Source organism: Rhinolophus sinicus, chromosome 2, assembly GCF_057876585.1.
Source record: "Rhinolophus sinicus isolate RSI-liver-muscle chromosome 2, RSI-T2T, whole genome shotgun sequence".
Lineage (NCBI taxonomy): Eukaryota > Metazoa > Chordata > Mammalia > Chiroptera > Rhinolophidae > Rhinolophus > Rhinolophus sinicus.
The window spans coordinates 116,341,104-116,485,282 of NC_142502.1; the positions used below are offsets into that span (position 1 = coordinate 116,341,104).

General features: G+C 42.9%; 1 protein-coding gene and 1 pseudogene across 2 annotated transcripts; one reads left to right on the forward strand and one right to left on the reverse strand.

The window, feature by feature from the left end:
• Positions 1 to 19,108: 19,108 nt before the first annotated feature.
• FHL2 (four and a half LIM domains 2) lies at positions 19,109 to 84,523 on the reverse strand. Of its 2 annotated transcripts, none has more exons than XM_019714009.3 (6): positions 84,393 to 84,523; positions 46,825 to 47,004; positions 35,583 to 35,757; positions 27,158 to 27,327; positions 24,369 to 24,555; positions 19,109 to 19,714 (listed from the first exon to the last, which is right to left on the reverse strand). In XM_019714009.3, exons 2-6 carry the CDS (start codon positions 46,978 to 46,980, stop codon positions 19,563 to 19,565), a joined length of 840 nt encoding a protein of 279 aa, XP_019569568.1. In that variant the 5' UTR covers positions 46,981 to 47,004; positions 84,393 to 84,523; the 3' UTR covers positions 19,109 to 19,562. The 2 variants fall into 2 exon arrangements, with proteins under 2 accessions (XP_019569568.1, XP_019569569.1); XM_019714010.3 differs by lacking the exon at positions 84,393 to 84,523 and adding an exon at positions 56,617 to 56,870.
• Positions 84,524 to 108,081: 23,558 nt separating this feature from the next.
• LOC109435862 (porimin pseudogene) lies at positions 108,082 to 108,711 on the forward strand (annotated as a pseudogene).
• The last annotated feature ends 35,468 nt before the right edge of the window (positions 108,712 to 144,179 follow it).

Sequence of the window (144,179 nt, forward strand, 5' to 3'; positions counted from 1 at the left end):
GCTGCAAAAGGTCTGGCTGCTTATGGCACGAAAGCCAACACTCCAGAGGTGAGGTCGGTGGATGGCAAAGTGGGTTTATGGAAATGCCGGCATCCTGGGAGGATGGCGGACTCCTGTCCTAAGGCCCTCCCCCGCCTTCCAGCTTGGCCGAAAGGTTTTTGAGGCAGGTGAGGAGAGGCCGAACAAAGGAAGGGTTCAGGGATACGAGTGGTTCTGCACCACAAAGGAAAGCAGACATGGCTCAGGCCAATTCCTGGAAAGAAGGCGCTTCCCAGATGCAGGTCTCTTTCCGGGATCAGAGTGGATCTTCTTTGGTGTGAAAAGTTCCTTCAAGTCATTGTCCCGGATGTTTCCTTGAGGAACCAGGGTCATTTAGCCTGTCAGGGTGCAAACAGAACCATTAAAACTGGTATGCAGAGTAAATGTACAGTAAACAGCGACACTAAGGTTGGGAGGGAGGAAAGAAAAGCAAAGCAAAGCAAAACTGACAAAAAGTCCCAAGCTCAACTACACTGTCAACTCGAATGACACTAGAGCTCTCAATCTCCACATAGAAGATAAGAGTGCCACCGTGACAGCCTGACCCCTTCGACCTCAAAGGGGAAGAAGGGATCCAAGTTGGCACTACTTGAGCAGTAGGTCATGGGCTTACAATGGAGGTCAAAAGTCCACCGAGAATGATGACGTTTGCTGTGATTTTCCCCGAAAAAGCTGTGGAATGGGCTGAGCATCAAACAGCTGAAAGGAGTCTCCTGTTGCCAGGCTGTTGAGATAGGCGTTAGGAAGACGGTTCTTGTCACAGAATAGACTGTCTCAGGGGGACGCAGGGCAACAAATCATTGATGTACAGGTGATGGCAGATGGAGGTCAGGGATGCACATAGAACAGGGTTGGCTGATGTGCGAAATGTTAAAATCGTGCAAATGAGGCTGACGTATACCTGCCACAAAGAGGTATCTGTCAGACGGTTGCTGGTGTTCTTTCCCGTCACTTTCCGTCTTCGGAATCTGGGCTCGATCCATAGGAGGCACGTTCTTTGTGCCTGTAGGACTTGACCTTGTGTAGCTGTGTGCATACATGCCACAGCTAGAAGTTTTCGGGAAGATAGCTATCACCTCATCCGTCGCTTTGGTTTGACTCCTGTCATTGCTGGTTTTTCGATAGGATTGTGTGTGACTCGGGCGGTGTTTTATTTGAACGCTTCCAAAGATAACTGTCTTGACTGACTTTCAGTGTTACTCGACTCCATTTTACAAATGACATTATTCAGTTTTATATTTAAATAGTGAGTTTTTTAAATTACTGTCTTGCTATCTGCATCCAGTTTTTGTGTAGAAATCAACTTACAGGCAAATACGATTCATTGGTAAATAAATCAGTCAATCTGCATAAGTTCTTGTAGCATCGGGAAATAGCCGTGGTCATTTTTAGAGTGACGGTTGATGAGTTGGCCAGGAGAAGTAGCAGAGGTGACAAAGGTTATGTCAGAGGGAGGTGAATGAGAGGGAACTTTCCCCAGGTTGCCCTTCTGTAACTGTATTGGTGAGGACAGGCGGTTCTAACACATAGTCCTCAAAAGGTGGGATGGCTCCCACATAACCCAAGTGGACGTCTTGCTCCCATGATAGTGCCTAGCAGGTCCACAGGCCACGCGGAGATGAGGGTCCCAGGTTGAAGGACCAGTGGCCACCTTCAAGTGGAGGCTTCAAAGACCGCCTTCAGGGTTGACTCCCTCTAGTCAGGTGCGAGGGAAGAGCACCTGGGGGACCCTGCCTACTGGTTGTTCCCATGATGTGGGCCTGGAAGTGGTGACATCCACTGTCCTCAGAGGTGCTGCTGGCTCCAGCATGAGCACAGCAGGACCAGGCTCTGGCCCCACAGCGGGTTGTTCCTCAGGCTGTGGAGTGTTCTGGACCTCTGGAGGTGGTTGTGGGACAGGACAACGTGACAGGTTCCCGCACGTGCCTGCCCTCCCCGTGCCTTTCCAAAGACAGGCAAGATGCGACTGCCTGTAAGGGCACTCCGGCCTGAGAACCTCCCCTCCCCAGACGATCTTCGCAGCCTGCAGTCCCCTCACCTTCCTGCTCTGCCTCGGTGGGCTCCACATGCTCCAGCTCGACCCAAAGGAGGTGGACGTGGCCCACCAGGTGTGAGGCAGGAGAGTCGACCTGCACAAGCGCCCGCTTCAGTTTGGACCAGGACAGAAGGAGGGGCTTGCCACAGTACTGCACTCGGTCTGGCCAGGTTCCCACCGTTGAAGCGATGGCCCTGGGGGGAGGCAGTCGGGCAGCAGACAGAGAGTGTCACAGTCCCAGTCTCCCTTCCACACTGCCCTCCCGTGGGCCCCTCATTTGGAACTGAGCCGCTCTATGCAGCCAGTGCACGTGCAGGGGACAGCCCCCTCCTACCCGACCCCATGAGGCTGTCCTGGCTGTAGGAGGCCTGGTGATCCTGCGGGTTCTGCGGGAGCCTCTTCTTCCCAATGGTGTTTCTCCCACGGGTCCCGGTCACTGGCCACCCAACTCTCCGTGCACCTGGGCATCTGGGCTGAGGACTGGGACAGGCTGGTCAGCAGGCTGCTCACCACACCTCCGGTTCTGAGCCTGGTGATGGTGGCCAGAGACATGGGTGTGGAGAAGGGCAGAGCGGGATGGGAGCGTGGTCGGCTTGGGACATGTCTTCCCGGTCTCCACTCTGGTCCCAGGGGGCCTGGGATGCTTCCACAGTTCCCTTGGACACCTGTCCTCCCGCAGTGTAAGCCAGCAGACCTCAGCCCCACTCCCATGGGAACCGGAAGATGGGTGAGATCAGGGCTGTGCCCGTCCCTCCCCTCCCACAGCCTCCATTCTGTCGACACCAGGAGGCCGTCCTCGACCCAAAGACCACTCACTTTGTCACCTGGTCTGTCGGGGTGTCCCCCTGGTTGTCATCGGGGAAGAAGCCGCCGGATGTCGAGAAGACCTCGATGGCATCCCATCTGCTGGATGGTGGACGGGACATGTGAACGAGGTCTAGTGTTTCTGCCTGACTCACTGACCAGAGCTGAGGCCTGGGGATCGCGTCTGCTTCGTTCACTGACCTGGGCTAAGTGTCTCCAAGAGTGCCTGCCTAAAGCAGGGGCTTCCTACCCATTTTGGAGCAAATGGACTCCACCCAGCACCATCCCAGGTACCTGAGCGGGCCTGGGGCCCCGTGCTGTCCCCAGAGCTCCCTATCTGGCTACACCAAGGACAAGGGCCAGGACCAGGTGGCTGCAATGTCAGCTCTTTGAAAGGAGGTTTCCCATGCGCGTTTCCAACCTCAGAAAAGCCACAGGCCGCTGCTGGGTGAGGCAGGTGACTTTTCGTGGGGGGAGAAATCCTTGCCAAGAACAAGCGCAGCACGTCCAGCCGCCCTTTCTGCAGAGACGGGCACCAGGTATGCACCTGCCATGGCTTCTCCCTATGGTGGTCCCCACGAGCACCCTAGGATATTTCCCCCATACCGCCGCCTTTTTCAGAGGAGGAAACTGAGGCTAAGAGAGATGGGGTGACACTTGCAAGTCACACAGCTACCAGTGGGCGGAGACAGCCCTGTGCCATTGGCAGGGCGGGTGCTCACCTAGGAAGCAGCTCGTCCAGGACCTGTTGTGCTCTGGAGAAGGCCGGGTGGAGGACCGTGAAGGTGCAGATGCGGGAGATGTTCCCACCTGGGAGGGTTTGCAGCGTGGACTTCTTTAGGCCTCCCAGTGTGCCTTGCTGCAAGGCCCGCATCCTGCACACCTCAGTGAGGTGCAACGTGAAGTCCGCTTCATACTGGGTGGGACAAGCAGGGACGTCCAGTCAGCGGCATCACCATGAGTCACCGGGGGAACTGAGGTCTGGAGCTCCCCCAGGAACCACCAGCCCCTCAGGGACGTGTGCAAGAGGAGGGACAGGCCTGCCCATGCTGAACATGGTTCTGGCTCTGAAAGTACCGTTGTGTTTCGGTGGTGGTGGTGGTGTTTATTGTTGTTACCTTCCAGGCATGTGTCAGCTGAGGAAGACTCGACCTCCGTGAATGAATAATTATTGTCCCAGTGAGTCCACAAGAAATGTCCCCGTTATAGTGATGCCAACACAGAGGCTTAGGGATGTGAAATGGCTGCTCAGGGTCATCCAGGTCACACTTGACAACTGTCCAAATGTAAAGCGGCAAGAAGGCATTTTCTCTTGTCTCTCTGAGACTTTTCCGCCCACTCCTGACACAAAGAACCCAGGCCCTCCCGAATTTGGAGACAGTGTAAAGGATAGATCCAGCTTATGAAAACTCTTGACTTCGAAAAGGACACTGATTGTTCTCATTTTAGATCCAAAGGCGTTTTGAGACCCTCTGTATGCAGGTCCCTGATTCAGCAAAGTGGCAAACGCCGGGGGAGTCCGGACTGGAGAAAGTTGATCCCCAAGGCAAGAATGTGAGTAGAGGATTCGAGAGGGAGCCAATCCATGTGGCTGGTGCAGAGTGATGGGGGACTCGACGTTCTCGTGAGGCAATTGCAGATCAGGGAACACTGTGATTGCCTTTAACAACCTGACATCAGATAGAAGAATGAGAAATCCCTGGGACAGCCTGGATGCAAGCAAGCCGCCATTATCAGAACCCGCTGTTGGAAACGTCACTGCTACAAGCTTGTTCAATTTTGAATCTGGCCGCAGCTGTTACAGTGTGACACATATGTGTCCTCCAGCTGCCGTCCCATCCCTGTGCATCTGTCTGGAGCTAGGGATTGCTATATGGGTATTGTGGGCTGAGGGTGTCACCCAAATTCCATGACTTTATAACACCTACAAGTTGAGAACATGCCTGTAGTTGGATTTCTGGTCTTTAAGGAAGTACCTAAGGTTCAATGAGTTCATCGGGGTGGGTCCGAATCCAATAGGCCTGGTGTCCTTGGAAGAGGAGGGGAGGACACAGGAAAGCACAGAGGGAAGTCCAGGTGGCGCAGAGACAGAAGATGGCCATCTACAAGTCGAGGAGAGCGACCCCTGAGGAGAAACCAGCCCTGCGAACCCTCTCATGTCTCACTTGTAGACCTCGGGATGATGGGGACATACATGTCTGCTGTTTACAGCACCCCAAGTCATCCTACGTGATGGCAGTCTGAGCAAATAAATACAGTGCCTTGGGACACACTTCAGTGTTCCCAGCAGCATGGCTGACATGGCACCTCTGTTGAATGACATCAAGGTCCAACAGCCCTGCAAGGCTGCATGGCTGTGGCAGAGGGCCTCCCTTAGGGAATATTCTGAACACAAGCAAAGGCACAGTTCCTGACCTGGCAGGCCCCCGTAATACGTTCCGTGAGCAGAGAAACGTCGAGAATAAGTGCATCCCACATTCCCCCTTTCTGTATATACACCGTGGCAAGTGTGATGATGTGTAAGGCTTGGAGAAGGTGTGCGACGACGGTGGAGCTGTCTGCTCCCCAGGATACCTGGGGCAGGTGATTCAAACAACAACATCAGCCTCCTGCAAATGTGTTCATTCATGGTCTACTGAGAAATGAAACATGTGTTTTGTTTATTTGTTTGTTTGTTTTTTCTGACATTCCTACAAATCTGTCAGAACTGTCTTTCCCCCTTCCACATAGCTGGTGGGAGACGTGCAGTTCCACATCCCTTTGTGCATGGGACTGTGGGACACTATTGTAGGAAAGCTCTGTGAGGGCTGCAGGGGAGTCCCCAGTTTTGAGTCTGGATTCCAGGCCCTCCCTGGTCATCTTGGGGTCCTGGGTGTGGAGTGCCCTGTGGGCCAGCCCTCCCCTCAGTCTGGCACTGGATGGTGTTGGTGGCCTGGTGCACCTTGCCCCGGTCCAGGGAGGTGGAATAGTTGAACCCACAGACCATCTGTAGGATGATGTCCTTAATGGAGTTCTGCAAAGACAGAGCCCAGTACTGGGCCAATAGGCATTGGTGGCCTTCCACCCAAGAATCTGCACTCCTATGTTGTGGCAGCCCTAGCAAACTAATGCAGTCTATTAGGACACAGCGAACGCGTCCCCTGTGCCACAGTCGAAGTGGCAATAGAATTGAATGACATCAGGGTCCCACAGCACTGAAAGGCTGATGGCTGAGGAAGATGACCTCTTTGATGGGCTCTGAAGGAGATGAATGAGGCCACAGCTCCTGACCCGGTCCACCTACCACGGGTCGCTGTGCTCTGCCAGATGACACGTTGCAGAGAAGCGTATGAAATACCTCAATTCCTCCCCATTTTGTGTGGAAAACACCCAATCCGGTGTTAGGATGCATAAGGTTTGGAGAAGGTCTGCAAGGACAGGCCACCTGACGTCTCCACGGGATACATGGGGTAGGTAAGGAAGCAATCAAAACAATAGCAAACTGCAAAGACGGCATAGATGTTTTCCTCTCCTGTTCCCACAAATGTGTGTGAAGAGTGTGTGTTTACCCTACTGGGAAGCGGGTGGGGAGGGGTAGAGGTCCAGAGTGCTGAGGGAGCGGGCCTGTGATTTCAGTCTGTGTCCTGGGTCCTCCGTGGTCATGTCAGAGGGCTGGGTGGGGTGCCCTTTGTGGGCCAGCTCTTACCTCAGACCAGGACGGGACAGTGTTGGGGTCCTGGTGCACCTGCACCCTGACCTGGTAGATGGAGTGGCCGGGCCCCTTGAACAGTTCCTGAAGAATGTCCTGGGAGGAGCTCTGCAAAGACAGAGCCCGGTACGGGGCCAGTTGGCATTGGGGTCCTTCCACCCATGCTGTGCTCCCATGTATGGCAGTCTCAGCTGTTACGACACACTGAACAGGTCCCTGCGCCACTGTTGACATGGCAATAGAATGGAATGACGTCAGGGTCCTACAGGACTGAAAGGCTGCATCGCTGAGGAAAATGACCTCCTTTTTGGGATAGGACGGAGATGAATCAGGCCACAGCTCCTGCCCCAGTGTATTTCTACCTGACCGGGAAGCTGGTGGGAAGGAATGGAGGTTCAGACTCCTTTGGGAGCGGGCCTGGAAACCGCTCATGTGATAGGGGCCTGGAGAGGTCAAGGGGAGTCCCTGGATTTGAATGTGGGTTCTAGTCCCGCCCCAGTCATCTCAATGTCCCGGCACTGTGGACCCGTGTGGCCTGCTCTCACCTGAGTCCAGTTCTGGCCGGTGTTGGTGGCCTGGTGCGGCTGCACCTTATAGCGGGAGATGGTGTAGGTGAAACTATCAGCTAACACCTCGACGTGCTGGGTGACAGTTTGCAAAGACAGAGCCCGGTACCGGGCCAGTTGATATCAGGACCTGTCCACCCATTGTGTGCTCCTACGTTACAGCAGCCCCGGCAAACTCATACAGTCTGTTAGGACACACGGGACAGGTCCCTTGAGCCACTGCCGAAATGGCAATAGAATTGCATCGTGTCAATGTCCAATAGCCCTGAAAGGATGAGTCGCTGAGGAAAATGACTTCTTTTCGGTATACGAAGGAGATGGATAAGGTCGCAGGTCCCGACCAGCTAGCTGTATGTGTCCCCCACCAGGAAGCCGGTGAGGAGGAGTGGAGGTTCAGACTCCTTTGGGAGTGGACCTGTGAACCGCTCATGTGGGAAAGCCCTGGAGGGCCTAAGGGAAGGCCCCAGGTTTGATCTGGGTTCTAGTCCCACCCTAGTCATCTCGATGTCCCGGCTGTGGAGGCCCCTGTAAACTGCTCTCACCTGAGAGCAGCTGTGGAGGGTGTTGGTGGCCTGGCGCTCCTGCACGCCGTGCAGGGAGAGGTCATCGCAGAACCAGTCAGACAGCTCCTCCGTGATCACTGGGGTGGAGCTCTACAAAGAGAGAGCCCGGTTCCGGGCCACGGGGCATCAGGGGCCTACCTGGGCATTGCCTCTGGGGGAGCTGCCCACCACCAATTGTGCCCCACAGATGAGGCAGCGAGGGAAGTCTACAAACACCTCCAGCCAGGGAAGGAATGAGATGACACATCGAGGTCTCAGGAGCAGCAAGTGGGTAGAGGAGCCTGGTCCCCAGCACTCACCTTTTCATCCCTCCAGCCACGACCTAGACCTGGGGGTGAACATGACACCCGCCAGGCTTCTGACACCTAAGCAACGTGATACTGCACAACATGGCTTCCCCCATCCCAAGCTTTCCCTCACCGCCACCCAAAAGACACACACACACACACACACACACACACACACACACACACACACACGAGCGCACACACCCAGGATGAGGGGTAAGGAGTGTAGGGCTTCCCAAGTGGGTTCACAGTTGGGACCTGAGTGTACTGGATTGGCCCCTCCTGCTTCCCCCCCCCCCCCCCTGTCTGCCCCAGGTTACCTGAGGGTTCCTTTTTCCAAATGGCCAGAGGCATCGCCATTGAAAATTTGGGGAGAGCTTTTGGCATCGTGTGAGGCCTCGGAGAGTCGGGAAACAACAACAGAACATCCTGCTCTCTTGACTGTCTCCAGTTTAGTGAGCTGGATAGGGGGCTGTCTCTAGAATGTGGGTGCGTGGTTACCAGGGTTCTAATGTCAGTTGGGGGCTGTCACCAAGGAAGTGAGGTCACATCTTGAAGGTTTCATTACCTGGCCCCTTCCTCCAATCAGAGCCACCTGAAGTCCCTTCTGGGCTGTTGACTGCTCACCCTCCTCTCCCGTGTCATCTCCTACCTGTACACGGATATCCAACACAGCCCTCCCCTATTTCCCTGGGAGTGGACCAGCTTCCCAGCTCTCAGGACAGAGCTGTGTTCAGACCTCTTTTCTTCCCAGTTCTGTGTCCGAAGAGGCTTGGTTCCTCTCAGGGCCTCCTCTGTGCCTGGACCTGCACAGTGGGGATGGTGAGAACACCTGGCATGATCCAAGGGCTGTGTGCATATGCCGTCAATAAGTTCAAAATTTCTCCTTACATTGTTGGTGAGCCCCCGAGTTTGGGAACTCACACCGGACCGTGTGCAGGAAACACTCCAGAACATACCATGAGTAAATACACGAGTGACACTATCGAGGGCCTTTGCAAATGGTGATTTTGAACTGGCTTTGATTTGCCCGTGTGATGACCTGGGTTGGATCCTAGATCCATGAGGACTTTATCATTCATGGTTGCAGGCAAGACTGTCTCAGGATCCTGGGGACTTGGGGAGAGAGGGGGGAATTCCCTGGTGGGGGTGGCGATGGTTGTGAGGGTGAGCCCTGTCTTCCCCAGGGGAAGGCATGAGGCTTGCGCTGTGGATACAACCTGCCCCAGGCCAGGGCCTGAAAGCCAAGATCCATCCTTGGCTGGATCTGTGTGCATATATATATATATGCAGGAGGCATAGATGGAACAGGTCGTGGCCAGGAGGAGATATCTGAGGTCCATGTCACAGGCTGCTGCTGCTACATGGCAGGTCCTGGGCTGAGATATTTGAATGATTCCTTTTGACTCTGGAAATTCAACTTTGATTGTTCAAAATTATACACGTGCATCATATGGAAAGTAGTGAACCTGGCTGCTGAGTGGGAGCTGCCAGGTGCTCTGCAGGGCCAGACGAGGATGACATCTCCCAAGCGCAGCTGCAGGTTTGTTACCGGTTGGAGGTCAAGGTGATGGCCTGTGTGCTGGGATCTGCCGCCTTGAGGAATAAGCCTCCGCTTCTGAGGAAGGCGTGAAAGAGAGGGTGGTGGGGAGGGAGATGTCAGCCATTTCACATCCCAAATTTGCTGCCAGAATATTACCCCACCTTCCAAACGAAGGAAATTCTGACACATGACATGAGCAAAATATGAACTTTGAGGACGCTGTGGTAAGAGAGCTGAACCCATCTCAAAGGACCAATATGGATGATCCCACTCCCTTGGCATCATCTTCCTCACAGAAATGGAAAGAATGGTGGATGCCAGAGGACAGGAGGAGAGGGGAATGGGGGATGAGTGTTTCAGTTTTGCAAGACGAAGAGTTCTGGGGATGGGTGGGGAGACGTTTGCAGGGCAGTGTGAATGTACTTCTTACCAGCGAGCTGTAGACTGAAAACTGATTAAGATAGTCCGGTTCCGTTTACATGTATTTTACCAGTAAATATATGTATGTGTATATAGATATTTATCCATTCATTCATTCATTCATTAAATCATGTATTTATTTTTTGTACCCCTGAGGCTGCCCAAGGTATAGTCACTCATCTGGAAGGACATGTCCTGGACATCGCTTGGGGCCTGGAGCTCAGGCAGCAAAGACCCACCTGTTGCCCTCCAAGGACGTGGGGACTTTCCTGGGGTGGCAGTTGTGAATCGGGGCATGGGTTTGTCTGCACTGAGACTGGGTCTGCATCTGTGCACAGGGCAGAGGATGGGAGTCCATGAAGGCCCTGATTGGGCACGACTCCCTCGGGTGTGAGACGTGTGACCTGGAGAAACCCAGCCCTCAGAACAGGGCACCAGAGGAAGAAGAAAAGAGATTTTTGTCGGGCTCCTTCCTGCCTGTTCCCATGGACCAAAATGTGTGCTTGTATCCTCAGGTCAGGGAAGCCTGGGGACATATTGGAATCAGGTGAATGACTACAGTGGAAGACAGGTTACTCAAAGGTCTGAGAGAGGCTCTGTCTTCGTCCGTTTGGGCTGCTATAACAAAAATACCATGACCTCTGCGGCTTATGAGCAACCATTTAGTTTTCCTAGTTGCGGAGGCTGGGAAGTCCAAGATGATGGCCCCGGCAGATTCAGTGTGTGCTGAGGGCCCACTTTCTGGCTGATTGATTGACAGCTGCCTTTCCCTGTGTCCTCACTTGGTGGAAGGGCCAACGCTCTGTGGGACTCTTTTCTTTATAACAGCACTAATCCCATGGATGAAGGCTGCCGCCTCAGGACTTAAGCGCCTCCTGGGGGCGTCCCACCTGCAGAGGCCACCGTGTATGGCCTTAGGTTCCACCTAGGTATTTGAGGGGCACTAGCATTCAGTCCTCAGTAGGCTCCTCCTTCCTGTGTGAGTGAAGTCTTGTGAGAAGAGTTCCGTGAGCGAAACTCTGAAGGTTGACTTTGCAAGAAAAGGCACATGGATGAACCCACATACCAAGGCCACGAAGCGGAAGGTGTTTTGGGGACTCTCAGGAGGCCATTTTAGCACCAACATAAAGTTTCAGCCATTTTCACAATTTGTGGCTGAAATACTTGGACTTTATTTTTTAGGCACTAGGATCCTATAGGTACATGGAAAGTACAGATACCATGCAGTGAAGAGACTCGAGTTCAAGAAAAGTCTTTTAATTTTCAGAATTGTGATGTTATACACTGAAATCCACCGACAGGGAGGATGGAGTAAAGCTGTAGTTTTGAACTCAGTCTAGGAAGGGCCTGGGGAATGTCAGTGAAGCTCAGACGTTTCTGTGAGGGCCTGCGTACCTTGTATGAAGGTTTGAAAAGGCTCAAGCCCCAGAGGTTTCAAGTGCACCAGCAAAGAGGGAAAGTGAGCAGCCCCCGCCCCTTCCCCCTCCCCCAAGTCTGGAGGCAGGTAGCTCCCATTTGGGGTCAGCAAAAGTAGCGGGAGAGTCAGCTAGTTGAGAGTTAGGAGGCAGTTGAGGCTGGTAGTGACATGACCTGGAGAAGATGTGGATGCCGGGACAGTGCGGTCACCATACTGACTGTAGGCAACTTGGTCCCGCTTTGGGGCTGGTCCTCAGCTGAGAAAGGAGGAGGTACCCAGAGAGGTAGGCCCCAGCATCCTTTCCAGGCCTGACTGCTTGGGCGCCAGGCCCCAGGGTGGCTTTGAGCCTTCCCCGAGGCCCCGCCCCTGCGAGGCCCCGCCCTCTCGCGGGCCACGCCCCATGGCGCACCTGCTGTGGCCAGGTGTAGCCCAGCTCACCTGGAAGCCCGGATGGACTTCTCAGCTGGTCCTTGTGGCCTGAGCGCGTGACCGTAGGCCATCTTGTCCCCAGGTGCTGCTCTCTGTCCCTCCGGGGTAGGCGAAGGAGAGGGCGCAGAAACCTGTATGGGCAGAGTGGTCCCCGTGACCGACTGACTGCCTGTGTCCTCGGGGAGCAGCCGTGTCTCGCCACGCCTGATGCGTCCCAAGGCCCTCAGGTGAAGTACAGGCTGGCGGCGCCTGGTCACCGCGTGTCCGCTCCTGACAGAGGCCGGCAGCGCTGCACCAGGACCCGTAGGGAGGACCGAGAGCCCAGGGGCGGCCCGGCCTGCGGGCTGGGCTCTCCCCTTCCTGGGCCTCATTGGTGGTGTGTTTCCCTGTCTTCCAGTCAATTGTGCGCTCCATGAAGGGGAGGGACAAACAGGACCCACGGGATTGCGCCGTGAGTGCTGTGCGTACCCAGAATTTTGAGCAGGGTGAGTGGTGTTTCACACCAGCGTGCGTCGTTCCCTGTGATGCCCTCTGTCCTCTGTTGAGTTTGCAGTGGTGCGCCTTCCCCCGCCTTAGGAGTGCACTCCTAAGTCCAGTACCCCTCTGGCTCCCTACATAATCTATACATTATTGACTATATTCCCCATACTGTATTTCACATCCCTGTGTCTATTAATTTGTATTTCCTAATCCCTTCACCTTCTCCCTCATCCGTCAACCCCTCTCCCTTCTGGTAACCATCAGTTTTTTCTCTGTATCTATGAGTCTATTTCTGTTTTGTTTGCTCATTTATTCTGTTCTTTAGCTTCCACATATAAGTGAGATCATATGGTATTTGTCTTTCTCAGTCTGACTTATTTCACTTAACATAATACCCTCTAGGTCCATGCATGTTGTTGCAAATGGTAAGATTTCACTCTTTTTTATGGCACAGTAATACTCCATTGTATAAATGTACCACAATTTCTTTATCTAATTGTCTATGGATGGGAATTTTCATTGTTTCCATTGGCTATTGCTTAAAAAATATATTTGTAGTTTTATCATTTTAATGGAAAAGAGAATGTCAAGTTAATTTCTCTACTTTTTTAACAAAAAACAGACAAACAAGCAAACAAACAAACAAAACTCCCTGGGCAAACATGTCATTCATTGAACAGGGGTTGACTGTATTTTCACTCTAAATATGAAGTTGGAATATTAAGACGTGATCTCTACCCTCAAGGGGTTTCACCCTTTTATTCACCCCAATTGATTCAGTCTATACATTCAAATAATTTGAGAAGCATTCTGAAGAACAATTAATAATTAAATCAGACTATCCTGTGTACCAGGCGGTTTACTAGTTATGCTTTTAATTCCTTGAAGTCTGAGGAAACCAACCGAAAACAGAGAATGGACTTTTCTTTCAAAAGATCCCTCAGAACCTGGGAGATGTTTTTATTCATATGCTTCTAATTGTATAGCCGCTAATATGTAAGTGTCTGGGATGAAGTTGCACTGCTCTTATTTTTGTCACAAGTTTTATTTATTCTCCCTGTTTCTTTTGGCACCCCCAGAAAGGCCAGTTTCTTAGTTTATGTACATGTTGGCATGTGAGTTGCTTGGCTACTTCCTTCTCAGTGTTTCAGAAAAGCTCATATACAGAGGTGGCATTTCCACCATAGTCATTTCTACGTTAAGAAAATAATTTGTTTTATTTTGGATATAAAGCCTTCCCTTAACTTATCAAACAAGTCAAATTTTGGATTTTTCTCATTCTTTTTCAGGCTCTAAACACAATGTACTCCAGCACTCTGACTTTACAAAAGAAGAAGCTGGTGCCCAGGGAGCGAAAGTGACCTCTCTGAAGGGCTGCCGTTAGTCAGTGCAGAGCAGTGAGTAAAGTCTAGAAGATCCCTTGTTCTTTTCTTAAACCAGAGACAGGTCCTGTACTACAACAGTCCCACTCTCACCCCAGAAATAAAGTGAACGATGGTACCAGCTTGTACGAAAACAGTTATTCATAAGGACAGTCACCTTGGCCAATGAAGAGAAAAGGTGTACGTAATATAAAAATTTATCATGGTTGGTTTTGTAGTGCCATCAGAAAATCTCCCTCAGAAAGGACGATGGGCTAGGAGTCAGGAGACCTGGGTTCTTTGTAGTCTCGATGAAGCTTATTCTTTCTGGGCTTCCATTTCCTCCTCTGTCAAGCATGTAGATTTCACTCTGATCCTTAAGTCGCTTCCAGATGTTAGTTCTCTGTGTTCCTCCCTTATACTTCATCCTGAGCCCCCTCAGTCTGTTATATACGTAATGGCCAGACAGCAAATAAGAGGTGCCCTCAAAGCAGGATGACCATCACTAAAGATGATTGAGAATTGATTTTATATTTTAAATATTTTACGTTTCTAAAGTAATATGACTGGTACACAATACCACCTTTATTCTGCTTTAGGATAGCTCATTAAAAAACAGTCTTTTCAGAGGGAATCAGGGTTCATTCATTCAGCTGATGTATGCCTGGAGGATGGCCCTCTGCCTACAGATTGGATTGTGTCCATTTGTGGCCAGTGAGTGATGTGTCCTAAATATACCCTAGGCTTCACTATGTGGATGACAAGGGTTTCTAGGCTAGTGCCTTAACATTCTCCACCAACAGCACTAAGGTCTTTTGTAGACGTTTCTTTAAAGTTTTTCCAGAGCTTAAATTTCCCTCAAGGGCAACATGGAGACAGTAGTAATCATTGTAGATCCAGGGCCCAGTGTATCACAGCCGACGCTTGTAGTGAGCTGTTGGCTGAGTTGAAGGTCTGCACAAGGGGACTGCCTCATAAGGGAACTGTTTTCAGCGACATCAGTGACTGCATTTTTCATGGCTTTGGTGGAAGATAGGCTAGTTTATTAAGAATGTTACAATATCCTAAGTATTAAATATTGCCACAAAGTTGAAGTATATAATTTATTCTAATAAATACATAATTTATTTTACAAGATAGTTATGCATTTAAATTAGAGCTTAAGACAGATAAATGTAAGTCTCAACATTGCAGAATGTGTCACAAAGATAGGAAGTAATTAATGCAATGTTTATCGTTAGGTTTTCTCATGGTAATCATTAGGAAAAAAGCTTGCTCTGACTTCTTAAATGTAAGGGACAACTCTGCTGGAAAACAACAACAATGTTTTTTTGTTTTTGTTTTTTTAAATCAAAAGCGCCAAAGAGCTGACAGGCAAACATCTAAGAGAACACAAGAATCCCAAAAAGTAGACCATTTTGCTTGATGTGCTGTTGAAACCAAGCCATGGTTTAGGTGACTGTTGTGTAAAGGAGAGAACCTTAGCCCCGCACCCCACAAGATAGGAAACCTGGTAGCTATGACACCAAACACCCCCATCCCACGTGGTAAAGGTGAATTAGAAGTAAACCTGCGCTGCTGCAGGAGGGAGGGAAAAGCAATAGAAAAGAAGAAAGAATGGAAAAACAGGAAGGAAGACCAGGAAAGGGACAGGAAGAAGGGGCACAGTGGGCTGGAGGCTGGAAGCAAGGCAGCAGACTGCCCTACAGATTTGTAGTGAAGATTTACACCCTAGAATGGTGAGAGAAATGCTCCAAGGGACTTGGAAGTACTTCAGTCTGGTGGTGCCCCAAGCGTGTGGCTGAGGCAGTGGGACTCATCTCGGCAAGAAGACACGCTCCTTCTAAGCCTCAAGAAACACATGCAGATAATTTTGTAAAGGCAGCAACTAGCACAAGTCAGAAGTATCCAAGCATGCAAGGAAACAGTGGACCGAGTGTGAGACGCCACAGAAACATCAGATGCTAGAGACTGACTCCCAGAGCTTTCATGTACTAGGATATTCAGGTAAAGATCGAGCGAGTTTGCTTGCCATGGTTAAAGAAAAAAGAAGAGGTTTAAAATAACTGTCTAGTACAGGAAACTAAAAAATACAACATACGTATTTTAAATGAAGATATCATATGATATTGTAAAGTGTAAAGTTTCATACAACTCAGTGAATCAATCTCTATCTCTGTCTATATCTATCTACCTATCTACCTATCATCTATGTATCTATCCATTCATCCACCCATCTATAAATATGTAACCATTACCCAGATCAAGATAAAGTGTTGGCAAACTTTCTGTAAAGGGCCAGATAGTACAAATTTTAGGCCTTGTGGGCCATACCATGTGTAAATGAATGAGTGTGGCTGTGTTCCAATACAAATTTTTTAAAGCAGGCAGTAGGCAGAATTTAGCCCCTGGGCCACATTTTGCCAACCATAATACAGAATATTTCCAGCATCCCAGAAAGTTCCCTCCTTTCCCTTCCCAGTCAGAGAAGTAACCATTATTCTGACTTCTATCTCCACAACTGAGTTTTACTCAACATTTGTTTTATGTGCTCTTCTGTATGTGTTTTATATCACAATGTAATAAAGTCTTGCATAATAAAAAGGCTTATTATAGATCTGTATTATTGCAGAGCCAGTTAGAAATACGGTCCAATGTCGTGATTCCCGACTGGCAGAGGGGCTGGATAGAGCTGTGGTAGAGGCAGGCTTTCTGTGTGGTTTCACTCTAACTCCAGGCTCTCCGGGAAGCGGGCGTAGCAGCTCCAATCTCACTTTACTTCTTTCAGGATTTTTTTCTTTTATCTCTGGCTTTCAATGTTTTGACTATGATGGGTCTGGGTGTGGATTTCTGTGTTTTTCCTATTTTGAGTTTTGCCAAGCTTCTTGGGTCATTTTTAGATTAATGTTTTCCATCAAATTTGGGCGCATTTTTCAGCCATTCATTCTTAAAACATTTTTTCTGTCCCTTTTCTCTCTCCTCTTCTGGTCCTCCCTTTTTGCATATGGTGGTCCAGTTAATGGTGTGTCACATTTTTCTGAGGCTCTGTTCATTTTTCTTCATTCTTTGTTTTTCAAATTTCATAATCTTCAAGTTCACTGATATTTTTTCCTCCTCCCAACTCGTATCTACTATTAAGTCCGTCTAGTGAATTTCTCATTTGGGTTATTATATTTTTAGCCTCCAGCATTTCCATTTGACTCTTTTTAATTAACGTTTATCTCTTTATTGGCATTGTCGCTTTAATAAGTAATTGTTATACCAATGTTTGGTCAGAGATCCTGCGTAAGCACTTTGAGCTAATAAGACTTCTGTCTTTGCTGAGGATCTGTGTGTGGCTTGGAGAATGCTTTCAAGTCTGTTCCACATCCACTCTGATCGCTCCTGAGTGGGGCGCACCCCTGTCCATGCCCACAGGGATAAGTGGGATCCCCAGAGGGCTTTTCTTAGCTGTTTCTTTCCCTGGTGCTCTCTGTTAAACTTCTGGCTGGTCTGCCATTTCGCTTTTTGCTACTAGTATCATGGAGCTACCAGCCCCCTCTTAATTGCCTGCCACCAAGATCTGTATTGTTTTTAACAATCCCTTTAGGAACAGGCTTCTCCATTCTTGGTACCAAATGTAGTAGTCAGTCCCCTTATGCATTGCTGCTGTTCGGAGCCTGTCTCTCCCCGTGGGGCTGGGCAGTGTCCTGCTCCTCCTGGAGTAAAGCCCCTCCTCTACAAGTAGGTGCTGGGAGTGCAGGACCTCCCAGTGTGGAACCCCCACCCCAGGAGCAGGCTGGGTCAGGGCTGGTTGGAACCCCAGGATTCTCAGCCTGTCACACCTGGGGCAGAGCCCTAGGCCAGGGGGAGCCCTTACCTACTTGGCTGTACTCACCTAGAGTACATCGCCCACCCGGAGTAGAGCTTCTGTCACAGGAAACTGGGAAGTGGGGGTGGGATGGGGTTAGGCTGTGGCTCTAATGCCACAGACTTTTGCTGTTCTTACCAACATGCGATTTTCCCGAGTAAATGTTGCTCCATTTGCTGTATGCTTTTAGAGACTTTAGGCCTCTGGTTCTTCAAGCTGGTAAGACTGAAGTTTTTCTAACAGATTTTTAGCTACTCTACTGGGGCCTGCCCTTTGGTAAAAGCCACAAAAATGGGAAACCCACCCATGGTCAAAACCAAATGTTCACTCGCCTCCGGTCTTTCTGTTTGGGTCATGCTCCAGTGTTTTCAAAGTTTTAAAAGTTATGTTATCTTGAATGATTGTCGTTTGAGGGAGGATTAGTCCAGTAGGAGCTACTGACTATCAGGGGAACCCCTTTACCATTCATTTAAGTGGGGCAATTTCAGGATGGATGTATCTAGTGTATCTGGGGTTTTAATGAGAAACAAGGAGGATGTTGCACATGAAATCTGGAAAGCTTTTACTTGTTTTTGGGAGGGGCAGTAGGATTTTGCTATTTTTATTTTAAAAAGCACATTTGCAAGAATGCTTTTACTTTTATATTATGAAGTAGAAGATGGAGAAACAACTGATAAGGGGTGGAGTCATTCTTTTTAGGCAAATTGTCGCGCTAACTATAAATGCAGAAGACCTGCCTCAGACATTATCAAACATTTCTCACAGTGACTCACAGTGACTGTGGGAAAATGGGGAAACAGACTTGCTGGATGCATTGAGAACTGACTTGACGTGTGCTCAGTATAGATGGGACTTGTTTCCCACCCAATTTTCCTGCTGCACAGCATATCTTTTTATCATATTGCATTGTCTTAGAAAATGAAGGTTAAGAGGCCACTATTGTTACCATTCTAAAGAGAAATATGCAATGTCCTATCTCACAGATTAGCTCAGTGTTTTCCAATTGGATAGTCTGCTTTCCAAGATGATTTTACAGAGTCCTGCCAAACTAGGAGCTGAGAGCATTAATTTTACAGCAGTGTCTCTTTCTCTCTCTCTCTCTGTTTCTACTGTCTGTCTTATCCTTTCAGAAACACTCACTGAAGGCTTCCACTATGCTCTGACTTGCTCAGGTGTTGAAGATATGCAGATAAAACAAGATGTCATCTCTGGCCTCAAGGTGTCCTTTTGCAGTCTTTCACTTTACGGAAGAGAAGGCAGGTCAGTGTAAACTAGCGACCCATGAAGGTGGGAAAGCATTGAGCTCTGTCCAGAAAAGTGACCCCCAAACTGCCTTCACGGTAATTAGCTCAGATTTTGGAGCATGTGTTACTGCATCAGATGCAGAGAACTGGATTCTGAGAGAGAGTCTGGGAAAGGGGAGTGAAGAGAAGATAGTAAGGAGAGATTATGGTGCTGACTGAGGGCTGTGTTTTAAATAAAAGGCGTGATGCCATTTCAGTTAACTCACCCAGCTCATCAGAACTTGAACTTCACACCGTAAACAGTGGACCATGCAATAAAGGGTCATTTGTACTTAGAACTTAATGTTTAATCATTATTTCAGACACTGTGGTTGGCACAAGATTTTGTTCTGGATAACTTTATTGTAAGCCATATATTCTTGCTTTAGGCCTTACATGACAGGAAGTTACACAGTTGTAAATACCAACTCTTTATTACCTTATTTAGTTGGAAAACTTTCAAGTTCGTGACATGTTCATTGCACTTAAAAATTAAATACACAGTGAAAGAAAGATACATTTATAAAGATATTCAAAAGGATTTTTACACTTGGGTTTGCCTTGCTTGATTTCAAAAATTCAAAACTACCTTCCCACCTAAGGTTTACATAAGGGTTTTCTCCTTCCCTGGGATTGAATTAGTACAAAGAATTAAAGGGTTTAAACAAACGTGAATATCACTGAGAGGCACAAGAGGAAAGTCTGGCGTGGCTGGTGGGAACCAGGACACATATTCCCTGGCTGAGAAAGAAAGTATATAAATCTGTGTGTTTCGCAAGCAGCAATTCGTGTTGACTTCAGATGTCTTTCCCGCAGTCAGGGCACAGGATGTCATCCCTTTCTGTGAGGAAGCCGCGGCCCACCAGCGAGAGGGAACACTTCTTGCAGTTAAAGCAGTCGTTATGCCACTGCCGTTCCTCAAAGGAGATGTACTTTGTGCCACCAAGTCCTGTTAATAGAGAAAAAAATTAATAGAGAAAGAAATAACACCAGATGAAGAGAGAAAGGGAATATTGCTAGTCAGAATCAGCCACTGGGACAGAAAAAGGAATTCTGGTTTGATCCATTTCCAAGTTTGGATTGTTTAGGATGGATATAATGAGTTTCTGGGGCTGGGATCCGTATGTAAGTCAGACACTGTGCATGACCTTGAGGAGCTCCTAAATATTAGGAGAAACATATATACGCATAAACTGGTTCCAAAACTATATGATAAATACTATAATTAGAAAGTGCCTGTTGTATGTATTTGTTTTTCCCACCAGCATGAAACTCCATGAAACTGGGAAGTTATGTCGCTTATTCCTTCCCTGGATGCCTCACGTCTGGCACCATTTCATGATGTAGTGAATGAAGTGCCAAAGGGAGTGTTGAAAAGGAAAATGTTAATTTTCTCTGGGGTGGCCGAGAAAGGCCTCACGAAAGAGACGACACGTGGCAGGAGGAGGAGCAGATGTACATTTCTGCAGCGGGAACATCGTGAGGCAGAACTTGGAGGTACTTGGAGAACAACCATAGGTGGGTTTCCCATTTTTGTGGCTTTTACCAAAGGGCGGACAAGCATGAACTTGGGTAGTAAGAGTCAGGTAAGAGTTAGAGGTGTGGTGAGACTGCGGGAAGATGGGGCTGCTAAGATAGGTGAGCACAGCTTAGGAAGGTGTGTGGGCAGTAGAGAAAACCAGCTTACATTATCGACAAGAAAAGTAGGAACGCAGTCAATTCAGGTGCTTAACTCTTGTTTGATGACTAATTCTTATCAAATGTTGAAGGCACATTGGCTGCCTGTTACAATATAGTTGACTTGTAGTACCACTGAGCCCTCTGAAATTAAGTGGAATCAAATACATGGGGTGATCTTACAATTGTGATAAATTTCTATGAAATTTCGATCGTGCATTCCAATTGTAAAGAAATAATGGTTCCATCTACTATATTAAGAACAAAGTATCCACACTGACTACTCCATTTATAATAGTTTGAGGTCTCAAACTGGCATGAGAAGCCTATAATTCATCAGACAGTTCCTATTTGCAACGTAACTGGTGAGGCTGACATTGGGCATCAAATCCTTTCACATGGGGGAGAACTTAGACCTTAGAGCTAATCCTCTTCAGCTAGTTAGTGACAGGGCTGGGACTTGAACTTGTTCTGTAATGCAAGTTCTTGTCTTTCTAATACCACACTTCCTCGGCTATCCTAGCAAAGCTTTTCAACTCTTTTCCTAAATCAAAGCTTTATAAGAAGAGTTACACTGAATAATCAATTTACTAAAATATTGATTACCTCTAATCCTAGACTCCTGAGGGTTATGGAAACCTACAGGTCACATGCCCCAGCCCCGAGGCAGAACCAAACCAGTGACTTAGGCCAGTGGCTGTCCAACTTTTCTGCATATTTGAATCATCTGGGATGCTTTTAAAAATTCTAGCACTGAGGCCATGGCCAATGCAATCATGACCCAGGCAGCAGTACTTTTTAAAGCTTTCCAGGTGTTTTGAATGTGTATCCAAGTTTGAAAACCAGGGGTGTGGGCAACACTTCATCTTGATGTGGGGTTGCAGGACAGTTGCAAGATCCAGGCAGACCTCATTTTGTTGTGATTCATTTTATTGCTCTTCACAGATGTGTTTTTTACAAATCGAAGGCAAGACCATCCACCCACAAAAAGATTACAGTGGTCTGGACTGAACCCACAGTATGTCTGAGGTCTGCCTATAGTTGTTTTTCTTTCCAGCACTGTGAGTTAACTGAAAATCCAAGAAGCAGCTAGGAAGCCCCACAGTTTCTACCATTCCGTGTTCCTTCTTTCTCCCTCCTTTGATAAGTCCTGTTATCTCATAGACCTGGGTCAAGGAAGAGCACCGACAGGGAAAGGATGAAGGGTGTTAGTGATGGGAGCTGTGCCGGGCAGCCGTCTCCAGTGGGAAGCCCCCACGATTTCCTTCAAATACTAGCAAAGGGGGCGAGTGACAGACATGAGAGCCAAAGATAGCCCCAGGGAACGGATTCTCCTAAGGGCAATGCTCACTGTTTGAGACAGTTACGTCCTATAAAGTCACTATGAACACTGAATTAGCAAACACTGACCCCCTGCTCCTAGGAGAAATACAGGGTTAGGGTCCTGCGAGCTTCTGGTCACATTTTCATCAACCAATCAGTACATAACCTTGTTTTATGTCTATTTCTATTTCTATTTAAAGGCACCTCATTTAATATGAATTGTTGACTCATAAACATTGAACTTCTGGCCAACAGCACCATAACTCAAGCCTGAAGGAAGCTTATCTAGCACACAAGGTACCTCCTAGCCTTCCTGGGCTCAAAAACACACAGCTCTTTAGCACGCTCCTTGGGGGCCATTTTAAATAGCAAAAATACCAACAAAAAGCATAAAAATGCCACCCCCCCCCCCAAAACCACCACCACCACCACACACACACACACACACACACACACACACACACACACACGGCACAAACAGACCATGAGAAGGACCCTTGTTTGCAATATGAGTTGAAACAAGGAGGCAGAATGTCACCCTTGTTCCACCTCGACTGGCAAAAGTATGTGTCAAATGACTCAAATTTTTTGCCACTCTGCACATGTCTGAGAATGACATGAAAGCCCCACAAGCATTGCTTTTGGAATTACAAATACATGTGAGTGAGTAGGCAAACTGGCAAATATGGACTCTGAATAATGACGATCGACTGCACATGTGTGATCACTGCAATAAAACATTAGAAAATAACTCAAATTTATTTACAAAAATCATTTAAATTTTATTCAAGAAAAAAGTACTAAGACTCTATTAGAAATTTAGTCTGAACTTGCAATCTTGCATAGTTATTTGGGAATCTGGTTAAAAGTACATTTTAGCTATATTTTCAAAATTTCCTCTGTAGGTTCTGGAATACCAGTCTCTGTATTTCAGAGAATTACCTTTCCTGTTTTGGAGGAAAGCTTTCATTCTGTTTTTCTAATTTTTTTTTTTCAGTGCTACAATCGTAATAATTACAATTAACACACATACCTGATACTTTACATTTAAAAGTGCTTTTATGTAGATTACATTGCTTTATAAAGCCTAATTTTATAAACATTTAGTTCACAGAAGTTACTGTGAAAACAGCATTAAAGATTAATATGTTAGGGCAAAAGACTGCATTTCTCCCTCCAAATGCTGGCGAGGGAAATCTGGTATATAAACGGCTGTAACTGGATGTCTTAACATAGAACAATTTAAACGCTATGCTTCTTTTCTTTATATTTTAATTTCATATGGGAATATGAGCTCTGGACTACACATGAGAGAATTATTTTAGTGACCTGGGACTGTCTACATCAGGTGAGTTAGCTGAGTTAGGTGAACTCAGCTCTAGGCCTGAGGAAAAAGAAAGTCAAGGACAAGCGCAGAGGGCTGTAAAATGTGTTTGTGTAATTACATTGAGAAGCTACATAGGAACGCTGTTTGGCCAGGCCCTGTGTTTATATTGCATATATCTGCCATCAGCCCTTGATAGGGACCTCCTGACTGTCACATGGGACTTCTCCCTTGTGTTGTAGAATCTCACACTCTTCCCTCCTGGCCCAGTGTGACAGTACATGGTGAACAATTATAGGACTTTAGTCTGAGCAGCCATCTGTTCCCCACACTGAATTTCTTGGCCTGTGTAATAGCTGAGTCCATTGCCTGGTCTGCCAGTCAACCAGATTTAGGGCTCTCACTTTGCCCAGCCCTTCTGGGGATATGAAAGAACTAAGCAGAATGTTGCCCCCTGCCCTCATACAGCCATGGCCTTGTGGTGGAAAAGCCTCTCCTCCAAGGTGCTGGGAAGCACCTCAGGAACCCAGTGTAGCTGCTAAGCCTGAAAACGTCAGTTACTTGTGCTTATACTGTGTTTCCCCGAAAATAAGACCGGGTCTTATATTAATTTTTGCTCCATTAGGGCTTATTTTCAGGGATGTCTTATTTTTTCATGTACAACAGTCTACCTTTATTCAAATACAGTCATGTCATCTTCTGGAACATCGTCATAACGTACTGAATGCGTCCATCTGGGTGACGATCTTAACGGGCTTATTTTCGGGGCAGGTCTTATTTTTGGGGAAACACGGCATGGTTGTCAGGTGCGCACAGACTGCAGTTTTACAGAGAATCCAACTAAAAGCAGAAACAATAAATCTTTTGAGAGCAGGCCATTCATAGGGTTTTCAGTGATCGGGTGAGCTGGAGGGAGAGTCATTACCTGCTGAGGTGTCCAGTTTAACAAGGAAAGGGAAGCAGTGAGGCAAAAGTTTGGCTCTTCAGGACCTCCCTGAGGCGTGGTGGGTCTAGGTACACAGGCAGACCTCGCTGTACTGCGATTCACTTTATCGCGCTCCACAGATGTTGCGTTTTTCATAAATCGATGGCAAGACCCTCCACCAGCAAAACGAGTACCACCCGCTTTATCGCTTTGCTGTGGTGGTCTGGACTGAACCCACAGTATCTCCGAGGTCTGCATGTATAAACACATTGACGTGCTGGGATCTTATACCTTGTTCCACATTGACGTGGCTATGTACCCCGGGGAGTGGGGGGGGCAGACCCTGGCACTCACCGCTGATGGGGTTGGTGCACCCAGCACACTTCTTGGCGTACAAGTCGCAGAAGCAGCTCAGGCAGTAGGCAAACTCGTCCCGGGACGTGAAGCGCTGCCCGGACAGCGGTTTCTTGCAGGCTGTGCATACAAAACACTCCCGGTGCCAGGGCTGCTCCCGGTAAGTGACGCCCCCGGTGGTGATGGGCTGGAGGAGGCAAGAGTTCAGGGTCAGGTTCCAAGCAGAGAGACCTCTGTGCTAAGCACACGTCCTCAGTCTCAGCTATTGCTACTAGAGGATGCAACATCCTCAGCCAGAAAACACCCAATTTTAGTAAAAAGTCACCGAGAAGCTACTGTGCAGACTTCATAGTCACCCCTTTATGACCCCTTCCCTTGCTGCGGACCCTGGCTTTCCCACTGTGTGTCTGCCCTCAACCCCTCGGAGGGATGCTGGGACTCTATGGCGCAGGTGTCACAGGGCGGCACTGTGCAAGGGAGGGTGGCAGATGGCACCCAGGAGACTCAGGTTCGAATCCTAACCCTACTCCTTCCAGCCCTGTGCCTGTGGAAAAGTCATTTGTAAAGATCCCTGTGCCTCAGGGGGTAGCCTCTCAAACACCACGTACAACTCCCTGTATCCATTACCTGTGGAAGAGGTTCAAAGACGCCGTGGGATTGGTGCCTGCTGATGCTGTAGGGAGAGCACAGGCGTCTTTGAGGTTGGGGAAAAATAAGCCCACAGCCTTTCTTCTCACCCTGCCTTGCAGTCTTTTTAACAGTTGTGAGAAGCCAGATGTACCAGAAATGGTAACCAATACCTCAACTTTATCTAGTATTTTCCTTTGCATATTGTTGCTTTTCATATTCATTTAGAAGATGGATGAAGGATAGAGCTGAGTACGGAATCAGAGGAGACCGGCTGGGTCTCAGCTTGACAGAACGATGGCATTGGAAGACCAAGTCGAAATAGCTCACATCGGCACTTTAGTGCAGTGTATTTTTTAACACTGCTATATCACCCAGTGCCTCCTTCAGTCCTTACAGAATGTATAAAGGTCCTTACATAAAGAAAGACACAAATTCCATTTTGCAGATGAGTAAACTGAGACCCAGAGAAATCAAGTGACTTGCCTGAGACGCCATAGCGAGTTCATGACAACTAGGAACTAGAATTCAGGACTTCCTCCTATCTTGTATTCTTTTCATTAAACTATAAACCATTCATAATCTTCCTATAAATGTTCCTCCCAGGAACAGCATTTATGGAAAATATGTTGGGTTGCAAGGTATCATGTATACAGCAGGTGTATACATGTGAGATGTATACTCTGCTTCCTCTGCCCATAATGGCCCTCATCCCTCCTGCATCTGGATTTCATGTCCCCCACCCTCAACCCACGACCCCCAGCTAACTCACATGTCTCAGCATGGGTGTTGCTTTCTTAGAGAATGTTCCCTAAACACCACCCACTCCTCACATTGGTTCAGGTCCCCCTGGTGTACACTATGGTAAGACTCTGTTCTCCAAAGCACACTTGTCAATAAGTACTGGAATACTTGACATCAGAGTATATATCCACCCAGGCTGTGTCACCTTGTCCACCATCCGACCCTGATGCCCCAGGTGCCCATCATGGCGGGAGGAATGGATGCTTCCGGCATGAATGCTGTCACGTGTACGATGAGCACACACACACACAGGCATCCAGCCCAGGAGGTGTGCCTTCATTTCCCCAACGGAACAGGACGATAAGGTGGGGAAGAAGAGAGAGGAAGAAAAGAGCAACAAAAACGAACTTCCCTTGGATCTTGATGAGAAAAGCAAAACAAAACAAGAGTGAGCAGAGAAGAGGATTCCTAATATAAACAAAGGAATGAAAGTTCCATCTAAGGACAGAGGGATAAATAATAGACAAACAGCATAATCATAATGGGAAACAGGGACAAATGGAGTTTAAAATAGTTAAGAAAAAAATGGAAATGAGACAGAAGGAAACTGGAGAGAGAGACCGAAGGAAATGAGTAACACTGTACCCTTTGAAAAGGTGCAGGCCTCGTGGGGCATTCTAGCCAAGGCTCATCTGGGAGAGGGCACAGCAGTGGGGCTGTTTTCCCACAGACCCCAGCAGGGCAGGGTCCCTACTGGTGAAACAGTGCAGTCCATAAGAGGGACAAGAGCCAAAGTGTCTGGCACAGGCCTGAGTCCTGAGACCCGTGTGTGTGTGTGTGTGTGTGTGTGTGTGTGTAGGACACACTGCAGCAAACCAAACTACACAGGGCAGGCGGGAGTGAGATGGCTTCCTGTTCTTTCTCTAACCTAACAGAGCCTCGGCAGACGCAGCAAAGAGTTGAATGGATAAGGGTAGTTAACAGTCACTCTCTACCCATAGGGCAAACCTTTTTTCCCTTACTGTTCTCCTCTCCTTCCCTCCCTCTCGCTAAGTTGAGCAATTGGCTTCTTGTTTAGGAGAGCAGTGTAACAAAGACAGCTTTGGGATAATAAGTTCTCCTTTTTTGAACATCGTCATAAAGGAGCAATTATTTGGAAATGTTCCAGAACAAGAAAGTGATATAGGATTTCTATCTCAGCTCATAACAGTGCTTATGTCTTTGAAAGGAGGACTGGAACACAGGTCCAAAAGGACCAAGTGTACAGAAGCACATCAGAACTATGGAAAGGGAGGTAAGACAGGCAGAACTTTCACGCCACTCGTGTTGTTACACCTGTAATCTCTTCCAGAAAGGGCAAGCTGGCAGGGGCCGTACAACCGAACTGCCCAGTGTGCAGGCCCAGGAAAAACAGATACCTTTCTGCACTGGACACACTGCAAGGCATACTGCTTCTCATAGCAGGGCACACAGAAGTTCTGCTCGTCCTTAGGGATGAAGCTCTTGGTTCCAATCGGCTGTTGGCAGCGGTGGCAGACGAAGCAGGTCTCGTGCCAGCTGCTGCCCTTATACTCCATCTTGCGGGTCCCTGTCACGAGAGTCAAGAACAGAGCAGCGTGGTTGAGATGACTGGCTTGGGGTCCCAGCAGTCTGCGTTGAGAACCTGCCACCATCTAGTTTTGTGACCACAGCGAGTCATTTTAGCTCTTGAAGTCTTGCCTCTAAATGGGAATAATTTGTTTTGTAGAGAGCAGAGACTCTGTGTTGTGGCTGACTGCTATACACCCAGCTCCTAGAACAATATCTGTACATACTCAGTATTTATTTGTTGAACAGGGTGGTTGTGGACATGACATGCAAAAATAGTATCGGTCTCAGCATTGCAAAATATAAAGAGAAATCTGGTGTAGCTCAATCTCATCCTATGGAGTGTGATTTTCGGAGCAGAGGGACTGTTAAAACCACCCCTCTGCTCCCCAGTGGGATGGAAACGGTTGGGGTGTAAAGGAGCCTAGAGTCTCAAGCCTGATTCAGCAAGGAGCCTGATTCATCACTGACTTCTCGCAACGGCGGTGTAAACCCAGCTGTGATGGCCCACGGTGGACATGCTCTGCAGTAAGTGCTGTCATTAAGGTCCACATGCATTACGACGCTCCCCATTTACTCACTTTCTGATCATATCTTGTGTCATCCCATTTCCTTTTGAGTATTACTATTTGATATGTTTAGATAATTTGTTCAAGTAGATTAAGGAGTCCTAGAGAAGTGAAACACTTTGGTTTGCCTCCCACCACCGCCAAGCTTAATTCACAGCAAACGCTCAATATTTGTTGATTGAATCCCCCACACTTTACCAAAAAAAAAAAGAAAAAAGTGTATATTCATAGAAAGAGATGATTCAAGGCAGATACGTATGTGAGCACCTCTGGTATGAAGCAGAAGTAAAGAAGGGTTTGGGGAAGAGGAGCACAATGGATGAAAAAGTAGAAAAGCTCAGGTGCCAGCACATGACAGTCCTCGGCCAAATCCGGGCAGCTTCTTGTTTTATAGCTGAAGTTTTATTGAAACATAGCCACACATGTTCACTTACTTCCATCGTCTGTAATGGCAGAGTGGAGTAGTGACAGGTCATATGTGCCTGCAAAGCCCAAAATAGTACTGGTTCTTTATGGAAAAAATCTGCTAACCCCTGGGCTTATGTAAAGCATGGCTACTGTAGAATGATGGGAACATAGTCAGACTTCAACTCAGGTCAGCTAATAAGGGGGAATTGGGCCAGAAGCAGAACCGCCTGCTTTGGGAGCAGGGTGGCAGCACGCTGAGGTAATCGGGCAGCGTAATGGAGGTGTCTACAAACTAGTCTTCAGCTCCAAGTTCAAACATCATACGGTCAAAATGACAAGATTAACGGCTGTATTAAAGCTGGTTGGAAGGGTGGTAAGCTGTCCATGACTCAAGTAATTAGAATGTGCACTGAGAATCGTGATTATTTTATTAGGTGTCATTTTGGGGTCACTTTCTCAGCTTCCTGTACTTTCAAGATCAGACATTTGGGCACCACCTCCCATAGAGTGTATAAACAACTCAGGGAACTCGTGTTGGGGGGCATACAGTGACCTTCCAAGCTATGGAATTCAGTTGCGGGGTGATGAATCCTGAAACGAGGAAAATTATAGTCAGCAGTTTAATTTCAGGTAAAAATTATGGAGGAATTTTGATATAAATTCTAAAATGATTTATTGTGGTCTCCGGAGGTTTATTTTCCCATGTATCCCTTCGTCACTTGCTCTTTGAATCTCTAGCCTTCCCTCTGATCAAGCAGCCTGAGGATTTTGTCAAGAATATTGGGCAATTACGATTCTCACTGAGAACTCCAAGCAAGACCATTGTCGTTCGGGGTGGCCTGCGGGGTCTCAGCTCCTGCTCCCCACATAAGAACGCAGGACATGGCTAGGCCAAAAAGGAACACCCACCGAGCCATATGTAGGGGAGTCACACCACTATAGTCTCACTGGAGGCTGGATTCACACGACGTGCGACCTGCTGCCTGCTTTTCTGCCAACCGACCGACTCCCCTCGCTAGCTGCAATCCGCCATGCTAACTGCAATCCGCCCCTGCTAGCTCAGCCACCATCTTCTTGCTAGTCCCCATTTTCTGCTAGCGTAGCCACGGCAGTTATATTAGCGGCCAATGGCTCACTGGTTACAGCTGATGGCCAACTAGCCACAGCTGATGGCCATCCAATCACAGTTGATGGCTATTTACTACCTGAGCCACCACCTTTCCACGTGAGGCCGAGAGCCTGGAAACTGCTCTCTGGGGCTCTGTCCCCGCACTCCACCCCTACAGGGTCTCGCCTCACAATCTACGCAACAAGCATCCTGTCCCTGTCCCCCACTGGGAATCCACGGGGCACTGCTAGCCCAAGGGGGGTGTGTGTGGGTGTGTGTGTGTATCTAAGAGGTGCGTTTACACCTGTACAACTATTGTAAAAGTTGCCAGCAGGGGGCGGCAAAGTTCCGTCTTCCAACAGAATCTGCAGTTCAGACCAATTCTCCAGCAGATGGTAGCAGTGTCTTCTGATTCAAATAAGCAAGTGAGGAACCAGACATTCGGTGAAGGATTAGCGACAGCCTGGCTTGCTCAGAGGCTGTAGTGCATCTCCAAGAAACCTCTGCACACAGGGCCTCAGCATTTGGAACCCTAACGCTGTGCTATGTGACAGAATCCTGGTTTCCTGGCTACAGTCAAGAAACTGACTTCCGTAGGATGTGGGCCCAGAGGGCGACTTTTTTCCTTTAGCACCCACCTCTTGTCCTAGCTATCTAAATTCAAAAGCTACAACAATATTGTTCTGTGCTGCTGTTCATCTTGATTTGGTTGTAGCACTTTAAAAAATCAAACCAAAGCAAGGAAGCGAGTACTATGAAGAGCTCGTGCTTGCTTTTTTTTTTTTCCTACCAATTTTTTTGCACACATCAGGCTTTTTCTAGATACCCTGCCTCTGGTGCCCAGTCCATTTCCTCTGAAAAAGTGACCTTTTCTGACTTCCCTAGTTGTTGAAATCCAGCTTATCCTTCAAGACTGCTCAAATGTACATCCCCCAGGGTCCCTTTCCTGACACTCTCGCTCTTGGCACGTGCCTACATCATAGCAGGTATCAGCCAGGCTTCTCCAACGTCCCATCTAAAAGTCCCTAATAACAGATGACAGTGAGATGCCTGTCACTGAGGTGGAGGAGGGAATGCTCTGAGCCCTCTCCCTCTTCAGCCTGCCAGAATCATGAAATGTCTTGGAAATCTCAAAAATCGTAGGAAAATTTCACATCCTACTGTAAGATTTGTCGTCACCTGAAATACTAGTTATTTAACGTCGTGCCTCCTGATCTCAGAATACCGCCGTTGCTCTGGGCAGCTGTGCCTTGTTTCTCATGCACCCTGGTCCACTCTTGTTGGAGCAGCAACAGCTGGCCGTTCCTGTGGGCTCCCGGTCAGTCTCCCCCAGGACGCACTCCTGGAGGGCACGTCTCGCTCACCGTTCCATGCCTCGCACATGGTGTGTGTTCCTTTAGCTGACTCTCCCATGTCTGCTCACTCATATTGGAGCCTAAATGCATCACCCGGGACTACCCCGTCTAAAGCCGCCCGTGTGTCCTCCACCCCTTCTCCTCTCCCCCATTGCTCCTGGAACTGTCCTCACGTGGGAAGAGCATCCAGGAGCTGGGCCCTGGCTTGTGGGTGCCCACTGAGCACACAGCAAACATCAGCTGTGCCATGGAGCTGAAGCAAATGCCTGGTCACGTTGTTTTCCGAACCCACAGACAATAGCGAGTGAGACTTCCTCAGAGTGGGGAAAACCAGCAACGGGAAACCCTTGCCTCCCCCTGCATGCGCCCTTCAGTAAGTGCACCCCCACCCTCGCTGCTGTCCTCATGGGGAGCCCACCGAGGAGGGGCAGTTACCCCACCAGGGGCTCACTATGCCCCCGGTCCCCGGGCTTCAGTTTTGGCGTCTGTAACGTGAGGGTTAATAGAAGAGATTATGGACCAGTTAATGTTCAATTTTTATGTGTTAACTGATCATGAATTTTTTTTTCCCCCTAGTAAACACCATGAACAATGGAAGGTGTGATGGTTAATTTTGTGTCAACTTTTCTAGGCCATAAGGCCCCGTTGTTTGGTTGTACACCCGTCTAGATGTTGCTGTGAAGGTACATTATAGATGTCAGTAACATTTAAATCAGTAGACTGAGTAAAGCAGATGATGCCCCACAATGTGGGTGGGCCTCGTTTAATCTTTCGAAGGCCTTAAGAGCAAAGCCTGAGGTTTCCCTAAATAGAAAGGAATTCTCCTGAAGACTGCCACAGAGAAACTCTGCTTGAGTTTCTAGCCTGCTGCCCTAGGGGATTCAGATTCAAGGCTGCGACACCAACTCTGAACTGAGTGTCCAGTCTGCAGGTCTGTCCCATGGACTTCAGACTGCCAGTGCTCGAGTTGCATGAACCAATTCCTTACTACAAATCTCTTTCTCTCTCTCTCTCTCTCCAACTAACACAGACGATCAGGACAGGTAGAAATTCAAATACTCAGGAAACATGTCTTTTCAATGTCATGGTTGGTGCTAGGGTTAATAAGACTACAAAATAATTTCCAAGAATCACTGTAGACAAACTTCTGAGACTTGGGTGTTCTCCTCTGACAATGTCAGAAAGGAAAATGGTGACTCAGGGACAGTGACCATGAGAAGTCAGAGCCACAGAATAGGAGCCTAGAAAGCAAACTCTGCTGGCCTGTTAGCTTTCCCTGAGGACTGAGAGCACAAGGGAGGGACGCCGAGGTGACAGAGAGGCCAGGATGGACACTGCGGTGGGAACAACAAAAGCAGACCAGCTCAAATGTCCTGTGGCTCGCTTACCACTCAGCAAAGACAGGGACGAAGTTCGAGAGGTGTTCACGGAGTTGGAGGAAGAACAGGCTGAGTCACAAACGACATGTTCCTGCAGGCGGCGCAGGAGGAGCTAAACTTTGTGCTGTCACATTTGCCAGACTGTTTGTGAATTTAAAGTAACTCAGACTGGCAGGGCTGGGGGTTGGGGTGAGGAGGAGACAACAGTCCCAAAAACTCTAAGCGGCTCAAGTCACACAGCTACTGAGGAGTGCAGCGAGGGCACCGGCCTCCTGACCCTGCGTCCAGTACACTTTGCAGGACACCAGGCTGTTTCGGTGGACAAGACCCCACACTGCTACACTCCCACTAGTGAGGCTGTGCTTCATCTTGTATGCCCTCTGTTTTTCCGCCTTCTGAATTAACCGCCGTTGCAGAAGTGGACGGAAGTTAGTGGTATCCACCCCCGTAAATCCCCGTCTGCCCTTCTCTTGGTCTGGCCCACAGGGCTGCTTGGACCGCAGTGCAGCACACGGGGCAGGGTCCTCATTCTGGCGTGGCCACCAATGGGGGCTTGGGGCGGCCATTTAATTTTCTGGTTTCTTCACTGGGGAGCTAAGACAGGTAAACTTGAAAGTCATCTAAGCTTAAAGTTGTTAATGCTTTTCCAGTTCCGTGTTGTGAGATTTGACTGAGCTCTCGTCAAAGGGCCGGTGCTGGGGCATTCTTCTTTAACATTTGCATGGTCCACCGTCATCAAATGAACCGCAGACTCCCTTCTTAGAGACCTCAACTGTCCCCATGGGCTCAGCGGCCACCTCTGCGGATGCTGTGTCGACCTGTGCACCTCCCACCAGTCCCCGAGCTCCAGCTTGACCCCATGGCCTGGGGCCTTCTCCTTTGGGTCCCCTGTCTCCCAGGAAGACTTCTATCCTGATCAGGTCCTCCGGGTAGGGCAGTGAAGGGGAGAGCTGGGAAGCAGAGGGGCCCCGCAGAGTCTACTTGCAAAACGGCAGAGCACTGCTGAGGAAGAGCAAACAAAGTAACAAACAAATCCAACAGGTGAACACAGAGGACACAGAAAGCAGGACCAGAAAGCCTGCCCTGAGGCTGGGAGAGAGTTCTGCGAGTGCGTGAATATGGGCTCTGTGAAAGGAGATGGAAAGAGGATTTAAAGGAGTCTGCTATGAGCCACCAATGGAACCTTTCTTGGGCTCCTGTCATGAAAACCTAGTAAAGATTTAATTTGTTTTTTAAATTAATTTTGTGGTTATTGTGCCAGGACTGTTGTTTTTCTGCATGTGACTCCCCGTGGGACAGGACCATGGATCAGCCACCCCATCGTCTGGGCTTTTGTTTTCATTCCCAATGTCACCACATTTGGGCCTCTTGGTTCCCACATCTGCAGCGTTACCATAATTTTGTAACGTAATTTTCCTGCCCGTACTTTCCACTGCTGGGAGCTGCCACAGCGGTTCCAGGCCTGGCTTCTCTTCCACATTCCCAGCGCTGCTGTGGGGGCATCAGTCTGGGTTTTTGTTCCTTGTAATAGCATGTCACAGTTATTTTTAAGATGTATTAACTAGAGAAATGTAGCAGCAGCAAGAAACCATCTTACTGAAGGCCTAATTATCCCCATGCTTTTTTCAAAAGTTATGACTTCTCATCCAATCTATCTTCTTAAAATAACACTTCCTACATGTCAGTCTCTTGCTCAGAACTCTTCAGGATTTCTTCATTACCAAAACACACAGCAAACCAAAACTAAAACAAAAACTCCAGCACTTCGCAATCAGCCTCCTACTAGAGTCGAGAGTCTAAATCTAAGCCTTAATTCTCTTCTCAGCAATGTGAATGTAGCTACTGTTTGAAATACGGTTACTCAGCAGGCCTCCTCGGTTTTTGAAAATTAGCATTCAATCTATTGACGTAACAAACTCAAAACCCTCAGCTTAAGTTCATATGACACATCTATTATTGTGTTCATAAGTAGAGTGAATTATAAACATCACTTTTTAGGGGTCTTTGTGTTGGTTCTGTTTATTAAGGTAGTGAACTGAAATCCTTTCAAAACTACATTTGAAAATTTAATATAATTGATATCCCTTTTAAGTACCTGTACTAACAAACTGAACCTCAGGTTCTTAAGTAATTGTTGAAATGAATTAAACTGATAAACATGATGGATCATAAGATTTCTTAAATGTGAAAACAGTTTATCAGTGAAGACATTTTCAATTTAAAATCACAAGCCTAAATCACTTATTCAATTGCACTTTAAGTCAAAATCACAAGATTCATTTACTCTTTAGACCAATTTTTCTTTAAACTTTACACATACTTGAACAGATTATTTAACACCTTTATCGCTGTTAGAGTCTCTTACTATGCCTGCCCCCAGTTGAACTCTTCCTAAGGCTACCGCATGCTGACCTGCTGACGAAGCTGTGCAGAGGACGCCACCTTCCCAGGAACGTGAGGCTTCCCGGTCAACCCGAGGCTGATTCCACAGCAGCTCCGTCAGTGCCCTCCTGAGAGAAGGCCCCAGAGCCCGAGGGCCCTAGTTCCGGGTGACATCCCCTGTCCCCTATTTACTCACGGCAGTCTGTACCCCAACCAGTCTGCTGTTCCAGCGACCGGGGCCCAGGGGCCTTCTTGCTGCTTCATTCTCTTTTGCTCTCCCACCAACCACTCGCCCGGAAGACATCCCCCGGACAGAGTTCTCTCTGGTTTTATGTGGCTCTCTGGTACGGATGCCAGATTGAGGGTCCCAAATGGGACAGATACTAACACAATCAGCTGAAATCCAGGTTTCACAGGGAGTCCTACAGGTTTATTTGCTAACTCTGGCGAGTCTACCCTCCGGTCACACCTCATCGGTGGTGCAGAGGACATCACTGACCATAGGTGGCCGATGAGGCGGCCACAGTGATGTCTGTTCCTTTCTCTCAGTCGTCCAGGGTCCGAATCTTTGGCTCTTCTCACAGTGGTTACTCTCCTTGCCTTCATTTCTATATATATCTAACAAGACTTAATTTTTAAATTATGTATTTACAAATTCTATATATTTTTGTTCACTCTTTTTAAAAAAATAAAACAGTCATCTCTCTTAAAAAACGAACTAACTAATTAACCTCTAAACAATGAGGCACACAGTCCTGCCCTCCCCCGACAAGGATGCACGAGCCGCCTTAGCACTGTCCTTGGCATCTGACTCAGCTGCAGTCAAATCTGCGTCTACCTGGGAGGTAATGTTCGTCTGTTTAGAACGTGAACTCCACACAAGAAGAGGACCAGGTGTCCTCTCAGCTCAATGACTCTAAGGACCCCCCCCCCCATTTGCCCAGTGCCTGGAGCCACGAGGGCACAATGCATATTTGCCAAAATAGCCACATGAGTACAGATGCAGAGAGTAGAAGGGAAGAAATCAGGGGGGAGAAGGGAGCGTTATTTCTGACCTGGCATGATGGTCTTCTTGCATTCCTGGCACTTGGATGAGTACTCGTGGGAGTAGCAGTCTGTGCAGAGGAGCTGGTCCCCCTTGGCGGCAAAGGGCTTGTCCACCAGTGAGCTCTTGCACCGCGAGCAGTGGAAACAGGCCTCGTGCCAGTGTCGGTCCTTGTAGGACAAATCCTGCAACCCAGATCACACAAGACAGTCAGAGGGTAGGAGGGGCTCGGAGCTGCTCTGTCTGACCACAGTACACAGGGCATGGTCCACATCGGAGGGGCAGACAGGGAGGAAAGGGGGCCGAGGCCTGTGGGTGGTCCTGGACCGTGACCCTCACCAAACACTGAAATTAGTAAGGTTAGGTTGCTCTTCTTTTGCTACATTTTGGAGCAATCATTTAGACAGGTGTGTGTGTGTGTGTGAGAGAGAGAGAGAAAGAGAGAGAGAGAGAGAGAGAGAGAGAGAGAGAGAGAGAGAGAGAGAGAAAGATGCTTTTGGATTTCCCTTAGGTATTGTCTGTAAGAAAGAGAGACAGACAGAAAACATGAAACTCATCAATGCTTCTTACTCAGCACATAGACCTTTGGACCTGCAGGAGTCCTTTGGCCAGGTAGGGGCTCGGCAAAACCAAGCATGACAGCAGGGTCACCATGATGAACGGCAGGAGAGAGAAGCCCTGGGTGGAGGGAAAGTCAGAGAAGGCGCCACGAGGACAAGGCTCTGGCTTAACCTGGTAAAAGCAGATGAGGAGACTGCACGTGGAGGTGCCACCAGCTGAGTATGGAAGCTACGTGGGTGGCAGTGAGCTGGGAAGGGCATTGGAGAGGGAATTCCAGACAGAGGAAGGTATGCACATGGCGAGGGGTGACAGAGGGCTGCTTGGCAGAGCTGGGCGTTGGGCCCCGCTGACAGGCCGGGCTGGACCAGGAGGGGCCTTTAGGTCTGCTCGCAGTTTAAGTTTATCCGAAGGCAGTGGAGGGTGTCTATAAACTAGTGAAATAGGAGAGCGACATGCTAAAATTGTGTGTGACAATTGGATAAGGACACAGGAGTTGGGGGGAGGAGAGAGAGGAGGTGGAGACACTCAGGTCCCTGCAGAGACGTGAGGGGCCAGCCATGTCCAGTCTGTGGAAAACACAAATAGGGAACAGATGGGGAGGATAGGCACTGAGAAGACTGAACCCACGCTCTTTAGCAAAGGATGAAAAAGAGAAATGGACCCAGGAGAGAAAACTGTGCCGACTCTGTGTTACCCTTGGTCTTGTCTGAGGAATAATCAATCTTCTGGTACTTGTAGTGTTAAAATGGTATATGGCATTTTGAAAGTGTCAATACAAAGTTAAAATAACCTAGTTTTAGCCAGTTGTATCTTAAACGGGTTACTTTTCTCTTGCTCCTTGTATTCCCCAGCTCTGACCTGGAACCGGCATCCGTTTATTAATGAGGCAGAAAGAGAATTTTAGGTCACCATGGGGTTTCCTGGGCCGGCTTCCAGCTCTTAGGTGCCCTGAACAACAGGCTGCCCTCCTCAAGTGTCTTCCCGAAGATGTCTCTGTTACCAAAACCCAAGTCGAAGCTGGAGCGATGCCAAGTGTAGGGCATGAAAACACATATCTTGGATTTGATTAGAAAGACCTAAAATGCCAACTAAACTCGGAACCCAAATTAGAACAAATAGTTCTCTTGATGAAATACCGTGGTATGTGCATATCTTCCCAGAACCTTGAACCAAATTAAAGTTATTTGATTTGGTGAAGTCTTCGCACATTGTTTTAGTTCAGGGAATTAAGAAAATATATTGTTGTTGAATCCCTTTAAACACAGTTGGGTGACTGTGAAGGGGTATGCCCTGTATGGCTCCCTCTCACAACATCTCCATTAGAAGCTTGCGTTTTAGGACATCTGGGAGTAGAATTATGGCTGATACAACATAATAAGGAATGGAGGTGAGATGGATGTAGCATTTTCTCAATGCAGGACTTAACAGACTTGTTTCTGTGAGGTTGATTTTTCCCCCATCTCCCCGTGAGGTTGATCGCCTCGGCACCCTGGGTATCTGGGGGTCCTCCAGCTGGGCACTGCCTCTCAGCGGCCCACAGGGACAGCTCACTGAAATGCCCATCCCTCCCCATCCTTTGTGAACCCAGACCGAGGGGCATATGAACTGGGGTCAGAGGACTGCCCTGACTCTTGCATTTCTAGCCTAAAATATTTTCAGAAATTTGGGGGGAAAATGATCTGTGCTTTACTGGTTATTTTGACAAATGAAATAAGGTAGAAACTGCATTAATTTGAATTAATTGACTATATATTCAAACTCATTACAAACGGCAAAGTCCATACTTTGCACATATCATTTCTTCCAAAAGAAGTCTTTATTTTTCTGGGATGCCAGGGGTGATACTTATGACCGTGTTGTGAGGTTAAGGTTGTGCAGCTCTGCAAGGTAAACATCATTACTGAAGCTCAGAGAAGTTCAGTAACATCCCCACAGTCACAGCTGAGTCAAGGTTCAAGTTCAAGTTCTGATCCAAAAGCTATTTCCAGTGAACCAACTGGGTAAAATCCTGGTAATTTCTGTGTTAGTCTTTGCTTTAAAAAACCGTCCCCTTGATGAGAGCTGTGTATATCCACTGAAAAAATTCAGGAACAATGGGGTATATTTTACACCCCAGTGAATGCAAGTTAGCAAGCCCTTTGTTTAGACTGAATGAAGTTGAACAAACCACTTTCTTATCCGCTAAGAAAAGTAATCAGCCTCATTTGAAAAGAACTGGAGCTCTTGATCAAACTGTCACTCATCACGCTGATTGTGGAATAAATGCATTTAAAATTTTTTGGAATGGATAACGGTAAGGCAGTTCCTCAGAAAGTTAAAAATAGAATTACCATATGATCCAGCAATGCATTTTCCACTTCTGGGTCCATGCCCACAAGACTCGAAAGCAGGGTTTGTACACCCAAATTCATAGCAGCATTATTCAACGTAACCAAAAAAAAAGGTGGCAACAACTCAAGTGTCCATCGATGGATGAACGGGCGAATGCTGTAGGATTCCACTTATACCTATGAGGCTCTTTTGACAGTAGTCAAATTCATAGAGACAGAGGACAGAATGGTGGGTGCCAGGGGCTGGGAGGAGGGGAGAGTGGGGAGTTGTTTAATGGATACAAGTGTCAGTTTTGCAAGATGAGTTCTGGAAGCTGGCTACATACACAATGTGAATGTACTTAACAATGCTGAACTGTACACTTAAAAAGGGTTAAGACGGCATATTTTATGTCAGGTGTATTTCACCACAATTTAAAAAATAAAATGATAAGTTTTGATTATTATGTAGCAAGTGAAAGACAGTTTTTCAGAAGTTGACTGGGTTCCCTCTGTGCAGACCAGTCCCCTCAGAAAGGCTTGCTATTGTGAAAAAGCTGCAAAATGTTTTCCGTGATCCATGAATCACCACCTGGCTGAGATGAGAAACCCGGAGGAGCCGAGCGAGGGGAGAGGGGGGAATGTCAGAGGCCTGCTTCCTGGAAGATGGTCTAGTGTTGCCCAGGCAGTCGGCATCCCACAGGCAGGGGCTACAGCTTCTTAGTGAAAAGAGAAGGGAAGGAAATAGAGTTCAAGGACATTTGCCTGTTGGGGCTGACCTTAAGAAAAACTGAGGGAGGAACCTCCACAGACAGCATCATGAGAGCAAAGCCACCAGATGTCGCCACAGTCTCCGTCCTGGTTAGCGAGTCCCCAGATGAGGAAAGAACAGCCAAGTTGTTGACGTGACTGAACAGTCATGGAAAAGCTCATTCTGAAATGTTCACGTGGCTCAAAAGTACTGCAGAAATCCACTTTTCCTATGGTTACCATTTCGGGCTTGAAAACACAACAGGTGTAGTGGAAGGCAGGTTTGCTGACAGATATTTGAAACTAGGACTTGCCCCTCTGAATTTGGGTGTTATTGACATGCCTTTCTGAGACCACAAGTACTAATGCATGACTTGCAGACCTTTTAAAGGCCACACTTCCTGTGGTCACTCCTGCTCTCTTGGTGTCCAGTCCCCCAAGTAGCTGCTGCCTTCCTCAAAATGGCCTGACGTTCTAAATCCAACTGTGGTACAGCCATTTCACCTCAGCTCTGGCCTGAGGAGCTGACCTGTCCTTTCAGGCTGGATGCCTGGAAATGCTTCCCGTCCCAGCCTCCCCCAGGAGAGCTGGGTCAGGGGTTCTGTGCACAAGATGCTTTTCAGTTGACCAAGGTTATCTTGGCATTCCTTTCCTGGGGCCTGCATAACTCACCCGCACAATCTCTCTCTCAGTTGGCCTCTCTCTCTTGCACACGTGTGCACATACACATGTCTGCACTAGCACGCAACATCTCCTGAATTGTTCACTCAAGGATGTTTGACAATTCTCAAAACCTTCTGACAAAATATTTTCCCTGAAGATAAATATCAACCTGTGACCATACTCTTAAATTTCATGGTATGCAGTAAATGAAAATAGTCCTTAAACAGCTTGCATTGCTGTTGGTGATGGGTCCACTCCACTGTTCTAGCTTCAGACAGTGGAAAATTTCCTGGGCTAATGACAGCTGAGGGACTGCCATGCAGGCAGGGCACTCACTCCACATCTACTGTAGCAGGAGGAGGAGCAGGTGTCCAAAATGCCTGGAAAATGTCATCCTATTATTTAAACTCAAGGCTGTAGATTCAAATCTTGGCTCACCATCTACCAGATACATGACTGAGAGCGACAGAGTTAGCCTTTCTCCCCCCCCCAGATTTGTCATCGCAAAGCAGCAATAAAAGGACCTACCACTGGCTGTGGAGACTGAATGAGTTAATTAGTTGTTACACAGAAAGCACTTTAACACATAAGAGTTTTATGGTCAAGCACATACACCAAGCGTGTATAATAACTTAGTCTATTGTAATTGCACAATTAACGTCAGTATTAACTTTTATTCAGATCATAATCAATGATGCAAACAGTTGCCTCAAAGCACCACTCCCTGAAATTGCACATACTCACGAAGATAGCAGCATGGATTAGAATTTCCCTCACCTTTAATCTCCCATGCTAATAATTACCACTCTACTTTTGTGCAGTGCTTTTAATTTCCTCATCCCTTTTAAATCTAAAGTTCTTTTTCTTAGTCCCTTCTTATCTACTTTGAGCCATAGAATAACCCTATGAAATAAGGTTTTGTTCGTATTTTATACATGAGCAAATGTAATGTAATGGTGCGAAAAAGATGTGGACTACATTTTCTGCAATATTCCCGGGGCCTTTTGGCCTTCAATGATCTGACAGAACCAGCTGCACATTTCGCTCATAGGCTTTGCCTGGCATGCCAGCATCTTTATAGGTTGGTCCCAAAACGGCTGCCCAGCTTTATCCTCTGCTCTAGTTCCCCTTTGCCCCTCCATACCCCTGCCAGGGCTGGCCCTTGTCTTGGAAGGCCCTTCTCCTCTCCCCTCCAACAGGCAAAATCTCCCTCAGCTGTAAGGCCCAGCTCAAATATCACCTACTCTATGAAGCCCCCAGCATGAGTGAGGCTGGCTGAAGGGAAGTCATGCTAACGCACGCCACAAAGAGCTATGTCATACATCTTCAAAATCATATATGGTAGCCCTTGTCTAAACACCCATCAGGTTTCTCTGTGATTCTCTTTCTTAGGCTCTCCATTTGTGCTCTCTTTAGAAGTCTGAGTTAATAAATTCACGTCACCACTTCCTCCTGGATGCATGCTTAAGGAAGTCCACAAGATGTAGGGAGTGAGAAGGTAACTAAATACTGCCAGCTTTGCTCTTTCTGGGCAGGCAGAGGCTTCTGGCCAACACAGCATTCTCCCCGGAGCCTAAGTGTGAGGTGGGATTTTAGGCACATGGTTCTCTGGAGCTGAGGGGCAGACTGGAAATACCATGGGAAGGCCAATAAGCTGGATTATCTGAGTAGACCCATGTGTCTGAACCTGAGCTTCAGATCACGCTCCAAATAGTAATCTGTAAAGACGTGGTGCCTGGTGGCTCTTTTCCTCTCTAGTGTTCTCAGCTCCCAACAAGGTTTTAGTTTGGGTTCTTAGTACTGAGGTAGACTCATCTAGCCTTGTCAGAGCTGTTCTGGATGGAGCATAACCATGTGGACCACAAAAGTGACTACAACAGACACCATCTAGATGCTGGAGGTCCAAGATTACGAAGTACAGGTGTGAGGACCGACTTCCGAGAATGTTGAAATGTCCTAGAAATATCCTGGTTTTAAAGTCCTCTAGAGAGAGGGGGAAGAAGAAAAAAGAATCTTTTATACATCCCAGGAAAAATACCAAAGCTAATCTTGTGCTCACAGAAATGTCATAAATTGCAGTAAAATGTTGATAAACAATGTAAGATTAGGCCCAAACACTTCCTGTCAGATTTTATATTTTTCCATTTCAGAAACATTCCTAATATGGGAAGTGCTTGTTGCTTGGCTCTGAATACGCCTTTCTTGAGACTTTTGCAGAGCCGTGGGGTGGAGTCAGGGGCCTGGATGCCTCTCGAGCTTGCAGCTAACTGCAGGTGGCTCCGGGCAGCAGGGTGGCTCCAGGCTGAAGCTGGTCTGGAGCTGGCACCCTCTCCTCCTTTACACACTGTGCTGCCTGGGCTGGAAGATTTCCCAATCCAACCAGTCCACAAATCCAGAAGATCCCACTTTATAAAGGGATTCTCAATGTCAGCCATGCTCAACATTTTGAAAAGATGTCCTGTGCGTTGAGATTGTCAGGTTATCGTGTTTTCGATGGTATATTCTTTCAAATCGTTGAAAACAAAGGCCCAGAAGAACAGATGGTGGCAGAAATGAAAGCACTTCCTCTGTGGAGCTCTGTGCCGGTGTTCCGTCTACGCTTATTCAGTTAACCCCCCTAAGATAAGAACCCCTCTTTCAGATAGGGACCCCAAGGTTTACAGGTGGCATGACCTGTCGGTGTCATACAGCCCATTGAGGGTGGGCTCAGGCAAGTGTGTCTGGAGTCCCACCTAATGCGATGGGCGAGATGTCACTACTGAGTGCTGTGTCCCCTGGGGGAGGGGCACGTGTTTTGCAGGTGACCCTTTAGTTTTCATGGACTGAGAGGTCCTTCTAGGTTACTGATCTTGCCATTTGTTCCCAATTCTGAGGCTCCTGCTTTACTCAATTCCCTTCAGAAACAAACTTGTCTCTTATAGGAGAATGTCTAAATAAATATGCGTATTTTTTGGTACTCATTCCAAACTCTGTGGACAAATTAACATGGAAACTCTAAAAAAAAAAGGTGATTCACTCACTAAGCATTTAAAAATCACCTCAACAAATAAAAAAGTATCAGATCGGTGAGCTGGACTGTGGGAATGTGTGTGGAATAGTTGCTCTTCCCAGAAAAATGGCTTAGAGGGGCCCGCAGAAGAGGACCAGTTTTCCCAATCTGACCTTATGCCCCACAGCCAGACTTGGCCAGGAATCTTCTAAAAGTGTAACAGGGATATCTAGATTTAACTTGGATTTGCAAAAACCTTCGTCTCCAGTTTCATTCCCCTGGCTACTTTCTACCGAAAGGCCCTAGAAGTTTTCTGTCCTTTAAGAACTTTCCAAATGTTGACTGAAAAACTTTTATAGTTTGATGAGTTGGACGTGTGCCAATCTGATCATCAATTCAATTGTTCCCATTTAACTAGGAAGCTGGAAAGAGTGTTCTAGAAACAAATTGAGCATCATTTCTGTAGCAGTTACTGCCATCTGAAGGGGCCCAGGGGAAAGGCGGGAGCCTTTTGTTGAGGTCACTTGATAGGGGCCAGGCAGACGCCTCCGCTGAAAGTCCAATCGACACCTGACCTGACAGCCATGGAGACAGCGTCCTGCCTGGGGCTGTGCGTGGCAAGCAGCGCTTCATGTGGGTCAGGAACCACGGCACCTGGGTTCGAATGACAACTTGAGTGCTTCCGAACCCTGTAGCCCAGGCAAGACCCCCAACCTCTCTCAGCCTCAGTGGCTTCTCCATAAAGAGGAATGAAAACCGTTCCTCTCTATGGGGTATTCTGAGGAGTTTAGATCATGCAATTAAAGCATTTTGCAGTGCCCAGAACAAAGCAATCACTCAGAGTGTGGTAGCTTTTGTGACGACCCTTGGAAGCCAACCCTCGTGCAGGTTTTAGATTCACAGATGGACTTTTGTTCATGACTATTGCCTCCTCTTTGCTGAACCTTCTGGCGTACATGGGTAGGTTTGGTGGCCTATCTGACTTCATGACCTGCTCACACAGGCATGGAAAATTTGAAGTCTGAGCTGGGCACATGGCCTAGAGTTTGTTAAAGTCATTGATTTGATAAATGCATCTTACAACTATCTCTCTGGCGTCTACTGGCCAGGCTATCTCTTCTATCATTTCCTGAATTTTTGAAGCCCAGAACTTAGGTACATATATCCATCCACAAAACATCTAAAATCAGGCTAAAAAAATTTTTTTTGCCGGTATCCACAGTGTGAAACAAAAACTTCAGGAATAGTGTAATGTAAGAGGATCATGAAATTTTACCCGTATTACCTGTTTTTGACTATTCCATTGGCCGTGAAAGTAAATGAGATCACAGCATTTGCTCAGAGTAACTAAATAGAAATAAAGAATATAACTGAGTGACTGCGTAAAAATGATATTCAAACATATGTAAGCTAACCACTGTAATAGTTCCTGGAGTCTTGGCTATCTCGAGTAAAAGGCAGTCAATAACCACAGAATAAGCCGAAATCCCATAGGCTTGGCAGTATTTTAAAATGATACACATGCCCCTGTCCTTCAGCGGGATAGTGAAGTGAGGCTCATGGTGCCAATGCTACTTTAAGAAAAGAGAATGGCCACCACATCTGCCAGCTCAGTTGCTCTCCCGAGCGCCCTGCCTGCCAGGACGTCTTACTTCCTGAAGTAATAGAAACATTTTTTTCCCTATCATGGCTTCCTTCACAAAGTCAACTACATAATTATTTCTGAAAGTCCAGAGAACAGTGCAAATATTCAAAATCCCCAAATGGCAAGGTCCAACTTCAAGTCAGCATCTCTTTTTCTCCCCAAATGTAGAAAGACACATGGCATAACTCCACATACAGTAAACTGTTAACCTGGGTTGAAAAGTTCAGTATGATTAATTCTTGACTTCGCAGCAGTCATGTTGATTTTGGCCCCGTGTGGGGGATTCTTGTTTATTGGCTCATAAAGTATGTGGCTGAAGGACGACGAGCTTTAAGGGTCTTTCCACTAAATCATATTGGAGAAATGGTCAGTGATTTTTGTTTTGATTTTACATTAGTCACCAGGCAAGCATGACTAGCCCCAAATATCCAAACTGTTTTCTTTCAACTAGAGTTGTTCTTTGTCAAGATAATAGCTGAAACTCTCACCTGCTCAAGTCTTTTCCAGGTAAAGCTTTTTGTAAAATAATATATTTTTTCCTCTGCCTATTAGTTCTTCCTCAAACCGGACATTTTTATTGATGTTTCTATAATGAAAACTGATAAAGAGGGAGGGCAGAGCTTCTGAGGAGCATGTGGAGGGAACATGCTACAGGAAAAAAAATAGGGAAGTAGTTAGACGAAAAGTGGAAGTTTGGAGTCAGCTGCCATTTTGGGTATTCAGGGCTTTGTATCTACTATACACCACAATAACCCTATGAAGTAGGCACCCTTGTTTTATCTCCGTTTTATAAATGTGAAGGTGGGAACAGAGGACTCAAGTAGCTGGCCCATGTTCACACAGCTCGTGAACCACAAAGCCAGGATTGGAACCGGACAGTTTGGCATCTGAGCTCTTACAACTGGCCTAGCAAATAAACGGAGAGGGTCTAAGAGCACCCACGAGGTACAGCACCCACGAGACATCAGACAACACTGGACAGAGGGAGGTATTCAACTTTCAGACCAGCAAGATCAGCTACTTTTTGCTCATGGTGGCCAAACCGCTGACCATTTTAAAGTTTCCACAGGACGAATGCTGAGTTTTGTTTCTTTTACACTTGGCAATCCTTCCTGTTTTGAAGCCAAAAGATACATGGCCCAGCTTGGTTTCTAGTGGCCCATGTCTCTGTTCAGGACAAAGTCCTCTTTCCCCACAAGATGAAAATTATTCCTCAGTTGTCACTAAGTACTGAGCAACAGAAGCTGATGGGACAGACCTTAGCTTACGCCTTTCCTGGAATGATGTGATAAAATAAAGAAGTATACAAAACAAGGAGTAGATGTGTTTGTAGGCACAGCCTGACTTAATCAGTCAGCAGTTACATACTGATATTTATAATCACAAAGGACGGTGTTGAAATCCGAAGAGAGAACAAAGGAATGAGAGCAGGAAAGAGATAACAAAATGCCATGAGCTGCCCTGGCATCCATTAATCTGGGAATTCCTTTAGGGATTCCAAAGTGACCCCATTTTGTACCAAATCTGTGGCTCTCAAGATGACAGTCACTTAAAGTGCTTGTCAAGTTTGTTTCAGCAGCTGTTTTGCAGGTGAAGATATCAGTGATCTTAGAGACATGGCCGGACCCCTGGGGGCATCCTTCAGTGGTCCAGGTTGGACAAAGGATGTGCTGAGAAGTACAGGCCAGGGTTCCCAACACTCAACCATGGTCAGTCAGCATAAAGCACCAGTAGCCTCGATTGAACCTGCCATGCCATCATGGCAGGAGAGCTGGGAATTCCTTATACATGTGTCTTTCCCCTGGAAAAAGAAACAATATAAAGCCTGACCTGCCATTAAAGAGACAAGAGCCCCCAGTATTCCAATGAATTTCCTGCTCTTATGTGTCCACCTATCTGGGAATCAGCTTCGGCTCACTCATGTGCACATTCATGCATCAAATATTTACTGAGCCGCACCTGCTCCTGGTGAGTCAGAATGAGGCAAGCAGGAGTAAGAGAGTGTTGCCTTCAGGAAAGCTACAGCATTGGGAGGTGGGGTGTGCAGCGAGATAAGGACACAAATAACTAGAATATAAGAAGTGTACTTAGGACACTCAGCACAAACGTCCTGAGAAAGCATGAACCAAGTGCTATGGAATCAGGAGTGGGCACAGACACAATAATGGAGGAAGGGGATTGGAAAGGCTTCTGGAAGGGCCCAAGCTCATCAGACGGGGGACCAAGAGATGGAATTTCACTAGATGACAAAGGTCAGGACTTTAGCAGAACCACACAGAGAGGCTGTGGTTCTTGGGGAGCTCCTGGGCACTGCCCACGGGACACCCAGGGGTACCTTGCAATCACAGCCAATGGGCTTCTGGCACTCCTCACAAGTGCTGGCGTAGAGGGCCTCAAAGCAGGCCACACAGTAGGGGCTCTCCTCCCGCAGAATGTACTTCTTGCCAAAGAGAGATTCTTCGCAATGGTGGCAGTCAAAGCGCTCGGTCATTTTGATACCCGGTGTTTCAACAACCTGTCAAAAAGAAGAGAAAATACGGTTCCGGTGAGCGCGCCGGGAATGCCATACGTGCTAAGGCATCAGCTGTCCTGCTGTCAGTCACTGTCATCTCTAGCCAAGCGGTGGCTTGCTCCTCTATGTGAGTCATTGAAACTCACCCTCGAAACGGTCATCATTTTCAATGATACTTTAAAAAAAAATTAGTTGGGGGCAGTTTTGTGTTTGAATGCATTCCATGACATTAAAAGTCCCTATTTTTGTTGATTCTGTCAGAAAAAGCTACTGTGGTTTTGGATACAAGAGTTCGCATCAGAGCCTGCATCCAGTGGGGCTGTGTGTATACTTCAAATGTGTGACAGAGCGTTACATTTTCCCTTTCTCCTTGCCCCCAAAATAGAAAGGCAGGGATAGAAACAATATGTTCATTTCTATAAAAAGATTTTCCATGAGCTCCCTTTATGATTTGTAAATCTGATACTAAGAAACCACAGTGGCAAAAGGGAGTTGATAAACCTGAATGAGATGCCCTGAGAACATGCCCTTAACCTTGACAGGGCATTGGAAAGCACAACCTGCCCTTGCACAAGAAAAAGTGCCATATGTCCCTTGGGCAAGTGGTTTCTCCCAGATGGAAAGATCATCCTTCCGATGCCCAGGTATCCTGAGAACGGAACACAAAGAAGCCGGCTTCCAAGAACAGATTTTCACAATGTCAGTGACCTCAGGCAATGGCCTCTCCAGGCAACACCTCGAGGCTTTCCAAAAGGAACATGAATGCATCATCATGCTAGTCACAGTGTTTTTCAAGGGTGAGCATAGAGTGCTCACGAGCAGAAAGGGACAGGACGGGGTGGGGTGGAGGGGGTACAAGGGGAGGTTTTTACCTCGCCTCATCCTCATATGCCATTCCCATACACGCATGGCAGAACTCTCACAGAAAACAAACACTCTACTGTGGAAATACTTGGGATGGAGAAATGCCTCCAGGGCTTTCAAAACAGAGTCAATCTTCTTCAGGAATACATATATTATCAAGTGGTGATATTTAATTTGTGAAAAGTAAAAAGTTTTATAGGTTGTTAAATATGTAGACTGGATGACTATGGAACTCTCAATAATGTTTCATGAACTCTAATTAAACTTGGTCCAATTTTCTGTCATTTCAAAACATTTAAGGGTGAAATTCCAGAATAATGCCCTATGATGCAAATAAAATATTGTTGCCCGGTTTATGATGACGTAAATTTGATAGTGTTTGTTAATTTTGTACTCTTGTATATACAAGGTCTTGACAATTGTAAGCAAAGAAATGAATATCTTGCGAGCATCCAGACTTGGTTATTTCTGTGTTTAATAGAAAAAAATTTTCCCCAAGAGTATTAACCATGCAGCTGGACACATGTGGCAACATCCAGCCCTCTAAATCGTTCTTCTTAGAGTTAAAGAAAACATCGTCTGGACATTCTTGTGATAACATCACAAGACGGGGCTCTTAAGCATTTGAAGTATTATTCTGAAACTCAACTTATAAATACCCTTTGCACTAAGGCCATCTCAGGTTGCAGCTATGCTGGCAGAAGACTCAATGCTTTCCTGTAATTCCTCGGTTATTGGCCTTGAAAGTGGCTGTCGTTTACTTCATCACAATTGAGCCCTGTCCTTCCAACAGAAAGGCTGCCATTTACCTGTGGAACCAGGGGCTTTTTGCCCATTCTGTTCACACAAATATAAGCATAATGATTTGGGAATTCGAAGTAAGAACAATCAAAGGAGACAGAATGATAAATGGTGGAATTTTAAAAGCTGGAAACAACTCCCAAGATTTTCTACGGCAACTACCTCATTTTATGGATGGAAAAATGGGAGCCCAGGAATATTAATGGAAACAGAGGAGTCACATGAATTTTCCCAAATAGCCATCTAAGTTAGAAAAAATAGACTCCCGATCTAAATTGAAAGGTGGTTCCAAGTGGGTTCAGACAAGCACAACCCTGCTGAGAAAGGGAAACAATCTATAGGCTGCACCAACACTTCTCTAGAGTACCACACCTATGCTCTCCAGCCAGTGAAAGGGGTGAGTCCTTTCTCCTTGAAGGAAATGGCCATGATGTTCATACACCTGGTATGTGTTTGCTACCTCCTCCAGTTCCACAGAAATAATAGAAGGTAGTCAACCCTGAACCCAAGGGAGCTCCACATCTGTGCAAAGTATGTCTGAGGCTATGCCATCATCACTGACCCTGACTCCCAGCGGGAATAGTCAGGCTGTTACAGGCTCAGAGGGACCCCCTGGGAGGAGGCACTTGGCCCAGTGGTTTGGCTCCCCTTTCTGTAAATTTCTTTCTGATGATGGTGGGTCTCTCTCCCTTCTTGCGCCTTATCTTCTCTAAGAAGTCACTGCGGTTTCAATGATTAGGAGAGCACTTCTACTTAAATCAACATGTTAGGTGTAAGGCGAGCACCATCACTAATTAGGAACAGGTCAGGACACACTTTATCTGAGAAGGTCTTCTTACAGACTTCCAGAGAATTCTATGAAGCACAAACCCTGAGAGTCAAAGTAAGTACCCCATACGCTAATGAGAAATCTGAGAGCTTGGCTTCTGTCACAAAGTGTTTAAAACCAGTTCTCCTTTCATTAAATGCTACCAAATAGAATATTGTTTTTAAAAACGTGTGTGCATTTAAAGTTACACTATCAATCTTAAGGCTCTTTTTAATGAGAAAAATTATCTACAGCCCTACATTAGGAGCCCCCTGTAACTTTCCTTTTTTTTTTTTATCCTATAAAACACCTGATTATTCATTCACTCAGGTCGAGCTGGAACTGTTGCGTCAGAAGTTATGTGAAGTGCTAGAGATACAAAGATGAATAAGATACAGGCCGTCCCTGAAGGAACTTGTGATAAAAACCGATAAATGTGTTATATGCCAGACTACAAGGCTCCCTGCTCAGAGCAGTGATGGAGAGACGCACAGGGTACCATGGGGACTCAGGGGAGGAGCCGGGAGCCACTTCTCCTGGGAGAGCAGGGCAGGCTTCCAGGAGGAGATGTTACCTGTGCTGGGACAGGTTAGCCAGCTAATACCACAGGCCAAGGAGCAGAGTGAGCAAAGGCACGGAGGTAAAAAACAGGGAAGAGCAAGCGGATACCCCAGGAAATGAGAGTGACTGGGATCACTTCCGGAGTAGCCAAGGTGAAGCTGAAACGATAGTGAAAGGCCCAGGAAAGGAGGGCATGTGGCCTGGATCTTGAACACAGATGTGCCCCGCAGATAGTGGGTTTAGCGTGTTGGCTCCTGCAGCCTGCAGTATGGAGGACAGACAGGAAAGCCCCGCTGAAAGTTCACTGTGTAGAGCCCGGCTTCGCTATGCAGGGTTGGGGGAGATAAAATTGAGTGGCAACGACTCTTTAAAAACATTTTCAAGATGTCAGAGTCCATTTCTGAATCACATAAAATAGGACATGTTGATTCTATAAGTAGTGTTTTAACCTAATTGTGTACAATTGCTGACCCTCTCTGAATCTTGAAACCCTTCTTGACAAGTCACACGTGTATCATTCGTGTCCATGACCTGGTACACAGAATGCTGACAATAGGCCACAGCACACAAGGAGACACCTGAACATCAGGTGTGACTGCTGACTTGGTATTTCATTGAATCAAGTCTAAATTATAGTGTCCTGGAGTTGTCATCCCTTACGTGGGTGAAATCACTCTCTGAGTTCATTCCCCCTTCTGCCCCGAACAACCAGGGTATTTGAAAAAGCTGGATCTTAGGGAGCAGGCTTGGCTCCAGGCCAAGCCACTGCACTGGGCAAAGCAAGTCCCAGGGGAGGCTGGCAGGGCTGGGATGGCCGGGAGAGAGTTTTGATCTCTGGGTCCTGGTCAGCCCAGCGCTCAGTCAGATGTGAGGATAAAGGTGACCCTTTATGGACAATGGAGCAAGGATGCACTGTGCTCACCTCCTGAGACACAGTTACCATTTAAAAGTCCCCAGATTTACTTTTATTTTTTAATTAAAACAATACTTTTATTTTGTTTTGTTTTCATGGGGAAAGTGTCAATACTATCTGTCATTTGGGAACAACAAAAGGGGCGATACGGTTCTTCTGTTCACTGTGCCCTCCTTGTCCTGTAGGGAGGATGTGTGGTTTTTACATTGTGATTTTTAAATGTGGGTTATTTTGATCTTCCCAGACTTAAAAACTGTAAAACAAAGTTTGAGAGGGAAAGTCTCAGAGCTAGGGAGAAAATGAAGAAAAAGGGAGAAGGAACACAAGAAGGGAGTAAAGGGAAGTAGAGAGAGGTGGCAAGAAGGAGACAAAGGGAGAACAGGAGTCGGGACGCTCATGCATTTGTTCTGACCAGAAAGGTTTCCGGAGAATCCAGGGAGGGGCCAGCATGGTGAACGGCCTCTGCTGGGTATGCGGCCCAGGCCTGCGTTTCACGAGCTTGGCCCATCCTTCCCACATGGACCTGTCGGGCCATGCTTGGCCTTACATGGCCAGATTTGCAAAAGAAGACTCAGTTCAGCGTTCTGTCCAGTGCTCCCTGTATTCAGTTACTTTCTCTCATCTGACCCCAGGATGCCATTTCCCTTCCCCACTCCCAAACCCAAGGCTTTGCTAGACTCCTCTCATAGTTAATTCCTAAGGAGAAACCTGTGAATATTCCCACATCCTGCCCGCAACATGAGAAGAAGCTTCGGAAAAATCAGTCCTGACAAAGCTGTGGCTATCCTTAAATGCCACCAAGGACCCAGGTAGAAAAGTCCATTGCTTATCAACAATCAACCAGAGCTTTTCATAGAGAATTAAGAAAATCGGTCTGTTCCACGTGGGCTCTTTTCAGACCCGTATTTAACATACAATGCTTTTATGACACCGCAGGGCAATGCGACTGCATGTCTCCAAACCGTAAGTGCTGCGCATATATCACTATGGCCTCACCAGCAGGTGACAAACACAGCATCAGGTGCTTTATAAGTACTTGTAGAATGAATGAACAAATGGATGCACAAGGGAATGAACACAAATATCCCAGAGGACAAGCATGTGGGCAAAAATAAAAAAAAGACGAGGAATGTTTTATGTGCAGAGCAAACCCCAAATGAAATGTGGTTTGGAATTTAATGCCATTAAACTTTCTGATGTAACAGATCCTAAGCTTCATTCTTTCTCCTCCATCACTGGCCTCTTTCCCTCTTCCAGACACACTGCTGTTTCCACAGCGGGGAGAACTTTTCTTATTGTGTTTGGACTCTAAACCCATGTGAACACGCAGCTGCACAGTCCAGGATGAGGCCTGGTCAGGTCAGGAAGCAAAAGCAGCCGGCAGCCGTCTCTACGCACGTCTGTGAAGAATGTGCTCGATCCCCTGACAGGGGCTCCGGGAATCCGTGAAAGGCCCAGGACCTCGACACAGACACAGAGCACCTACAGAGCACAGACCCTCACCCCAACACTTTCCACTAATTTAGCTGAACGGTTTCTTTCAAATACGAATTGTGGTAAAAAAGAAAGGGGAGCCAGTTCAAAGGATGTTGCTGTTTTTAAAAATATAATACCATGCCTAGAGTCCACTTGAAATCGAGTTTTAGATTGTTGGGAAGGTATAAGATTGACTAAGCCTACTGCTATATGATATATTTATGGATTATTTTAATGAGCCTTCATTGAGTACATCTATGGGCAGGGGTCTGGGATGTAATATAATATTGTAATGTATTATAATTCTATGTAAACTGGTAACTTTCAAAAACTGTTTAAAAAATATTGATTTGTCTCTGATAAACAAACGTTTTGTGACAGAAACAATGCTTGAATAAGGTAAACTACCGTCTTCCAAATTCACTTTTGAATATTGAATAATGGAAAGAAATGGAGAAATAATAAATGTCAAGTTTCTCACTTTAAGTCCGTAAATACAAGAATAGTGAGACTTATTCTGATGTCCCACGGGCTTTTAAATCCAGTCAATAAGCATGTACGAAGTAGCCACTATTTTCCACGTACTGGCTTAGGTACTGAGAAGCTGAGATAAGACATACAATTTTTGAAAGAGTTCCAGTCTGGTTCTAGTTCCAAAGAATTTAAATCACCTTTAAGATTCTATCTTGTAATTTAATCTCAAAACATCTCAGTTCAGTAGATGCTAGCTAGACAAGCATAATTACGCAGGCTAGAATGGCAGGCCGCCTCAGGTTTATAAATCATCTCAGTGTTGGGGGGATGAGGAGGAGACCCATCCTACAGCTCTACCACTGCCTTCCTGGGGACGTGGGAGCACGTTATTTATGTGCTCACACTCTCTCACCGGTCTCCTCCAATCTCCAAAAGGCAGCTTGTTGTTTGCGCTGCATCCACCTGGTTTTTTTCCTTTGGCGACGCCCAACTTCCATGGAAGGCTGCCCTCTTCATTCTCCCAGCCCCGCTCCTTGGTGGTGTTTCCTCAGCACACTGTGTCAGGGTCCTGTCAGCATCGCTCGCACACATGTCCTGCTCCTCTGTGCGTTGACTGGCTAAATCTTATTTGCTCCAAAAGTTGTATCATCAAACATAGACAGATCTATTTTCTCTTTGACTGACATCCTAAATATTTACAGACTTCAAGGGTGCCCTTTGACATGAGTCTTATTTACTCATAAACAGGGCAGCCGCTTCTCTTAGTGGCACAGAGATCATTTGCCTCACTTAGTACCATAAGCCTAAAGGAGATCGTTACGTCACAGACTAAATCAGGGCAGTAAAGGTATGGATTACGAAGACTGAGGACTACAAGTATGATAACATGTGATATTCAAGTTCATGCCATGTGTGAGAATCTCCATGATAATTGGATTACTGATGGAAAGACCAAATGCTGCCCCAAACCTTGCATTAGATCCTCAAGAGGACAAACATATTTTATAGCAAAAGGAAAATCAAGACCACCAGTAGCAAAGGAGTGATGGGATCTTGAAAAAGGCGAGACTGAGAGCTGGTGAGAATTTTTAAGCAAAGTTAATGAGGAGCTGTATTAGTCAGGGTTCTCAAGAGAAACAGAACCAGTAGTTGAATGAATATACATGAGTAGTCTGAAAGCCTGAGAACCAGGACAGCCGATGGTGAAAGTTCTAGTTTAAAAGCCGGCAGGCTCAAGACCCAAGATGAGCTGATGTTTCAGTCCAAGTCCAAAGGCTAGAAGGAACCACTGTCCCAGCTCAGCCGTCATGCAGGTGGAGTTCCCTCTGCTTAGCCTTTTTCTTCTATTTAGGCCTTCAATTGATTGGACGAGGCCCACCCACACTGGGGAGGGCAATCTGCTTTACTCAGTCTACTAATTCAAATATTAATGGCATCCAGAAACACCCTCACAGACACACCCAGAAATAACATTTGTGTCTGGGCACCCCATGGCTCAGTTACGTTGACATAACATTAACCATCACAGAAGCTAAAGTCCAAATCCACAATTCAGGACAACAAAGCCAATATACTTGACTCACCGTGAAGTCACAATGCCAGCTTGATCTTCCGGAAGACTGGGCTCTCAGTCACTAGAGAAGAGCCCATGTATTTTGTTCAAGGTGGTCATCTTGAGGAAGTGACCTCTCAGTATAATTCCACATCATAAATGGGCTTTGAAAAATTCTCTTAATAAAATTACACAGGAAGTATCCAATATCACTCTTTGTTTACCCAAGCAAAAGGAACTTTGTATCTCATGCCATCTGAGTCAGAGAGAAGCTTTCCTACTCCAGCCCCCTTGCTGACAAATGAGACAGCCTGAGCCCGGGGGGCTGGGTAACCCACCTTCCGTGCCAGACAGGAATAGAACCCAGGCCTCCTAAAACCCAGTCTAACTTTTTTCAATGTCTTACTGGGAGTTTTTGTCTGCAACTTAGATTTCTTTTAGTACTGGAAGTGGTTTAACAAACAATCTTGGGTCAACAAATGCAGCATAAGCCCTCATTGAAATATTCAGGTGTGTCTCCTATAGTTTAGTGGTTAGAACTCAGCCTCTCAAGTTAAGCTGTCTGGGGTCAGATCTCATCACTTCCATTCACAGTCTGGGAAACCTTAAAGAAGTTACTTTGATCTCTCTGCGCTTCAGTTTATCTGTAAGAACGAGGATGGTATCAAATTGTATACACTGCTTATGATGTGTAGTCTTGATAACAGTCCTGCAAGGAAGCCACTGTCATAGCCCTGTTTTCCAGTTGAGGAAACTGAGGCATGGAGAGATTCTGGGAGCTGGCCAAGGTTGCACAGCTAGTGGTTGAGGGACGGGGACAAGCTCAGGCAGCCCAGCTCCAGTGCGTACATGCCCACTAGTCCATCACAACTGCCTTCTGGCATATTTGTGAGGATGAAATGAGACTGTGAACATAAGTCCTTAGAATATTATCTGGTCCACAATAAGCCAATCCAGCCTTTATAAACACGTTGTGGTGTAAAAGCATTTTAAAACACGACAGGATAATAAACATTGTGGAAACCCAATTCTGTATCTTAAATGATAACCCTTCAAAATTCAGGGTGAGCTAAATCTGAAAAACATGGTTAAAAAATTTATATAAGTGCACAATGAAATGTTCTTCATTGAGCTTGGTTTTATGGCCGTTTGTCCAACCAGGAGTTCCTGTACTTCTAAGAGTTGCCCCAAATGTTTTCAATCTGAACCTCTTTCAGGATAGCAAAGCCTCCTTCCTTTAATACATTACTACAAAACACAGGTTAAGGGGCGGTAGTGCCAAAAGTGCCGGAAGGATTTGGCCCTGGGTTTTGAACTCAGTTTTCCAGATTTATTATCTCCCAAGATAAACGCAAGGCAGTGCAGGACCAGGAAGGTAGCTGTATACCTTTCATTTAATCCACGTTAGACTAGTTCTCCTGAAACCCAAATTGGGATTTGAATGTAAATAGGATTGATTCTACATTTAAAATAAATAGGAACAACATTTAACACTCTTTGCCCGCAGTTCCAGGTATGCTAATATATTACACAAGTGCAATTTAAGATTAGAATTTTTTTCCCCCTTTAAAATAAGCCCATTTTTGTTAAACCTGGTGGTTCAGTTTTTGAATTTCCGCACGAGTTAACGTGCGAGGCCACGCCGCAAGCTCCACTTCTTTCTACTGAAGGGAAAGGCCTCTGACACCCGGCGCAGACAGAAGGCGGCCAGAGTGCGGGCCTCCGGGGAGGGGGGTCGGTCAGCTCCCCACACTCGGACCCGCGACCAACCTTTGCCCAGGGCTCGCCCGTGGGTGGTCCAGCCCCTGCTGGCCACCCAGCGGAGTCGAGGACTCAGACGGCGCTCCTCTCTCCGAGGATGAGGCGGGGGTCCCTCCCGCTTACAGTACCCCAGGGCATCCTCACCTAGCTCAGCTCCCTTCTCCCCGGGTCTTCCTCACAGCTCGGCTTCCCCGTCCTTGGATATCCCCCGTTGCTTGGCTTCTCTCGCCTGGTCGCCTCTCCCCCGGCCCCCCCACCGCGCCCCTCTGTTCCCTCTCCCCGGGTCTCCCTCCACGGTTTGGCTCCCCTGTCCAGGGGTCTCCCCCACGGCTTAGCTCCCTTGTCCCCAAGCCATGCGGATGGAGCCCCGTCTCCCTCCCGGTAGCCCGGGGTGGTGGCACTCACCGCGCGGCGAGCCGGTGTTCCCGGACCGGGCGAGCAGGAGGTCCCGGGCGGCGGCAGTGGCGGCGGCTCCTGGCTGCGGCTCCGCAGCCGGCCGAGTGGAGCGCAGCCTCCTGCCCTGGCGAGCCCCGCGTGTCATTTGACCATATAAGGAGACAGACACACGCCTCCGAGGCGCCGGCGGCGCGGCCTCGGCTGGCTGGCACCGGGTCCGGGGGCGCGGGGGGCGAGCGCCCTCGGCCTCCCGGTAGCCGCGCCACCGTCCCGGGCTGCGGCGCGCACGGATCCCGACTCACTATTGGCTTTGGACTTTTACTTCGTTCCCTCGGGGTCTATAGAGCACCCGGGTGACGCGGAGCGTCGCCCGGGCGTTGACTCACGGGGCGAGAGGGCCGAGGGCCGCGGGGCCGCTGCTGCGCGACCCAGGACCTGCCGGGGCGGAGTAGCAGGAATCTGCTGGGTTCCAGGAACAAGAGGCAGGCCTAAGCCTGAGAAGGTGCAGGGAGAGGTGGGAGGAATGGAATGGGGCCACTTATCAGGTCTTTCCAGGGCAGGAGGCATGCGCCTGGGATGTATTTGCACGGTGGGCTTTTTCTCCGCCATACCCTGCAGACACCTCTCTGTCACGAAATGAATCCAGAAGATAACCAAAAAGAATGGATAATGCCAGGTTCTTTGTTGCACTAGAAAGGGGACAGGAGAAGGTCCAACCCCCAACACTGCATGGGCAAGAGGCCTCTGTAGACGTTCTGTTGTCCTCGCCAGGGCGGGAAAACAAAAGTAGGGTGGGGAGAGTGCCTCCCACACTCAAAACCCTCTGCCTGAAGCACACTTGGTAGGACAGATGGCAGCATTCAGCCTTGCAGGAGAGAAGGCTAAATCCCATGTCTGGGAAAGGCAGCATCCAGAAAGAAATGTTTGCTCTTGATTGGGTGGCCAGCGTCTAAGTGCAGACGGAAGCTGGAAGATGGAAGCTGGAAGATAGATGGAAGATGAGCTGATGGACAGCAAAGGCATGGTAGAAATATTGTTGGCAGACATATTATGTCTAACATTCAGTGGGCCTGAGAGAAGGAAGAACTATTAGATTGTTCTCTCTTGGTTGACACTCAATGTCTGCAGGTAATTCAGAGCGTGGGTCTCCATCATGGAACCACAGAACTTGAGAGTCATATTAGCCGCCACTTACTGAGTGCTAGCTCTGTGTGGTAGCTCATTTGATCCTCACCCTTTGAAGTAAGGTTTTATGGTGAGGACCACAATGTGAGGATGATATCAGAGAGAGTTGCTCACCATCTCCCAGACAACAATTATGCCAGCTGAGATTTGAACTGGAGTCCGTCAGATGGCAAAGCCATGCACATATCTTACAGGATATGAAATGCCTGCCAAAAAAAGTATACCCATTTTAAGAAAAGAAAACTATATTAAAATTGTAATATTCAATATATACCAATAACAAAAGATGAATACAAGTCACATCTGACTTCTGCAATTACAGGAGGTGTTCAAAATGGTTATCATCAGTGTAATTTTAATACAGTTTTTTCTTTCTTAAAATGTGTATACATTTTTTTGGGTGTGTGTGTTTGTGTGTGTTTGTGTGTGTGTGTGTGTATGAAGTAGTATCAGCTATGGATTAATAGTAACCATTGAAACTGGGTGATGATGGAGATATAGGGGTCGTTATATTAGTCTCGCTCTCTTTGTAAGGATTGAAAAATTCCATAATGAAAAATTGTAAATTGTAAATGCACACACCATTTGCCCTTAACCCATGTTTCCCCTTACAGGAAATTACCTTGCAGATTAACTTGCTCTTGTATAAATTGATCTATATGCAATAGGAATCATTGTAGAATTGTTTGTAATAGCAAAATAATGGATCGTGTTATATGTTCATCAACAGTGCCTACTTAAATATCGCATGGTACATTTTAGAATTATTTCTATATGTATCTGTTAAAAAGAATGATGTAGCTACGTTTATTGGTTTGACATGATCTCCAAGATATATCAACTAAAAGTAGAGATCACCTTGTAGATGGTAACCAACCATTTGTGTTAATAAAATAAGAAAGGAAGGAAGACAATATATGCCATATTTTGCCATGTATAATGCATACTTTTATGCCCAAATTTGTGAGGGAAACATAAAGATGCGCATTATACATGGGTAGCACTAATTCCATATTTATATAAATGTGTTTTTTGTTTATGCTTATGAGTTAAAAGAGTAACTCTAGAAATCAATAACGATATCTGTATGCAAAATGATACCCTGGAATACGATAATCGGTTTTGTTGAATTTACGATGAACTTGCAGTGATGAAGAGTTCTTGGCCTTCTATGATGTGTAAATATAAATTTGTTATCGGTACATAAAATTTCTTGTACCTTGTATCTATTCTTGTGTTTTGTAATTATTTGTTACATAAAATTTCTCGTTAAAAAATATGTTAAAAATAAATACTAAAATTCCTTTATAGTACAAAAAACATGTACCTAAATGTAAACAAATAAAAACTTGAATTAAAAAATTAAAACGTAAGATTTTTTCCCCTGAAAATTTGGGCCAAAAACATGGGTGCGCGATATACACAGGAGCACATTATACAAGGCAAAATAAGATACATAAAATGTGGTTGCCTCTGGGGAAATCTGGGGAGTTCTGAAGGTATGATGTGAAAGTGAGATTAAGTTTTCTATATACCCTTTTGTTTCTTTTTAATTTTGACTTATATAAATGTATTATCCATTCAAAAAGTAAAAATCTTCTAAAAATAAATACAACATATCCTCCTTCTTTAAGAAAAATGGGAAACAAATTTGTTAAGCCGAGTTTATAGAAAGTCAAAGGAGGTTTGCTAGAAATAGAGGAAGGAGGAATGCAATTCTGAGCTTAATGACATATGTATTTCTCTGAATAATTTAAATCAAAGGGCAAAATATTAATAACTTTTTACAAGATATTCCAGTAAAAAGTACTTTGCAAAGTTCTATCTTGTACACAATCATTGTATTTTCAAGACCTAATTATAGTGCATGGTACACAGCATGTGCTTAGTAAGTGTTAAAATAAAAATTTAAATATTGAATGAATGGATGGATCGAAGAATTATTTAGCATGTGACAAGTCTCTTGTTTTGTAATTGATTATAGTATAACATATAGACTGTTATAGAAAACATAATGCATCTATGACAGTACAGCTTGATCTCTGGAATCAGGCTTGGATTTGAATCCATCTTCTACCTATGCCTAGCTCTGTGGCCTGAGGCAACCACAAAACTCTGTTTGCTCATGTAAAATGGAATAATAATACATACTTGCAAAATTGTTGGAAAGATCCTTTGACATGATGTATATAAACCATTTACCACTATTAGTACAGTCCTTGGCACATAGTAGGCCCTCAGTAAGTATTAGCTTTTATTTCATGATATTTTAATTTACAGTAAAGGGAGATGAATCCAGAATAAGAAGGAAACATAAAGGTGTTTAAATCATACAAACTTCTAGTTATAAGATAAATTAGCACTGGGGGTGTAATGTATAGTATGGTGACTATAGTTAACAATACTGTACGTATATTTGAAAGTTGCTAAGAGAGTAGATCTTACAAGTTCTCATCATAAGAAAAAAACTGTAACTGTGTGGTGACGGACGTTAACTGGACTTACTGTGGTGATCATTTCGTAATGTATACAAATATTGAGTCATTATGTTGTAAACCTTAAACTAACATAATGTTATATGTCAATGATGTATGTCTCTATCAAAAAGAGAAAACACTTCACTCTTATCAGAAGAACGATTAAGGTTTAGGTCCTGTTCTAAAGGTAAAAGTTTGACTTTTTGAGAGAAAAATTCTCTGCTATAGATAAAAATCTAGTTCATGAAAGGAAAAAAAATAATATTTTCTGGGAAAGGGATCAAGTGGCAACTGATAAGTTATTCAAGTTCTTCTCTTGTTCATTTCAGTTCTCCTGTAATTCCTTCATTAGCCAATATGGCCCTAATCTCTCTTGTTGTGGGGGTTTCAGAGAGAGGCATAGCTAGGAAGGGAGGAAAGAAAATGAAGACTTTATGGTATAGGCCAGTAGTTCTCAAAGTGTGGTCTGGGACCAGCAGCCACAGGATTACCCAGAAACTTGTTAGAAGCAAACATTCTTGGGTCCAACTCTGTTTCAACAAGCCCCCTCCCAGGTAATTCTGATGACTGACAATGATTCTGGGTAAAATACCGGCTAGGGATTCCAACTCTAGACTCAGTAATTTACCTGAAACCTAGGAAATGTCAATTTCTATGGGAACAGAGATAGACTAAACATAGACCAGGCTCAGGAACTCTAAAAGCCAACTGCAAGTATTATACTTAGTCTGTTAGGTACTTCATGGGAAGGAAGCACAATGCAGGAAATTTACAAGGTGAAAAGTTCCAGTCTGTGTCTCAGTGATACAAATGCTGAAACTTAATTCTCTCCACCATGAGGCCCAGAGGCAGGCAGAGCTTCTGGGAGTGTGGGGGGACTGCAGACCAGATGGTGGGTAGTCAGGTGGGCCACGAGGGCTGGTGGCCCAGGACCCACGCCACGGGCACGCGGAGAACTCACCATCACAAAGAAGAAAGGGAACCCATGAAAACAGTGTGTGTGGGGGTGTCAGACCTCCCCATCTTAGTTACCCTAACTGACCATTTCAACAAAGAATTTTAGAGAACCTATCCCATTTAAGAAATGGGATTTCTCCTTAAAAGCTTCTGCACAGCAAAAGAAACCATCGACAAAATAAAGAGGCAACCAACTGAATGGGAGAAGATTTTTGCAAACAGTGCCTCCGATAAGGGGCTAATATCCAGAATATACAAGGAACTCATGCAACTCAACAACAAGAAAACAAACAACCCAATTGAAAAATGGGCAGAAGACTTGAAGAGACATTTCTCCAAAGAGGACATACAAATGGCAAATAGACATATGAAAAAATGCTCAACATCACTAATCATCAGAGAAATGCAAATCAAAACCACAATGAGATGTCACCTCACCCCAGTCAGAATGGCTATCATCAACAAGACAAATAGTAACAAGTGTTGGAGAGGCTGTGGAGAAAAAGGAACCCTCATACACTGTTGGTGGGAATGCAGACTGGTGCAGCCATTATGGAAGGCAGTGTGGAGGTTCCTAAAAAAATTACGAATAGAATTGCCATATGACCCAGCAATCCCTCTCCTGGGTATCTACCCAAAAAATCTGAAAACATTTAGAGATAAAGACACGTGTGCTCCAATGTTCATTGCAGCTTTGTTTACGGTGGCCAAGACATGGAAACAACCAAAATGTCCTTCGATAGATGAATGGATAAAGAAGTTGTGGTATATATACACAATGGAATACTATTCGGCGGTAAGAAAAGATGATATAGGAACATTTGTGACAACATGGATGGATCTTGAGAGAGTAATGCTGAGCGAAATAAGTCAGACAGAAAAAGCAGAGAACCATGTGATTTCACTGATATGTGGTATATAAACCAAAAACAACAGAAGAACAAGACAAACAAATGAGAAACAGAAACTCATAGACACAGACAATAGTTTAGTGGTTACCAGAGGGTAAGGGCGGTGGGGGGTGGGGGGTGGGAGATGAAGGTAAGGGGGATCAAATATATGGTGAGGGAAGGAGAACTGACTCTGGGTGGTGAACACACAATGGGATTTATAGATGATGTAATACAGAATTGTACACCTGAAATCTATGTAATTTTACTAACAATTGTCACCCCAATAAATTTAATTAAAAAAAAAAAAAAGAAATGGGATTTCTCACAGGCAGTTCCGCCCACTCAGGCCCTGGGCAGGAAACCGGTGGATGATTTGCCCTTGATTCAGAGGTAATCATTCTTAACTGCCGCAGATTGTTGGAGGGTGAGTCAGTGTCTCAAATCATGAAGACTGGCAGTCAAAGGGTACATTCTCTCCATGCTGCCTGGAGGGGAGCCGGTCAGGAGGCAGGTGTAGGGTACCTCCCCATGACACAGTACCAGATCCCAGTGTGGTGGCTCAGACACCTGGGCTCACTTTTCCTAAAAGCACTACTTTCCTGAATCCAGCAGGAAAACCTCTATGGAAGGTGACCCTACAGGCAGGGTGCCCATGAGCTTGGTGCAAATGTCCCCTTCAGCAAAGGAAGGAACTCGGTCTGGTTACAGCTATATTCTAGTAGGACCGAAATGGTTTTCTTTTACCTGTTAGACTTTCAGAAAAAACTCAGCCCTCTATAAAAGGCAAACTCCTTTCCTTCCCCTCTCCCTGCTGCCGTGCTCTGGTTAAGAGGGAAAATTCTTGGCTCTTTCTGACGACGCAAAGTTTCCATATCTCATCGCTCTCTTTTCACAAACTGATTTAATGGATGCAAATAGTCAGTGTTTAAAACCTGAAATTATGTCTGACTCTGAGCCAAATCCACAAACAACCCCAGGATTCTGAGTTTGCCATCATTGGTTAATCTTATTTGGAGCATTTGATACAACTTTCCATATGGCTTTGATAACTCATTAAGAAAATTTCTCTTTGGCGGCTTAATGACCAGTAAAATGAAACCGTCAGTTTTGGGTCAGGAAATGTTGCTGGACTGTTTCAGATGAAAACTATTTATAATGTGGACACAGAAAAACGTTGCTTATTTGAGATCTTTCGTCTCTGATTTCAGTCCTTTCCTGCAGTAACCCATTCACTTCTCTGCTTGCCAGCAGATTTTTCCCCTTTATCAGCTATTCCAAACTCCATTTAAAAGAAGTGTGACTGTCTGTGGTCTGTGCAAACCTGGCAGAATCCAATTTTGAATGAACCATGTTTGTTTCCCTAAAATACCTGAAGCTCTCTACGTGTGGCCTCTGACACTTCTTCCTGGCATCTCGAAATGGGAGCTTTTCATGCCTCACTTGCTTCTCGGAATGTTGATTTTAAACCACACTGAAATCCAGATATTCTTTGTGAATTGACTCTATGAGTCAATGCTGCAGCTCTAACATTGCAAGCTCTTTCTCCCTGCCACCAAAGTCCTTTTGTACTATTTCTGCTTTGATCAGGGTCATTAACAGGAAATCCACTGGTCTAGCTAGGAAGAGCCAGGGCTGCCAGGCCCTAGGAGGGATGGTCTGAGTCCTGGGCCCATGGTCCCCTATGGAGCAGTGTGACAAATACCCTTACCTTTGTGTGTCCCCCCACTTCACCTGTGAAACAAAGGATTTACCACCTCTCTTCTTACCCCAACGGGTTATTTTAAATTATTTAGTTCTTCTTCAAATCATTTTTACAGCTAATCACTAATTAAACATTTTCCAGAATGTCTCTGGTGGATAATTGTTCACCATGGTGTGGGATGAAAAGCTGTATTTTGTATTGCTTTATGTTCTTCTAAAGAAACAAGTTAAGGAACATCTTTGGGCTAATTCAGAAAGCGCTTTAACATTGGATCTGAGAGTCATGACAGAGCTTTCTGGAATAGCTAAGCTTCTTTCTACATCATTGCAATGGTAATGGATTGTTGAAATACCAGGAAAAGATTTTCTAAAATTTCTGACCTTCGGCATATCCTGGTAGTACTATTTGCCCTCCCAAAAATCTTTTAAAATTCTGGACCATCCTAACTGCACAAATATTTTTGGAAACTTCTGTACAGTTCGAGATGCTGAGCAATTACTCTGTAACTGCCCCAGATTACTCATGCGCTTCCCCACAGGGGTGGAGGCGCTCCAGCGGCAAATCACTGTCAGATACCTAAAAACATTCATCTAGCTGTCCTTCTATTGGAGATGCCTCTTTCTTTTTCTTTTGTCTTCATTTCAACAATTTGCAATTATCCTTTCATCTTGAGTGTGGCCTTACCATATGTTAGGTGCCTGGCCTTGTTAGGATTCTATGGAGTCAGTTCTCTCTCCCACCCTGTTTGTATGGAACGTCTATTTCCCTATGTTGCGATTGGTGCCTTGAGTTTCCAGGTCATGTTAAAAGCAGATGAAGGACCATAAATAATGTCTTGACCACTGTAAATTATTTACAAGACATGGAAACAACCAAAGTGTCCTTCGATAGATGATTAGATAAAGAAGATGTGGTATATATACACAATGGAACATTACTCTGCCATAAGAAAAGATGAAATGCTGCCATTTGTGACAACATGGATGGATCTTGAGATTATTATGCTAAGTGAAATAAGTCAGACAGAAAAAGTAGAGAACCATATGATTTCACTGATATGTGTGATATAAAACTGAAAACAACAAATTGACAAGACAAACAAATGAAGAAACAAAGACTCCTAGATACAGACAATAGTTTAGTGGTTACCAGAGGGTAATGGGGGAGGGAGACGGTAGATGAGGGTAAAGGGGATCAAATGTATGGTGATGGAAGGAGAACTGACTCCGGGTGGTGAACACATCATGCAATATATAGATGATGTATTACAGAACTGTACACTTGAAACCTACATAGTTTTGTTGACCATTATCACCATAATGAATTTTAATTAAAAAAAAAAAAAGCAGATGAAGGACACACTTGAGAGGTTTCCTTTTCCTAAGAATATGTTTGAATAGTTGGTAGGTCAGGAGAGCAGGGACTGCACTCCTAACCTAGGAGGTCTTGAGACCCTGTCCAGCTCATTCTCTTTGTTCCCACAGCCAGAAGGCGAAGATGCCTTTCCTCGCTCTGCTCTGCCTGGCAAACTCCTGTTCATCCTTTAGAACACAGATAAAGTGCCTCCCCTAGAAAGGCTGCGTGGGGGACGCTCAATAGCCTTATTTTGGATCATTCCATCCTGTCTCATCTTTCCCTTATTTATAAGAAAAGGAAAGAGAGTAACTCTTATGGGCAAGGACTGAGACCTTCATTCTGTCTTCTCTACAATTTGCAAGCTGGTCAATATCGACTGAATTCAATTCCGGTTTTCTGAAAATTCCTAAACCAGGACAGGGCTGTCATACAAGGGCTCATAGGGGCTACTTGTACCAAACACACCTGGCCCATTGCCTGTTTGGGCAGCTCAGCTATCTGGGCTTTGTACTGAGACCCAATTTGCAAATGACTTGAATGAATGCAAAGAAGTAAAGGTCTGTCCTTCCAGATGGCAGCAGAGGTACTCTAAGAGCTGAAAATGGGGCTGCAGGTCAACAATGGGAAGCTCTTGGTATAGTGCTTCTGCCTCCAAGAGTCTAAGTCTCATGAGGTGGGGGCTGCTTCTCCTGACCTGCTCCTGCCCCCCAGCTGGAACTTATTCAACCACTAAGAACACTGCTCAGTGAGAGACTTCCTTGAAATCTATGTCATTGTACAAACTAAAGCCACATTCTTCATTTTTAGCAACAAAATGCAGTAAAATCATGTCTTTAATTGACGCTTGGGGCATGTTTGATTTTCTATCGAATGCTTTAAAAAAGTCTATATCTCTGGGAAATTACATAATGGAAGTTCTGTCTCCCGCAGAAATTCGTAAAGCTTCTCTCCTCCGTAGCTGCATGAGGCCTGTGTGTGGACCATGTGCGCAAGCAAGCCTTCCTACAGTTGAGTATTTAGTGATAACAACTCAGCTAGGAAGAGGGGCACCCCACCCTTCAAGTTGCTTTTGACAGGCAGGCTGCAGAGATGGGCTAGGACAGGAGCACATAGCTCATCTCCCTCCGGCCATATCTGTTTGAGGTGAGACCACTCAGACGTAAAAACTGACCTATTTCCTTCATTCACTCATATTGCTGATGCATACACAGTACCACAGGTCGACCAGATTTAATGAGTTTGTTCTTCCCTGTGGCCATCCATACTCACAGAGACAACTGTGGGGCTTTCCAAGCCACGTAATCCTCATTTTGACTTAACCATTAGCAGGCATCTTAGAACACTTCCCAGCCAAGATTGGACCCAATACTTTTGCATTTGCAGCCTTCACTCACAAGTAGTACACCTTCCCACAAGCAGTGGGGTTTGCAGTGAGAATTTGTTTATTTTGGACAGGTCTCTCTTGCTCTTTTGCAAGGGACACACACAGACACACAGGGACAGTGTTGCGAGAGCAGAACTAATTGAACTGATACAGTCAATGAATGTAAACTTGACATCCCTGATTCTGGAACTCAGTTTAGAGGAGCCACCACTCATTGCCATGATTAATTACAACAACTTTTTTTTCTTTCTTTTTTTCATTTGGCTGCTTATAGGGTGGCTTTTTTTTTTTTTTTTTTTTTTTTTTTTTTTTTTTTTTTTTTTTTTGGTATAGGAAGATGATATGGGTGTGATTTTAGACTCAGAGTCTTGGAAGATTCATTTTTTCCTCTTTTTTGTCTGAAACTCTAGGAGGAGAGGTGGTTTTAGAGGGGCTTGACGTCCAGCATGGCCTACGGGTAACAGCAATGGCAGAGGAGATACTAGGGGAGCCTGTGGCAGCTACCAGCAGTGGGGAGCACTTGTTTGTGGGGCCAAGAAACAGCTGGGGGTGGTAGCAGGAAAGGGTGATGGGGGCTGTGGCCCAAAGAGCAGAGCGTCTTCGTGCAACGTGGCTTTGGGACATAGAGAAGGAGCTGCAGAGGCTGCTGGGAAAAATATCCCAGTGAGAACAAGAGGAGGACGTCTGTAGGAAAAACAGAAAGTGAGGGAAAGAAGGAGAAGAACATGGTGAGAGGAAGGAAGATGAAGCTTCCATCTGGGAAGTAAGTGAGGAGACTGTGCTGGGCTAGTTAATTTATGTGGGCAAAGGAGGTGCTGGATACCATTTACCTGGAAGTCAGGAATGGTTTCAGAGGAAAAAGCTGGTTACTCCAAAACTCCACCCACGACTTAGCTTCCCACTTTGCTTCCGATGTTCCGAGTGACGCCATGATATTCTAAGCCCAGCAAGACAGCAAACTAAGGAAGGACAGAGGGGATTTACCAGCTTCTTAGGTCAGCCCCCAGTTAATGGTCAATTGTACATTTTTGTTCAATAGAGTTGTGTATTGTGTGGTAAATGTGCTCAGGACTAGCAAAAGTTACCCTTTGGTCTACTGTTAGGGAGAGTCCTGCCTGGGACGTATAGTAAATAATGTGATATTATTGCTTAAATGCCTATCAAGGTACTTAGTCCCAGAAAGAGGAGGCAGAGAGGTGACATAAAATCCAGGCTGGAGCCATCTCAGGTCCGCCCTTGACCGTCCTGGAGTCCCAGAGCCGCCTGCATGGGTCAGACTGGAAAAGCACACATTGCTCTTTTTCATGGGAGCAGGTAACAAAGCTCTAGGCTGGCAGAGCCTCTCCAGGGTGGGTGCCAGGAGGACAAGCCAACTCCTGCCTGGTTCCTATCACCAGGGCCTGTGGCAGGGTTAACCAGAATGAAGGGGCATTCCAGTGGGCGAGGAATGCCAGGAATCCTGGCCCGGTTATGAGGCTGGTGTGGGGACCCTGAGATTACCATCTACACCCCGGTGAGCTGGCAGCAGGGGCTGTGATTTGGGAGGCAGGACCCCAGAGTCCAGTGCTCACACCAAGGGAGGGATGCAGGACAGCAGGGCAGCGTGACACTTTTGTCTCTCAAACAGGGGCAGCTTGCCAGCTGGAAGAAGACCTGGCAAGTCTGAAACCCAGGGTAGCATTGTTGGCACCTCCTTCACCTTCCAGAAGCCTGGCCTGTCTGCCTCCTTTCCTGGTCCTGACAGTACCCGGGCATGTGCCCTGATGAGAAAAATAACCCCAAAGAGCTGCAAAAGGAATCATTTTCTCCTCTCTACACCTGGAGGGTCCAGGGCTGGTCTCCTGGTAGAGGAGAGGGTTAAAGTGAAGGTTGGTCTGCAGGGGTCCAGGTCAGGGGCCCCGGCCTCCTTTAACTGAGAGGTTCTCTGAATGTCCGTCAGCTACAGTGCCAGAAGACTTAGGGCAATGCCTTTTGAAGCCTCCTCTGACTGCTACTCTCTGGGAGATGTGTCATATATTATACTGGTATTTGTTGGTGGGTCCAAAGCCAACATTTTAGATTGTCTCACTCAAACCAGAAGGATTTCTTGGCGCAGGCAATCAGACGGAAGTGTGTGGTATGCATATCTTGTATCAGCTTGTGTTTCTATTATGCTGGCAACCAGAGGGGTCCATATAGGTGGGAAGAAATGCAGAAAGACCGAATTGAGGAGCAGTGAAATGAGTAATTCTATCGGATAGAAGTTAACAGTGCCATAGAGCCAAATGCAGGAGCTGGCTATGATGGCTGCAAGCATTTAGAAAAATTATATGACAGAAATATGCTTAGTTATTTTAGGAAGTGACACATTGCCTATTAAACCAACTTCAGGTAAGATTTCATGGGTCTAGTATAGAGAAGGTTTTTTGTTTTGATTTCCAAATTCCATTTCATCATTTACCAAATGTCCACCATTTTGGCCGTGAGCCTACAGCTTGTTAAATCCCCATGAAACTTAAAGGGAGGGGAGCGGTAATATGAACCAACTTAAAAGAATTCCAAGTGGGCCTCTGTGGGCACATGTACACATTACCATCATCACTTTAGATAATTACACTCATTCATTCTCACCTCAGTCAGTAAAACCGATCCTGAAATTAAGGCTGAATGACACCTACTCGTATTTTAAACTGTAGACCAAATTAAAAGGCATTAGCACAATTTCCTAGTATTAGCTTTGAGTTAAAGTTTTAAAATGTGACTTTAAAAACAAAAGTAAATTATAACTTCAGAAAGAGTATTATCAAAGATCAATGCTGTCATATTTAGAGTAAACTTTTAAAGAAAACCAAGTACAATGTACAACATTTCTTCTCATTAATTCTTTTCAAGTACTCCTAATAGCCCTTGTTGCTTATTCCTGGTTTTAGTTAGAATTCTTTTTCTCTGCTCACCCACACTCCTTATCTTTGAAATAAAAAATTTGTGAAAGGTCCTGGAATTTAGGGCTATTTTGACAATAAAAGCTCATACAACGTCCTTCTCATAGAATTGAATTGAGGAGGGTGGGCAGGGACTACAATTTGCGAAGTGATTCATCCTCACAATGTCACAAAGATGAAGACAACACAGACCATCCCTTCCAGAGCTTAAAGTCCTGTGTGACCGGAAGGGAGGGAGCCAGCTGGGTAAAGATGAGATCCCAATAAGATCAGGTTAGTGTTACGATATGGGAAGTATATCCCACTTTAGGGTATATATATCAGAGAGTCTCAAAGAAGCATTTGCACTTGCATGTTTATAGCAGCATTGTTCATAATAGCCAAGAGCTGGAAGCAACTCAAGTGTCCATCAACAGATGAATGAATGTATGGTCTATACACACAATGAAATATTAGTCAGCCTTGAAAAGGAAGGAAATTCTGACACCTGCTGCAACATGGATGAACATTGAAGACCTTATACTAAGTGAAATAGGCCAATGACAAAAGACAAATGCTGTATGATTCCACTTATAGGCAGTCCCTAGAATCGTCAAACTCATAGAGACAGAAAGTAGACTGGCGGTTGCCGCAGTTATGGAATGGGGAGTGAGTGTTTAATGGGTACAGGGTTTCAGTTTTGCAAGATGAAAATATTCTGGAGATCTGTTGCCCAACAATGCTGGAAGTGAGGCAACAGGACAGGGAGGGAAAGAAAGCTAAGCAGCTAAGCAAGGACATGATTTCAGGTCAAGTCCCAGCCTCAGCTTGTGAATATATATATATATATATATATATATATATATATATATATATATGTATATATGTGTATATTTATATATGTATATATGTGTATATATGTGTGTGTGTGTGTATATATATATATATATATATTTTTTTTTTTTAGTTTTTTTTTTTTTTTTAATTTATTGGGGTGGCAATTGTTAGTAAAATTACATAGATTTCAGGTGTACAATTCTGTATTACATCATCTATAAATCCCATTGGGTGTTTACCACCCAGAGTCAGTTCTCCTTCCATCACCATATATTTGATCCCCCTTACCCTCATCTCCCACCCTCCACACCCTTTACCCTCTGGTAACCACAAAACTATTGTCTGTGTCTATGAGTTTCTGTTTCTCATTTGTTTGTCTTGTTCTTTTGTTGTTTTTGGTTTATATACCACATATCAGTGAAATCATATGGTTCTCTGCTTTTTCTGTCTGACTTATTTCACTTAGCATTATACTCTCAAGATCCACCCATGTTGTCACAAATGTTCCTATATCATCTTTTCTAACTGCTGAATAGTATTCCATTGTGTATATATACCACAACTTTTTTATCCACTCATCTATCGAAGGACATTTTGGTTGTTTCCATGTCTGGCCACCGTAAACAAAGCTGCAATGAACATTGGAGCACATGTGTCTTTATGTATAAATGTTTTCCGATTTATTAGGTAGATACCCAGGAGAGGGATTGCTGGGTCATATGGTAATTCTATTCGTAATTTTTTGAGGAACCTCCACACTGCCTTCCAAAACGGCTGCACCAGTCTGCATTCCCACCAACAGTGTATGAGGGTTCCTTTTTCTCCACAGCCTCTCCAACACTTGTTACTATTTGTCTTGTTGATGATAGCCATTCTGACTGGGTGAGGTGATATCTCATTGTGGTTTTGATTTGCATTTCTCTGAAGATTAGTGATGTTGAGCATTTTTTCATATGTCTATTTGCCATTTGTATGTCCTCTTTGGAGAAATGTCTCTTCAGTTCATCTGCCCATTTTTCAATTGGGTTGTTTGTTTTTTTGTTGTTGAGTTTCATGAGTTCCTTGTATATTTTGGATATTAGCCGCTTATCGGAGGCACTGTTTGCAAAAATTTTCTCCCATTCAGTTGGTTGTCTCTTTATTTTGTCGATGGTTTCTTTTGCTGTGCAGAAGCTTTTAAGTTTCATATAGTCCCATTCGTTTACTTTAGCTTTTACTTCCCTGGCCTTTGGAGTCAAATGCATAAAATGCTCTTTGAACCCAAGGTCCATAAGTTTAGTACCTATGTTTTCTTCTATGCAGTTTATTGTTTCAGATCTTATGCTTAAGTTTTTGATCCATTTTGAATTAATTTTGGTACATGGTGACAGATAGCAGTCCAGTTTCATTCTTTTGCACGTGGCTTTCCAAATCTCCTAGCACCATTTATTGAAGAGGTTGTCTTTTCTCCATTGTATGTTTTTTGCTTCTTTGCCAAAAATTATCTGTCCATATTTATGTGGTTTTATTTCTGGGTTCTCAATTCTATTCCATTGGTCTATGTGTCTGTTTTTCTGCCAATGCCATGCTGTTTTGATTATTGTAGCCTTGTAGTACAAGCTAGTCAGGGAGTGTGATACCTCCAGTATTTTTCTTTTTTCTTAAGAATGCTTTGGCTATTCGGGGTCTTTTGTGGTTCCAAACAAATCTGATGATTCTTTGTTCTATTTCTTTAAAAAATGCCATTGGGATTTTGATGGGGATTGCATGAAATCTGTATATTGCTTTGGGTAATATGGCCATTTTAACTATGTTGATTCTTCCAATCCATGAGCATGGAATGTCTTTCCACTTCTTTGTATCTTCTTCAATTTCTTTTAAAAATGTCTTATAGTTTTCAGCATATAGGTCTTTCACATCCTTGGTGAAGTTTATTCTTAGGTATTTTATTCTTTCTGCTGCAATTGCAAAAGGAATTGCTTTTTGTATTTCTTTTTCTGAGATTTCATTGTTAGTATATAGGAATGCAATGGCCTTTTGTACGTTGATTTTGTAGCCGGCAACTTTACTGTATTCGTTAATTGTTTCTAATAGCTTTTTGGTGGAGTCTTTAGGGTTTTCTATATATAACATCATGTCATCTGCAAAGAGTGATAATTTAACTTCTTCATTCCCAATTTGGATGCCTTTTATTTCTTTCTCTTGACAGATTACTCTGGCAAGGACTTCCAACACTATGTTGAAAAGCAGAGGTGATAGGGGTCAGCGCTGTCGTGTTCCTGAACGTAGAGCAAAGGGCTTCCGTTTTTCACCATTAATTATGAGATTAACTGAGGGTTTGTCATATATGGCCTTTATTATGTTAAGGTATTTTCCTTCTATGCCTATTTTATTAAGTGTTTTAATCATAAATGGATGTTGTATCTTGTCAAATGCTTTTTCTGCATCAATTGTTATAATCATATGATTTTTGTCCTTTATTTTGTTTATGTGATGTATCACATTGATGGATTTGTGTATGTTGAACCATCATTGTGCCCCGGAGATGAACCCCAGTTGGTCGTGATGAAAAATCTTTTTAATGCATTGTTGTATTCGATTTGCTAGAATTTGTTTAGGATTTTTGCATCTGTATTCATCAGAGATATTGGTCTGTAGCTTTCTTTATTTGTGTTGTCCTTACCAGGTTTTGGTATCAGGGTAATGTTGGCCTCATAAAATGAGTTAGGGAGTACTGTCTCTTCTTCAATTTTTTGGAAGAGTTTGAGCAGGATTGGTATTAGATCCTCTTTGAAGGTTTGGTAGAATTCACTAGTGAAGCCATCTGGTCCCGGACTTTTGCTTTTGGGAAGGTTTTGGATGACTGATTCAATTTCGTTACTGGTGATCGGTCTGTTTAAATTTTCCAGTTCTTCATGGTTCAGCCTACGAAGGCTATATGTTTCTAAGAATGTGACCATTTCTTCTAGGTTATTGAATTTGGTGGCATATAGTCCTTCATAGTATTCTTGGATGATCCTTTGTATTTCTGTGGTGTCCGTGATAACTTCCCCTTTTTCATTTCTGATTTTGTTAATTAGTGTCTTCTCTCTTTTTATCTTAGTGAGTCTAGTGAAGGGTTTGTCAATTTTGTTAATCTTTTCAAAGAACCAGCTCTTTGTCACATTATTTTTTTCTGCTGTGTTTTTGTTCTCTATTTCATTTAGTTCTGCTCTGATTTTTGTTTTTCCTTTCTTCTGCTGACCTTGGGTTTCATTTGTTCTTCTTTTTCTAGTTCTTTAAGGTGTAACATGAAGTTATTTATGTGGGATTTTTCTTGTTTCTTAAGATTGGCCTGTAATGATATAAATTTCCCTCTTAAAATTGCTTTCGCTGCATCTCAAAATTTTGGTAGGATGTATTTTCATTCTCATTTGTTTCTATGTATCTTTTGATCTCTCCTCTAATTTCTTCTTTGACCCGGTCGTTCTTTAAAAGTATGTTGTTTAATCTCCATGTATTTGTGTTTTTTCCTTCTCTCTGTTTGCAGTTGATACCCAATTTCAAAGCCTTGTAATCAGAGAATATGCTTGGTATGATTTCAATCTTCTTAAATTTGCTGAGGCTTATTTTATGCCCCAATATATGGTTTATCCTTGAGAATGCTCCATGTACACTAGAAAAGAATGTATAGTCTGTTGTTTTAGGATGAAGTACTCTATATATGTCAATTATGTCCATTTCATCTAATGTGTCATTTAGGGCTTCTATTTCGTTATTTATTTTCTGTTTGGATGATCTATCCATAGCTGTCAATGATGTATTTAAGACCCTTAGTATAATTGTGTTTTGGTCAATTTCTCCCTTTAGTTTTATTAGTAATTGCTTGGTATATTTTGGTGCTCCCTGATTGGGGTCATAAATATTGATGACGGTTATGTCTTGTTGTTGTATAGTCCCCTTTACCGTTATGAAGTGTCCATCTTTGTCTCTTTTTCACCCTAAAGTCTGTTTCATCTGATAGCAGTATGGCTACACCTGATTTTCTCTGGAAACCATTTGCTTGGAGTGTCAATTTCCACCCTTTCACTCTGAGTCTATGCTTGTCCTTGTAGCTGAGATGTGTCTCTTGGAGACAGCATGTGGTTGGGTTTAGTTTTTTGATCCAATCTGCTACTCTGTGCCTTTTTATTGGTGTGTTCAGTCCTTTTATATTTAGGGTGATTATCGATATGTGAGGATTTCCTATCGTTCTATCTTTAGTATTCTGGTAAGACTGTGTCTCCATTGTTCCTTGGACTTTTTGTTGTTGTCTATTATTTCTGTGTGGTGGTATTCCATGATTTTCCCCTCTGTTTCTTCTTTTATTACAGTATATATTCCAGTTCTGGATTTTTTTTGGGTGGTTCCCTTAAATTTATGTAAAAGAAAGTTTGATATTTAGAGTATTCCATTTTCTTCAGCGCACTTACTTTCCCCATTCCCATATTCCGGTTCAGGCCTTACTCTCTCCCTTTTTATGTTTTGATTGCCACAAATTGTCCCAGTTGATGGTGGTTGAATAGCCTCCTTTAGTATTTCTTGTAGTGCAGGTCGTGTATTAGAAAATTCCCTCAGCTTCTGTATGTTTGGAAAGGTCTTTATTTTTCCTTCATATCTAACGGATATCTTTGCTGGATATATTATTTTTGGCTCATAATTTCTCTCTTTCAATAGTTTGAATATTTGGTTCCACTCCCTCCTGGCTTGTAGAGCTTCTGCTGAAAAATCGGATGATAATAATGGCCTTTGCTTTGTAGGTTACCGGTTTCTTTTCCCTGGCTGCCTTGAGGATTCTTTCTTTGTCATTGATTTTAGACAGCTTCAATACAATGTGCCTTGGAGAAGGCCTGTTGGGGTTGAGGTAACTAGGTGTTCTATTTGCTTCTTGGATTCGAGGGTCCAGTTCTGTCCACAAATTTGGGAAGTTCTCATCGACAATTTGTTTGAATATATTCTCTGTTCCCTTCTCTCTTTCTTCTCCTTCTGGTATGCCCATTATTCTTATATTGCTCTTTCTGATGGAGTCAGAAAATTCTTGTAGAGTTCTTTCATTTCTTTCAAGTCTCAAGTCTCTTTCTTCTTCCATCCGTGTCATTTCCAGGTTTCTATCTTCGATGTCACTGATTCTTTCCTCCATCTGCTCAACTCTACTACCTAAGCTGGTTATTTCATTCTTAATTTCTTCTATTGAGTTCTTAATCTCCAGAAATTCTATTTGGTTCTTTTTTAAAATTTCTATCTCTTTCATAAAATGTTCATGTTGTTTTTCGTTGTGTTTCTGAGTTCATTAAACTGCCTTTCTGTGTTTTCTTGCATCTCGGTGAGTTTTTTCAGAACTGCAGTCTTGAATTCTCTGTCATTTAAGTCAGATATTTCCATTTCTTTAAGTTCCTTTTCTGGAGACTTTTCACTTTCTTTCTGAGCTGTCTTGTAGCCTTGGTTATTCATGGCAATTACTGATTTATTATTTCTCTTCCTAGACATTTACAGGAGTGGCTTCTGCAACAGGTTGATAGGAAGAGGTCTTTCTTTTGTTTTCCAGAACTTGTTGGTGGAATGTTTTATTTTCTCTCCAGCTGCAGCCTTTTTTTCTCTCTCTCACACTGTAGTGTTATGTTTTCTCTGCACTATTCCAGCTTCTCACACATTGGGGGAATTCTGTGGGTGACGGCTTCTCCTCTGTTAATAGTCCGCCTGGGTCACAGGGCGCAGTGTCCCGGTGGGTATGCAGAGAGCTTTTGAAGATCCAAAGCTACTCCTGCACCAGATTCAGGCCCGTATGTTTCAGCAATTCTGTTTACTCCTGCAGGGATCCTCCCAGATAGGTGGGGCCAGGGGTGGGTGAGTTGTGAGAGGTGGCCCAGAGCAATGGCGGCGACCACCACCACATCCGATCCTGCTTCCACAGCTCCCTCCCATTTGCCGGAACTAGTTGGGCTGCGAATCTGTGTCTGCGGTCCACAGTTCTCAGAACAGCAAATATTCTGTTCTTTTGATCTGACACTGCTACTGTTCTACTTCTAGTACTGGGCAGGTGGGGACGGGCTGAGTTCTGGGAGGGTAGAGAGGGGGCGGCTAGTCTCAGTGCCTAAGGCTTCCATTCTCTGCTTGGCAGTGAGGGCTTAAACCACCATTTTTAGCCTTCTTCCCTCAGTCTTTGCTCTGAGGTCTCTGTCGTGAGCATTGGGTTCAGTCGTGTTATATGCTGCCCCCTCAGCCCTGTGGGCCATAAGCAGAGCCCTAGCAGTCTTAGTTCTTCCCTCTCCCGCAGCTGCGGTAGTTCCAGGAAGCAGCGAGCTCGGAGCACTGAGCTAGGTCTGCGTCCTGCGCCCGCGCGGCTCCGTCTCTGCACTTTTCCCTTCCCTCCTCCCCCGCTTGCGGGATTTGCCCACCTTTAGGTGAATTCAGTAGTGGGCCTCTTCGTCTTGCCTGTCTGCTGTGCCGGAAGTCCTTTGTGGAGTAATAGTTGTTCGATTCATTGTAAATTCCAGGGAAGCTTTACAGAGGCTCACCTCACGCCGCCATTTTGATGACATCATGTCCATTATTACTATTCTTGACTTGTTGAATTTTTACAAATGCCTTAAGAGATTTTTGTTATTATCCCCACTTTAAAGATGATGTTCTGGGAAGCTGAAATCTCACCTGGGCATGTTGTAGGTGGCACAGCTATGAGCTGAGCCCAGCCAGTCTGACTCCCGGCTCCCACTGTTCTCCCTTAACAAAATGAAAGAGTAGTGGAAGTTTTTGAAATGAGGTTTAATTTGTGGACAGGGTAGCATTAGACTTAGACCCTGATATACAAATTACAGTGAAAAAGTTTTTAAGAATTTGAGCCCTCATTTTTCAACACTTATTAGGACCTACTATGTGCCACTCACTGTTGTAGGTCCTGGGAGCATCTCAGTGAACAAAACAGAGAGGGTCTGCTTTAATTGGAGCTCACATGTTACTGGGGGAGAGACAAACACTGATATGTACGTAACTGTGGGTGTGTATATATGTGAGATGATAAGTGCATTGAACAGAACCAGGGTAAGGAGTAAATCAGAGTAAGGAGCTAGAAACAATGCTTTTAGATGGAATGTTCAGCAGTGGCTCTCAGATGTGGTGTTGAATGAAGGAGGATGGTGTGTGATTTTCTTGGAGGAATGCTTGATTGATAGTGACACCAGCCGGTGCCAAGGCCCTGGTGCTTGGCAGTTGTTGGCATAGTTGGGGAAGGGCACTATGACTGGAGCATCCTAGATGGAGGGGTAGAAAGGGTGAAGATGAGGTCAGATTCCAGGGGCCGGGATCATGTAGGGTTCTGTATGTTACGTAGCATCAGGATTGTATTTTGACTTGGAAGCCATTGGAAATTTCTGAGCAGGCGAGAGACCCGATCTAATTTAAGTCACAAATATGATAACAAATTTAAAAAAGAGACTTGTGGTTCAGTTGAGCTCACGTTGGCCTCTGGAGCTGCCCAGCTGCTCCTGCCTGAGGCTGGCAGAGGTTTGCTGTCACTTCCCAGGAAACAGTGAAGCACTGTGTACAAAAGTAGAAATAGTTCAGGGCGGGGTGCCAGGATCCTGCCAGAGTTAATCCCCAGCCAGACTGGAGGATTTGCTACTGCTGCTGCCTAATAATGGTGGCTGAAGGGCCTATCAATTCTTCTAGCCAAAGTTCATTGTTGAAATTATGTTGAACTTGCCACTATGTTTTTCCAAGCCTTCTGACTTGTTGAGAACTCTGTTTTAATTAGAAGATCCTCACTGTGCCCTCAGAGTTTTTCCATCTGAGAATATTTTAGACATGGAATTGTGGTTGCGACTGTCTTTCCTCACTTGGATGGTTGCCCATGCTGGTTAATTTGAGTGCCAACAAATTTGCACCTGTTCATAGGATTTTTGCCTTTTAAATTTGTAGGCATAGAGAGACAGGTGCCTACAAGGAGTTTGTCTCATGCACTTTCAAAATCTCCTTGCTTCTTTATGTCACGTACATGTTATTATTTTTTCACTGAACCTAATTGGTTTGAAATCTTGTTGACCTCCATCTTTTGATTTAAGGATTGGAAGAGTACAACATTTGGTCCATAATTCAGTGTAATTAAAGTTGGGGTTTTGAAATAAGGAGGCTATTTTCTCTCACCAGGTTTGTTTGTTTGTTTACTAAATTAAATTTAAAGGAAGCAAAATGTTGTTCTGAACAAAACTGGAGAGCTTTTGAAAAAGGAAGCTTACACTCTTCAGAATTTACTCAGCATCTCCAACTTCTTTCCCTTCCCCAATACACACGCGCGGACACACACACACATACTCACACCACACACACTCACATTCCTCACTCCCCCCCCCCACACTCTGTGGTGAATGAAAACTTCCGAGGCTGATAATTTCCTCCTTAGAGATCCATTATCATCAAATATTATTGCCCCCCCAAATTCCATTTAAGAAACATTATTATGATTGTTAATTATCAACTTGTGCTGTGTATCAAAGGGTAGGGAGTGGTATTACCCTTCAGGCCTGTTTCTGAGCCAGTACTGCAGAGGGAATGGTACTAGTAACCAGGGAAACTTCTGGCTCTTTCCTTTGGATCCTAACTCTTCTTACGCCTGAATTAAACACTACAAGTTAGTTCAGCAAATATTTATGGACAGCTGCTGTGTGCAAGGCACTGCTCTAGTTGTCAGGGGTGTGGCCAATGAGATAAACACCCTTTCCATGCTCCCGAGAAGGGGCTGGAAAGAAAGGGAGTATTAAAACAAGAAAAAGAAAGGATAAAAGAAGTTTGAAAGCCCTCACTCATTTTTAAGGTGAGGTCCTCTCTCCATAGTGGAGACTTTTCCAACAGTCTCTGTTGGATGCCTGTCAGTCCTGGCACTGCTCTGCCTAGGTTCAAATCCCTCCTCCTCCACTTACTGGCTTTGAGCCCCGTTACTTCTCAGTGTCTCAGCATCCTCATATACGAAGGAGGAAACCAGAGTAGCCCTCACAGAACTGCCGTGTGGATCCCACGCGTGCGTGCCCTCGGCGGTCACTCAGACGCCACCTACCACCTCTCTAACCCAGAGCTTCCTTTTATTTTAAATGTGGAATTCAAATTAGCCCCAGTTCAGATTCTGTACAGGGAAGGTTTTAGTGTTTGGGTTTTTGTTTTTTCCCTCCCAGTTTAGAGAGTCACGAGATCTCTTCATTTCCTCTTACAAACTGTCAGATTTTAGAAATGTCTCAAAGAGAACAAAGAGAAATCAAGTGGCTGTTGTCCCTAAATTGTTACTGCTACCCCTCATCCCCCCAGCACAGGCACATTTGGCACATCTTGTACCTGCAGGATGCACCCTTCACTTGGCAGGACAAATCCTATTTATTTCCATATTCATATTGTTCACATTCTTCCCCAGCAATCTCGGCCTTTTGTAATTCCTTACTTTAGGCTCCATACCCCTTTCCATGAAAACTTTACCCCAAGTATATCTTTCTCATTCCAAGTGACATTCCTATAGGATTATTACCTACCATTCCTAGAGCATTTGTATATGCCATTCAAACCACACTGTTCATTGAATATGGCTTTAACATTGCTCTAATGCCAAGTAGATTACAAAGTTCTTGAAGCCAGACCATATCTTTAAATTGGTTGCAGCTTCTGCAGTGGATATTACTGTTCTAAACCTGTTTCCTTATCTGAAAATAGAAATAATAATAATAATAATAATAATAATAATAAATAGTACTTATAGCGTGGCTGTGAGCATTAAGTGAGCTAATACATAGTTCCTGGATATATTTATCGTTCGATAAATCTTAGCTATTTTTTAAAAAAGGGTGGCTATTTGGTTGGCTATTTACAGTTTTTATAATTAGTGGCAATAGTTGCAATGCTTTATATTTGCATGCAATTTTGCAATAAAAAAACTTTCATGATTATTCTCAGTGTAGAAAACTTAGCATGCTATTTAAAATGTAGAGAAAACATAAAATTACTACCACTCTTACTCCTCAGAAACAATAATTTTATATATTTTGGTGTATTTCTCCATTATTTATAAATACATACATATAAACACACACACACACACACACATATTACACAGTTAAGATCATATATTATGAATATAGCTTTGGGTGCCAGATGGGCACTAGACTTATCAGGGGGATCATTTTATAGACTGTGTAGATGCCTGACCAATGCGCTGTACACCTGAAGCTGAAGTAGAACAATATTGAATGTCAACTATAATTAAATATATATATATATATATATATATATATATATATATATATATATATATATATATACACACACACACACAGAGGGAGCCAAAAACATGTATACACATTTTAAGAAAGAAAAATTGTATTAAAATTGTAATACTCAGTATATACTGATAGCAAAAGATGAATACAAGTCACATTTGATTTCTGCAATTACAAGAGGTACTCAAAGTGGTTACCATCAGCGTCCAGACACTTCTGATTATGGAGAATTACTGCTTGAGCAACGTTGACCAAAGTGTCCACTTGTGTATATTATTTTGGAGACATATATATATATATATATATATATATATATATATCAATCACAGGAGGTGGAGTAAAACATAGGGAAGATAGTGGTATTGTAACAGTTATATACGATGTCAGAGGGGTAGTAGATTTGGGGGGGTGGGCTATCACTTTCTGAGGGGTTTAAATGTCTAACTATTATGCTACTTTGTACACCTGAAACTAATTTAAAAAAATTTAAAAAGAAAGAAAATAGTCAGCTCTCACTGTCCCTTCAGACACCCTACCCCCTTCAGGCTGATCAGACAGGTTCCAGGCAGCTAAAGAAGTCTCACTTCTTAAAATCCACAATGAAATTCTTGTACCTTCCCCTTAAAATCTAGTTACTCAGCCTTCTTAATAAAACACATGGGGCATAATTTATGTTTTGTTGCATTGATATGGCTTTTCTTCAGTTTAACTTTTCAGCATTACTAACTAGGACAAAACACGTCCATTAGAATGAATTTTATTCCTCTTCTCTCTATATATATTTACTTTTTAAATTCAAACAAAGCCCCAAATTGCAAAATTGTCCTCAAAGTTAAAATTGATTTTATTTGTATGAGGTTACACTTTAAAAAGTGAGTGATATTTATGAAATACATCTGTTAACTACCAAATTGCTCAGAACTTACCTTAGTTTTTTTCTACTTTTCATCCTTATTTTGGTATACTGGAGACTAAGTGATGAAAGGCTGACAAATCAATGATAATGAAGAAAATCAGTCAAGCCAGTTTAGGTGGCACGCAGATCAAGGCACAAGATGGTTGAGTGTTCACTCTTCAGTAGGTAGCGTGAGTAGTGCAGGAATCAGTAGATCATACGTCAAAACAAGTCACATTCTGATAAAAATTACTTATCGAAATCTCAGTTTATGCTTTTTAACGTCCCATTTATCTAACTACTATGAATATTTTAATATTCTGGCTAGATGAGAGAAGTCATAATGTCATATAGAGATAACGAGTTTTCAAAGAATTACAGCTTGAATACACAGTAAAAGTACATTGACTATAAATTGGACAAAAAGTATATTGCCAAATAACCTGATCATACATATACACACACACACACATATATAGTGTGTATATATATGTATATATATATATATATATATATATATATATATTCCTTAATTATAATGTATATTCCCCCATAATTCATTAATTTTAGATTCATCTTAAAATACATCAGTGTGCAACAGAATGGGGATCTTTTCCCCTTCTCTTTTAAAGCTGGTATTAAATTAATGGTTGGAAAAATAACAAAAGAACAAGACAAACAAATGAGAAACAGAAACTCATAGACACAGACAATAGTTTAGTGGTTACCAGAGGGTAAGGGGGGTGAGGGTTGGGAGATGAGGGTAAGGGGGATCAAATATATGGTGATGGAAGGAGAACTGACTCTGGGTGGTGAACACACAATGAGATTTATAGATGATGTAATACAGAATTGTACACCTGAAATCTATGTAATTTTACTAACAATTGTCACCCCAATAAATTTAAAAAATAAATTTAAAAAAATTAATGGTTGGTTTTATAATCAAGGAACTCTTAGAATCGAGAAATAGTTAAGATAAACAATTAAATGCTGATTGTGTATCTTTGAGTAGTAAGGCTACGCAGAATTTTCCATGTCCTTCTCTCTGCTGGTCCATATTTTCTATGATGAACATATGTTTGTATAATAAGAAGAAAAACAAAAGAAAATATAAACACTATGAATATAATTTCACCTCTTTCTTCGGTGGTGTTGAAAATAAGACAACAGGCCCCGAATGGAATCACTTATGCTAAGGCTCACATCACCAAACTGAGACTTAACTTAATTACAGTTTTGGCTCTCCCACAAATGGAATCTCAAACCAGTTAGTCAGGAATCACCTGATCAACAATAGTGAGGCAATATGCTCATAGACCCCACCATCCCCTACAGGGAAATGACCTTGCTGTAACCAATCTGCTGTTTGGCCTAGTACAAGTTTCTTGTTCCTGCTCCCTTCTTCCTATAAAAGTCTTTCATTTTGCACAGCTCCTTGGAGCTCCTTTTCTGTCTGCTAGATGGGATGCTGCCTGATTCATGAATTGCTGAATAAAACCAATAAGATCTTTAAAACTTACTCAGTTGAACTTTTTTTTTTTAACAGTGGGAAGAGGATGATTTAAAGTCAGTGTTTCTTGGCCATCTATTTTAAATATGAAATATTTTAGACACCAGTAGAAAGTGTTTCAGTTGCTGTGTTAAGAGCTGTGGGACTACAGACAGAAGTACAGCGTGGCCTGGCCTCCATGATCTGTAATCAATGAACTCTGGAAGCACTAAACAGGATGATGAAATCAGAAAATGCAAAATGTGCTCAAAGACAGGCAAGAAGGTGGGTGAGCAGTCAGGGAATGCTTTGTGGGAAAATAGGCAACTTTTCCTGGAAGTCATACATTAAAATATTTTCTTGATATTAGAAAAAGCCTCAAAAATGTGATCACTTGAGTTGATTAGTTGGCTAGTCCATTAAACATCTTTGTAAAATAGCATGGATCTCAAAATGTAATAGACTTTATTGCAGCACATCTCATTGTTATAAACCTAGCCGTAAAACAAAATTCAAACAACATTCCTTAAGAAACAAATAAAACAACAAACCTGTATAGAGCAAAGATGTGTGATAAAATAACATTAACCTATAATGCAGGTGTCAATACTATCTTTCGACTTCATGATTATTAAAAACAAAAACAAACAAAAAAAACTGATCTGACAGATTTTTCTTTTCTTTTTTCTTTTTGTTTTCTTTTTAGGTTGGACTTGATAAAGTGCCTCGCATGGAGTCTGGCTAGCAGATGTTTATATGTATGATACCTATTATCATATATATGTCATTCTATCAATTTTAACGTTATTATGCCATTGCCCGAGCATTACTCAGTACTGTGCATTTTGCGTATATTCTGCACTAGAAATTAGGAAAACATCAGTGCATTTCCTTTTAAAGCACACAACAGCTATCTGTACTTTTGAACCATCAGCCATAAAGTCATCTTGTATAAACATACTTTCCCAGCATAATCAGACTCATCAGTAATTTGCCTTTTCACCCCAGGCTATCCAGAAATCCCGTCAGGGAGCAAAAAAAGCTCGAGAGCACTGTGGTTCTCCCCAACCCCCCAATGTTTGTGTTATAATTTTTTTCCTTTTTCTGCCCTTTTTGAAAAGCAGCTTTCCGGTGTTGAAATCTCAGTGTAAATTCCCGATTCCCACTCCGAGGGGGGCAGAGGAATCAGGATGCTCCCACATTCTTTATGTTTCTGCAGGCTCCACGCGAGAGCAGCTTCTGCTCTTCTACGCAGCCCAGTCGGAGCGCACGAGTTGTGCTGCTGGTGGGAGCAGCTGCCAGCGCCACCTGGGTCTCTGCTTGGGTCTGCGAGTCCACAGTGCCAGAGAGCTCCCTCCCAGGGCCTGAAGCCTGCGCAGCTCGTGTCTAAGCCGGTGCAGGCACAGGGATGGACAGACGGCAAAGGAGAGGGAGGGGAAGGGAGGACACTGGGCTCTTACCTGTCCTGTCGTCTGCCCTCCAGCCTGATCAGAGCGGACAGCGGCGATACCAACCACTCTGTTGGATTACCCCAACCGTGTACGCAGCTGCGGGCCAGTTGCCTACTCTTGGCAGCAGGGCTATAAATAAGGCACGTCCAGAGCGCCGGAGATAAGAATTCAGCCTCTCGATCCTGGCTGCCTTGTAAGGTATCCAGATGGGAAGGGGCTGCCAGCTCCCCTTTTGGCCTGCCTGCCTCAAGGACATCCCAGGCATCGCACATATTCCAGCCATCCGAAGAGCAGCAAAAGGGGGAACAAGCCACAGCATGAGGAAGGGATCTGGCGATGTCAGACAAGTGGCAGGGCCTCTGGGCAGGCTGCCCACCGCTCCACTGCAGCGAGCCCCCCAGATTGTAGGTGGCTGGCACTGAGACACAGAATGGAGACGAAATTTGCCCCAGGTCACACAGCATGCCTGTATAAATAAACTTATGGTGTGGTATGTGTTTTCAACGCTGCTTCTTGGAAAGAACACTGTGACCCTCTCCCCCTGGCTTCAGAGGCATTTGCTTGGGTGAAAAAGATTCTAGGGAAGACGAAGGGATCGGTTTAATAAACACTGAGCATATGGGAAGTTAGGAGTGGAATGCGTTTACAGAAAGTCCTCTTTCTCCCATCCTCACTCATGAATGGTTGGTTACAAGGGTTTCTTGAGCCACAAATCATTTTCTCCATAGACTTAAAACAGAAAAATCTTGCTAGCCCCTTTAAACCATATGTTGGAAGAGGAGAGAAAAGACTCATTTGGGGGAGCAACAGTTCCTGATCACCCTTAAATTTCTTATTTCTAAAAGGCATCTCGTCTGTGGCAAGAGGTTGGCGGGGGGAGGACGACCAGGGTCAGGATTTCCAGAGGACCATTTGGCAACAGCTACCTGTGTTAAAACAGCGATTCCAGGTTCCAGAATTTATCACAAGGAAAGGACTGTGGATGTGGGCAGAGATATAGCTACAGGGAGTTTGCTTACAGCTCTTTCAATATTTGGGCAAAGTTGGAAACAACATAACTGGCTAACAACAGGGCTTGGGTAAATGAGGAATATTATAGCCGTAAAGGATGCATTGCAACCTTTAGAAACGTCCTAGAAGAATATTTAATAACATAGAGACAATATTGTAATATATTGATAATAAAAAAGCAGGTCACTTGAAGGGGGAAATGCTTTGTAGATAATAAGTTACTGTACAGTTACCCCATAAATATACTCTGAAAAGCTATGCACAAATGTGAAAATATGGTTATGCTGGTTGATAGAATTATGGTTGATTTTATTTTCTTCTTTGGTTTATATGTAGTCTCTAAATTATTTACAATGATCTTGTATTTCTTTTATTTTTTATATATTTTTAGATTTTTTATTGGGGAAGAGGAACAGGAGTTTATTGGGGAACAGCGTGTACTTCTGGGACTTTTCCAAGTCAAGTTGTTGTCCTTTCAGTCTTAGTTGTGGAGGGCGCAGCTCAGCTCCAGGTCCAGTTGACGTTATTAGTGAGTTGCAGGGGGCGCAACTATTCCTTGTGGGAGTTGAACCATCAACCTTGTGGTTGAGAGGACGCGCTCCAACCAACTGAGCCATCTGGCCACCCAGGAGCTGAGTGGCAGCTCATTGACTGACTTCATTCTAGTTACGGAGGGTGCAGCTCACTGGCCCATGTGGGAATCGAACCGGCAGCCCCATTGTCCAGAGCTCACGCTCTAACCAACTGAGCCACTCGTCCACCCCTTGTATTTCTTTTATAATAAGAACATTAATTTCATTTAAAACCGAAGTTTCTGAGAATGAAAAGAGAGCTTTTTGTGTTTCTACATTAATGAACCCAAATTTATTTTAGGATTACACAAGTTCTTGGGGTCTCCTGGTCTTTGGAAAAGCCTATGTGGAGGTCCGCAGGTTTTTTCATGCCAATACCAACAATATGATGTAGCAATGTCAGGGTCAGTAAAGAAGAGACAGTGAGAAAGAAGAAGAAGGAGGAGGAGGAGGAGGAGGAGGAGGAGGAGGAGGAGAAGACCACTGAGGGCAGAGTCTGGAGGCAGAAGCTGAGCCACTTTCTAGACTGTTCTTTGAACTTTCAGAGCTAAAGCCCTTCTTGGATGATCACCCTCAAGCCTACCTACCCACCTACCTTAGATTTCAGCCAACTGACTCACCGGCATGTACCCTGCAGATGACTGGTCAGAAGAGGCGACTGCAACCTCACGTCAGCCCCCATGGGTGCATGGGGATTCCTGGACAAGGGAAAAATCGGTGCAGGGAAGGGCTGAAGGGAATTCCTCTTGGAGGAAGCTGGTCCTGGGCAAGGACATGGGGTGCCCACGTAATGGGCAACCTCTGTAAGGGCTGGTCTAAGGGCGTATGGGGCTCCACCTGGAACCCAAGGAACCGCTCCCAGAAGCACCCCGGTGTGATCCCTTCCTCCATGCTGACTGCCCCTCACCCTCTCAGAGGGGCAGACTGTACCCACACAGTCTGGGGGGTGGGGGGGTGGCATGTGACACATTGTCCCTGCTGACGTCACTGGAGGAGCAGACACATGTGGGAAGGAGTGGCAGCTGCTTTGGGGGGCTGTGGCCCAGGATTCTTGGCTGTGGTCAGGACTGGGTGTGCCAGGGAGAAGGATTGAACTCTCTTCTACCGTATCATAGCTGAAAAGGCTGACAGGGTTTCAAAACTTCAGAGAACAAAACTAAAGGACATGTAGGTCTGGAACAAACATTTGATTCTACTCAGGAAATACGTTTTGAAGCCCCGCTAGGAACCAGAAACTGGTTGGGACAGGATAGGGAGATACAGAGCCTCCCAGATGGCCCGTGAGCTCTGGAGTTTATCCCCAGCCACCAGCCTGGGCGAGGGCCCGGCTCAGCCAACAGACTGACTCGGGAGTTGGGACATAGAATAAGTGTTTATTATCAGAGCATCGATGGTCTGAGAAGGCAGCGGGTTAACACCTCCAAACACTGCCTTCACATTCTCAGACCAGCCTGGGATATTTAAGGAAAAATCTGGTGTTCCCCAGAGACCACGTGATGTTCCAGGAGTCTGCATGGAGTCTTCCCTCAGGCGGTGTGGCTCTCCGACGTGGTCATCAACCCAGGAGCAGTGATGACAGTAACCTGGAAAGAATGCTAGGCCATAGAGATTGTGATCAGTAAGCAAGGGGTGTTGTGATTATAAGCCAGCACAAGGTTCAGGGTAGTTATCTAAAGCAGGAAACTGGACGGGACACTTCAAGCTCAATCCACAAGGAGGAGTGGGGGTTCCATTGTTAAGCTCTAAGGCAGGGAGAGGCAAGGCCAGGGATATCACAAGCCTCTTTCGTGGGGGTCCCAACTGGGCTCTGTTTCACTGTTGCCAGCATCTCACCTCTCCAGGTCTGTGCTTGCATGCATTTTGTCCAGGGGGTCATGAAATCTTGTTCATTCATCAGTACTCTTCATTCATTTTTTTTTTTTTTTTTTAATAGACATTCATTGAACTTCTTCCATGTGCCAAGCATGGTGGCTGGATCCTGGCACCTGAGCCCTGAATCAGCTAGAACCTTACTTCAAAGCATTGATAGTCTATCATGTGCTGTAGTCATACATCGCATGAGCCTGAGCCTCTCATCTTGAACCTGGTGCATCTTTCTCTCCTGGACACCGTCGATGCCATTTACTGCTGGGCCACCACAGTCTTCTTTCAGTGGGGTCATTGTCACCATTGCTCCTTGCCTAGGGTGGGCATCCTTCATCTATCTGTGAACCTGGTTCTGTGGTTCCTGGAACCTGCTGGAGGTGAGTTTTGTAGGTGGAATGGGGTGCCTCAACCCCCAGCTGGCCAAGTGCATGACTGGGCACTGCCGCTGAGCCTGGCTAAGGGAGTGTTTGCCTCTCACCCGTCACCAGGGCTAGCAAGGCCCACCTAGCCTGCCTGCTGCCGCGACTGCGCTCCCTGTAGTGGGAAGGCGCAGAGGGCTAATGCTTCTGCCCCGAGCTGGAGGGAGCTAGTTTTTCTACCCCAGACAGATTTTCCCTTATTGGATTCATAGATTCACTCCATGGCAGAGGAAGACGAGCTGGACAGGGAGCCAGAAAAGGACAAGCAGCGGGCAGCAGGAGAAGTGCTTCGTGCTGAGGTCAGAAGCCCCGAGATAAAGAATTCCAGGCAGGAGAGGCAAGGAACAGTATCCACTCTCGTTGGTTGAGGACAGCGAGGACGAAGGAGAGCCCTGTTCTGTTCTGGGAAACCCTCAGCGCAGAACCAGCGTGTGATAGGGGAATTGGTTTATGAAGTGTGTCGCTCACTATGTGTCGACGCAGGAGCGGGAGGACAAGCCCGTTCCACGCCCTTGTTTTCAAATGACTACCTTTCGTGGTCTAACTACCTCCATTTGCTTTTACTGAAATCTCCACATAAACATCCCTTCTGCGCTTCCCAGAACAATAACCAAGCAATATCAGTTACATAAACATCCGATAGTGTAAATACATCTGCGAACAGCTCTGGAAAGTTTCAACTTGAAAAATAGCATCACCATTTGCTGGTGTGATAGACTCCAGGCGTCTCTTCTTTTTTTGAACTTGGCTTATGCTGGACTAGCTTGAGTGTTGAAATGATCCATGTTACCAAGTTAGAGAGCTAGCTCCATATTGACTGGGCTGTCAGTGTCCTGTTAGCTGTCACCTAGGCAGGAAGAAAGCCTGGACTTGCCAAGGACTGGGCTGAGCTTCCCTCAGTTAAGAGCCCCTGGATCTAACCGTCATTCTGCTTCAAGTCACCTGCCAAAAATACACAACAAACAACACAACAGCGCACCGACAGGTCGCCACCATTCCTTGCACTGCCAGATACTGGGCACTCTGATTTTCTCCCCCTTAAACCTTTGGCAAAGCTGCTCTTACCATCTTCATCCACACCAGTTGTATTATTGATAACACTTTGAGGACTCTCTGCTTCAAGCTATCTGTAACCCAGTAGGGTCAAAATGTTCAATCAAAGGGATGGAACTTTAACGGATGACATGTGAAACTTCAATTAGAAGCTGAGGGAGAATTTGGAGAGACCGAATGCCTTCTGGTCCCTGAGTTTAGACAGACATGAAGCCACTCCCAGATGTGCCCCGTCTGTGCTATAGAGAATGGGCTGTAATCAGGTCAGCAAGACTGTAATTATAGAACCATTTACAATTACTGTGAGCTTCACCCTCCTCAGAGAGGTGATCCTAGGATTCCGAGAGCGCGGAGGGGCCCAGGAATATCGGGTTTGCTCCTCCCCTTCCCCCTCGCTCGTGCCCAGGTGGCTGTGTAAATGAGCATCAAAGGGCTCCTTTGTGCTCTGGCTTTTTGGCTGGGTTTAGCCTGTGGAAGGAAGCAGTAGGAGATCAGGACACAGCAGTGAGGTCAGGTCCTAAGGTGCCTAGAGCCTCCTTGCAGGGCGGCTGCAGGTTGGCTGCATCCTTCTAGCGAAGGCCACAGTGCCTGTCGGGAACCCTCTCCAAGCTCTGGGAACAGTTCCTTCTCCTTGACCCTCAGGGCTACGCATGGAATGACTTGCCACAATTGGTAGCTCCAAGGCCCTGCCCTGTCCCTGATTGGTTTCCCAAACTGCTGCCCACACCTTTGTAACTTGTTCCTTTGTTAAATCTGTCCTCCAATGACCTCGGTTGGGTGTGGCATGTCTTTCCCGCCCAGACGCTGGCTGACAGAGGGAAAGCACTAGTACCTTCAGAAGCAGTGAGAGAGAGAGAGAGAAATGGTCCAATGCCCCATCCCAGCCCTTACCCCCCAGGCTGTGAATGACAGGGAGATGTGTGGATTCCACGAGGTGTGGGGACCTCTATGCTGCTGCCACCATGTGGCCACGACAGTGCCTTAGATGGTGGGATTTTCTGGCACCCACTCTGTGGAGCATATAAGCCTCCAGATTCTGTGAAGTGAAGATGGTGGTGGTGGTGGTGGTGGGACCCAGTAAAGGCAAGTGGGCAATTTCCTACCATACTGGTGAAGTGGGTGCCCAGAATCTCAATTAAGTTATTTGAAGAGAAATAAAGCAATATTTCCTGCATACCTGTTTCCAGACTGAGATACATGCTTTAACAACAATATCTGCCACTTAATGAGCTCTGAGGATGCTGGAGGCACTGCAAGGGGGGCAGCTTGCATGTGGAGAGCAGGTCTTGAAACTCAGCCTACTCACTGCCAAATCATGTTTTCCAATGCTATGCTGTCTGTCCCTTTCTCTCAATGGACATGTAGAATACACAATGATTGTTATGGTAAAATAATCTTTGGGACGCACAGGGTAAATACTCAATGTCATTATCACACAGTTACTCTACTCTTCATTTATGGTTTTCTTCTTCCCACAGAGATGGCGGCGAGGAGACCTCTATGCTTTTGGAGTCTCACGGTCTGACAGTAAATCCAGCTTATCCCCAAAGGGAAAGAGGGGCTTCCAAGCATAGGAGTCTCACCAGTTCACAGGTGCTATCCAAGTGGCTGGAAACGTCCTGCTTTCCTGAGAGTTCATTGCTATCCTTGAGGCGCTGATATCCTAAAGCCAGATGAATGACAAGACAGAAAAGACAGCTGGGAGAGCCTGCAGACCTCCAGCCAACTTGTACTTCGGCACATAGATTCTCCCCTTCCCACCACTAGCAAGTCTATACTTCAGGTCTGCTCACTTTTCCATTCATAAAAATTGAGACTAAAAGCCTAAAGACAGACAGGAAAATCATCATTCATCTTCCTTTCCTAGGTGACTAAAATGTTTATTGATTCTGCTCTGATTAGCATGGGAGTGAGACGCACAGCTCCCCCTCTCTCAGCTAAGTCCATCCAGCCATCCCAGTCTAGACTGACCTAAACAGGGCTGCCTTGCTTAGAATCCAACATGGTGTCATCTTATTGCAAAAGACCAGACAAGATTGTTTTATGAGTCACTCAGAGCACAGCCCTTATGACTCATATTCTACTTGCAAAAGTACAATAATTTAAAATGTCCTAAGTGCCCAGACTTATGGAGAGAAGTTCAGGAGGAAAACCACAAAGTAAATATATTTTGTTTTAATTTTAATTGTTTTCATTGTGGCAAAATACACATAAAATAAAAGTTACCATTTGAACGATTTTAAGTAGACAGTTCACATGGTTGTACAACCATCACCACCAGCCATCTCCAGAACTTTTCATCTGTCCAAACTAAAACTCTGTACCTACAGCTGTGGGGGAGGAAGAAACCTTCCTCTACCTTTCTAGGCCCTTTGTGCTGGTCTAATAATTAAATTGACAGGAGACAGTTTAACAAGAAAAAGTAACCAAATTTAATTACATATGTACATATGGACACTCCACATACATGAGAGAGTCAGAGACCCCACATACAGGAGAGGCTCAGGGACAGAAAGGCAAAATCATGGATATATGACATTCTGAGCTAAGGCTGAGGCAAGGCGACTTGGGGCGTCAGAGGGGAGGAGGACAGTTCCCACGACGATAAGAAGAGCAGGCGTTCAGTAATTAGAAGTCTACCCTGCCTTGTATGTAGGTCAGAGAAGGTATCTCGTCTCTGGTAATAACTCTTATCATGGGTAAGGCCCCTAATTTGAATTCTTCTAGGAAGTTAAGAGAAGAACAGAAGTTTATCCTGAGCCTGCAGTGTCCGGATTGCCTTTAGCTCAAAATAATCCACGTGCCAAAGTGATACATCTTGGGGAGGAGAAAACAGGAGAGCCCAGGCGACTGGGAATAGCTGTGAAGAGAACATGAAAATTGGAGTCTAAATACACTAGCCGTCTATTTAATTAATCACTTTGATGGCTATATGAATTAGAAGAAAAATATGTTGCATTGGAGTAGAACGAATATGCAATTTAGTTAGTGGTAATGAAATATGTTCAACGGTGAATTCAGGGGAATGTGTATGGGTCAGCAGGACGGCCAAGAGTGTGGCTGGCAGCAGAGGGTGTAACTAAGCCCTGCTTAGGTACGTAGTCAGGTCAGGCCAGCAGGAAGGGGCCAAGACTGTCACAGCCAGGCCAGTTTCCGGGGTTTCTTTCATACACCCTGGGGTCACAGGTACTTGAGGCAAAGTGGAGTCTGAATGTTTAGTTCATTCATAGCACCATTAGTCATGTGAGGCGGAGAGACCACAGCCCCCAAGACTTCCTGAGCACACAGGCTCAGTGCATGCTTTGTTGTTCCACCTTTGACTACATCCCAGTGAGGTGACCAGTAAGTAAGGAGATTGACATGGGCGGGCGTGGAGCCACAGGTGTGTGGCTAGTGTTCGCTCTGCAGGTCTGTGGGGTAACTTGGGGGGAATTCGCATAATAACAAAGGATGAGCTCTTCTGGAAACATCCTGGATTGTAAACGGGAGCGATTTCATCAAAGGATTGAGCTACTTAGAGCGTAGGAACTCTAAGGGAACCCAAGAACAGGGAGGTGGGTCCATGCACACCCCTATCTGGAGGAAGCAAGTTTATGTTTAGTTTTAAAAGGCTGCTCAGCTGGTTGCAAGGAAGCTTTGCCTCCACTTCCAAACTCTGCACCTAAAAATTAGCCTCAAAGGCGTTTATAACAATCTTTTCTTAAGAACTAAAGAACAGAATTCCTTGTATTCCTTTATCATGAACAGTCACAGGTATATAATTTAGCCTTCTATCCAACAATAATGTGCTTTGACAGTTTTGTTCATTCATTCATTCATTCATTCATTCTTTCATAATTCATGCATACATTAATTCATGTATTCATTCATTCAACAAATCCTTGAAGATTGCTTTTTAAGTGAAGGGTGGTATATATTATTACACATACTCCTAGGTATTCATTTCTCACAGTGGCTTCTCATTACTGGAAAAGAAGCTTTGTTTTTGCCAAATTAAGGAGAAATTTCCAGTTGAAATGCATTTAGTGATTCATTCCTGAACCCCTATTTGACTTTTAATCACCTTGTTTTGTCGTTAGCCACTTAGTGTAGAATTAAAAGTTTGGTCCTGGGACAGTTTGGAAATTCTTATCTCATGTATATGAAATTGTTAAGAAAGAAGCACAGGAGAACCACTAGCAGCTGAAAGCTTAAAGCTGCTAGTCCCAGGAGGGGCTCACTTTTCCCACTGCTGTCACTGACATTAGCTTGTGCTCAACATATGTGCACAATTCAAGGCATGTGGACCCAAGTGAGGAAGTTGCCTTGGAAGCACAACGACAGCAGCTGTTGCTGTGATAACTGAGGCTTATTTTCTGTGATCATGTCAGAGATACTCCTGGCACCTAATTGGTAAGGTAAGGCCTGGCACTGGGCTGGCCGGGCGCTTATGGATAGCTTCTATAACTGCGGGGCGAAGGAAGGGTGAGGTTGAGCTCCTTTGCACTAGGAAGAGAATTTAGGGAAGGCCGTGGAGACTGGTTCAGGATGCAAAGAGTAGGGTGGTGGGAAGTTACCAAGTAAAACGCATAGCATTTCTGATTTTGGGAGCTGCATGTCCAACTAATTGTCAGATGCTGAAACTCATCCAATGTACTCTTTTCATAATCTTGAAATAAGGGATGACATGAAAAATTGAAACCATAAAAAAATAAACATGAAAAATTGAAACCATAAAAAAATAAGCATTGAATCGGGCTACATTAAAGTGCCAAAAACACCACATACAAATGTCAAAAGGCTGGAGGAAAAATTTATAATACATATGACAAAGTATTAACATCCTTAATATAATTTGTATAAATTAACAGCACAAGCTAAACAATCTAATAGAAGACTAGGTCAAATACATAAAGCTGGTAATTTACCAAGCAATACTGAGAAAGAGGTCAATGACCTTATTAAAATATGCCAACCTACTAAGTACTAAAAGAAATAGCGATAGAAACAAAATTTAGACACCGTTGTTTTTCATCAGATTGGTAATGATTGAAAGTTGGCATTACTAATAATAAAACTACCTTATGATCCAGCAATTCCATTCTTGGGTATTTATCCAAAGAAATCCAAAACACTAATTCGAAAAAATATAGGCACCCTATGTTTACTGCAGTGCTATTCACAGTAGCAAAGATATGGAAACAACCAAAATGCCCATCAATAGACGATTAGATAAAGACATTGTGGTACATTTATACAATGGAGTATTACTCTGCCATAAAAAAGAATGAAATCTTACCATTTGCAACAACATGGATGGACCTAGAGGATATTATGCTAAGTGAAATAAGTCAGACAGAGAAAGACAAATACCATATGATCTCACTTATATGTGGAATCTAAAGAACAGAATAAACAAACAATCAAAACAAATAGACTCAGAGATACAGAGAGCAAACTGATGATTGTTGCAATGGAGAGAGGTTGGGGGGATGGTGACAAAAGTGAAGGAAGTACAAATTGGTAGTCACAAAATAGTCACAGGGATGGGAAATTCAGTATGGAGAATACAGTCAATAATGTAGAAACTATGTGTAGAGTACTAGATTTTTCAGGGGGATCACTTCATAAATTATATAAATGCTTAAGAACTGTGTTGTACACCTGAAACTAATATAAAATAATATTGAATATCAACTATAATTAAATACACACACACACACACACACACACACACACACACACACACACACGAAGGTCAGACAATTAAGTTCACGAACTCATCCTAGAAAAAGTGCTGCACACCTCACTGCTGAATATCACTATGGTCACCTTCAAGTCCTCCCCTTGGGAAGCTATGCACTGATCCCAGCACCTAGTCCACCCTGCATAGCAGTTTTAGAGCTCTCTTTCTGGAATGGCCATCAGAGCTGTCGTCATATTCTCCTTGATGTCCTGAATGTCACCAAAATGTCTTCCTTTCAATATTTCCTTGATCTTTGGGTAAAGAAAGAAGTCCTTGGGGCCAGATCAGGTGAGTAGGGAGGGTGTTACATTACAGTTATTTGTTTACTGGCTAAAAACTCCCTCACAGACAGTGCTATGTGAGCTGGTGCATTGTCGTGATGCAAGAGCCATGAATTGTTGGTGAAAAGTTCAAGTCGTCTAACTTTTTCATGCAGCCTTTTCAGCACTTCCAAATAGTCAACTTGGTTAACTGTCCAGTTGGTACAAATTCATAATGAATAATCTCTCTGATATCAAAAAAAGGTTGCAACAAGTTCACAAACTTACTTGTCAGACCATATATATATATATATATATATATATATATATATATATATATATATATATGTATATATTCACAAGATATAAAGTACAGAATACGGAATATAGTCAACAGTATTGGAATAGCTATGTATGGTTCAGGTGGGTAGTAAACTTGTTGGGGTTATCTCTTTGTGAGGGTGTAAATGTTAATCATTGTGTTGTTTTGTACACTTGAAATTAATAAAAAAAAGTTGGCATTACTCAATATTGATGGTGCCAGAATCAGATGGCAACTCCCATGTACTGTTGGTAGGCGTACAGTATAAATTAAGTCAAATTCTGGACGGCATTTAACAATGTTACAATTTCCAATGAGCATCACATTTGCTGTAGAAATTCCATTTCTAGAACTGTTCTAAGATGTTTGATAATTGTGAAAAGATACAGATAGAAGGATTTTCATCATAGACTCACTTATAGCAGAAAAAGTGGGAACAACCTAAATGCTCATCTATGAAGTTTTACTCAAATAAAAGTACTTCACATCAAAACAATGTAACACTTTGAACAAAATCCAATCTTTAAGATGAAATAGAGTTATTTATATTGACTGAGTAAAATGTGTGCAACATATTAAGTAAAAAAGGCATATTACTCTATAAAACAGTATGGAAAGCAGGATTCCATTGATGTATAATGACATAGTGTTTGCTGTGTGTTTCTGCATGCACTATGGAGAGAGCTGTTTAGGAATGTGTTCTGTGGGGTGTTAACAGTAGACCCAGTGGGTTTTCTGTGGGTGGTAGAAAATTGGATAGTTATTATTTTATGCTTTAGATTTTTCTGGATTATTATTTTCTATAATGAACATGTACATGTATCATTTTTAATCAGAAAAGAAGGAAATTTTTTTTTCAATAAAATGATACATTTTCATAGAGATTCAATGGCTGGACTTGAATTTGATCTCCATTTCCTGCATTCTCTGTCCAATCTTTTCCCACATTCTTGTGCTGCTGCTTTATCTTCCATCAGCAATCCAATACCTTAGGTCCTGCCTGTGGGTAGTGAGAATGGCAGGAGGCAAGGGAACTTAGAAACTTCTGGGACTTGCATGGTGCAAAATAGAAAGGTGCCCAGGTTCCTCCTCCATCAGTTTGTGGAGAATTTCCCGATCCTCTTTGGAACACCACCATATCAACAATGACAATAGTGACAACAATGTCGGCCATCTAAGTGGACACATCATTCCTAGTTAAACATTCCATTTTAGTAGATGCACCAAAATAACAATTGAAGAGGATAGCCATTTTTCGTGACATCAGTTACGATCATATTGCAAAGTTTAGGCACATAGCAAATGCTCACATTTTAAAATCTGAATATGCGTGTGGACCTGTTTATATCTTCAGCCTCCAATATTCTTTGATATTATATCTCAGTTTGTTACAAGCTGTCACTTATCTCATACTGTAGGTGGGGAGAGATTTTCAGGGTTTGTACTTCAGTCCTTGCTCATCTGCAACATATCGGTCATCACCCATTGTCTTTACAAGGCTTTTATCTTTCTCGACGAAAATTCTCAGTCGTTGTGTTCTGCCTTCATGTCGCAACCTCCCAGTTGCCTAATTTCAGTTCCACCGAGTCTCTTTGGAATTGTAGCAACTAGAATTCCTAAAGAAAGAATTAGTCATATGCTGTGCAGGGATGATGCTAAAAAGATTTGCACCGCTGGAATGGCGGGCCAACCACAACAAAAGCAGGTCCAAAGGCCTCCTGTTGTGCCAGGTGGCAGGTGATCACATTCAGGTAGCTGGATGGTGTAGCAGTCCAGGAGATACTTGGGGAGGGCCTAGGCATGTAAAGACAGCAGTGGGGACATTTGAGGAGCTTGGGAAATGTCCCAATGCATAAATGTGCCAATGCTGTCACCAATGCATAAGGAAGTATTTCAATACTTTAACAACCATATGATAAACCTTGGTTTTGTGTTTAGATGGTTTTCTGTTTTCATTATTGTACTGTCATCTGGCTTGCATTTCAAAGACGAAAACTCTTATTTCTCACTCAGATTTGTCACTGAGCACTCAATGGAGAATTAGTTCAGTAGAAACAGTATTTGGACTATTTTAGAGAGTGTGTGTCAAATGGGTCCCAGCAACTTGGGTCACTAATTCCAGACTTAGACCCATTTCCTCTAAATATAGTCGGGGATCTCAACACGTAACATAGATGATTCAAGTGCCAACACCCACAAGTCTACAAGCTGAATGACATTAGGCTGTAACTGAAAGAAGTCAGGCAGAAGGCAAGCAAGTCTTAAAGAAAACGGAATCTATGATCCATAATCCTGCAACTATGTATCATTTGATCTCTAGCAACCTGAGGATCCTGGGATGCACAAAAGAAATTTCTATTAAAAATGTCTTAATTTGCTAGTCCTATATTCCATTTTCAGAGTTTCCTATTTTGCTCAAGTCCTTTTCAAATTCTGAATCATTTCAGCCCCAGTTTTCTTGAGATATAATTGGCATATAACATGTTGTAGGTTTAAGGTGTGCAACGTGATGATTAGATACATGTATACATTGTGAAATGATTCCACAGTAAGGTTAGTTACCCATCCATCACCTCACACAACAACTTTCTATTTTTGATTGAGCATTTCTTCATTTGTTTTTTTGTTGATTATTTCTTTTACTATGCAGAAGGTTTTTTGGTGAGAAACTTTAAGATTCAGTCTCTTAGCAACTTTCAAGTATACAATACGGCATTGTTAACTAGAGTCACCATGCTGAACATTAGAGCTTCAGAACTCATTCATTTTTTGACGGGAAATTTATATCCTTTGACCAACATCTCCCAATTTCCTCCACCCCCACCCTATGACAACCACCAATCTACTCGCTGTTTCTGTGAGTTTAACTTTTTTAGATTCCACATATAAGTGAGCTCATACAGTGTTTGTCTTTCTCTGTCTGACATTTCACTTAACATAATACCCTCAAGCTCCATCCATGTTGTTATAAATGGCAGGATTTTCTTTTTTATGGTTTAATAATATTCCATTGTATGGATATTGCTGGATCATATGGAAGTTTAATTTTTAATTTTTTGAGGAACATCCATACTGTTTTCTATAGTGGCAGCACCAATTTACATCCTCACCAGTGTATGAGCATTCCCTTTTCTCTGCATCCTCGCCAAAATTTATCTCTTGTCTTTTTAATTATACTCATTCTAAAAAGCGTGAAATGATATCTCATTTTGATTTTGATTTGCATTTTCCTGATGAATAGTGATTTTGTGCATGTTTTTAAGTATCTGTTGGTCATTTGTATGTATTCTTTGGAAAAATGTCTATTCAGCTCCTTTGCACTTTTTTTTTTTAAATTGGATTATTTTGGTTTTTGCTGTTGCATTGTTTGAGTTCCTTATGTATTTTGAATATTAACCCCTTTTTAGATACACGGTTTGTAAGTACTTTTCCCATCCTGTAGATTGCCTTTTCACTTTGCTGACTGTTATTTTGGTATGCAAAACCTTTTTAGTTTGATATAGTTTCACTTGCTTATTTTGCTTTAGTTGCTTGTGATTTTGGTGTCATATTCAATCATATCCAAAAAATTCATTGCCAAGACCAATGTCAAGGTGTTTGTTCCCTATGTTTTCTTTTTTTTCTTTTGCATTTGTTAAAAATTTATTGGGGTGACAATTGTTAGTAAAATTACATAGACTTCAGGTGTACAATTCTGTATTACATCATCTATAAATCCCATTGTGTGTTCGCCACTCAGAGTCAGTTCTCCTTCCATCACCATATATTTGATCCCCCTTACCCTCATTTCCCACCCCCCACCCCCCACCCCCCTTACCCTCTGGTAACCACAAAACTATTGTCTGTGTCTATGAGTTTTTGTTTCTCATTTGTTTGTCTTGTTCTTTTGTTGTTTTTGGTTTATATACCACATATCAGTGAAATCATATGGTTCTCTGCTTTTTCTGTCTGACTTATTTCGCTTAGCATTATACTCTCACGATCCATCCATATTGTCACAAATGTTCCTATATCATCTTTTCTTAATGCCGGATAGTATTCCATTGAGTATATATACCACAACTTCTTTATCCATACATCTATCGAAGGACATTTTGGTTGTTTCCATGTCTTGGCCACCGTAAACAAAGCTGCAATGAACATTGGAGCACACGTGTCTTTATGTATAAATGTTTTCAGATTTTTTGGGTAGATACCCAGGAGAGGGATTGCTGGGTCATATGGTAATTCTATTCGTAATTTTTTGAGGAACCTCCACACTGCCTTCCATGGCGGCCGCACCAATCTGCATTTCCACCAACATGTATGAGGGTTCCTTTTTCTCCACAGCCTCTCCAACACTTGTTACTATTTGTCTTGTTGATGATAGCCATTCTGACTGGGGTGAGGTGATATCTCATTGTGGTTTTTATTTGCATTTCTCTGATGATTAGTGATGTTGAGCATTTTTTCATATGTCTATTTGCCTTTTGTATGTCCTCTTTGGAGAAATGTCTCTTCAGGTCATCTGCCCATTTTTCAATTGGGTTGTTTGTTTTTTTGTTGTTGAGTTTCATGAGTTCTTTGTATATTTTGGATATTAGCCGCTTATCAGAGGCACTGTTTGCAAAAATCTTCTCCCATTCAGTTGGTTCTCTCTTTATTTTGTCGATGGTTTCTTTTGCTGTGCAGAAGGTTTTAAGTTTCATATAGTCCCATTCGTTTACTTTAGCTTTTACTTCCATTGCCTTTGGAGTCAAGTTCATAAAATGCTCTTTGAACCCAAGGTCCATAAGTTTAGTACCTATGTTTTCTTCTATGCAGTTTATTGTGTCAGGTCTTATGCTTAAGTCTTGGATCCATTTTGAATTAATTTTGGTACATGGTGACAGATAGCAGTCCAGTTTCATTCTTTTGCACGTGGCTATCCAATTCTCCCAGCACCATTTATTGAAGAGGCTGTCTTTCCTCCATTGTATGCTTTTAGCTTCTTTGTCAAAAATTATCTGCCCATATTTATGTGGTTTATTTCTGAGTTCTCCATTCTATTCCATTGGTCTATGTGTCTGTTTTTCTGCCACTACCATGCTGTTTTGATTATTGTAGCCCTGTAGTACAAGCTAAAGTCAGGGAGTGTGATACCTCCAGTATTGTTCTTTTTTCTTAAGATTGCTTTGGCTATTCGGGTTCTTTTGTGGTTCCAAACAAATTTGATGATTTTTTGTTCTATTTCTTTAAAAAATGCCATTGGGATTTTGATGGGGATTGCATTATATCTGTATATTGCTTTGGGTAATATGGCCATTTTAACTATGTTGATTCTTCCAACCCATGAGAAAGGAATGTCTTTCCATTTTTTTGTGTCTTCTTCAATTTCTTTCAAAAATGTCTTATAGTTTTCAGCATATAGGTCCTTCACATCCTTGGTGAAGTTTTTTCCTAGGTATTTTATTCTTTTTGCTGCAATTGCAAAAGGAATTGTTTTTTGCATTTCTTTTTCTGAGATTTCATTATTAGTATATAGGAATGCAATGGACTTTTGTACGTTGATTTTGTAGCCAGCAACTTTACTGTATTCGTTGATTGTTTCTAATAGCTTTTTGGTGGAGTCTTTAGGGTTTTCAATATATAGCATCATGTCATCTGCAAAGAGTGATAATTTAACTTCTTCATTCCCAATTTGGATGCCTTTTATTTCTTTCTCTTGCCTGATTGCTCTGGCAAGGACTTCCAACACTATGTTGAAAAGCAGAGGTGCTAGGGGACAGCCCTGTCGTGTTCCTGAACGTAGAGCAAAGGGCTTCCGTTTTTCACCATTAATTATGAGATTAGCTGAGGGTTTGTCATAGATGGCTTTATTATGTTAAGGTATTTTCCTTCTATACCTATTTTATTAAGTGTTTTAATCATAAATGGATGTTGTATCTTGTCAAATGTTTTTTCTGCATCAATTGATATAATCATATAATTTTTGTCCTTCATTTTGTTTATGTGTTGTATCACATTGATGGATTTGCAGATGTTGAACCGTCCTTGTGCCCCGGGGATGAACCCCACTTGGTTGTGATGAAAAATCTTTTAATGCATTGTTGTATTCGATTTGCTAGAATTTTGTTTAGGATTTTTGCATCTGTATTCATCAGAGATATTGGTCTGTAGTTTTCTTTATTTGTGATGTCCTTACCAGGTTTTGGTATCAGGGTAATGTTGGCCTCATAAAATGAGTTAGGGAGTACTGTCTCTTCTTCAAGTTTCTGGAAGAGTTTGAGCAGGATTGGTATTAGATCCTCTTTGAAGGTTTGGTAGAATTCACTAGTGAAGCCATCTGGTCCCGGACTTTTGCTTTTGGGAAGATTTTGGATGACTGATTCAATTTCGTTACTGGTGATCGGTCTGTTTAGATTTTCCAGTTCTTCATGGTTCAGCCTACGAAGGCTATATGTTTCTAAGAACGTGTCCATTTCTTCTAGATTATTGAATTTGGTGGCATATAGTCCTTCATAGTATTCTTGGATGATCCTTTGTATTTCTGTGGTGTCCGTGATAACTTCCCCTTTTTCATTTCTGATTTTGCTAATTAGTGTCTTCTCTCTTTTTATCTTAGTGAGTCTAGTGAAGGGTTTGTCAATTCTGTTAATCTTTTCAAAGAACCAGCTCTTTGTCACATTAATCTTTTCTATTGTTCTCTATTTCATTTAATTCTGCTCTGATTTTTTTATTTCCTTTCTTCTGTTGACCTTGGGTTTCATTTGTTCTTCTTTGTCTAGTTCTTTAAGGTTTAACATGAGGTTATTTATTTGGGATTTTTCTTGTTTCTTAAGATCGGCCTGTAATGATATAAATTTCCCTCTTAAAACTGCTTTCGCTGCATCTCAGAAATTTTTGTAGGATGTATTTTAATTATCATTTGTTTCTATGTATCTTTTGATCGCTCCTCTAATTTCTTCTTTGACCCGGTCGTTCTTTAAAAGTATGTTGTTTAATCTCCATGTATTTGTGTTTTTTCCTGCTTTCTTTTTGCAGTTGATATCCAATTTCAAAGCCTTGTGATCAGAGAATATGCTTGGTATGATTTCAATCTTCCTAAATTTGCTGAGGCTGATTTTATATCCCAATATATGGTCTATCCTTGAGAATGTTCCATGTACGCTAGAAAAGAATGTATAGTCTGATGTTTTAGGTTGAAGTGCTCTATATATATCAATTATGTCCATTTCATCTAATGTGTTATTTAGGGCTGCTATTTCGTTATTTATTTTCTATTTGGATGATCTATCCATAGCTGTCAATGATGTATTTAAGTCCCCTAGTATAATTGAGTTTTGGTCAATTTCTCCCTTTAGTTTTATTAGTAGTTGCTTGGTATCCCTGATTGGGGGCCTAAATATTGATGACTGTTATGTCTTCTTGTTGTATAGTCCCCTTTACCGTTATGAAGTGTCCATCTTTGTCTCTTTTTCACCCTAAAGTCTGTTTCATCTGATATCTGTATGGCTACACCTGATTTTCTCTGGAAACCATTTGCTTGGAGTGTCAATTTCCACCCTTTCACTCTGAGTCTACGCTTGTCCTTGTAGCTGAGATGTGTCTCTTGGAGACAGCATATGGTTGGGTTTAGTTTTTTGATCCAATCTGCTACTCTGTGCCTTTTTATTGGTGAGTTCAGTCCATTTATATTTAGGGTGATTATCGATATGTGAGGATTTCCTATTGTTCTATCTTTAGTTTTCTGGTAAGAGTGTGTCTCCATAGTTTCTTTGCCTTTTTGTTGTTGTCTATTATTTCTGTGTGGTGGTATTCTATGATGTTTCCCTCTGTTTCTTCTTTTATTACAGTATATATTCCAGTTCTGGATTTTTTTTGGGTGGTCCCCCTTAAATTTATGTAAAAGAAAGTTTGATATTTAGAGTATTCCATTTTCTTCAGCACACTTACTTTCCCCATTCCCATATTCCAGTTCAGGCCTTTACTCTCTCCCTTTTTATGTTTTGGTTGCCACAAATTGTCCCGGTTGATGGTGGTCGAATAGCCTCCTTTAGTATTTCTTGTAGTGCAGGTTGTGTATTAGAAAATTCCCTCAGCTTCTGTATGTCTGGAAAGGTCTTTATTCCTCCTTCATATCTAAAGGATATCTTTGCTGGATATATTTTTCTTGGCTCATAATTTCTCTCTTTCAATAGTTTGAATATTTGGTTCCACTCCCTCCTGGCTTGTAGAGTTTCTGCTGAAAAATCGGATGATAATCTAATGGGCTTTCCTTTGTAGGTTGCCATCTTCTTTTCCCTGGCTGCCTTGAGGATTCTTTCTTTGTCATTGATTTTAGACAGCTTCAATACATTGTGCCTTGGAGAAGGCCTGTTGAGATTGAGGTAATAATGTGTTCTATTTGCTTCTTGGATTCGAGGATCCAGTTCTGTCCACATGTTTGGGAAGTTCTCATCAACAATTTGTTTGAATATATTCTCTGTCCCCGTCTCTCTTTCTTCTCCTTCTGGTATGCCCATTATTCTTATATTGCTTTTTCTGATGGAGTCAGAAAATTCTTGTAGAGTTCTTTCATTTCTTTCAAGTCTCAAATGTCATTCTGCTTCCATCTGTGTCATTTCCAGGTTTCTATCTTCGATGTCACTGATTCTTTCTTCCATCTGGTCAACTCTACTACCTAAGCTGGTTATTTCATTCTTAATTTCTTCTATTGAGTTCTTAATCTCCAGAAATTCTATTTGGTTCTTTTTTAAAATTTCAATCTCTTTTGTAAAATGTTCATGTTATTCTTTGATTGTGTTTCTGTGTTCATTAAACTGCCTTTCTGTATTTTCTTGCATCTCGGTGAGTTTTTTCAGAACTGCAATCTTGAATTCTCTGTCATTTAAGTCAGATATTTCCATATCTTTAAGTTCCTTTTCTGGAGACTTTTCACTTTCTTTCTGAGCTGTCTTGTTGCCTTGGTTATTCATGGCAATTACTGATTTATTATTTCTCTTCCTAGACATTTACAGGAGTGGCTTCTGCAACAGGTTGTTAGGAAGAGGTCTTTCTTTTGTTTTCCAGTACTTGTTGGTAGAATGTTTTATTTTCTCTCCAGCTGCAGCCTTTTTTTCTCTCTCTCACACGGTAGTGCTATGTTTTCTCTGCACTATTCCAGCTTCTCACACAATGGGGGGGATTCTCTGGGAGACGGGCTTCTCCTCTGTTAATAGTCCGCCTGGGTCACAGGGCACAGTGTCCGGGTCGGTATGCGGAGAGCTTTTGAAGTTCCAAAGCTCTTCCTGCACCATATTCAGAGCTCGTATGTTTCAGCAGTTCTGTTTACTCCTGCAGGGATCCGCCCAGATAGGTGGGGCCAGGGGCGGGGTGAGTTGTGAGAGGTGGCCCAGATCAATGGCAGCGACCACCACCACAGCTGGTCCTGCTTCCACAGCTCTCTGCCCTTTGCCGGAACTAGTTGGGCTGCGAATCTGTGTCTGCGGTCTACAGTTCTCAGAACAGCAAATATTCTGTTCTTTTGCTCTGACACGGCTACTGTTCTGCTTCTAGCACCGGACAGGTGAGAGCAGGGCGAGCTCTGGGAGGGTAAGGAGGGGGCGGCTAGTCTCAGTGCCTAAGGCTCTGTTCTCTGCTTGGCAGTGAGGGCTTAAACCACCGTCTTCAGCCTTCTTCCCTCAGTCTTTTCTCCAAGGTCTCTTATGAGCGTTGGGTTCAGTCATGTTATATGCTGCCCCCTCAGCCCTGTGGGCCATATGTGGAGCCCTAGCAGTCTGAGTTCTTCCCTCTCCCGCAGCTGCAGTAGTTCCGGGAAGCAGCGAGCTCGGAGCACTGAGCTGGGTCTGTGTCCTGCGCCCACCTTTAGGGGACTTTAGTAGTGGGCCTCTTCGTCTTGCCTGTCTGCTGTGCAGGGAGTCCTTTGTGGAGTTATTGTTGTTCGATTAGTTGTAAATTCCAGGGGAACTTTACAGATGCTCACCTCACGCCGCCACTTTGATCGAATGGTCTGTGTTTTCTTATAGGTGTTTTAGTTTCAGGTGTTACATGTAAATCTTCCAATACATTGCAAGTGGATTTTTGGGAGGGATCCAATTTCATTCTTTTGCATGTGAATATTCAGTTTTCCTAACACCATATATTGAAGAGACTATCCCATTTAGTATTCTTGGAATCCTTGTCAAAGATTAGTTGACTGTTATTTGTATGAGTTTATTTCTGGGCTCTTAATTATGTTCCATTGATCTATGTGTCTGTTTTTGTGTTAATATCATACTGGCTTTTTGTTGTTTTTTTATCACTATAGCTTTGCAATATAGTTAGAAATCACGCCCTGTGATGCCTCTAGCTTTGTTCTTTTTTCAGGATTGCTTTGACTAATCAGGTCTTTTGTGGTTCCATATGAATTTTCTGACTATTTTTTTCCTTTCTGTGAAAAAAATTATTAGAATTTTGTTGGAGATTGCACTGAATCTGTAGATTGGTTTAGGTAATAAGGACTTTTTTACAATACTAATCCTTCCAATCCATCAGCAAAGTATACCCTTGTATTTTTTGCGTCTTCTTCAGTTTCTTTAATCAATAACTTATAATTTTCAGTTATTCCTAAGTATTTTATTGTTTTTGATGCTATTACAAATGAAATTATTTTCTTTGTTTCTTTTTCAGAGAGTTTGTTGTTAGTGTATAGAAATGCAACGTACCTGTAGTATGGGAAGTCCTACCCAGAGCAATTAGTCAAGAAAAGGAAATAATAAGTATCCAAATCTGGAAGGAAGAAGTAAAATTCTCTCTGTTTACAGATGACATGATTTTATATATAGAAAATACTAAAGTCTCCATCAAGTACACTGTTAGGACTAATAACTGAACTTAGTAAAGTTATAGGATACAAAATCAATATGCAAAAATGAGTAGTGTTTGTCCACCTCACGTTGATTCTCTTATCCTCAGATAATTATCACGAGGGCCATTCGTCCTATTTCTGTATTTTCATTTCTTCTTATTTCCAACGAGGTTATAATAATCGGGGGGTGCTGTGAGCATGAGACACAGGATGCAGAAAAGCCACCAAGCACCAGGGAAAGGCTCTCAGCACTTTCAGGAAACAAATGCCAAAAATGAAGGATTAATGTGAATGATTTTCCTTTGAATCAGTGAACAAATACCACCTCTTTTCCATCCTGTGCCTCTCTGGTCTTTTCTGATGATTACTTCAGAAAATAGAGATCTGGCTGTTGGCCAAACCATGAAGGTTAGAATAGAGAACAAGAATGCTACCCGAGGTTACTAAATCAAAACTACCACGGGATGGTCCTGGGCCCCAGGTCTCACAGTGAAGTTCCTTTTTCTTAAGATTGGAATAATTGTGCTAAATGTCACCTTTTAAAGTCAGCTTTGGTCTCTTTCTTGGGATGAAGTGTGTTATGTATAGGTTTAATATGATTTCAAATTCACTTGTTTATGACTTAAGTGAAGTTGTTTTAATCCATTGTTTATGACAAAGACAAAACAAGGTGCTTTGCTATAAGTATGAACTAAGTTGTGTTCATACTTATCATTCCCCGTTGCTTTAAGAATGAAGTAAGTCATGCCTGGAGGTCATCATCCTACATGGGTTGTCATTGATAAGCATCATCTCACCTGCAGAGGGGCCCTGCTGAGAGTTTATCCATGGGGACACGTGGAGGAACAATAATGGCAAAGGAACATTTAGACTATAAATACTGAGAGTTTGTGAACACTATTTGAGAGTTTCCGTTTGGGTAAGGCAACTCTTTCCTAACTTAAAAACGCTCCAAAGACCCTTGGGGCGTTTGCTCCTGCCTTCACGAGGCATTCCTCTTAAACAGTGGTAATGAACCACACAGTGATGCCCTGAAAGATGTCAGTCTGCCTACCAACACTGGCACCTTTGTTCCCTAGCAACTTGCTCTAGCAACAGGGGACTTTGATTTTTGTGTTGGCAGCTGGAAATCAGCCCTTTGGTTGGTGGAGACTCTCCGAGTTCTTACTCATATAAAAAGACACGTCTCATATTAAACTCGGACTTTATTCCTTCACCTCCCTTTGCCTGGAAGTATAGTGTAATTAATCTGACATTTGTTTGAAGTATGTTATTTCTTTATTTGGTTTAAGAGATAGTATTATACTGTATGCTATTGGCTTGTGAAATTATTATAATTCCCACAGCTAACCCATGCTAAATAAATTTCTGGCAAAGACAGATTTGGTTTCTGAGTATAACTTTTGCTGCCTTCCAAAACAAAAACAAAAACAAAGCAGAGTGAAGTCCCCACCTGTGCTCTGCGCACCAAGCCCTGCGTCAACCCCTGCTTCTGGCCCTAGACGCATCCTATTTAGTCATTGGGGGCAGGTGGCAGGAGGGGAGTCATGCACCGTGGAGGAGACCTGGAGCTGGCTCAGGTGCACAGAAGGGCCGCTCTTGCTGGTGCCACCGCCACCTCAGTTGGGGAGCCACAGGACCGCTGCATCTGGCCCTCGGAACAATGGGACTCGGTGCACAAGGCGGCTTGGCCTTTTTCATGGTGGGGAACTGCTGGTGTTAGCGCTGCTCAAGGCCACAGTGGACCGTGGCCTTAAAGACTGGGGGAGTCTTTAAGCAGAAATCCTTCCAGTTCTTAGAAGCCCCACTACTGCACCAACAAAGAATACCCTACACAGGACTTTCAACCATACGAATGAGTCTTCCAAAATCACTGTGAAGCCATCTACAACTCCAGTTTCCTCAGTCTCAAAAACATGGGGCAGTCACCACCCTGAAACCCATAGCAACATCTAAAATGACAACATCATGGGTCTCAACAAATGTGTCTTCCACCACCTTAAAGTCAACACCCAAAATAACAAGTGTTTCACAAAACACATCCCAAATGTCAGCATCCATTATGACCACAACCTACAATAGTTTGGTGACAACTGTTTCTTCATCAGTAACAATCACAGCAACGATAAATTCTAAAGAAAATAAAGGATCAAAATTTGATATTAGCAGCTCTGTTGGTGGTATCTTATCAACACTGGGAATTTTATCTGTTCTTTACATCAGATACAAAATGTGTTATTCAAGAAGAGGCATTCTGTCTAGAACCATTGACGAACATGATGTCATCATTTAAGGAAATCTAAGGAACGAAGAAAGAAGATTGATGCAACATTATCAATTAGTTTAAGACAATATTCTTTTTCTGAAAATAGTACAAACAGGCCATGCATATAATGTGGAATATGCTTTATAAATATGTAAAGATTCATCATGATACTAAAGGTAAAAAGGGTTTGGTTTGGGTTTTTAATAAACATTTGGAGTGTACAGTTAGTGCAATGGTCACAGGGCCAGTCGTTGGAAGACATCGTCATTGAAGGGCATGATGCCATCACGGCATACAAATAAGGAGCGTGTCACGGCACTCAGGAGGTGGACTGTCTTTGTTGTTCACACAAAGAATTTCAGTGCTATTCAGGGCTGGATATATCCTAATTGACTAATGCCACACAACAGAAAATTTCATGAGGAAACCAGGTCTTAAGCATGATTTTAGTTTGTGTCTCTTCAGAAAGCATCAATATTTTGATGTTTTTGGTTTAGTACTTGGTTTAGAAACAAAATGTCCCCCCTCCTCAAAACAAAAGAGATCAAATAAAAGAAAACAATACCTGGGCTCAGCCCTGTTAAAGAGCCATTGGAGAGCCTGTATTTTTATTCATAACCTCCTTTGAGCTTTCAATGACGGTTGATATAATTATCTTTTTCCCTATGTGTAATTTCAGCAAATTTCAATGTTTAACTTGATAATGTTTTAAAGACTTAGTGCTTAGTATTAAATAAGAACTTAGATTATTTGTTACTGTGAGAACATTGTCTGGAAATTACTGTCGCCACGCAGCAGCTTAACCATTTGTTTCCTTGAACCTGCCCCCAAAGAAAGGAGAGTCTTTAAGATGGATCCTTTCAGGGACTTTGCTAAACCTTTGTGTTTGCACCTTATGCCTCCTTGTTTGGTCCCAGAAAGATGACTGGACAGTCAATGACGAGTAAGATTCCTCACGGAAGGAAGAACTCAAGCCAGAAACAGTCGTGTGGGGACCAGCAGGAGAACCCACGGGATTCACAGAGGTGGGTACAGCCCCCTACCTTCCTCAGGCTAAGGAAAGCCTCAGCCTCTGTGGCTGCATTCCTTCCCAAAACCTGCAGGGGAAGCGATTCAATGAGGTGCTCTCCATCTATTCATATGCATATAGGTTTTGTCCCTTGGGGAAGTTGACTTAGGTCCAGCTGCCTGCAGGTAAGGGTGATTGACTGGAATCGGTTTCCTAAAACCTTTGTGTATAGGATTCACAGATCTTGAGATTGACAAGCTTTACCTCCTTTACTTCCCTACCAAACTAATAAAAGCTGATGCAAGGCCCAATTCGGGCCTTCCAGTCTTTGAGATTGGGGGATCCCTTGGTCTGCTTAAACTCTACTCATGACTATTGTCTTTTCTTAACCCTGCACCGTCCTCCTTGAGCCCACAACTCTCAAATTACTTTATTTTATATTCAGCTATTAATTATGTATTTAGTGAATATTTTTGAGGTGTAGATCTGCTTTCAATATCAAACAATTTGGGGAAACAGTATTTTTATACTAAATATTTTGGAATAAATATAAATTCTTATCAAGTTTTGAAACAGGAATTTTTAAGACAGGAAACTTGCTGCTCCCTTATTTGGGTATTCTTCAGGCTAGTTCCTCTTCTCTTGCTGAGGACCCGGCACTTTCATATGTATTATATTAATGGAGAACAAAAGCACAGCACTGTAGGGATACCAATATTAGCCAACAGATTTTGGAGTGTTTTCAGTTTTACAGTTTATATTTCAGCACTCAAACTCAGGGTCAAGTTTTGACAAAGATGTACTTAGTCATACTAAATATAAATACTAAGATCGTATTTCTAGCTTAGATTGGTCAAAGTAAATTATACCTATTTCTAATAGTCTAAAAATGAGCTAACATGCACCTACATTTAATAAGAATTAAATTTAATAGGAATTAAATGTAACTTCTGTGATCGGCTCTAGGTTTACAGAGAATATCATACATCAAGAATTTTGATATAAAAGACCATTTCTACTCACCGTGCATCATGGCAAATTGATGTGATGAACATGGGTGATAAAAATTATCCAAAATATGGGTATGACAGGACGTATGTGACACATGTAGAGGTGGGAAAAGTATTATAAAACACGTGTGTTTATATTAGTTTGGAAAAGATGTCGGCTGATAAGTAAATTGTATGTTACTAACTTAGCCCTAACTGGTCTTTCAACTACTGCTTTCATATCTTTGCAAAATAGACTTAAGATACATTTTATAGTAATGGGGGCCTTTTAAATATAAGTTCCTTTGTCCCCTGCATTCTTGACATTTCAATACTTTAAATCAGTCATTATTTTGTAGACAGGCCTGAAATTTTCTTGAGTACTGTAGCACTTTGAAGATTAAAAAACCCACTTTAAAAGTAGTAAATATCACTACATACCTTTAAAGTTTTCTGTTCTTTGGGTTTGAAATAATTTAGTTGTCTTTTCTCTGTATCTAAGTTGTAAACTTGTTATTTTCAAATGCCAGTACATCAATGCAGTCAGGTTTTTTGGTTACGTGCAAACATTGGGATAAACAGTGATACAACCAATATTTAGTGTTGGAGAACATTTTCTAAGCATAAACTTACCTTCCTAATTATGTTACTTAAGCAAATGTTCATTTTGTTTGCATTCCTTGAGAATGTATTTATGTGATGATAAAAGCAATCCAGATAGATATTTAAATAATAGGAAGAATTGAATCGATGATTGTTAAATTTCCTTGGATAATCCATAAAATGAATAAATCAAATACAGATAAGTGAGAGTTGGCAGTATATTACAGTGATAATTTTGTATCTTTCAGAAAAAAAGAAAATAAAGCAGATTTCTCTTACTTGTTTTCTTTTCATTATAATAACCAGTTTTTGGTATTGAGTTGTTACTGAGATATATTTTTAGAATAAATTTTTGTTATCCAAGAAAAATAAAATAAAACAGAGTGAAAGTTACGTTGGGTTCAGAGATATGTGAGAATGAATAGAAAAAGTTCTGTATGCTGTATGTGTGTGCACGTACCTGTGTGTGTGTGTGTGTGTGTGTGTGTGTGTGTGTGTAAGCATACACTCTTGCAGGGTATCAAGGGATGCTCAGGAATTAAGTGTGAAAGCTTTTCTAAGTGTTTTGTTGGCACACATAAAAAGGGAACATTTTGACCAGAATCACTTTACACGTACCTGGCAGCCAAGTGATCCTGGCAAGAAAATCTATTGCTGGAGTGTCCCCAGCAATCTTCCAACTGGGCTTAATTGAGGACACTCTATTCTGTCCTAGCTCAGAGACAAGCTATGGGAGAATAAATCAGCTGGATTATTTTTAAAAAAGGGTAAAGATTGAATTCAGGTGTTTGAGTACATGGTAACACCTACCTCCACTGGCATTAGAGGCACAGAAAAGTCCCAATTAAATCACATACTTAAGGCAGCAAAGGACCATCAGGAAATAGCTTTGATCTAATGCTTCAGGGATTTTCTCAAGGTCTGTGTATTTGATAATACATCTTCATTTTCCTAATTATTCTTTTTAGGTTTTTCAGAGACACCATAAAAGGTGAATTCTTGACATTTTTTGACAAAGAGCTACGTATGTAAACATGAAAAAAATTCATTTCATTTTTAGGTACATAACTCTTGAGTAATTTTAACATTTTTAGCAGAACTTTTAAATCATTAGATAGAGACAGTATTCAGCTTCAGCCATACAAGTTCTAAAGGAAAGTTTCCTTTCAAGCAAGCACACATATGCTGTTTACATTCTGTTGGGCAGCCAAGCCTCACTGGAGGGAAAGTAACCAGTTTTAAGAGGGTGATAGGCATACTGCAAATGAGTTTTTGCAATGCATTCAGAGCATGGAAGCAAATTTAGTTAACCCTATGAACTAATTAGATATGAACATCCTAGATGGCATTTGGATGGAAGAAAGTTGGGCAGAAAGTGACAGGAATTTCAAAGCAGGACATGCAAAGGCTTCAGGGCATTCCAGGTTAGGCATGTCCTGATTTGAATGTATAACTCTTATCAGAAGTCATATAAAACTCTTTATGATTACACTTGTATGCAGATTTAAGGACCACTCATTGACCTTAGCATCAGAATTTGAATGAAGAGGTCCAAGATAGTGGTGGGCATGGGAGGACACAGAACTCACCCCCTCTCATGAGCAAACTCAAATATATACATATGTAGAGAGCAGTCATAACTGCGAGACAACTGAGGGCTGAATGAACAGCTTCTGGACAACATACAAGAGGAAAAGACCAAATAGAGAAGGCTGGGAAGCTGAGGGAGCCCTCTGGGAGCTGTGGGAACTCTCTGGGCCAGAGGAGCCCAAGAGCAGGATTGTTTACATCCCCCTCCACTTCCACAGGGTGGCTCCTCTATTTTGGTGCTTTGGCCTGCCTGCAAGATCACCACAGCATGTTGCCAGCTACACTGCCCACAGCCTTTTGCCTCAGAAGAATAGGAGCATGCAGGAACAACAATGCTGTCACCACAGGCACCTGGCCTCCCTGCTGGGGGCCACTCCAACCCGGCATGCCAGTACTCTAGGTGCAGTAAGTGCCTCCTCAGCTCCAACCAGTTTCCCAAAACCACCTGGCTCATAGAAGCCCATTATTGCTTCTATATAAGACCACATACTGAACAACAAACAAGACAGAGATTGTATAGAGAAGGCTGAGGAGCCATGGGAGCTCCCCAGGGCCTGTGAGACTGCTCTGAGGTTGGAAGTGCCAATGAGTGTCATTGATTACATCGCCCTTGAATTCTTAGAGTAAGGAGGGGTTATATCCAGGTGCTCTGGCCAACCTGCAAGTTTGTTGCAGCAAGTTCATGGATGCGTTACCTGAGCCCATTTTGGCCCTGAAAAAGGGAGCAAGCAGGATCAACAGGGCATTATTACATGCTCTTGACTTCACCTGGAGCCACTCCACCTTTGTAGGCCAGTGTCTCAGACGCCTTAAGCACCTGCTTGGCTCCTACCAGCCTGCGAAAACCACCCAACACACACAGCCTACATACAGCCCCCTTCTACATAAGACCAATTTTTCAAGACTGAGAGAGATAGCTGTCTTGTCTAATTCATATAAACAAAGTTAGACAGTCAAACAAAATGAAAAGACAGACGACTATCTCTCAAATGAAGGAACAAAAACATCCCCAGGAAAATCCCTAAGGAAATGGAGATAAGTAATTTGCCTGATAAAGAATTCAAAGAAATGATCATAAGGATGCTCATCTAACTTGAGAGTGGAACATAGGAACTTAGGGAGAACTTCAACAAAGAGTAAGAAAGTATACTAAAAACCAAGCAGACCTGAAGAATATAATAACTGAAATGAAAAATACATTAAAAGGAATTACCAGCAGATTAGCTAATACAGAAGAACAGATCAGCAACCTGGAAGACAGACTGGGTAAATCAATCAATCAACAGCAAAAAGATTTTAAAAGACGAGAATAATTTAAAGGACCTCTGGGATAATATCAAGTGCTCAAACACTCACATTATAGGGATCTCAGAAGAATAAAAAAGAGAAAAGAACAGAAACTTTAAGGGAATAATGGCTGAAAACTTTCCTAACCTGGGAAAGGAAACAGACATCCAGGTCCAGGAAGCACAGAGATTTTCAAACAAGGTGAACCCAAGAGATCCACACCAAGGCATCTTGTAATTAAAATGGCATAAATTACAGATAAAGAGACACTCTTAAAGGAAGCAAGACGGAAACAATAAATTACATACAAAATAAATCCCACAAGGTTATCAGTTGATTTCTCAGAAGCAGAATTACAAGCCAGATGGGAATGGCAGGAATTTTTAAAGTGCTGAAAGGAAGGAACCTAAGATCTAGAATAATTTAAACAGCAAGGTTATCATTCAGAGTTGAAGGAGAGATAAAGTTTCCCGGAAAAGAAGTCATCACCATTAAACTAGATTTACAAAAAAAATGTTAAAGGGTTTTCTTTAAACAGGAGAAAAAAAAAAAAGAAAGAAAAAAAGAAAAGTGCAGCCCATAACCAGAAATAAGAAAATATGAGAAAGGGGAAAAAAAATCTCACAAGTAAAGCCAAATATTTAACAAATAAAGTGAATTAGACATTTAAAAAGCTACTTTGAAGGTCAAAAGAAAATAGTATCAAATTCAACTCAAATTACAATAAGTAGTTATGAGACATACAACACAAAAAGATGTAAAACAAGACATTCGTAATATAAAGCATGGAGAGGAGAATAAAAATGTAATCCTTATGAAATGTATTCAAACTTAAGAAACTATCAACTTAAAATTGACTGCTGTAAATAAAGAGTGATATACATAAAATTCATAGTAACCAGAAACCAAAAACCCACAAAAAATGTACAAAGAACTAACAGAAAGGAGCCCCCAAACAGTAAAGAAAAACAGCAAACTACAAAGAAAGAGATCATGAGAAGAAGAAATGAACAAAGGAGAACTATAAAAATAACCAAAAAACAATTAACAACATGGCAATAAGTACTTAGTTACCAATAATTACCTTAACTATAACTGGATTAAATGGTTCAATAAAAAGACATGGGGTGGCTGAATGGATTATAAAACATGACCCATCTATATGTTGCTTACAAGAAACTCACTTGAAATCAGAAGACATATACAGACTGAAAGTGAAGGGATGGAAAAAGATATTCCATGCAAATAGAAATGAAAAGAAAACCGCAGTAGCAATACTTATATTAGAAAAAAATCGACTTTAAAACAAAACAAAAAGAAATGTAAAAAAAGACAAAGAAGGACATTACATAATTATAAAGAGATCAATCCAAGAAGAAAATAGAGCAATCATAAATGTCTATGCACCCAACAAAAGAGCCACCATAATCTTCTAAGACTGAACCAGGAAGATATGCAGAATCTAAACAGACCAATTACTAGCAATGAAATTGAAGCAGTAATTAAAAAAAAAATCCCAAGAAACGAAAGTCCAGGACCAAATGGCTTCACAGGTGAATCCTGTCAAACATTCAAAGAAGAATTAATATGGATCCTTCTTAAACTATTTTGAAAATGTTGAAGAGGAAGGAATGCATCCAAATTCATTTTACAAAGACAGCTTACCTTGAAACCAAAACCAAAGAAATTAAGAAAACAATCCCATTTATGATTGTATCAATAAGGCATAAATTTAACCAAAAAGATAAAAGAACTATACTCTAAAAACAATAAGATATTGAAGAAAGAAATTGAAGGACTTCTTTATACAAATAAATACAGGAAGGATATATTATGTTCATGGGTTGGAAGCATTGATACTGTTAAAATGTTCTTACTACCTAAAGCAATATACAGATTCAAAGCAATCCTTGTTAAAATACCCAAGACAGTCATTTCAGAATTAGAACAACTAATAGTAAAATTTATATGGAACCTCAGGAGACCCTGAATACCCAAAAATATCTTAAGAAAGAACAAAGTGGGAGGTGTTATGCTCCCTGATATCAAACTATACTACAAAGCGACAATAATCAAAACAGTAAGGTATTGGCATAAAAAAATATATAGATCAATGGAACAGATTAGAGAGTCTCAAAATCAATCCTCACTTATATAGTCAATTAATCTATAACAAAGGAGGCAAGGATATACAATGGGGTAAAGACAGTTCCTTCAATAAGTGCTGTTGGGAAAACTGGACAGATAACATGCAAAAAAAAAAAAAAAAAAAAGAAATTGGACCACTTTCTTACACCATATAAAAAAATAAACTCAAAATGAATTAAATACTTAAACATAAGACCTGAAAACATAAAACTCTTAGTAGAAAACAGGCAATAAATTCTTTTGACATTGCTGTTAGTGATATCTTTTTGGATATGTCTCCTCAAGCAAAGGAAACAAGAGAAAAAATAAACAAATGGGACTTCATCAAATGAAAACGTTTTTGCACCACAAAGTAAACCATCAAGAGTGAAATCTTATTTGCAACAACATGGATGAACCTAGAAGATGAACCAAAATTTATAAAGATCTCAAACAACTCAACACCAAAAACCAAACAATCCAATTAAATGGGCAGAGGACCTGAATAGACATTTCTCCAAAAAGGACATACAGATGCCGACAGACATGTGAAACAGATGTTCAACATCACTAATTATCAGAGAAATGCAAATTAAAACCAAAATGAGATACCACCTCACTCCTGTCAGAATGGCTATCATCAATAAAGCAACAAACAACAAGTGTTGGAGAGGATACAGAAAAAAGGGAACCCTTGTGCACTGTTGGTAGGATTGCAAATTGGTGCAGCTACTATGGAAAACAGTATGGAGGTTCCTCAAAAAATTAAAAATAAAGCTGCCATTCATCCAGCAATTCCACTTCTGGGTATTTATCCGAAGGGGAAAAAACCCCCACTAATTTGAAAAGATATATGCACCTCTATGTTCATTGCAGCATTGCTAGTAATAGCCAAGATATGGAAACAACCTAGATGTCCATTGATGGATAAATGGATAAAGAATATGCATATATATATATATATATGTAATTGAATATTATTCAGCAATAAAAAGAATAAAATCTTGCCATTTGCGATAACATAGATGAACCTAGAGAGTATTATGCTAATTGAATTAAGTCAGACAAAGAAAGACAAATACTGTATGATCTCATTTATATGTGGAATCCAAAAAAACAAAAGAAATGAATAAACAAAACAAAACAGAAAAAGACCCATAGATATAGAAAATAAGCTGATAGTTGGGGTGGGGGTATGGGAATAAACAAATAATTAAAATATATAATAAATAAAAATAACGGATGATCTTTGTCCCCTCAAAAAAGAACATAAATGAAAACATTAAATTGGAGATACATATAATTCATTTACATAATATACTGATCATTTAATATATTTCCACATATGAGGTATGATGACAAAATATAGTGAATGCTGCTGCCAAGTGCCATCTAACAGAAAGGCAGGGATCATCAATATGGGAAGTGGCACGTCAAACCTTAATAGCAACGTGTAACAAGTTTCAACTTGTTTGGCGTAGTCAGTTGGGTGTGAGCTATCGTTGAGAAAAGTGTTTTAAAGTGTGCCGTAAATGATCCTCCATCATGACAACGCTCTGTGTCACATGTTGCTTCTGGTAATATACGGCAACTTCTGTCAAATAAAAACATTACAGTGTGTCCTCATCCACCTTATTCACTGGATCTAGCACCTTCTGGACTTCTGGATTTTTCCCCAAATCAAAATGATTCAGGACATTGAGCCAACCATGACATCGCAACTAAAGACACTCACAAAAGAGGACTTCCAGAACTGCTTCAGAAAGTGGCAAGAACAAGGGGGTGTGTTTGAAGGGGATTAATGGCAATGTGTCTTTTACCGTAATAAACATTTTAAAAAAATTTTTATTGGGGAATATTGGGGAACAGTGTGTTTTTATTTGACAGAAATTGCCGTATACTACCAGAAGCAAAATGTGGCACAGAGCGTTGTCATGATGGAGGATGATTTACAGCTCCAAGTCAAATTGTTTTAATCTAGTTGTGGAGGACACAGCTCACTGGCCCACATGGGAATCAAACCTGCGACGCTGGTGTTACAAGCACTGTGCTCTAACCAACTGAGCCAACTGGCCACCCCTCTAATAAATTTTTTTTATTTAAACATTCACCATATTTTTTATCACACCATATATATATGTGTGTATATATATATATATATATATATATATATATATATATATATGACTATATATGATTATATATATATGATTATATATGATAATAAACTTGTTTGGGAATATTACATATACACATTTTTGAACCAGAGGAAATAGAATACATTTTGTCAAATTCAGGAGCCTCATTAAACATGGTGGGTGCTTGATGTGAAGCCACACTTGAAGTTTGGAAATGATAACATTTGTTTCCCCTTAGTAAAATACAATTTCCTGTTTGGGAGCCTGACAGGAAGAAAGCTTTTTAGAAAGAGGCTGTTGACCTCTCTTAAAGTGTTCTTGGACATTAAGAAAACAAAAGTTGGTTGTATTAAGTGCAAATGTGGTAGAAACACAGGGATTATATTTCACCTAAAGTATACATGAATTAAAAAGTCCAGGAAGGGAGAGATTTGGTTTTGCTGAACTAAAATGTTTGAAAAATAATTGGTGACATTTGACAAAATCAAGATGTCACCGTATTTGTCAACTTCCTCTTGAAATGAACTCTTACTTGCATTAAACAAGAGGCCTTGCCCTCTAATTCAGTTCATGGTACTGGATAATTGTAATTCATGAATACATAGAAGGTTTTAAGGCAATGCAAATTCACCAGTAAAACTCTCCAGACACATAGGGAGCGACCTTGGCATTAATCGATATTTGACGTTTCATTGTTACTAGCGAAGAAATTTTAACAGAGGCACAAAGAGCTGACACTTAAGCCATGGAGGTAAAAAGCCTGGTGAAAGAAGATTAGCAATCATTTCAGGCTGGACATCCACCATGGGGCAGAAAACTGAGGGCTTAAGGTGTAACAGGGAGGTGGGTGGGAGTGCACAGAAATGGTTGAGGGAAGGAAGGAAGTGGGGGTGCTGGAGAAGGGGATGAGGGAGAAGAGGAAGGGAGGGAGCTAGAGGGGATGAAAAAATAAATTGAAGATATGCAACCAGGAAGAAGCAGGATCAGAGCCATCTCTTCCTGATATAAAAGATATTCAGAAAATAAAATGGCTTATGAAAGTGCCACTATACTCCCCAACAATTAACTTGTCAAGGAGATGGGGCTGCTTTTCAAAGAAAACATCAAAGAGGTAAAGTAGATAAGGAACTTTTCAAGCTAAGCATATGGTAATGAACTAACTCAAGCAGTTCCCTTTTCTCCACAGGCACATATTTCCTTACATGCAGGTTTTGTATGGTCTCAAAAAGAAAACAATAAAAATAAAGATGGCAGCTATGTAACAACAGGTGATTTCTATGTATTGTGACACAAAAATTCTTAAAGAGCACAATATTTGCCATATTTTTCCATCATCATATATTTTTTTCATTAAAAAAAAAGTGAGGGAAAGGGCATCCCAAATTACTATTCTATTTTGTGTAGGAATCAGAGATGGCTTTGAGCAAGGAGTCAAAATTTGTTTTCTGTTGTGAAGACATTCGTTGGTTTACAATCCTTAAGATGGGCAGGAAGTGGAAAAAGGAAGTCAGATAAAAGCAAAACAACAAAACAAAAACATTTTATTTCTTTCTTTCAAAATCCAATCTCTCCAAAAAAGGGTAAGCCAGACAGTGGTTGGGGAGTTTGAGCAGCGCAGATCAAGGATCACTTTCATGTGATCTGAAATCCAACATGGAAAACCCAACTAATTCAGTAAAAAAAATGAAGCTTTACATTGATAAGCCAGGAAGGAGAACAAGATTGCTTTTTGTTTGTTTGTGTTTTAATTTTTTAAAAATTTCATTGTGGTAAGAGCACTTAACATGAGATCTACCCTCTTAACAAATTTTTAAGTGAACAGTACAGTATTGTTGACTCTAGGTACAATGTACAGCAGATATCTAGTGAGTATTCATCCTATACAACTGAAACTTTATGCCTGTTGATGAGTAACTGAATTTATTTATCTACCCACAGCTGCTGGCAACAACCATTCTACTTATTGATTCTATGAATTTGGCTATTTTATGTACCACAAATAGGTGGCCTGACAATTAAGTTCGTGAACTCATCCTAGAAAAAGTGCTACATATCTCATTGCTGAATATCACTATGGTCACCTCTGAAGTACTTCCCTTGGGAAGCTATGCACCGACACCAATACCTGGTCTACCTTTCAAAGCAATTTTGGAACTCTTTTTTTGGAATGGCCATCAGAGCTATCCTGATTTCAATTCTTTTGTATAAATACCCTTGATGTCCTGAATATCATCAAAATATCTCCCTTTTAATATTTCCTTTATCTTTGGGTAAAGAAAGAAGTCATTGAGGGCCAGATCAGGTGAGTAGGGAGGGTGTTCCAATACAATTATTTGTTTACTGGCTCAAAACTCCCTCATAGACAGTGCCGTGTGTGCTGGTGCATTGTCGTGATGCAAGAGCCATGAATTGTTGGTGAAATATCAGGTCATCTAACTTTTTCACACAGCCTTTTCAGCACTTCCAAATAGCAAACTTGGTTAACTATTTGTTCATTTGGTACAAATTCATAATGAATAATCCCTCTACTATCAAAAAAGGTTAGCAATACCATTGCAACAAGTTTGTGAGCTTAATTGTCAGACCTCATAAGTGGAATCATGTAATATTAGTCTTTCTGTGACTGGCTTATTTCACTTAGCATAGTGTCCTCAAGGTTTATCCATGATGTCTCCTATTGCAAGATTTCCTTCTGTTTTAAGGCTGACAGGTATTCTACTGTGTGTATACACCACATTTTCTTCATCCATTCATCTGTCGATGGACATATAGGCTGTTTCCACATATTGATTATTGTGAATAATGTTGCAATAAGCATATGATTTCTGATATTTCTTCAAGATCCTGATTTCAATTCTTTTATATAAATACTCAGAAGTGGAATGCTGGGTTATATGGTAGTTCTATTTTTATTTATTTATTTATTTTTTAAGTATCATCCATACAGTTTTCTATAGCAGCTGTTACCATTTTGCTTTTCCACCAATAATGTACAGGATTCCAACTTTTTCACTTCCTTGTCAACACTGTTTTTCTTTATTTTGGTAATAGTTATACTGACACATGTGAGGTGATATCTCATTGAAAATTTTTTTTTTGCATTTCTATGTTGATTAGTGATGTTGAGCATTTTCATATACTGTTGTCTATTTGAATGGCTTCTTTAGAAAAATGTGTATTTACGTCCTTAGACCATTTCTAAAGTCAAGTTATTAGTTTTTTCAATTCAGTTGTAAGAGTTACTTATACATTGTGGGTATTAACTCCTTATCCTATATATGGTTTGTAAATATTTCCTTCCATTATTTAGATTGCCTCACCACTCTTTTGATTGCTTCCTTTGCTGTGCAGAAACTTTTTAGTTTTTAGTTTGATGTTGTTTATTTTGTTTTTGTTGCTTGTGCTATTAATGTCATATCCATGCAAACATTGCCAAGATCAATGTCATGATCAAGATCAGTGATGTCCTCTATGTTTTCTTCCAGGAGTTTTACAGTTTTGGGTCTTACCTTTAGGTCTTTAAGACATTGTGAGTTGATTTTTGAGTATGGTGTAAGATAAGGGCCCAATCTTCTTTTGCATGTGAAGATCCAGTTTTTTCAACATCATTTGTTGAAGAGACTATATTTTTCTTACTGTGTACTTCTGACACCCTTGACAAAGATCAGTTGACTGTATACGCTTGGATTTATTTCTGGGCTCTCTATTCTGTTCCATTGTTCTACATCTCTCTTTATGCCAGTACAGTACTGTTTTGGTTACTATTGCTTTGTGATATATTTTCAAAGAAATGTACTGTCTTCAGCTTTGTTCTTCTTTCTCAGGATTCATTTGGTTATTCATGGTCTTTTGTAGTTTCATACGAATTTTTGAATTGTTTTTTTGATTCAATAGTTTTTATGAAGTCTTTAGGATTTTTTATATATCAGGATCATGTCATCTGCAAACAATTTTACTTCTTTCTTTCAAATTTGGATGCCTTTTCTTGTCTAATTGCTCTGGCTAAGACTTCCAGTATTATGTTGGATAGAAATGGTGAGTGTGGGCATCCTTGCCTCATTTCTGATCTTAGAGAAAAAGCTTTCAGTGTTTCATGATTGAGTATGATGTGAGTTGTGGGCTTTTTATATATGGCCTTTATTATGTTGAGATATTTTCCTTCTAGTTTGTTGAGAGTTTTATCATGAAAAAGTGTTGAATTTGTTAAACACTTTTCTGCATCTATTAAAATGATCATGTGATTTTTATCCTTATAATGTGTGGTATCACATTAATTGATTTTATTAGGTTGGTGCAAAAGTAATTGTGGTTTAAAAGGTTAGAAATATTGTCACAAATGTTCCTATATCATCTTTTCTTACCGCCGAAATAGTTTCAAAAACCGCAAATACTTTTGCACCAACCTAATCGTATACTGAACCATCCTTGCATCCCAGGAATAAGTCCCACTTGGTCATAGAGTATGATCCTTCTAATGTGCTGTTGAATTAGATTTACTAATATTATGTTGAATATTTTTGCATTAATAGTCATCAGTAGTTTTCATTTCTTGTAGTGTCCTTGTCTGGCTTTGGTAACAGGGAAATGCTGGCCTCAGAAAATGAGTTTGGAAGTGTTCCCTCCTCTTCAATTTTTGGAAGAGTTTGTGAAAGATTAGTGATATAAGAATCATAAATGACTACTGTGCATGATTATTTGCCAAAAAAATGGATAACCTAGCAGAAATAGGTAAATTCCTAGAAACATACAACCTACTAAAACTAAACAATGAAGACATAGAAAGCCTGAACAGACCTATAACCTATAACTAGTATGGGGATTGCGTTTATCAAAAACCTCCCAACAAAGAAAAGCCCAAGACTGAATGGATTGATTGGTGAATTATATCAACTAGTTGTTTATTCTAGAAACTTTAAGTGTCTCTCTATCCTTCAACTGTGCTAGCACATCATAGATGAGTGAAGGTATCAAGATAAGTATTTTTTTCTGCTTTAATCTTTTGTTTTGACATGTCTAGGCATAACCAAAAAGAGGAATTTTAATTCTGAGTGTCATTAACTCTGTGTTCTTTATGTGGATAACAACTTTTCCTTTTACCTCTGTCAGTGGGCTCTGGAAGAATTGATTGCAATCTCTTTGGTTTAAGAGAATTCTCATCAAGACACCAGAACTAATGTGCAGATCTGAAAAGAATGTGTGCATTAGATGATCATGTCCCTGAGACAGTCAAACAAACAAACAAATAAAAACAAATTAGGAATGTCTGCAGTATCCCAGTTATGTTCTCTCATTTATAAATGGGTATATTTATGGAAAGTAAGCTTTCTTGTGTAAATTGTTTTCAGTAACTTTCCAGAAGCAAGAAACTTGAGGTCTGTTTTGCTTAAATTAAGAAGAAAAATGTAGGAGGGAAAGGGAAGGGGCCCGGGGGAGGGGGGAAGGGGCCCGGGGGAGGGGGGAAGGGGCCCGGGGAGGGGGGAAGGGGCAAGCGCACAGGCTGATGGATGTAACCTGATTTTATGGAGCTAGTGTTCTGGTTAATGTTTTGTCTGAAAACCTTGATCAGCACAGCTGTCGTCAATGTGTCCGGTGCTGGTGTGGTTTTCCAGTGACTTTGTGATCTGACTTGATCAGACTAGCCTTGGATTTTCCTCCAGGGCTGTCTGTCTGCAGCTGGAGGGCTGAGTCTCTGCCACATGGTTTCTTTGCTGCTATTCATCTATCTCAGGGTCTCCCTACTGTCCCCTATTGCCTTAGAGAGTCTGTTTCACACATTCATGCACCTGCCTGGATGCTGTAGGCACACCAGATTGCAAACTCTGGACCCTCTCTTAAAGGTTGAGAAGGTTGTAACTCACTAGTAAATTCTTTCTGAGAAGCTGCCATAAGGACATAAAAACGGGAACAAAAAGTTACTGCCTCCAATATGTTTCATAGCCACCGTGGCTCCTACCCAGCAGACTTTCTTGTGCACACAGCCTTGATTTTATAATCCACCTCAAATCTGGGTTGACCAAACCATGCAGATCCATCCATGGTAACTCCTAACCCACTCTAGCCTTATGTCATGATAACTTACTGGGTCCTGTGGAGGCTCCTTGGATGAAAGGGTGTCCAGTCCTCAACTAGAGATTTCCTTGTGGCTCATGCTAGAACTCACACTTCCTTCCTGACTTGCCATAGCTACATACACACCTGGATGTCTGTCCTAAATCGCATGTTGATTTCTCTCCTAGGGCTCCTGGAGAACTTCCGTGGCATCTGCCCTTCCCGCTGGGGGCTGTTTCAGTCCCTTACAGAGATCTGAAGACAAGAGTGGGGAATTTGGTAAGAATTTGGTAGAAAAGCAGGTTATGAAAAAGCAGTAATTCAGAGCTCTGGCCTGCCTCTGTGACCAGGCTTGGCCTTCCAGCATGAGCTAGCTTTGCAGCTTGGGAAGGGGTGTGGAACACTTTCCCTTCACTACCCAGGTGTCTGTATCTATCCAGCTCTCATCTATCCCTCAAGGGTTAAGATGGTATTTTTATAAAATACTATACACTGAAATTTTAGTTTTCTCCCTGAGAAAAATTCTGGTGCCAGTTCTTAAGATAAAAATTTTTTCTGATTATGAAAGTGTCGCCTACTCGTTCCAGAAATTAAAAATACCAGTGTTCTTATCATCCAGAATTAGCCATTATTAGCAGCATTGTTTATTTCTTTCCATCTTTTTTCTAACATATGTTAGCACTAGGTATATGAAGTATACTGGAATTATGCTATACAATATTCTATTCTGGATATTGTTCTTTCCATTTAATATTTAGTGAACATTTTCTTAAAAAACTAAATTTTTATTATAGTAAAAATATTGTTAAAGAATAGAAAACAATTCAAAATAAAACGGAATGCTAACAAATGACAAGTAAACATGAACTCTACCCCCCACCCCACCCCACCCACACACACTTAGCAACGCTCTTCAGGGAGACGCACCTTTACCTGCTTATTGCTCTATTTGGTAATTTATCAGATTTAGACGGTTTCTATTAGTTTTGCAGAGTGTGAGTGAAGAACTTGGCTCACTAACATTTTCCCCATCTTCTCTGCTCCTTTCCACTATAAAAATATTTATTTTAATGCTTCCATTCTACTTTTATAACTTTCAACAGTGTACTTAAGCTTCTATTTTTTCCCCCATTGCATTTAGTCGTTTCCTCCTGAGCTTCCAACAGGAAGTGGAAAAAAGTAATAGCCATACACCACTCTTCATCTCTCTCGGCCCTTCACCTCTCAACTCTCCATCAATTCCATTACTTTTCTTTGATGAGGTTCAGAACATTTACATTAGTTTCTTCAGCTGCACTGAATTGGCATATCTGCCCTTGGCCTATATGTTGATATTAAATACTGAAAACTATGAAGTTTTATAATACTATATACCAAGTAGTGAGATTAGACATATAAGAAGAAATTATTCAGCTATGTCACTAAACTTGTGCTTCTTGAAGGAGACAGATGTAAATTTTTTGGTCTGAGTTCCCAAACTGTGGATGAAATGTCCTGGGGCACCAAAGCAAACACACAGAGCCCCTAGGATATTCCAAATTATCGTAGGGAAGGTTGTGTCCTTGCTATCTGGCCCACACCAAGTGGACAATTATCTCAAGGTCATTTGTAGTTTCAGCACTAGATGGTGTTTTGTTCTTTGTCAGAGGCAGTCACTGCAATTAAAGAAAAATTAAAGAAAAGAAACAAGAATTATGGTATTAGTTTGCAAGGGCTGCTATAACAACATATCCCATACTAGATGTCTTAAAGAATAGAAATTCGTTTTCTCACAGTTCTGGAGATCAAGGTGTCAACAGAGTTGGTTTCTCCTCAGGCTTCTCTCCTTGACTTGCAGATGACTGTTGAAGGGGTTCAGGATATGCCACCCCCCAAATATGCCAATTTGGCATAAGGACGATTTTGAGTGGAAGACAATTGAGACTCAACAGAGAAAGGAAGAGTTCTCCGCCCCACCCCATCTGCCTAAAGCATGAATTTCCCTTTGTGAAGGTGCTCCTTCTGTCCCCCATTAGGAAGAAAGAAGCTCTCTTAATACCAGAGATGGAGCGTCACACTGAGATGAGTTTGCACAGACTTTACTAAAATAACCCTTACCTTCCATAACCTTCCCATATATCTCCTGGTCACTTTCCCACAATTTGTCATCCCTTACAGCCCAAATCCCCTTTCTTTTGTTAAGATGGTATATAAGCCCACGAGTCTTACCGCTTTTTAGAGTTTCACTTCTTTTCGGTGAACTCGAATGCTTGTAACATTAATAAAAATTGCGTACTTTTTCTCCTGTTAATCTGTCTTTTGTTAGTTTAATTTGTAGGCCCCAAGGACTGAACCTAAGAGAGCAGAGGAAGAGTTTTTTTCTCCTAATATCATGTCGCTGTGTCATCACCTGGCCTTTTCTCTGTGCATGTACATCCTTGTGTCTTTTCCTCTTATTATAAGGACAGCAGTCCTATTGAAATAGGGCCTCATTTATATGAGTGCTTTGGACTACCATTGTAAAGGCCCTATCTCTAAGTATAGTCATGTTGGGGTTAGGGCTTCAATATATGCATTTTAGGGACATGATTCAGTTTATCACAGAGAGCATCCAATCTGATTCTGATGTCGCAAACAGGCACACAGCTAAATAATAAGAAATTGTGGTTATTAAAAATGAAATAAAAATTCTTTTTCATTCAATTTGTAAGTATATATATTTTGTCAAATAGCTACTGTGCTTTTAGGACATAAATATTTACCAAGTTGTTCAAATGTAACTGCTTAATTAACAGAACAGTTGGGTATTTCTTTGGCCTAGAGGCACCATGAAACGATGTCTGAGACCCGAAGGGTACTGTCAGTGGAGAGCATTTGGGTCTAGTTTGATGGATGATATTTTCGTACATGTGTGGATGGCATGATGCCAGGGCATGTTCTGGGCATGTCCAAGGACATCAAGGCTTGTGTCCCACCTTTGCTTTAGTGAACTTCCTCACTCGTGCCATGAGAGCCTTTGCTCTATGGAGGCCATGGGACATGCAGTGCTATCTCGGGGAAAAGTGGGCATGGTGGAAACTGAGATCAAAGACAATGCTTGAGTTTTAATGAAAACCAAACTAAACCAAACCCAAACACATCCAACCAGTTTTAAGAAAGGAAAACTCTGTGAGTGGTACCAATGGGCAGAACTGACCTGTCTCCTATTCACACTCGGCACCGCCCCCCCCACCCCCCAGCCTGGGTAGAGTGAAGGAGGAGCAGAAAGGAGGAGAGATGGACCCGGCACAAGGACATTTGATGCTGGTGTGAAGTCCTTGCCAAGTTTGTGGCAGGGGACAGACTACCAGTAGGTCTAGGGGTCTGTGTGTTCAATCGTGAAGGATATCCCAGAGGTGCAAACAAGACCCCAGAGACCCTGCTCGCAGACCTCTGACTGAAAGCAGAAATGGCAGAGATGGCGGTGGGGGGGAATTAGACCTGAATGTATTCCAACCTGAAGTGATTGAGGAAAAGGCTGAAATTATCTGAAACTGACTAGCTTGATCTGCTCCAGTAGGTGGAATAGGAGGAGTTCAAGGTAAAAATGAAAAAATAAAAAGAAATGTAAGAAAATAAAAAAAGATCAATTTTTACATGTTTGAGTTTTTAGAACAAAATACATACCACTATTGGCCCATCAGTTCTAGAACTTTCTACGAAAGATTTGAAGAACTAAAAAATCTCAATGACCCAATAGGTGAATCTCTAGTAGCTGTTTTGGGTACTGAGACAAGTTAAATATCAAGGGAGACCTAAACTTATTGTACTGAGCTGAATAATAGTGCCCACCACCAATTCCTGTCTGCTAGGGACCTCAGGACGTGGCCTTGTTTGGAAATAGGGTCTTTGCACATTAATTAGCTCAGCATTTTGAGATCCTGGATGTAGGGTGGGCACTGTATTCAATGACTGGTGTTTTTATAAGAGGAAGGACAGAAATTTGGATGCAGAGAGACACAAGGAGAGGGCAACGAAAGCCAAGATTAGAGTTGTGTTCTCAAGGAGTGCCAGATAGTGGCAGAGGCAAGAAAAAGTTCTCCCTTTCAACCTTGTGACCTGCTGGCATCTTGATTTTGGGTTTCTGATTTTCAAACAACTGTGAGAGAATAAATTTCTGTTGCATTAAGCAAATTTGTGGTAATTTGTTAACCTTAGGAAACTAATACACTTATTAACTGCTCACTCATACATAATTTGATGCTCTGATGGGCATTGCACAAATGATAACCCATTTACTCATTCTTTTTTCAGCAAAACTTTGTTGAGTGCCAGGCACTGGTCTGGATGCTCAGGATAGAGAAGACATCCCCGGCCAGTCCCCACCTGCATGGAGCTCAAACCTTAATTAGAGAGACAAAAACCCCAAGTGCAGTAATCCCTCCTTCCCTACAGTTTCACTTTCTGTGGTCAACTGTGGTCCAAAAATATTAAATGGAAAATTCCAGAAATAAACAATTCATACATTTTAAATTGTGCGCCATTCTGAGTAACGTGATGAAACATTACGCTGTCCCTCTCCATCCTGCCTTGGGTGTGAACCGTCACTTTGTCCAGTGTGTCCACACTGTGGATGTCTTCTGCCTGTTCGTCACTAAGTAACAGTCTCGGTTATCAGATCAACTGTTGCAGTATCACAGTGTTTGTGTCCCACTGACCCTCAAATTATTTTATAATGGCCAGAAAGAGCAAAATTAGCAATGTTGGCAATTCAGATATGCCAGAGGGAAACCATAAAGTGCTTCCTTAAAGTGAAAGGTGTGTGTGTACAAGAAAAGCATAGTATATATAGGGTTTAGGACTATCTGTTCTTTTAGGTCTTGGAATGTATCTCCTGCAAAAAAGGGGGACTATTATAACCAGATAGTATTGAAAAGGTGACATGCATGTGGAAATGGAGTGACAGGGTAGAGAGGAGGGAAGGGTGGTGTCCCAAAAGCCATGCAAAGGAAGTATTTCCAGTGGAGATTGGTCAAAGTCTCCAGTGGTACAGAGGTGTGAAATATGAAAGTGGAGGGCATTGTGACCTTGAGAAAGGTGTCCCAGTGGAAATGTAGATGGAAGTCTGACTGGACTTGCAGGACAGGAAGTGAAAACAACTGGTAGAGTCAACCCTTTTGAGGAGTTCTTCAAGGGGAGCAGAAAAACAGAGAAGGAATTAGAGAAGGGTCTTTTTTGGTTAGTTTACTTGTTTTTATATTTAAGGCTGAAGATATTATAGCATGTGCACTGACAAGAAGAACCAGTAGAAAGGAAAGACAAGATACTATGAGAGAGGAGGAAAGTGAAGGGGGAAGTCCTTGTGTAGGAGAGGGGTGGGACCAGCAGACAGAGGAGGGCGGGCCTTGCACAAGAGCAGGATCTCTCCCTAGTAACCAGGGTCCAGATGCAGGTGGGGGGAGATTTGGTGGTGCGGACGAGGGGATTCTCTTCCTGATGGCTTTACTTTCCTCAGCGATCAGCTGAGAACAAGGAGACAGAGACATGGCTGCTCCTGCCCCAGCCATGCTCTGCACTTGCCGGATCCCTGTGGTGCCACACGGCCTATCACAGCAGGAGAGGTGAAGGTCAGATGATGGAAAGGTAGGCCCAATATCCCCATCCATTCCCATGGAGCTGCCGTCTGAACCTGTCACTCCTCTGCTTAAAACCCTCCCGTGGCTCTTGGTTCCCTCCAAAGATGAGGCCTAAATCCCTTGACTTGGACTAGGATTCCTCTGTGATTGGCCTCCCGAGCAGACACACAGGCCCGGTGTGGCCAGCTCTTCCCATTTTTCCAGAGATCTGGAAATCCTGAGTCTTATGTGAAAACTCATTTTCCAATAGTGGCCTAAATTTTTCAAAAATGCTTCACAAGCTGAAACAAACCCATCTTCAGGTGGGATTTTGGCTGTAGCCATGGATAGGAGCTGCCTGCTGCTCTCAGCGCGTGCTCTGCTGTCTCCCGTCACCTTGTTTGCTCTCTTCCTCATGCCTGTAAGACACCCCAATATCCCAGAATTGTCTGGTGAAGATTTTGTCAACAGCCCAGTTCTGAAGGAAGAGAATCCAGGGACTAATACTAGTTCTGCCTGTTTTGAACACTGATTCCTCACACGAACTGTGTTAATAGAGTAGACATTTTATAACGTAGCTGGGAGCCCAGGCAGGAGTGAAGGAGGCCCTCCCTCTCGGTGCTCATCCTGTCCTTGCAGGAGCCTGCGGGGAGCGCCTCCTTAAATGTTGTACCCTGGGCTCCTAGCTTGCCTCACCGGACTCTGGCTGGGGAGAGAAGAGTGACAGCACCTGTAAGTAAGTGCTGGGGAAGCAGCCTTCAATCCTTATCACCATTACTGTTATCACCATTCTTTCGAGGCTGGGCTTGAGGGTCATGTTCTGGGCGTGAGCCTGACCCACCCCTTCGATGTGGACATGACCCCTCGCTCTGTCATTTGGGCCCCTACTGAACGCTGGACATGATTGTGGCATCGTTAGCATGATGTTTCATTTCCTCATTTATATAATGGCAGGCTTGTGAATCCCTGAGACCCAGCACGGTGCCTGGCATGCGTGGGCACGTCGCGTTCACTGAAGGATGTAATGTGACCTTGGGGCATGTCTGTGATGCCAGGTCTGCTTTCTGTGTGCTGCACACAAGCTTGTGTGCATTTTTCATTGCTATTGTCTTAAATTCCTCTATAATACTATGGGCAGGTTCTCCTTTTTTAAGATTGAACTTGCGTAACTTCCCTAACCCATCTCTCTCTCTCTCTCTCTCTCTCTCTCTCTCTCTCTCTCTCTCTCTCTCTTTCTCTCTCTCTCTCTCATTTCTACAATTCTTTTGGGAGCAGATGGATTCCAGATAATTCTATGCCAGACAACATTCAGCAGGAAAAAATTTTTGTGCTAACCATTCTATTTTGGTTTTGAGTCCTCTTCCTCTCTCCCTCCAGCAAACATAAATTATATCTAAATCTTTGCCAAGAGAACAACCTTTTAAAACAGAAGCCGAGAGACTGATGCACAATGGTTGGAGCGGAGGCTCTGCAGGCCTGATGAAGGAGGAAGATTCATATCTAGTTCCAAAGGTACCCTGTACCTGGGGGCTGGGGAAGGGCCAATGGCAGTCACATGCAGAAATTGGCCCTGTTCCAGTAGCCCTACCTTTAAAAGTGATGGTGATGATTTATCACCAACAGGGAATGGAAATGTAGTATTTGACGTGTCTGATGACCCACTTGCCTGCTGCTCTGTTCTGGTCCCACATCTGCCTGTTGTCCTGTGGGGCAGTGGGGAGCCAATGACACACCATGCCATACTGCCCCTAAGGGCCTGCAGTGGGACAACAGCCTTCCAGTGTTGTCTGTCCTGCCGAGTGTCGGAAGACCACTGGGAACAGAGATTCCAGGAGAGTTTGGTCAGACAACCATGTCAATGTGTATGTGACGATAGTATGGCTGTAATCAGTGAACAAGTGGCAAAGGTTTGCACACTTTGCTTACTTTGAAGATGCCTTGGAAACCTGGCTGCCTTTCTCTACTTTAGAGAGCTTAGGCAGTAAGTGCAGGAAATCAGGTACATCTTTTTCAAATCGCGCATGCTCTCATTGCGGTGTAATTAGAACAATAAAAAATTGGAAACACCTTATATACCCAATAATAGGAGATGTCTAAATAAATTATGATAAACCCACAAGGCAGAAAACATGTAGCCAGCAACACAAGAATATGCTCACATTAAGTGAAAAAAAGGTGGATGTAAAAATCAATAAAGAGCACAATCCCAGTGGTTTCCTATAAAACACCTACACACGTGCACAGAAAAGAGCCTGAAAAGGTATACATCAAAATGTCAAAAATGTCATCTTTGGATGGTAAGATTGCAGGTAATTTTTATCATTTTCTTAATAATTTTCTCGTTTCTTTTTTTTAACAACAAATACTTATTATTTATATAATAAAAACTTATTTTAAAGTATGCACATGTATTATTATTATGATGTAGATTTTCAGGAAAGTCAATCGATAGGAATAATGAAAGAATTTCAAGAACATCTCATTATTTGTTCTTTCCTGGAAGTAGAAGATGGATCCATTTATATACCGAATTTTATTCCATAATGAATACTACTTGAAGAAAGTTTCTAATATGCACAAAAAGGTGAAAACCCTTGCCGTATTCACGGAATGAAGAAACTGTAAAAGCTTCCCGTGCTGGAGATTTTCTCTCTCCTCCCTCCAGACGCCCTTTCTCTGGTGCTCCCATTTGGTGTGTGTCCAGGAGGCTGGCCTCCATGGGCTGAAGCAATGGACTCCACAACTTGGCTGCCGGTTGGTTTGGTCAATGGCGAGCTCTGGCAGGAGACAGGAGAGAGTGAAGGTGCGGTGTTTATTTCTTTTCCCAGACCTCTTCCTGCCAGGTTGTTGTCGTTTGTTTGGCATTTCATTTTCTTTTCTTTCTTTCTCTCTTTCTTTTTTTTTTTACAGAACAAAAGTAATATTTGAATTTATTATAAATTACTCGAATCATCATTTTAGAGTATTTGTTATATACATGACACTGTGATAAGCTGCATAGGAAAAATGCATCTTCCTCTTACAGGCCGCCTTTATTCAGCCCTAATGGGTTTAAGTATTTCTTCTTTTATGTTCTCTGGAATGTTCTTGTATCACTATCATATTTTGTACCTTATTTATGTAGGCTTGTTTCTGTCATCTGCCTCAGCCCCCGAAATGTGTCTTTATCCTTCGGTATTTCCTTATGGAAAGCCACAGCTCCTGCCAGGTGGCCCTTTATACAACCATGGCCTCTCTCTCTGGGCTCTGGTGATCACTTCTTCCCTCATCCCTTCAGCCCCTGGGTGGTAAACACTGTCCCTTGTCGCTGGCCCTGAGGAGCTGCGCCATCCCTTGTGGACATCCTTTAAGAACAATCCCTTTATCAAATTCTCTGCAAATCACCCTCTTTCCGAGTGCCATCTGCTTCCCGTCTGGCCTCAGACTGGCACAGTTGTTCATGTACCCAGTGCCCAGCCTTTCCATCTGTGGTCTGAATCAAGCCCGTCAATGTACACATTCTGCACCGGGGAAAACAGTTCTACCAAATGTAAAACTGGATGCTCCTAAAGACAAACACCAGACAGGAGGAGAGGCATAAGAAGCAGGAACAGGCATTTCCTTTGGGTACAGGTTTTTATATAACCTGAATTCATAGCCACACAAGGAACACAGGGAATATGATTACATTTTTTGAGCATCATCTCTTTGGTGACAAAGTAAAGAGATGAAAAAGGACCCACCACGAGGCTATCTTCCTTTTTATATTCATGCCCCCCAGGTGGCCCAACCTCAAACCAAGAACACATAGTCTCAGGCCCCACAGTTCCTACTTCCTAACCTGGGGTCTACACCCTAAAGATGATGCTATTTGTCCTGATGTCAGGTGGGTCTGACATGTTGAGACGACGGTTGTGAGCATGAGGTTGGAAGGAACGGGCTGGGTGGACTGGCAGGGCTTACATACTCACTCAGAAGCTCTTCTCCAAATCCTACCTGCTCTTCAAGGTAGGGCTCAGAACCTTCCTTAAGCTGTTCTCTGAACTCTGATGCAATTTGTCAAGACACACTTTTTTAAATGTGTGTCTTTTTCTTTCCTTAGTGTGTATAGTCCAGGATCACCTACCTTCCAAGAATGTACCTCTCTACACTTGCCAGGGTGCTGGGTGCGCAACAGGGGCTCAGTACACCCCAACTGACTAACAGATGGGGGGGTTGTCCACTGCAGCAGAAATCATACCACATCTAATAACCGGCACACACTTTATCATATACCAGCCGTTGTGTTTACCTGCATTTCCTCATTCCACCCTGACAAACAGCTCATGAGCTACGTAGCATCTCTATTCCCATTTTATGGATCACAAAACTCGGCTTTAGAGACTGAAACCCAGGTTTTTAACCTCTCGGCCATTCTTCCTCTTCTCTTTGGTGATCATCCCCACTCCTCAGAATGAAGACAATTGCAGTGAGCTGTTCCATCACATGGGGGGCTTTAACATGCCACTTGAAAGAAATCAAGCGAATCTGAGTTCACAAATGTCTGCAACAGCTTTTGTTCAACCTTCCCGCCTCGTGCTAGACTTCCTTCCAGTGAGCTCAATCCCACTGGTCATCTTCCTGCCCGCCCTCAGGACAGCCAGTGTGAAACCAGAGAGCCCGTTAACACCTCTTTGTGGGGACATGCCTAAATTCTTCCAGACTGGAGCTGGCCATTTTTTCTTTAGGCTTGGCCATTTGGATTAGCACATATTCATTGTTTTGAACTCCAAAATTTAGAACTGAAGAAAAGAGATGACTAAAAAATTCCTTTAATTGTGTATTTTGGCCAAGCAGCCTGTGGGTATTTCCGTGGTTCAGAAGCAACTCATACTCTGTGCCTGCTTAGGTTCTGCCTTCCATGGATCAATAAAAACAGAAATAGCTCTTGGGGTTTGTGGGTAAGATTTGGACCACAAACCACAGAAAATATTTGGTCACCAAATACTTTTTCCGAAACTCTGGCATGGAAAGTCTGACTTCAAGTTCATTGAAGTGGTCTTGAGATACTAATTTTTATGCAAAGAACATGCTTAGGTCAATTCATTCTCGTATTCTCTATCATTGCAGTGTGAATGTAGAAGTTATAACCTGGGGTAGGGTGTGAGAGAAAAACTGCAAAGCTAAGCATATAATGGCCATGACAATTTCTGAGTAGATCGTTAAAGTTAGTTACATCTGAGTGTCAGAGAGAGTCTGAGGAAAAGGACTTTGATTGTGGTGTTTAGTTTAAAAATGTACCTTTTCTAAGAACTTGTTGGCAGTTTAAATTCTGGCCATCATCAATCACATTCCCCAGGCTCAGAAAACATGGAGTTGCATGCAAAATATTCATTACTTTTCCCCAGAACAGGAAGGAATTCGTTGAGATGGAAAGTAAACAGAGCTATCAAGAATATCAGCCTAGAGTCACTTCTCTATTTTTAAGTAACTGGAACAAAAATATATATATCGATCTGTTTTCTTTACTTGTTGATGTAAAGAGAACTTTTAGAGGCATACACACTTTCCAGTTGGTGCATCTATGCTATCTGCCCGAACCTGTGAGAGCCACACACATGTCTGTGTGCCAACTGAACCAAGAGTGATCGATCAACCTCCCTCCCCCAGTCTGTTTCCCATTTGTCCCCCCTTTTTTTTATTGTGGTAAAATATAGACAACATAAAAGTTACCATTTTAACTATTTCTAAGTGCACATTTCAGTGGCACTAAGTATATTCACAATATTGTGCAATCATCACCACTATCCATCTCCAAAACTTGTTCATCTTCCCAAACTGAAACTCTGTCCCCGTTGATCACTAATTCCCCATTCCCTCCTCCCTCAGAGTCTGGAAACCACCATTCTCCTTTTTGTTCCTATGAATTTGGATAATCTAGGAACTTCATGTAAGTGGAATGGTACAATGTTTGCCTTTTTGTGACTGGCTTATTTCACTTAGCATTGTCTTCATGGTTCATCCATGTTGTAGCATGTGTCAGAATTTCCTTCCTTTTTAAGGATAAATAATAGCCCATTGTATGTATGTACCACATTGTGTTTATTCATTCATCTGTCGATGGACACTTGCATTGTTTTCATATTTTGGCTATTGTGAATAATGCTGCTAAAAATATGGGTGTACAAATATTTGTTTGCAATCCTCCTTCCGATTCTTTTGGGTATATGCCCAAAATGGAATTGCTAGATCATGTGGTAATTCTATGTTTAATTTTTTTAGGAACCATCTTACCGTTTTCCATACACTCACACCAGCAATGCACAAGTGTTCCAATTTCTCTATATTCTCATTAACACTGTTATTTTCTGCTTTTTATAATTTTTACTTTTCAATTACAATTGACATGTAATATTAGTTGCAGGTGTACAACATAGTGATTAGACATTTATATAACTTACATAGTGATTGCCTCAATAAATCTAGTATCCATCTGACACCATACATAGTTATTACAATACTATTGACTATATTCTCTACGTGTACTTTACATTCCCATGACTATTTTGTAACTATCAATCTATACTTCTTAATCCCTTTCCCTTTTTCACCTATCCTCCCAAACCCCCTTCTGTCTGGCAATCATTAAAATGTTCTCTGAATCTATGAGTTTGTTTCTCTTTTGCTTGTTTGTTTATTTTGTTCTTTAGATTCCACATATAAGTGAGATCATATGGCATTTGTCTTTCTCTGTCTGACTTACTTCACTCAGCATAATACCCTTTATGTTCATCCATGTAGTTGCAGATGACAAGATTTCATTCGTTTTTATGGCTGAGTAATATTTCATTGTATATATGTACCACCTCTTCTTTATCCAATCATCCACTGATGAATATCCATGCTGCCTCCACATCTTGGCTACTGTAAACAATGGACGTATGGATGCGCATGTCCTCTTGAAGTAGCAGTTTGGGTTTCTTCAGTAATCCCAGAAGTGGGATTACTGGGTCCTTCTTTGTCTCTTGTCATAGCCTTTTTTTTTCAGTCTATTTTGTCTGGCATAAGTATTGCTACCCCAGTTTTTTGTTTGTTTGTTACCATTTTCATGAAATACATTTTTCCATCCCTTTACTTTTAGTCTCTGTGTGTCTTTCGAACTAAAGTGAGTCTCTTGTACGCAACAAATGTAAGGGTATTTTTTTCTTATCCATTCAGCCACCTTATGTCTTTTGATTGGAGCATTTAATCTGTTCACATTGAAAGTAGTTGTTGATAGACATGTGATTATTGCCATTTTATTATTTATATTTCTGATGTTATTTTCTTCATCTTTTTGGAAAGAAATCCCTTTAACATTTTTTGTAATACTGGTTTGGTGGTGTTCAAGTCCTGTAGCTTGTTCTTGTGTGGGAAGCTCTTTATCTGTCCTTCGATTCTAAATGATAGCTTTGCTGGGTAGAGTAATCTTAGTTGCAGGTCCTTGCTTTTCATCACTTTCAGTATTTTGTGCCAATCTCTTCTGGCCTGTAAAGTTTCTGTTCAGAAATCAGCTGATAGTCTTATATAAGCTCCCTTGTAGGTAACTAAATGTTTTTTCTCTTGCTGCTTTTAAGATTCTCTCTTTGGCTTTAACCTTTGACATTTTAATTATAATGTGTCTTTGTGTGGGCCTCTTAGGATTCATCTTGTTTGGGACTTTCTGTGCTCCCTGGGCTTGTATGTCCATGTCCTTCACCAGATTAGGAAAGCTTTCTGTCATTATTTCTTCAAATAGGTTCTCAGTCCCTTGCTTTCTCTTCTCCTTCTGGTACCCCAATGATGTAAATGTTGGTATGCTTGATGTTGTCTAGGGGACAACATCTTTATTTTTTTGGATTCTTTTTTTTTTTTTTTTCAATTCTGATTGAGTGTTTTCTGCTACATTATCTTCTAAATCTCTGATTGGCTCCTCTACTTCATCTAATCTACTGTTGATTCCTGCTAATGTATTCTTCATTTCATTTATTGTATTCCTCGTTTCTGACTGGTTCTTTTTTATGTTTTTTATCTCTATTTTTATGTTTCCTGTCTTTGCTGAAGTTCTCCCTGAGATCATTGAGCATACTTATAACCAGTGGTTTGAACTCTGCTTCTGGTAGATCACTTCTTTCCATTTTGTTTAGTTCTTTTTCTGGAGCTTTGTTCTGTTCTTCCATTTGAGACATTTGTCTTTGTCTCCTTATTTTGGCTGCCTCCCTGAGTTTGTTTCTATCTATTAGGTAGAGCTGCTGTGTCTCCTGGTCTTAGTTGAGTGGCCTTATGTAGTAGCTGTGTCTTGTGGGGCCCAGTGGTGCAGTCTCCCTGGTCATCTGAGCTGGGTTCTCCAGTTGTGTCCCTTGTGCGAGTTGACCGCCCTCCCATTGTAGCCTTGGTTGCTGTTTGCACATTAGTATGAGGAATTGAACCTTGTGCTGATTGGTTGTAAGGACTGGCCATGATTACAGTGGAGAAGCTGTTGTACAGGGGCTGACCCTAGAGAGCAGGATTTGTTTTAGCAGGGCTCTGGTGCCTGCCCAGTCTGCACTTTGTGTGTCATCTGCAGATGTATCTAGGTGGTACCCCAGTTTGATTGAAACCAGCCACTGGGTGTGCTGGCCTAGAGCCTGCTGTGAGGGGCTCTGTCACAGGCCAAGTTCAGCTGTAGCCTGTGTCCTCTGCAGAGCGAACTGGAATGAACCACAAAGCAATCTGCAGATGGCTACCACCTGTGCTTGGCTTGGAGGTGCCTGGGAGAGACTAAGCTGTACCAAGGTCAGCTGCCAGTAGTGCTGGGCTTGGGGCTGCTTAGCAAGAGGTATGGGGTATATCAAGCCCAGGTGCTGCTTATTAGGAGTTTGGGAACCTTTGAGAGAATTTAGGACAGGCCAAGGTAGGCCATTTGTATGGAAAAGCCACTGGAAGTGGCTTGGCTGGGCCCACAAGTTGGGTGGGGTGGGGGTCTCAGGGAATCACCAGGTCAGGGCAAATGGTATTAACCAGGTTGATGGAGACTCAGATATGCTGGCTGCCTGTGTCTGAATGCTGGGTGAGGAGAGGGCTCAGCAAAGTGACAAAGCCTTCTGCAAGTACTTCTGTCTGGAAGAAAACTACTCTTTCAGCACTCACCGTGAAGCCAGACAATTCAGTTCGTCCCTGTATGTCCCTTTTACCTTTTGAGCCACTGTTCCAATGCTGGAGCTCAAAGCACGTGAGTCCATCAGCAAGTACAAGTATGGCCCTTTAAGAGCAGTGCCTGAAATTCCAGCCTCCCTCCGTCTCACTCAGCCATAATCTCCACTGGTTTTCAGAGCCGGAAGTTGTGGGGACTTTTCAGCCCTTGAACTCTGGGCTGGAGAGCATGGTGTGGAGCTGAGACCCTTCGCTCCTCAAGGAAGACTTCTGCAGTCCAGATATTCCTCCTAGTTTTTAATTACCACATGTAGGTGTAGGTTGAGCCCATTCCACATCTCTGCCCCTCTTAGCAGTCTCAAGGTGGCTTCTTCTGTATGTCCTTAATTGTAAGACTTCTGTTCAGCTAGACTTCAGGTGATTTTCAATGATGGTATTCTGAAGTTGAGTTGTTATTTTGATGTGGTCATGAAAGAAGGCAAGCACTGTGTTTACTTACTCTGCATGTTGATCAGAAAAAAATCTGCTTTCTGCTTTTTTGATAATAGTTATATTAATGGATGTGAAGTGTTATCTCCCTACTTGTGTCTTTTTAAAGAAGCACAACTCAGAATGTGCTCCAATAGAAGTGGCAGTTTTACCTGAATTTTGAAGAACTTTTTTAGTTCAAGTTACTGAACTTATGGACATATGATATAAACAACAAAAATGCAGATGAAACTTAAATGATACATGAAAACAGAATAAAGAGATTAAAAACAATTAGGAAGAGAAAATTTTAAATATAAAAATTAACTCAGTAGTGGCTTACTTAGTGATTTATACACCTGGATCTGAGTTAGCTTCTGAGAAACTTCACAGGTAACCCCAACACCAGGCACATTTTGATAGAGTTTTGTTTATTTGTCACCACTTCCCAAGATGAAGTTGGTGCCCTCTTTCATCAGTTGTCTGGGAAATAAGATCATTTCTCCTTCCCCTCCTGTTTGGGGCAGTCCTTCAGAGAGAACCATTAACAACATCACACCCAGCCTGCCCATTTGAGGGTAAACAACTCCTTTCCTGCACTATGAGGAATTGCTATGAGGAATCGCTATGAGGAAACTACAAAAGGACAGGGCATTTACAGAATCCTGGCATAGCTGTAGAAACTATCCCCTTCCTATCTAGACCTCTTTCTTCTCAACTTCCTAAAAACAAAGAGAATTCCTCTCCCGTGAGTGCCCTTCATCATATCCCTGGCACTATCATGTGAAATGAGTATAGTCATTTCATTTTACAAATAAGGGAACTAAGGCTCAGAGGTAAAGTAACCTGGAATGTGACCTAGTCTGCATGATGAGGACTAGATTTTTTCCACTGGCTTGGCCTTGAATGATGCATGAAATTGGAGGGGTGCATAGTCCACCTAGAAACCCAGCCAACTCCTTCACTGCCCCAGATCTGGAAGGTTCATGCTCAGTTTTGTCTCCAAATTTGAGTATAATAGTTCTAAATCAGAAGACAACACCAGACACTTGTTGCACTGAATTCGTGCGACTATATCTAGAACATCACATATGACGCCACTGGGGTTGAAGAACCAGCACTGTTCATTTAGTGTCAAATAGGTCTACAAAGCCAGTTCTTATTGCATTAAATTTGTACCATGTGCGTATGAAGAAACCCAGTGATTCTGAGTGTCCCTTGGAGATCTGTGGTGGACTCTCTTTGTTGCCAATAATCAGGTGTTAAAATTGTTTAAATTAAGGCACTTGATTTCTAACTTCTTTAACTGTTGTAAGATTCTTGAGATAATGGAATATGTTTTCTCTTTGTAGCACACATATCATGTTTAGCACAGGTGCCTTGCTATTTAAAGTCCAGTTTGAAGTGCTGTTATCTTCGGGTCCCTACTTCCCACAGACACACTTTCTCCCTGCCCATCCTTATATGGTTTCAGATCTGCTACTTTGTTTTAAGTCTAGATGGCATAAACAAAGCCATGAAACTCAATCAGGTAAAAGCTAATTGTATTTGGTATGTAATATAATCATACAGGTATCTTTTGATCTTCAAGCATTGAGATTTGAGTGGACTAATTCATTAACCAATCTGTGTGTCTATATCTAGATATAGAACTACGGTAAGCATGACAGAGTAGAACTTCACTTGAAGTTTGTCTTTAATGGAGACAAACCTCTTGTGCAAATGAAAATAAATCAGTAGACCTGCGCCATGAAATAAATATTGCAAATATTGCCCTAGTTTACTAGGGCTGCCACAATAAAGAACCACAGATAGGGTGGTTTAACAACATACATTTATTTTCTCACAATTTTGGAGGCTAGAACTCCAAGATCAAGGTGTTGGCAGGGTTGGTTTCTTCTGAGAGGTCTCTCCTTGGTTTGTAAACATCTGTCTCTGTGTCTTCACATAGTTTTTCCTCTCTGTGTGTCTTTGTCCCAATGTCTTAATTTGGGCTGTCATAACGAAGTACCCAAGACGGGGTGGCTTATAACAACCAAAATTTATTTCTTAAAGTTCTGGAGGCTGGAAGTCAGAGGTCAGGGTGCCAGCATGGTTGAGTCCTGGTGAGAGCTCTCTCCTGAGTTTCAGATAGTCAACTTCTCCTTGTATCCTCACGTGATGGACAAAATAGAGAGAACAGAAGTGGGCTCTCTCATGACTCTCAAGGGCAGAGTGGCACAGCATGTCGGACTAACCCTCTGGCTTCCCTCCCCCCACCCCCACCCTCTGAATTTTGTCCCTTCGAATACTCACTGCCTTGGCAGCTCTTGGATGACTCCACACAGATTTTCTTACATTTTGTCCAGCCTTTCTGGTATCGGAAGTGAGGTGGGTCTGAAACTTCTTAGTTTGCTATCCCTGGAGAATGTAGCATTACACGTGGAATATATAGATGTCAGTGCTTCTTGGGATGCAGAGTGGCTATGTATTTTTTGAGAATTTCCCTGTATTAAATAATTGTAAGTTTAAAAACATGAGAAACCATCTGTAAGAAAAGGTCTTCCCTCCTTCTTTGTGTGAATATGCAGTTAAAGTGCCCCAGAAAGAGGCAAATAGTATTACTGATGACAAATATCTATAAAAATAGAAGTGTTAGAAAGGTTTGGGGTGGGGGGAGAGAGAATACCACTAACTGTCATGATAGAGTAGCTAGTATTGGACTAACCCTCTTTCTGAAAAAAAAAAAAGATGGACAAAACAAACAAACAAACAAACAAACAAACAAACCTATAATTAACTTTTTGAAGGTATTAGAGTGCAATCACGCAGGCAGGCCTAGATGTGGGGGCATCCTTGAGAGAAGGGAGTACCTCGAGTGAGTCCAACAGTCATCCTGCTCTTTCTCTGACAGCATTGTCAGTTTCCTGCCTGGATGAACATGGTCACACCATTCAGTGAGAGTCCCTCTGGGTTGAGGAGACACAGGTTGGAGTTCAGGGCTGTAAAAGGGGCTGCTTGAGGCAAAACTGCATAAAGGCATAAACTATAGGAAAATGAACCAGCAATTCTGCACGCATTTTCCTTTGAAACACTTGTCCTCTCTTAAGGAAACATGCATCACGTGCAGCTAAGAAAACAACAGGAAGTTGCAGCTTAGAGCTGAAAGAGAAGACCAGGGATTTCAGGAGCCACAGGGTGCTGAGGAGTGAGAAATTAGAGTTTAAGACCCACCAAAGAGGACAGGCATTGGTAAATAAAACAGAATCTTGACTGAGCTCCCAGAAGGGCTATATCACAGAAGAAAGGGCAACGCTTAACAGACCAACCAGATAGTATAAAATTAACCCATTACAGAATCATGGTGACCTGTGGGCATGATCTCTGCTTGCAAGATGGAACATTAACCCAACTTCCCGGAAAACGACATCTTCAAGAGCCTTTCGTATGCAATGTCCAGACTTGAACTAAACCCAAGCCATACTAAAATTAAGGCAGAGTGACTGAAAACTTAAGAGAAAAAGTTGAAATGAAGTCTCACAAGTAACTTAGATACTGAGTTATCAGACAGAGATATTAACATAACTATGACTGACATTGTCAACAAAACAGTGGAAAGATGAAGATTTTTACCATTATACAAAAACTAAAAAAAAACACCTCTAAGTAAAATTAATAGTTAAATGAATGATTTTAATATAAGATTAAACTCAACAGAGAAAAGGATTAGTAAACAAAAGATAGGACTATCAAAAATATCTAGATTGAAGCACAGAATGGAAAAAGATGGAAAATAACAACAAAAAAGAAACACAAAAGACAGAAAACATGATTCTTCTTGTAGTGAAAATGCAGAGTACGAAGGAGAAAATGACGGACATAGCCACCAGCTGATCTTGAGAAGAGAAGGGCAAAGTGTCTAAGTTTCCGGTGTGGGTGCTGGCAGGGCGGCTGCCGTCGAGGCAGAAGCGTTGGACTGGGCATCAGAAGACAGACCTTCTATTTCTCATTCTATCCATGGCTACTTCATACGCACTTGCTCAATTCTCTGGGCCTCAGTTTCTCATCCAAAAATTGGGTTGATTTGATCTCTAGGTAATTTTCTATTCTTAAAAGTCTATAACTAAATTGTGCTTATGTCATTTCTTCGATATATATCTTATCTTATGAAGTTATAGGTTGTAGATTATTTTTATAGGTCAGAAATTGTAAAGCAGAGGTTTGTGGACAGAATCCAGCCAGTTCACTTTTTTTTTTTAAGTCTGAATAATATTATTTTTTAAATGTCTCTTTAACCATTATGATGAGATTTTACATAATATTAGAGATTTAGTCCCTCTTGAAACTGCGGATCTGGCAACAGTGACTCTGCTTTAAGCATTACTGAAGACATTGAGACCCAGGAGGGCTGCTCTTTTAGACAGGGCATTCACTGACCGGCTCACCCCAGACCCCACTACTCCTTAGGCTGCCCTGGTTGGCTTCACTCATTTCTACTAACATCTAGACCCCTCGTGGGGGCGCCTAATTTCCATTATGGGGCTGGTACCCTGTGAGGCCCCTGTGAGGACTCCTT

Excerpts from the sequence above, each read along its gene's own strand:
- FHL2 (XM_019714009.3), bottom strand. The coding sequence starts at position 46,980 with ATGACCGAGCGCTTTGACTGCCACCATTGCGAAGAATCTCTCTTTGGC. Across the intron at positions 35,758-46,824 it reads CCATTGGCTGTGATTGCAAG|GATTTGTCCTACAAGGACCG; the intron begins GTACCCCTGGGT and ends TCTGGGTTGCAG. Across the intron at positions 24,556-27,157 it reads AGTGTGTCCAGTGCAGAAAG|CCCATCACCACCGGGGGCGT; the intron begins GTATCTGTTTTT and ends TGCCTCCTCCAG.